The sequence below is a fragment of the Petaurus breviceps genome, unplaced genomic scaffold, assembly GCF_028583685.1.
Source record: "Petaurus breviceps papuanus isolate PSGF00001 unplaced genomic scaffold, PetGlider_PUasm1.0 37, whole genome shotgun sequence".
Lineage (NCBI taxonomy): Eukaryota > Metazoa > Chordata > Mammalia > Diprotodontia > Petauridae > Petaurus > Petaurus breviceps.
Window position 1 is genome coordinate 19,046,766 of NW_027186296.1, and position 115,190 is coordinate 19,161,955.

At 37.2% G+C, this 115,190-nt stretch overlaps 2 protein-coding genes and 1 pseudogene across 8 annotated transcripts in view; 1 reads left to right on the plus strand and 2 right to left on the minus strand.

Moving 5' to 3' along the window:
- HDC (histidine decarboxylase) overlaps positions 1 to 338 on the minus strand; it is a 31,519-nt gene extending 31,181 nt beyond the window's left edge. The window contains exon 1 of the mRNA XM_069097501.1: positions 197 to 338. Coding sequence (XP_068953602.1) covers positions 197 to 224 — 28 coding nt within the window. The 5' untranslated portion in view covers positions 225 to 338. The remainder of the gene's footprint in view (positions 1 to 196) is intronic.
- Positions 339 to 24,767: 24,429 nt separating this feature from the next.
- On the minus strand, positions 24,768 to 102,912 carry GABPB1 (GA binding protein transcription factor subunit beta 1). Of its 7 annotated transcripts, none has more exons than XM_069098036.1 (9): positions 102,774 to 102,912; positions 60,920 to 61,027; positions 58,327 to 58,494; positions 56,352 to 56,546; positions 54,668 to 54,815; positions 54,234 to 54,347; positions 32,288 to 32,473; positions 30,798 to 30,913; positions 24,768 to 26,448 (listed from the first exon to the last, which is right to left on the minus strand). In XM_069098036.1, exons 2-9 carry the CDS (start codon positions 61,025 to 61,027, stop codon positions 26,296 to 26,298), a joined length of 1,188 nt encoding a protein of 395 aa, XP_068954137.1. In that variant the 5' UTR covers positions 102,774 to 102,912; the 3' UTR covers positions 24,768 to 26,295. The 7 variants fall into 7 exon arrangements, with proteins under 7 accessions (XP_068954137.1, XP_068954140.1, XP_068954139.1 ...); XM_069098039.1 differs by having other exon boundaries at positions 32,288 to 32,470; positions 54,704 to 54,815; positions 102,713 to 102,800; XM_069098038.1 differs by having other exon boundaries at positions 54,704 to 54,815; positions 102,713 to 102,800.
- LOC138168493 (electron transfer flavoprotein beta subunit lysine methyltransferase pseudogene) lies at positions 85,154 to 86,294 on the plus strand (annotated as a pseudogene).
- Positions 102,913 to 115,190: the final 12,278 nt, after the last annotated feature.

Consider the following 115,190-nt stretch of genomic DNA (forward strand, 5'->3'; position numbering starts at 1 on the left):
AGAGAGAGAGAGAGAGAGAGAGAGAGAGAGAGAGAGAGAGAGAGAGTCCAATCCCACATTAATTACATAGTAAAAAATATTACTGTACACTATAATTACACTCTCAAACTTCACTGCTGACCACCAGGAATCTGAGCTGCCCAGCAGATGACTCCAGGAGGCAGAGGCATACACAGCAATATACATAATCATTTACCTCTCTCTCTGTATTCCCTCAGGTCCATGATGTGTTCCTGAGTCTCCTGCTCCTTTTACCACCAAGTTTGGTTTTGTCCTGATGTGCAGGGCCACTTGCAAGAGGCTTTGAACAGGTACAGTAGCACAGCTTCCTCAAGGGACTCTTCAGGTTCCTCATTCTCCATGCAGCTTTTATTCCTCCTTTATCTAAAGGACTCACGTCATAGGGAGGCAACATCTCTCCTCTGTATCAACCCCACCCCTTTGTCCCCTTCAGGATCTATTTGCGTGTCCTTCTAGACCTTTGATGCTTGTGGGTATATTTTTTTTTCCTTTTCAGTAATCTTTTCCTCTGATATTAAATAAACTCTTGCCCCACTCCACCCCCATCCCCACTTCCACTCTCTTTTTGTGAGTAATGACCAGGACCCTGGCTTGTCAACATAAAAAGAAGTTTCTAAATTAAACAATATAATTAAAGACCAAATAAGGAAACAGTTTCACAGTCAATATGAGTGGACAGTTTCCCATATCATTCTTTTTTTTTTTTAAAGCAATCAGGGTTAAGTAACTTGCTCAAGGTTACAGGGCCAGTTATTTCTGGGTGTGGTGCTGAGTATCTGAACCCAGATTTGATCCAGGTCATCCCAACACTGGAGCCGGTGCTCTTACTCGCTGAGCCACCTGGCCACCCATTCCCATATCATTCTTACATGTGATTCTTATGGTCAGTGGAATCTCAGTTGATAAAACATCATATAACCTTATTAACAGCCACCTGATCATTAGTTTTATCACACACTGTACCAGAAGAACACGCCGATTTCATTCATTCCATTATCCTCCTATTCTCAGCATGGAAACAGGGTTTGGCATAACATTTCTGCTAACAAAGTTGTGACGGTAAAAGAACAACCATTTCTCAACTGTGATCAAAGCTCAAACGGGTCTTTGAAGTATGGCATCTAGGAGTACTTTAGAAACCATTATATATACACATATACATATATATTATATTTGTTGTATTGTGAGAGTGCTTTCGAAATTATAATAGTTTGAACATAAGTAAAAAAAAAAGTTTAGGAAAAATAAACAAGTCAGAACTCTTGGGTCCTCATCTCTATTTGATATTGGGGTAGTAGCTAAAGTCTTTCCTCCAAAACTGACAACTTGTCTCAACTTTCCTATTGTCAATTCAACAAATATTTGTTATATGCCAAGAATGGAACAAGGAACTGTTAGGCCCTATAGAAGATAGCAAGATATAATCCCTACCTTCCATTTTACAACAGTTCCACCATCATCCTAGTTACTCAGTTGCCTTACAACCTTCCATTTCTTTTTTTCATTCTCTCAGCCTTTTATCCCTTATATGCAATTACCCAAATCCTTCTGATTCTTCCTTTCCCATGTCTCATTTGTCCCTTTCTCTCCAACCTTATCCCCGAATGTCTTCAATAGTTGCCTATCCTCCCATTTTTTATCTATCCACACTATTAATGGAATAAATTTTTCAGGTTTTTACTATTATTTTCCTTCTTCCAACAACATGCAGAGCTGTTTGGTCATGTCAAATCAACATACACACCCCATTCTGATGTTTAAGGACCTCTCTCAACTGGTCAACCCACTACTACCATCATCACCACATCCCTATAAGCTATCTCTAGTATATCTTTATCACATCCTCTAACCCAACTAAAATAGTCTGCTTGCTATCCCCACATCTGGTTTCCCACCCTCATGATCTTATTTGAACAGAATAGAGTAGGATTTGTTTCCATATATTTTTTTCCCTATGTTTTTCCCCTCTTAATGAAGTATCACACTAGGGGTTCACACTATGAGGACTATACTGCTTCTTGCTGTTAAGTGGTTTCAGTTGTGTCTGTACTGCTTTCCTATGATCAGTTTTTGGCAATTAGGAGACAGTAATGCCTTCCCCAAATCTCCCAAAGCTCTTTTATTTCTTTTGTACTTATATCTAACCAGTCTTTTCTCATTCTTTTTGTCTTACTGCATTTTGATCCTTGAATCAAATACCTCACATTATCCCCCTGTGAATACCACTGTTTTCTAGTTTGTTGTTGTTTTTCAATTTATCAAGGTCATCGTCTACTTTGTACATATTTCCAAAGTATTTGCAATTCACCTGATTTAGTATCACCTCCATATTTCATAAGAATATTTTAAACTCCATTATTCATATCCTCAGTAAAGATATTGCACAGAACAGGCCCCAGAATCAATCATCAAAGATGACTCCATTCAATTCAATGAATATTTTTTAAGCAATTGCTGCATTCAGAAAACTGTGCTAGGTAGTGACAAAGAACAAAAATTTAGACAAGATAATGTCCTTAAGCTCATATAGTTTCTAATCAAGTAGAGATGTTTGATAATTTGATACTTTAATATAGGGTACTATCTTTAATAATACAAATAATGCAAACCATTCATGCTCTCTCCCTATCCTCGCACAGATAACTAGCAGAATGTGAGCTCCTTCTAGTTTCTGTCTTTTTATCCCCAGTGCCTAACACAGTGGGCACAGTATACACTTAAAATTTTTTTAATTGAATTGCTAAGTGAATAAGGGAACTGTGAACAAAGTACTATATTAAAGCCTAGGTAGAAATAAAAAAAAAAAAGGAGGTTTCCTAAGGACATGGACATCTGAGTTGGAGTCTAAAAGATCTATGGAAATTAACAAGGTTGGGGTTGAGGAAAATAAACCATAGGGAGATGATGAGTAGACCATTGGACTGTAAAATAAAATGTATTGGGTTGTAATAAAAAAGATGAAATAAGACTGAAATGCCAGAGTGACATCAGATTATGGAGAGCCTAGCACACCAGACAAAGAAATCTGAATTTTATTTGGTTAGCATGTAAAAAGCACCATCAAAGGATTCTGAGCAAAGAAGTAACATGTCCAAGGTGTAAAAGCTAGATTGGAGCAGAGAGAGAGCAAAGGCAGGAAGAATCATTATGGAGCTATTCTAATAATCCAAGTAAGTGAAAATAAAGACCTGTACTGGGTATTTCTCCAGGCTAATAAAGAATCATCTTCAACTACTCTTTGGATTTTCACTTCAACTCAATTCATTCACATTATGTCAAATAATCACAGAACTCCTAACCTATTACCGTGTTTCCCCGATAATAAGACCTATCCCGAAAATAAGCCCTCCCCTTACTGTGTAAGATTCCTCTAAAATAAGCCCTCCCCCGAAAATAAGCCCTATTGAGATTGCTACTGTAGCAAAGGTGATCCCCTGCACTACATGCTACATTACGGTACTGTCCCCTCCACCCCCGGAAACGCACGCCGTGCTCCGAGCTGCATCCAATCAGAGCTGCAGCAGTGAGTGCGTCATCCTGTTCTTCCCCAGTGATTTGCTTATTGAATAAAGGTACATTTTTTTGTTCACATTTACCTGTTTATTAAAATTGCTGTCAATGTTCATTAAAATAAGCCCTCCCCTAAAAATAAGCCCTCTGGTGTTTTTCTGTCCAAAAAAATAATAAGACAGTGTCTTATTATCGGGGAAACACGGTAGGATTGTAGGATTTATAAGCAAGAAGGTACTTTAAAGATTATATAGTTGTAAAGCCAAGCACAAGCAGGTTTCCAGAGGACTGCTGCTGTAAACAACTTTTCAAGGTTCTGATTACACAGTACAGTAAATATTCTATTTATTAAGTAACAAACTAAGACAAAACATTCACAATAAACAAAGCACAGCATTCAGAATGTTATAACTTCACAACTTATCCCTAAAATGGCCACATAGTTTTCACCAAAGTGGTCACACAGTTTTTTTTGTTATTGTTTGTTTGTTTGTTTTTTTAAGTAATTGGGGTTAAGTAACTTGCCCAAGGTTGTAAGGCCAATTTTTTTTATGTGTGTGGGTATTGAGTATCTGAGGCCTGATCAGATCCTGGGTGCTCTGGGCCAGCGCTCTTACTTACTGCACCACCTAGCCACCCCTTTTACTTAAGATAACATTCATTTAGTAAGTCCTTCATTTAGTAAATCCCTAATTCAATCACCCTTAAGGAGGCTAACCTCCTTAATTGACACAAAGCACAAAGGTCAAAGTCCTCCACCCATGGGATGGGAGATTAAGTTACAATATCATCACTACTAAGTACCCTCTTAAAGGGTAGTAGAAAGTACAAAGGCCATCCACCCCTAGGTTACAAAAAAGTTACAATATCATCAGTCACTACTAAGTACCTTCTTTAATGAGTAATGGAAAGTACAAAGGCCATCCACCCCTAGGTCACAAATAAGTTACAATCTCATCAATCAGCATTAAATACCCAAGTCTTTTCATCTTGACTCCAGCTCTCAGCTTCCATGAGAAGGTAGGCAGCTCCTACCTGAATCCACCAAACTGTGACCTGGGTTCAAAGGCAAGCAGCTCTCAGTTCCTTGTCCAGCTCTCCTTGCAGTTCCTGTTCCATGTTGAAGCTCACAAAGTCCACCTCAAGTCCTTCACAGTTTCTGTTCTTGAGAAGACAAAGCTTAACCAAGCCACAATAACATTCATACACATTGCTGGCATCCTCATCAAATTCACTTTCTTCCTGTGAAATCAACACAGACCCAAAACAGACAGAGAAAGTACCAACACCACAGTCATGCTTCCTCTGGCAGCTCCAACTGTCCCTCAGAAGTCTTCATCAGCTGTAGCTGGTTCTCGGCAGCTCTCAGCAGAAGTTTTGGATGGCTCTCAGAAGAAGCTCTGCTACCATAATAAGCTCCATTCTCAAAATCAAAATCACTTTCTCCAGCTTGGACCTCTCCTCCTCAGCCTCCACGCGGGGCTTGCTCCAAGAAGTTCTGACTCTCCAGCTTGTGCTTTTCCTTATATAAGGTATTAGCTCCTCCCTTCTCCACCTCTTCCTGTTACTTGAGCAACAGGGGTTCATACCTTCTGTTTCTTAACAGAGGCTTGATATAATTAACTTTAAACTAAGTGCTAAGTACCTGTTTACTTGCCAATACAAGGGGATCTTCAAATTCTATTACTATTACAATAGTCCAATTCTCACATTTTATAGCTGTGGAAAACTCTAAAAGTCAAAATCAAAGATTCCTATTTTATCAAGGAGATTAACGAATTACATCACACCTCTGCTCAGAAATCTTCATAGCTACTTACAATGCTTCTATGGTAACATACAAAAGCCTTAGCCTGGCATTTAAAGCCTCCTACAATCTAACTTCTAGTTACTATTCCAGACTTACTTCATATCATTTCTTTTCATGTACTCCATGTTTCAGACAAGCTGGTCTTTTAGTTCTTCCCCCAAATAATCAGTCAACAAACTATTTATTAAGCACTATGTGCCAAGCATTGTGTTAAGCATTGGGGAAACAAAGAAAAATACAAATATTATCCCTACCCTCAAAGAACTAACAATCTAATGGGGGAAAGAAGAGTAAACAACTATATATAGGAAGACATATACAGAGTAGATGGAAAGTAATCCCAGAGGGCAAGTCACTAGGAGCTAAAGGAACTAAGAAAGACCTCCTACAGAGGAGAGAGTCTGAGTTGAATCTTGGAGGAAGCCAGTAAAGCTAAGAGGCAGAAGTGAGAAGACACAGCATTCTAGGTATTGGAAGCAAGCAGTACAAAGGCATAAAGGATAGAGGGTGGAGTTTCATATGCTAGGAATAGGCAGCAAGCCAGTATAGCTGGATCACAGTCTGTGGAGGGGAGCAAAATCTAAGCCTGGAAGGATATAGAGGGCTCAGGTTATAAAGGGCTTTAACTCCCAGAGGACTTAATATTTGATCCTGGTCAGAGAAACACTGGAACTCATTGAGCAGTGGGGTGCGATGGTCAGAGCCACATTTTAGAAAAATCACCTTGGCGGTCAACTGAAAGATGGATTGAAGATTGGATGAAGGCAATGAGAGAAGTTAGATAACTGCTGCAAAAATCTAAGGGAATAGTGATAATGGTCTGTACTAAGGCAGTAGATGCATGCATGGAGGGAATGGGACATGTGAGAAATGTTGTAATTTGACAACAGATTAATTAGATTGTGGGGTGAGTTCAAGTAAGAAGTCAAAGCTACCCTTTGACCCAGCAATACCACTTCTAGGGTTGTATCCCATAGAGATCATAGAAGTGGGAGGAAGACCCATATGTACAAAAATATTCATAGCAGCTCTTTTTGTGGTGGCAAAGAATTGGAAATTAAGGGGACGCACATCAATTGGGGAATGGCTGAACAAGTTGTGGTATATGCATGTAATGGAATACTATTGTGCTATAAGAAATGAGGAGCAGATGGACTTCGTATTTACCTGGAGAGGCTTATACGAACTGATGCTGAGTGAGAAGAGTAGAGCCAGGAGAAATTTGTACACAATCACAGACACAACATATGTGTGATGACCAGCTTTGATAGACTAGACTCTTCTCAGCAATTCAGGATTATAAGTCAACCCTGAAAGTCTCATGATGGAGAGAGATGTCTATATACAAAGAAAGAACTGAGCTTGAATCCAGATTGAAGCAAACTACCTGCTCTTTTTTTTTTCTTGTTTGGTTTTGTTTCCTCTTTCCCATTGTTCATTCCATCTGATACAATTCTTCTTTATAACTTGACTAATGTATAATGTGAAAGTATTTGCAGATACTATACTTTATTGTATGCCGCCACAGGGAGGGGGGGTGATGGGGGGGGAGGGGAGAGGGAGAGAAAATTTGAAACTCAAGGAATTGTGGAAATGAATCTTGTAAACTAAAAGTAAACAAATTAATAAAGACCAAAAAAAATTAAAAAAAAAAAAGTCAAAGCTGAGAGTAAGGTCGTGCACCTGGTTCACTGGGAGGATGGTAGTACCCTTGACAGTAACAGGAAAACTGGGAAGAAGAAAGGGTTTGGGGGAGGGAGGGGAAATGAGTTCCATATTAGACATAATAAGTTTGAGATGCCCATGGAACAACCAGTTCAAGATGCCCAAGAGGCAGTTGATGAAATGTGAGCTCAGAAGATAGACTAGGGCTAGATATAAATATCTGAGACTCCCTTCTTGCCTCTTTCTCTCATTTCCCCTTAAAGTCTCAGGTCAATCTAAGAATCCATCCCAGATAGCTAGGAGACTGAATTATTTATCCCCTTCTTCCTTTACTACTCCCCACTCCCCTGACTTCCACAGGGATTAGATGAAGTTTAAGCCAACAGCTCTATACCTTCCAATGTGATGGAGAACCAGTCAGCCTGATCATGTCTTGCCACTTCCTCTTAAAGTCCTACAAGCTTTACTATATGCCCTGCAGTCCCTCAGCACTGTCACATCATCAACTGATGTTACCTAAGGGCCTCTGAACTTTGTCATTCAAGTCACTGCTACAGTCTTAGACCCCTGGGTTTTGCCATCTTGCCTTTTCTATTTGTATCTTCAGTACAAGCACGGTATTCGGCACATAGTAAATACTCAAGTGCTTTTTCATTCATTCATCTGAACAAAATAACAGCTGAACCCAGGTAGCCAATGAGTTGTCAAGTAAGAGAGTATAAAGGAAGAAAAGCAGAGGGCCCAAGACAGTTCCTTGGGGGGCACCCATGCCAGTTCTAGACGAAGTCACATCACAGGATGCTGCAGAGGTGCAATTAGACAGGTAGGAAGAGAATCAGTAGAGAATAGAGTCACAAAAATCTAAACAGAAGCATGAATGAAGAGGGTTCAAAAAGTATTAAAAATGAGAAATCTTTGATGAAGAGCTCATTGATGAGGGAGGAGACAAGATAATGGAGTATCAGGAAGAAGTACAGATGAACTCTCTCCTCTAAGTTCTTTGCAAAGATCTGGAGGAAAAAAAACTCACCAGACTGAGTCCTGATTGGGAAATCAAGAAAAAAGCACAATTAAGTCATTTTTTCCAGAACTAGAAAACAAAGGTTGATGAAGAGAGGTCTTTAGACACTGGGGGATGGGATCTATCTGGAAAGAGTTGCATGGATCATTCCAGTACAGGTATAGAAAAGGGTCAAGACTGTGTACTCAGACCCACAGGAAAAGGCTTGACCTTTTGTAGGATACAGGAAAAAGTGCTAATTGACTATTGCTTACTACTTAGTTCTGGGTCACAGATCCAGAGCTGACTTTGAAGAGAAGAACTGAACCAAGAGATAGCATTCCAGGGTGAGGAGCACACAGGCTACATATGGAACAAGAAGTAAGCTCAGAAATAAGCAGGAGCTGTGTAGCTCTGATCTCAAAAGCTGAAAAAGGGTCTTAGGTGCAGCCTCCAGCCCAGTCTGAAGCCTGCCAAAAAATAAATAGGGCAGGAAATCCAGACCAAAAGAGGGCTTACAGTTCTGTCAGGCTGAACCAACACAGCTTTCCAGTGTGATGACAGTGGCTGAGTCCAATAACAGTGTACTGAATCTCCAACGAGGGGTAAGCCCACAGGTATGTTTTCTCAAATCCAAACCCAAGTCAGTAACTTCTGGAACTTATACAGCAGTTGGACTTGGCCCTGGATTAGACCATTTTTGGAGCACTGAAAGCTTGCAGGTCACCTCCCTGAGCTATCCTGAGATCCTGGAATAACACAAACTCAATATCCTCAAGAAAGCAGCAGCAGGACTAAAGTAGACATACCAGACATTCATTCCACAACTGCATAGCTCAGCCCTAGCAGACTAGAATCCCATATAAAGAGCTATTATGGTGATAGAGATACTCAAAACACAAATGAAGAAGAGAATGACTCCAAACATTTATAGTAAAAGCCTCAAATAAAAACATAGCTCAGGCACCAGTTATACGAAAATTCCTGAAAGATAAAGGAATAGTTGTATTTTTTAATAACTTTTTTAAAAATTGTTTTTATAAATAAAAATGAGAGCTCTTAAGGAGAGAATCAGAAAAGAAATGAGAACTATCAAAGAAAGAATGGGAAACAGAATTAACAGCTTGGATGAGGGGTACAAAATATTACTCAAACAATAAACTTCCTGAAAATTGGAATGGACTGAATCAAATTCAGTCTCCATGAGACAAAAAGAAATATATTTAAGGCAAAAGACAGAAAATATAGAAGAAAAATTAAAGTACTTCATAGCAAAAACAACTAAAATGGAAAAAATTAAGGAGAGAAGATTTAAGAATCAATGGACTAGGGGCGGCTAGGTGGCACAGGGAATAGAGTACCAGCCCTGGAGTCAGGAGGACCTGAGTTCAAATCCAGCCTCAAACACTTAACACAAAAACTAGCCATGTGACCTTGGGCAAGTCACTTAACCCCAATTGCCCTCCAAAAAAAAAAAAGACTCAATGGACTACCTGAAAAACCATGACCAAAGAAAAAGCCTAGACATAAAAAACCCAAAAAAACCCAAGAAAAAAACAAAACAAAAAAAAAACCATCCAGATCACTTAGAACCAGAAGGCAAAGGAAAATGAGAAAAAAAATCCACTGATTGCTTCCTGAGACCCCAAAATTAAAATTTCTGCATATATTTCTGCATTATAGCCAAAATCCAGAATGTCCAGATCAAAGGAAAAATACTACAACCAGCCAGAAAGAAATAATTCAAGTATTAAGGAACCGGTCAGGATCACACAAGATTTAGAAGCAATAAAAGAGTGAATAGCTTGGAATATAATATTCTGGAAGAAAGAATATATAAGCTTACCATCAAGAATAACTTACCCAGAAAAAGTGAGTATAATCCAACTGAGGAAAAAAATTAATTTTTAATTAAATAAAAGACTTCCAAGAATTTCTGATTAAAAATCCAGAACTGAATAGACATTTTGAAATACAAACATAAGTCAAGAGGAATATAAAAAGATAAACAGGAGTAATTATAAGGTACTAAACAAAGATAAACTGTTTACCATCTAATATGGGAAAATGATACATGTATCCCCTCAGGACACTATCATCATCACTCACAGAGGGAGTCATTATATAGAAGGCTTAAAAAGAAGCCAAATTACAAAATTTAGTCCAAACTGGATATGCCATCTCCAAGCTCCATGTCTTCATATAGGCCGCCCAAATGCTTAGAATACCCCCTTCATTTCCATGTATTAGAATCCCTAGTTTCCTTCAAGGTTCATCTCACAAACCACCTCCTATGTGAAGTTTTTCCTGTTCACTTAGTTGTCAGAACCCTTTTTTTTTCAGAAATTATATGTATTTACTTGTGTATACTTTGTATATACTTCCCAGAAAACTTCCTGATAACCCAAACTGATCCATTTTTAAGTGTGTAACACCTAGCAATGTGGCTACTTAATATATGTAGAATTCAATCCAAAAATGGGATACAAAAAAACCTGAAATCATGATAGACAAAGGATAAAGGACAGATGCAATCTGTCTCACTAAGGATCTGTGACTGAGTAAAGATAACTGATAGGTTCTGAGGATAAGAAATCTCTTTTCTAAGAGCTCTCTCAGAACAATATAGTATTATATAAATGGTAGCTTCCTGTTAACAATAAAATTGAAGAGAAATAGGTGGTGGTGAAAGGGTAGAAATGAAGTTATCTTAATTAATAGAAATGAAGATCTGACCTCTTGCCTAGAATTCAAACATCACTGAGAAGGTTCTTGTCTAGATAACAGTGAGCAACCTTTCCCAAAAAGCACAGAGATGACATAAAATAATCAACAATGTGCATATGTTAGGTGCCTACTGTGTATCAGTCAATTCATTCCAGGAAACGAATGACCTATGATTGCTTCCAAGAAAAAGGCAGAGAGACTTGTATGGTGAAGATAGGGAATTCCAAGATCATAGAAATGAGGAACTTATCATGGGGTGGTGGGGGGGTGGGGGGGATTTAGAGAGCTTCTAATTCAATCTTTATTGAAATAATGAATCCTATCTAGAACATTCACCCACTGTTCCCTATAGTAACTACATCTAGAGTATTCTACAGCTCTACTCTGGTAACTGGCTTTTGTTTGTTTGTTTGTTTTGTTTTTAAAGAATATGATATTAGGAACAAGCATTTATTAAGTACCTGTTTTTTTTTCCAGGTACTATGCTTGGCACTGTGCTACAAAGACAAAAATGAAGCAATCCCCATCTTTAAGAGGGTTACATTCTATAAGGTGAGACAACATGTGTGGATATGTGATGTGTACACAAGTGCAAGGTAATTTAGAGGATGAGGTATCAGCAGCTGGGGGGGAGGGGGTTGACAGGAAGAAGAAAGTCTTCATTAGGAGGTGGTGCTTAAACTAAGCTTTGAAATAAACTAGCAATTCTAAGATATAAAGGTAAGGTGGAAATGCATTCCAGGCATGGAGGACAGCTTATGAAAAGGCCTGGAGATAGGAGATAGAATTCCATGTATAAGAAACAGCAAGAAGGGCAGTTGGACTGAAATGAGAAGTGTGTAAAAGGGGCTAATGTATAGTAAGGCTCAAAAGGAGATTAGAGTTAAGTGTTGAAGAGCTCTAAATCCAAAGAAGGGTTTGGTCAAGGAGTGTGTATTTTATTCTAGAGGCAGGATGGAAGTATTGGAATTGATTGAGCAGAGGAGAGACACAGTCAGACCTGTGCTTTAGGAATATAGCTGGTTTGAACAGAGAGCACATTGGAAAGGAAAGGGACTTGAGGCCAGGAGACTGATTAGAAAGATATTGCAATAATACCAGTAAGTGCTAATGAGGGTCTGAACTAATGTGGTGATGGCATGAGTTGAGAGGTGACAGACACAAGACATGTTGTGAGGTAAAATAAAAATCTTTGATAACTGAAAGGATGTGGGAGGTAAAGGAGAGTCAAGAATTGAGGATGACTGAGGTTGGGAACCTGAGTGACTAAGAATAGTGGGGCTTTTCTACAGAAATAGAGAAATGGGAAAACTGAGTTGTATTTGCAGATTCGATCTAACCATCCAAATAGAAAAGTCCAACAGACAACTGGTGATTTGGAACTAGTGCCTAGGAGTGACACAAGAATATAAGTTTATGTGTAGGTATGTGCACATATATATGCACATACATACACACATATATATTTTTATATATAAATAAAATTGTTGTCATTTCAGTGGTGTCACTCTTTATAACCCCATTTGAGGTTTGCTATTTGCTTCTCCAGCTCATTTTACAGATAACGAAACTGAGGCAAATAGGTTTAAGTGACTTGCCCAGGGTTATACAACTAGTAAGTGTCTGAGATGAGATTTGAACTTAGGATGATGAGTCTTCCTGACTCCAGGTATGACCTGGCACTGTACTATACCACCTAGCTGCCTTAGGAATATATACAAATACATATACACGTTGCATATATTAGGTATATGTATATATAAGTTGTATATATGAGTACATGTGTATATATATGTATACACATATGTGTGTGTGTGTGTGTGTGTGTGGTCATCTGAATAGAGATAATTAAACTCATGGTAGCTGATAAGGTCAAATGAGAATGCAAAGAGAAAAAACAAAAGAGGGCAAGGTAATAGATTCCCTAAAAATCAGAATGGATCAAATAGTCAGTCAGTCTATAATTCAATTCAATAAGCATTTATTAAGTGCCTACTATGTGCTAGGAATACAAAGTAAAACAAGAGTGCCTCTGCCCTCAAGGAGCTCACAATCTAATGGGGAAGACAAGAAGCAAACATATATATATACAAACAAAACTATATAAAAAATAAATCAGAAAGAAGTCACTAGAATTAAGGATTGGAAGAGGTTTCCAGAAGGTGGTTAGCTGAGATTTGACAGAAGCCAGGAAGTGGACATGAGTAGGGAGAACATTCCAAGCATGGGGGAGAGCCAGAGAAAATCCATGGAGCTGAGAGACAGGAGTGTCTTAAGGAAGAGCAAAAAGTATGTAGTATAGAATAAGATGTAAGAAGACTGGTTATAAAGGTCTTTAAATGCCAAACAGAGGATTTTATATTTGATCCTAGAGGTGGTAAAGAGCCACTGCAGTTTATTGGGTAGGGGAAAGGAAGGGAAAATGACATGGTTAAAACCATTGCTTCAGCATAATCACTTTGGTGACTGAATGGAGGATGGAATGGGGAGAAATAATAACTCCATGAAACAATAGGGAAATATTAAAACAAAGTGAAAATATCAAAGAAAAAGAAGAGAGGCGGCTAGGTGGCACAGTGAATAGAGCACCAGCCCTGGAGTCAGGAGAACCTGAGTTCAAATCTGGCCTCAGACACTTAACACAAAAACTAGCCATGTAACCTTGGGCAAGTCACTTAACCCCAACTGCCTTCTAAAAAAAGAAAAAAAAAGAAGAAAATGTAAAGTATCTTAGAGTAAAAACAACTGACCTAGAAAAGAGATCAAGGGGATATAATATATGACCATTGTACTACCTGAAAACCAGGACTAAAAAAAAAAAAAAGACCCTAGACATATTTCAACAAAGCATGAAAGAAAAATGCCCAGATCTCTAAGAATCAGGGAAAATAGAAAGAATATAGCAATCACCCTCTCAAAGAAATCCTAAAATGAAAACTTCCAGGAATGTCAGTCAAAATGCAAGAAAGTGAGAAAAGTAAGCTTAAATACTAAGGACCAACAAGATTTAGCAGCTACCATTACAAAAGGCAAGAAAACTTGGGAATATGATGTTCCAAAACACAAAAGATATAGGTTTAAAATCAAGAATAAATTACTCAGCAAAACTAAGTATAATCCTTTAAGGGAGGAAATATATCTTCCATTAAATAAAGGATCATTAAGTATTCCTGATTAGAAGACTGAGTAGAAACACTAAGAAATACTGAAATGCAAACATGACTAAAGAGAAACATATAAATGTAAATACAAGTGAGTAATCAGAAAAGACTATATAAGGATGAAGTGTTTGCCTTCTAATGTGAGTGTAGGGTGTAATGAATACAAGCATACCTGAGAAACATAATCTCAGCAGGGATCAAAGAATGAGTCAAATAAGATGGAGGGCCTGGGATTGATTTTTTTACATTATGATCTTAAAAAGAAGAAGGAAAGAGAGGAGAAAAAGGATAAACTAGGGAAGAAAAGGAAAGGAATGGAATGAGTGGGGGAAACATCTTTCACATGATCAGGGGTGCAAATAGAAGTCCATGCAAATGAAGGAGTAGGAGGAGTAGGCATCACTTTAACCCTACAGTTTGAAATGATACAGAGTGAGATGTGCAGATTGAGAGAACAACTTATTTTGCAAAAATGAACAATTTTGAAAGGAGAGAAACTAAGGGGATAAGCATTCATTAAGTTAGGAGATGGCAGATGACAAATTCTCTCTCCTCTACTGTGCTATGTGTTTCACAGATATTGTTTCATTTGATTCTCATGACAACCCCAGAAAATAGACATATTATTGACGTGCATTTTATTGTTGAGGAAACTGAGGCAGATAGAGGTTAAGCAATCTATTTGCTCAAGGTAACACAGCTAGTGTCTCAGGTCAAATTTGAATTCAAATCTTCCTGATTCCAGGTCCAGTGGTCTATCGACTATGCCACCTAGAACTTGAAAGACTTAAGAATTCTGATCAATGTGATGATCAACTGTAATTCCAGAAAACTGATGATTTAGAATGCTATCCACCTTCTGAAAGAGAGGTAATGGATTAGGTATTCAAAGTGAGACCCACTTTGCCACATATTTTTGTTTAAATATGCATATCTATTGCTGGGGTTTTGTTTTTATTCCACCCAATCCCACTTCTGTGTGGGAGGGAAAGAAGGAAGATGTTTGTTAATTGAAAAAAAAATTTTTTTAAGATAAATAATAACAAAACACAACTGCAAATTCTTTCAGGACCATAGGTTTTATAGAGAATAGCTAGGCAGTATTGTCTGACTTATATTAGGTTTATGTTCCTAATTAACCATTTTTGTTCTGTCCTCAGCTTGAAGATCATTCTCCTACACAGAGGAGCAGCAAACTAAGAGTTAAGTAGTTTCATCTTATCTGCATCATCCATTGTCATCTTTTTTGTCCACCTTAAACAAGACTCCTATTCTTTATCTGACATTCTTCCTTTCCCCCAATATGGGGTCAAAGGGGAGAGGAGGGGAAGAACCCAGAGGGGAGGGAAAGGTGCTTTTTCTATAGCCTTCAGTCTATAACCTTGGGTCCAGATCACTGTACCTAGAGTCAGTTACACATGGGTTTCAAATCCTATTTCAGACGCTTAAAATATCTTTTTAAACCAAGGCTCTCTGAGCCTCGATTTCCTCATCTGTAAAACTGGCATAATATTATCTGTAACATCTACTTTCGTTTGTGCTGAGGCCTCAATAAGATATCGAGTACTTTGCAGACTAAAAGCTACAGAAAATTCGTAGTAGTAACATTGTAGTAGGCACTCAAATATTGCTTGATTGGTTTTTGAGTTAGTGGAGCAACAAACACAAAATACAGAAAAGCTTTGGTAGTTTAGTTGAGTTCAAAGTCATTTATCCTTCAGTCCTTGATTCTGACATCTAAATGACAGTGCATAAAACTTCTTTCTTTTATCAGGAGGAAATAGTCAGTTCTTACAGAGTAGCTCTCTCTGCAAGGCTAAAAAAAACCTAAATTTTAGTTGTGTGGCTTTCATAAGATAATTGCTATTTCGTGATAGCAATTTTGATATGTGAAAGCAGTTTCAAATTTGGAACAGTAATTCTTAGATATAGAGATGATGATATGACATGGGCATAATTCTAGACATGAGATGAGAGAAAACGGATATATACAATAATTTCCTTGACTTAAAATTGGCATACAAATACAAAACTTATTAAATAAATTATTTTTCTTTAAAAGGTCAAGAGCCAAGTAAATTGAAATGGTAATTCAAACATATTTCATTGGACTCTACTCTAAATTAAATTTTCTGATTTTATTATGTAGCACTTTTCATGGGTACCTACCACACACATTAGATCAAAACTATTCAAACAAAAAATTGAGCTCAGTGAGGCAGATTTCTAGTAACTAGGCCAAACCTTTTCCTAGAATTCATACAAGAGAGTCTTCTAATAAAAAAATAAACATTTATACAAGCAAAAGAAAGTGAAGAAATCAACAAATATCCAGGACATTAGATTAATGTAGATAGTCAAGCTGTTATTTTTTCACCTTTTCTTTTAATGTTTTTTGGGACTTAAATTATTGAAAAATGCCCTTAAGTGCTCTCTTCATTTCAATTCATATAGTAATATTACAAAGAATAATTCAAAGTGGTTAAAATTTGAACCCAAAACACATTCAATGAAATTGTCATACATTATATTAAATAATTTTAAAAGGAGTCCTATATATCACATGCTAAGCCTCTTTTGGGGGGGGGGGGGGGGAAGGAATAAAAGGAGAAAGGATCCAAACCTGTGATTTGATTGCAGTAACCCTAGGAATTTCCTTCACCAACACATATCAGCAATTAATTTCTAATGTAAAACTGAACAGAGTTGGCTTGGGTGTGTTGCCCATGCTGGCACAGCTATTAGGTATCAAAAACAGGATGTCAACTCAGCCAGGTCTTCCTAACTCCAAAATGTCTTGACTCTATCCATTGTACTATAACTCTCAAGACTATTAACACTATTGACTTTACACAACCTTTTCGTGATGTATTATGGTCTCAGCATGACCTGGCAAAAATAAACAAGTCTTCACATTGGCGTTAGAATTCTGATTTTGTGCTACAAGCAAATGTCAAGGTCTTTTCTAACCTACATTATAGAGAATTATCAATATAATTAACTTATATACCTGATATCAAATTGAATCCATGGGTAGCAAGGTGTTCTCTCATTTAGTGTGGGAAGAGTAAATATGACTCTCCTTCAGAGGTACAACAGGTATTAACTATCTATAATGAAATCCATGAAGAGCAAATATTACTTACCAAAACAACAAATCTATCAGTTAGGTCATTCCTCAATTCATCTGGCTTGATGGAAAGAATATTTACTCACCGGAAATTGTGTGAATAGAAAATCTTTTATTGTTGTTGTTTGCTATATGAGTCTAACGCCCACTGCCTTGGGAACCTGCCCATGTGGAAATAAAAGGTTTCCAGAGCTGGTTTATGGTTATAATGGAAAAAGTCTTCCTTTGGGTGTAGCTTCATGTAGGGTCAGGGATGGTTAAGTGTTCAAGGTACTTAAGGGTACAAAGAAACTCCACACTATTTTTCAGAAAGAAGCTTTAGGACATTCATCCAGGAAACTGTAGCTGTAACAATAAAGAATATTTCTATCAATGCCTCCCCTTGCCACTGGGACATTTTTGATTTTCAATAGCTAGCAGCTCAGATGCTCATTTTGAGAGAGAAATATAATAATGATGATAATAATAGCTAACATTTGTATAGTATTGACTATGTGCCAGGCACTATGCTAACTGCTTTAAAATTATAACTTCATTCGATCTTCACAACAACACTGGTGGGTGCCATTAACTTCATTTTACAGATGAGGAAACCAAGACAAACAAGGTTAAGTAACTTGCCCAGGATCACACAGCTAATATGTGACTACAGTCAGTTTTTGACTCAGGTGCCCCAACTACAGGCCTGGTAGTTTATCAACTATGCCACCTAGCACCCATTCTACCTAGAGTCCACTGCCAAAGACTTTCACTAAAAATTCATCATAACTAAATATTCACATGTCTGGCATAAAAAGTGACAAAATTCTCATTATGTGGGATTTCTAGTTTGTTTTCCTATGTTAATAATAATAACCAACATTTATATAGCACATTAAGTTTTAGAAAGTGCTTTATATCTGTCAAATCATTTAATCCTCACAACTTTGTATATTAAATGTTATTATATCCTTATTTTACAGATGAGAAATCTGAGGTTGAAAGAGTTTGTCACTGGAGCAGTCACACAAGTAAAAGTACCCGATACCTGATTAAAACCCAAGTCTCCCATGCTCCAAGGTCACTTCTCTATCCATTATGCCACCTATCTCAGCCAGGAAGGCACTTAAGAGACCATCTAGTCCAACCCATCCTAAAAAGAAATCCTTTCTAGAGCACACCCAATAAGTGTGGCAGACTTAAGGCAGAGTCAACATAGGGAAAACTCTCCTAACAAATTACCAAAAACTCTCTGGAAGTGTAATGGGTTGTTTGGGAGGTAGTGGGTTCCCTATCCCTCTGCTTGAAGACCTCTAGCAATAGGGAACCTATGATCTCCCAAACAACCCATTATACTTTCAGATGGTTTTGGTAATTATTGGGAGGCTTTTCCATATGTTGCTTCTACCTTGAATTTGCCCCAGTATTACGATGACTATCCATTGCTTCTAGTTTGCTCTCTGGGGTGAAGGGGAATGAGTCATGTACAATACAGGTATAGGAACAATTGCAGTAAAAGACAAGGCAAAGAGACCCTCAAGAATGTAATCTGTATCCTAGTTGCTCCTTTCACTTGCTATGTGACCTTGGGAAACTCAACATACATGTCCCACTGGTCTCTCTATCTACCCACAAAAAAAGACGTGACTTTTCCTTCTCAAGTGTGTTGCAAGGACTATTGGAAAAGAACAGGTGTACAAGTTCTTTGGATTTAAAAAGCTGTGGCAATGCAAGGAATTATCATGACTACAGTTACTAATCTTTGTGTATAGGTATTAGTTAATTAATTTTCTTGTTATTTGCTATATCTTTTTGATCAATTGAAAGAATTAGGGATGTTTAGTTTGAAAAAGAGCAGTGGGGGGAAGATATCTTTCTTGGAGTATTTAAAAGGCTGTAGAGTAGAAGACTGTTTAGACTTGTTCTTAGCTCCCACGGGATGGAAAAGCAGTACTAAGAAAATGGATAAAAGTTGCAGAAAGAAAAAGCTAGATTTCAGCTCAGTATAAGGAAAAACAATTCTTTTTTTTTCATTTTTCAGATGCTTTATTAACTTCTGATTTACATCATTCATTTCCGCCAGATTTTGAGTTACAAATTTTCTCCCCTACCCACCGCCCCCAAATAGCAGTCCCACAGGATATCCCCTCCTCCAATCTGCTCTACCATATTTTCTCCCATACCCCTTTTGACTTTTCCAGTAGGGCATGGTAGATCTCTATGCCCCAGTGCCTGTATATCTTATTTCCCAATTACATGTAAAATAGTATTAATAATAGTATACATATATATACACACACACACACACACACACACACACACACATTTGATTTTAAAACTTTGAATTCCAGATTCATTACCTTCCTCCCTTGTCACCCACCCTTACTGGGAAGATAAGCAGTTCAGTATAGGTTGTACATGTGTGGCTAATGCAAAACAATAACATAGTAGATACATTGTAAAAGACTGACTATATTTCCCTCCTTCCTAATCCCACCTCCCACTTGTTCTGTTCTCTACTTTGATTCTGTCTCTTTTCAAAAGTGAGTGCTTCCAATTTCCCTCCCCCGCTGCCTGCCTTCCCTTCCATCATCTCCCCTCTCATCCCCTTCCCCTCTACTCTCCTATAGTGTGAGATACCCTATTTAGTGTGTATTTCATTCCCTCCCCAAGCCAATTTCAATGAGAATAAGGTTGACCCATTCCCTTTTGCCTTCCTATTCTTCCCTTCCATTGTAACCATTTTCCCTTGCCTCTTCTATGTGAGATAGTTTACCCCATTCTGTCTCTCCCTATCTCCTCTCATTATATTCCTCTCTCACCTCTTAATTTCACCTTTTAAGTATCATCCCTTCCTACTAAATTGGTCCTGTGCCCTCTATCTATGTATACCTGTAAACATATATACACACATTCACATATGTATTCATATGCCCACATACCCTCATATAGACATGTATATATAATTCTATTCCCTTCAACTATTTTCATACTGAGAAAAGTTTCATCAGTTACAATTATTGTCTTTCCATGTAGGAATGTTAATAGTTCAACTTTGATAAGTTCCTTGTGATTTCTTTTCCCTGTTTACCTTCTCATGCTTTTCTTCCTTCTTGTATCTGAATGTCAAATTTTCTGTTCAACTCTGGTTTTTTTCAGCAAGAATGCTTGAAAGTCCTCTATTCCACTGAATGACCTGTATTTTCCCCTGAAACATGATACTTAGCTTTGCATGGGTAGGTGATTCTTGGTTTTAATACCAGCTCCTTGAACCTCCAGAATATTATATTCTAAGCCCTTCGATTCCTCAGTGTAGAAGCTGCCAGATCCTGGGTTATCCTGATTGTGTTTCCACAATATGCAAATTGTTTCTTCCTGGCTGCTTGTAATATTCTCTCCTTAATCTGGGAATTCCGGAACTGGCTATAATATTCCTAGGAGTTTTCTTTTGGGGATCTTTTTCAGGAGGTGATCAGTGGATTCTTTCAACATCTATTTTGCCCTCTGGTTCTAAAACATCAGGGCAGTTTTCCTTGAGAACTCCCTGGAGGATGATTTCTAGGTTCTTACTTTGATCATGGCTTTCAGGTAGTCCAATAATTTTAAAATTATCTCTCCTGGATCTATTTTCCAGGTCGGTGGTTTTTCCCATGAGATATTTCACATTGCCTTCTATTCTTTCATTTGTTTGGATCTGTTTAACAGCATCTTGATTTCTCATCAAGTCATTAGCTTCCATTTGCTCCAATCTAATTCTGAAGCAATGACTCTCCTCATTGAGCTTTTGAGATTCTTTTTCCATCTGGCAAATTTCAGCTTTTTAAGGAATTCTCTTCATTGCCCTTTTGAGCCTCTTTTGCCATTTGAGTTAGTCTATTTTTTAAGGTAGTATTTTCCTCAGTCAGGCTGTTGACTCTCATTTCTAATTTTCTTGCATCGTTCTCATTTCTCTTCCCAATTTTTCCTCCACTTCTCTTATCTGTTTCTTAAGGTCCTCTATGGCCTGTAAACAGCTTGTATTTTCCTTTGAAGCTTTTGGTGTAGGAGTTCTGACTTCACTGTCTTCCTCCTGTTCCATGCTTTGCTCCTTTTTGTCCCCAAAATAGGATTCTAATGTTGGAATCTTCTGTTTGCTTTGCTTCCTTTGTCTGGTCACGGTGCCCCTCAGTCACTTGACTTGGCTTTTTGCCACAGTAGGACTCTGCCACCAGACAAGGGAGCTTTCGTCCCAAACGCTGGGGTTTTCTCAGCTGCCAGAGGTATTAGATGGGTGCCCCCTCTGAGGCCTCCACACACTCTGGCAAGCTGGACACACACCCCAGGACTTCCACCCTAGACTGCAATCCAGATCCAAGCAGGTAAAAGCAAGAGCGATTACCCCTCAAACTGATCACTTGGTCCCCCTACACTCTGCAGGCCAGGAGCTGAAGCTGCCACCATGACGCTGGCTGTGTCTCAATGGCTTCTCGCCCCGGGGGCAAAAGCCAAAGCAATCCACTTACTGTGTCCCAAAGTCCAGACTGCACTGACCTCTCACTTTGTCCTTCACATCTATGTGTTGATAATTCTGGAAATAGCCACAGCTGCTGCTGATCTGGAGTCCCTCTGGCCCGCAGCTGGTCAGGCCCGCCCTGGGGCTAAAACCTCTGGCTTACGAAGGCCTGGGTTCAGCTCCCAGAGCCCTGCACTGCCCAATTCCTGTCGGCCTGCCAGGCTGTCCTCAGCAGGAGATTAGCTTCTCTGTGTCATTTTGTGGGTTCTGCAGCTCCAAAGTTTGTTCAGAGTCCCCTTTTTACATTGATTAGGGAAGGTGGAGGCTGGAGCTGCTCAGAGGTCCTGCTTCTTCTCCGCCATCTTGACCCCACCCCCCCAGACCTAATTTGAAAAACAATTCTTAATAACAAGAATTATCCAGAAACAGAGTAGCTCTCTTAGGAGGTGATGAGTTCATCATCAGTGGAGGTCTTCAAACAAAAGTTGGATGACCAATTGTCAGGGTCATTGTAGAAAGGATTCATTTTCAAATAGATGGCCTTTGAGATCTCTTCCAATGCAGAAATTCTATAACCTTTCTTTGATCTAGCTCCCTTTCTGCTGAGCACAGGAAGAGAGTAATAAAAAAACGAACAGCTTGTTAACACTGGGAGGTTCTAGAAGGAAACACGGAACACTATTCTTCTATCATTCAAGTCAAGAGCATTATGAATGAACTCCCATGACAAACATGAGTATCATTTATTAAGGAAGCATATTTGCCCACCTGTGTATATTGTGACCTCTCTTTTTCCAGTACACATAACTGTTTCCCAAACAATGTACTCAGAAATCATCCTACTATCATATATAAGAAGAATGAACATCTGAAATCTTGGTCAGCTAGAAAAAACTAATAATGCTACAATCCCAATGCCTGCTCAGTATAGGGAAATGTTAAGAATTTGAACCCTATTCTTAAGATATAAGATGAGAAACTTTAAATAAATAAAATCTGAATCCAAAAAGTGCTTTCTTACCTGGAGATGAATAACACTGACTGTTGACCTCTTAACTGCAAGATGGCTCAATCTATAGGCCACAACCCTGATCAAGAGCCAGAGGGAAAAAACTGGAAGTATGGAACTTAATACACCATTAGCATTTGTCCTCCTGTGTGGACAGTTCTGATTATCAGAGGATTCACACAAAAGACAGAGACATAGTTTTGCTGAGCCCTGGTTATGAGATTAGGTTTTTATAGGCCAGCCTAAGCACAGTGTGAAAGAATCCAATCAGAACTATCTGGCATCAAGTTTCAAGTGTTAAAAACCCTTCCCAGGGACGGCTAGGTGGCACAGTGAATAGAGCACTGGGCCTGGAGTCAGGAGGACCTGAGTTCAATTTGGCCTCAGACACTTAATACTTACTAGCTGTGTGACCTTGGCAAGTCACTTAACCCCAATTGCCCTGCATCCCCCCTCCAAAAAAGGTAAAAAAAATTTAAAAATAAAAAAACAGCCCTTCCCAGATGCCTACCCAAACATGACTTTATTACAACTATTACATTTCTTTTTGTTTTGGGGTTTTGCTTTTTGGAGGGCAGTTGGGGTTAAGTGACTTTGCCCAAGGTCACATGGCTAGTAAGTGTTTAGTGTCTGAGGCCAAATTTGAACTCCAGGCCCAGTGTTTTATTCACTGCACCACCTAGCCACCCCAAGCCTATTACATTTATGTCTATGAAGAAAAAAAACACCATGCTACTCATGGAATTCCCACACAATAAATGAAAACATAGAACTTCTTCAAAGGTGATTAGGGAAACCTGACTACACCATTGTTGACTGCCGTTCTCTTCCCAAAGACCACTATGGCAAAGGTCTTCCCCAAAACCACTATGGCATAGGAAAAAGTAGAAGACTTAAAAAAGAAAAAGAAATTTGTAAGCCTCCACACCACTGAATTTAGCTCCCCCTTTTCCTGCTCTGCCCCCAATTTTTTCAGAAATAATAAAACTAACTAAATAAATAAATGAACAGGAATAGCTAGCCTGGTATACTTGGAATGACTTGGGTAGACTCTGCTACCTACCAACCAAATGACTATGAACAAGTAAATCACTTGAGCCCCAGTTTCCTCACATCTAAAAAAATACTGGCATTAGCTACGTCTCACAGAGTTGTGAAGAAGGTGCTTAGTAAACTGTCATTCTTCAGTTGTGTAGTCATGTCCAACTCTTCATGACCCCATTTGGCATTTTCTTAGCAAGGATACCAGGGTTGTTTGCCATTTCCTTCTCCAGCTCATTTTACAGATGAGGAACTGAGACAAACAGGGTTAAGTGACTTACCCAGGGTCACACAGCTACTAAGTGTCTGAGGCCAGATTTGAACTCAGGAACATGAGTCTTCCTGACTTCAGGCCTAGCATTTTATCCACTGCACCACTTAGTTGCCCCTAGTAAACTGTAAGGTACTATGTTAAAGATGAATGGTTATTATTATTATTATAAGAGAAAATTCCATACCATGGCTTCAGTCTTTGATATGGGTGCTCCCATAGAGTATGTCTTAAAAGTATGTATTCCAAAGCACCCAACTGCTATACCACGACTTTACTTAAATAACAAATAACTGATTGTACATACAAGTACTTGCAAAACAAAAATTACATTGCTCACAATTGACTTTTCACTATCCTGGCAGACTTGACACTACAGAGAAATTGTTTGGTCATTTCAGTCGTATTCAACTCTTTAGGACCCCATTTGGAGTCTTCTTGGCAAAGATATTAGAATGCTTTGCTATTTCCTTCTCCAGTTCATTTTACAGATGAGGAAACTGAGGCAAACAGGGTTAAGTGACTTACCCAAAGAAACACAGCTTGCAAATGTCTGAGGTTGGATTTGAACTCAGGTCTTCCTGACTCCAGGCCCAGCACTCTATTCACTGTGCCACCTCGCTGCCCAGTATTGAAAATATGGACTGGTATATATGGAAATATTGCAGACAATTTTAGAAACATATAATACCAAATATGAGAAGAATGGAAGCTGTAAGGTCTCATTCATGAGATCTCAATGCCTCTGAAATTCACTCCAATCTAAGATCTTTTTAAAAGTGCTTCTATAGAGCTACTAAACTTTTTAATTCATATTTCATAAATATTTTTATTATATTAATAAATATAATGTAATTCCAGGAAAGGAACCACAACCTCCTGAGGAATGGTCAGATCCAAAAAGTTACATACCTGGCATTTTTATGTGGGAGATTCTTTTAAGACACAATGTGAAAATTATACAGTATTTTAATAGAATAGATTATGATTCAGATATATAATAACATACAGTTTTTAATGTATGAATGAAGTAAGACCAAAAGAGAATTAAGTCTACACTGAACATATGTGGAAAAAGATATTTAATTGTAAAATAGAAAAGTAGACCAGAGTACAGTTTTAAGGGTAATTTCTTTCTTATACAGTATAGGTTATCTAGAGGATTTTTAGGTTTAGATAAACATTTTCATAAAGCAGTGAAACAGAAAAGCAAAGCAAGAAAAAAAAGGCCTGAACTTAAGTTTTACCAGAAAAAAAAAACCAAAAGTGAACAATAAAGTCAAAATTCAATCATTTGCCTATCACAGAATTTAGCAGTTTTATGATAGAGCAAGTCACAGCACAGACAATCTGTTTTTATAGTGAAAAGCAATAATGCTAGACAACAGTGGCATCAATGAAGTATGAAAAGTTCTTGTCCTACATCCAAAAGCAAATGTTTTTCATAAGAATAGCCAAGATAATATTTGGCTCTTCTAGTTTCCTGGGGGAAAATGAGGCCTTGAGAGTATTTCAGAAACCCACCTGTGTTGAGCTTTCCAAAAACATTATCCTACAATCCAGTGCCTGGAAATGTTTTCACGTGGAAGTCATGATAGAAGGCACTGAGTACAAAGTTTCAAGTCCCCTATGTGAAATTTTAAAAGAATACAGGGTTTGCAAATTTAAGTTACATTGCAAACTGCTACTTCCAAGAACACTGTCATTCCAGTAGAACCAGCTGCTAGCTTACTTAATTTCAATGACCTATGGACTAAAAAGTTTTTTCTTTCTAATAACTTTCATCATCTTTGCAAAAAAATACCTATGCAAGTGATGCACTTTGAAATTATAAAAACATGCAGAATATGTACAAACTGAAAATTTTAAAAATATTTGCTTCATATACAGGTAAATCTACTCAGATATAGCTGAAGTTAAACAAATATAAAAGTTTCACTTTCTAAAAAATGTTTTCAGATAATCTGAGACAACTACTTAAAGCTATACAAAGATTTCCTTAGAGAAATCTACTCTTTAGGTAGAGGCCTAGTTAATACCTATAGAAATAATTTCGGAATCAGTCCATCACATAATTATTATGTAAATATTTGGTCTAATCAACAAAGATCACCCTTAAAACTGTTCTGTTTCTGAGAAATTAAGATTCATACTAAAATCAAAAGGAATTCACAAAAACAGTGGCTTATTATGTTTCTGGATCTCTTCAACCATCGTTTATCAACTCATTTTGGAACTGTAAAAAAAAAAAAACCAACTATTTACAGAATTCAGTTTTAAATACTTTTCACACAACTTCTAAATTCATAGTTTATGTTACAAGAAAATTCAGAGCTCATGGCTTAAGTCCAATTATCAACCTATAAGTCTCTTTTCTCTATGCTGGATCCCCATGACCGCACTTATGTGGGGTATACAGTTCAAGATTGTACTCTTTTTCTTGACTCAAGGTAAAATCAATCTATGTCGTCCGTATCGATTACACTGCTTCTTTGTTAGTCTGAAGACGGGTCATGGCCTCTAATTTCTGCCTGTAGGCCTCCGCTTCCTGTTCTTTCTTTAGAAGTTGCTGCCGGTATTTTTGTGCTTCTCGATTTGCTTCATCCAGCTGTTTCTGAAGTGCTTCTCTCTCCTAAAAAAAAAAAAAAAAGCTTTCAATCTTTGTGCAAATGTTTAACACGTAACATGTAACCGCAAAAGATCCAAAGCACCAGAAATAAATCTAAACTAGGTTACGTAATCATCAGTGAGTACAGTGCCAAGTGCACCTTCACACAGAAAGGACGAATAAGGGCCGGGGGTGACTGGACTAAACTGATCTGACCCATAAGCAAAGGCAAATACGGGAATACTGCTCTTTTCTATCTCAACCAACAAATGTTTACTGACCCCTTACTGTGAGTCCAGTGCTGTTCTAGGCCTGGCAGAAGATGCAGAAATAACATCAGACACTGTCCCTGTGCACAAAATGCTTACAATTTAGTTAGGGAGACAAAACTAACATAGACAAAACAATAGGACAGGGCAGTGTATAAAATGCTAACTAGTGTGGTATAGACTCTTGGTGCTTCAGAAGTTCAGCAGTTAGGGAAGGCTTCATGGAGGAGGAGGATTTGTGCTAGGCCTACCTTATGTAGAATGGGTGGGATCTGCATAGGTATTGGAGACAGAGAGGGGTATTCATGGTAGTAAAAAAAATATTAACAATTGTCATTTATATCACTCTCTAAGGTTTGCAAAGCACTTTAGAAATTTATTATCTCAGTTGCTCCATTCAATGACCCTGTGATTTTTAAAAATGTTATTCCTGGGGCGGCCAGGTGGCTCAGCAAGTAAGAGCACCGGCTCCAGTGTCGGGATGACCTGGATCAAATCCGGGCTCAGATACTCAGCACCACACCCAGAAATAATAACTGGCTGTGTAACCTTGAGCAAGTTACTTAACCCCAACTGCTTTAAAAAAAAATGTTATTCCTTTGTGATTCAGGCATGCATAAAAACACACAGCTCCACCAATTCCTTCAAAGCATAATTTTTCAGTACAATTTTCGGAGTAGTGCAATGGTGAAAAAAGCACTGGATTTGGAATCAAAGGATAGGTATTACTTTGATTACTTGTTGTATAGCACTTATCACAATGTTTGGCATATAATGAATGCTTAATAAATGTTTTTTCAGTCAATCATAAATAACTGATGGGAAGTTAATACCCAAAGATAAGTAGATGGTAATACAGCACCTACCTGTCCTTGATAAATTTAAGTCTCCTGGTCAAGATGAACTACATCCTTCGGTAATGAACGGAATGACATGTGTGATTGCTAAGGCAGTGGAAGTATTATTTGGAAGATCATGGAAAATGGGAGAGGTAGCACTAATACTTAAGAACATGCCAATTTCCAAAAAAGAGAAGAGAACAGTCTTCAAACCTTAAGTCAGTGAATATGCTTTTTATTTAGAGGGAAAATCTAGTATGGATCATTAAGGAAATGGCTAGTGAATATACAAATGGGAATCAATAGTTACAAAGAGCCAACACAAGTTCAAGATCAATTCATTTTCTTTTCTGACAAGGTCACTAAACTTTACAGATAAGGGAGATGCTATAAATATAGTTTACACATTAGTAAAACATCTGAAAATGTACTCATACTATTCTTGTGGAAAAGATGGAGAGATGTAGAATACAGCATAATAAATTAGATGGATTCAGAGCTGACTGAATGACTGAATTCAAAGAGTAGTGGTTAATGGTTCAAAGTCAATTTGGCAGGAAGTCTCCAGTGGAGTGTCCTAGGGATCTGTTTTTGCTCCTGTGCTATCTGACATACCAATGCCTTGGAGGCAGACACAGATGGCATGTTCATCAAGGTTTAAGAAGGCACAAAGCTAGGAAAGATAAGCTAACACATATGATGATAGGATCAGAATCCAAAAAGATCCTGACACACTAGGACATTGGGCTGAATCAAATATGAAATTTAATATGGATAAAAGTCTAAAGCTTGCATTCAAAATAATTTACTTCAAAAGTACAAGATAGGGGAGGCATGCTCAGAAGGCAATTTGGAAGATCTGGGGATTTCAGTAGGCTGAAAATTTGATGTGAGCCAACAGTGTGACGTAGCAACCAAAAAAAAAAAATAATGACACCTTGGGCTTCATTAAGAATCATGGCTTCCGGGGCGGCCAGGTAGCACAGTGAGTAAGAGCACCGGCTCCAGTGTTGAGATAAACCTGGAGATCGAATCCCGGTCTCAGACACTTAGTAACCACCCAGAAACACCTGGCCGTGTAACCTTGAGCAAATTACTTAACCCCAATTGCTTAGGGGCGGCCAGGTGGCTCAGCGAGTAAGAGCACCGGCTCCAGTGTTGGGACGACCTGGAGATCGAATCCCGGGCTCAGACACTCAGCAACCACACCCAGAAATAACTGGCCGGGTAACCTTGAGCAAGTTACTTAACCCTGATTGCTCAATTAAAAAAAAAAAAAGAATCCTGGCTTCTGTGCCTGCTGAACTTGGGCCTACTCGGACCACATTTGCAGAATTGTGCTCAGTTCTGAGGGCCACAATTTTACTGATAAACTGAAGAGCATTCAGAAGAGGGTAACCGGGATGATGAAGAGTCTTGAGTCCATGTTGTAGGAGTATCGGTTGAAGGAGCTAGGGTTATTTAGGCTGGAGAAATCTCATTAAAGTGTGTTCAAGTATTAAGGTCTGTGATACAGAATAGGAAGTATGTTTGTTCTATTTGGCCCCAGAAGGCAGAACCAGGAGCTATGAATGGAAACTGGAAGAGACAAATTTAGATTTTAATATCAGGAAAAGCATCTTAACAATTAGAACTTGCCAAAATTGAAAAGAATTGCCTAGAGAAGCGATGGGTTACTCCTCATTAGAGGTCTTCAAACAGAGAATGGATAAACCATTTGACTGGTCTGCTATAGTGAAGGATTTCTTTTGGGTATAGGTTCAACTAAATGGTCAGTAAGGACCCTTCCAATTCTAAAATTCTATGATTAATTGTGTATGGGTGCCTTTGTCGGGTGTGTATGAGTGTGTGTGTGTACAAAGAATTGATACTAAATAAATGGGAAAATACCAGACTAAAGTCTCAAAACTTATTCCATGGTACTCATAACACCTTGATTTAATATCATTGTCATTATAATTTTCTTTAATAACAAATCAATTAAAAAATGAGCTTGTTTACGTGTATCTAAAAGGTCTCAATGGACATTCACTCATAAACCCTGTGTAACTTCATATCATCTCTAAATAATATTTAGACTAAAGATATTAACCTCAAAATGGAGGAATCTCTAGTCAAGAATTTTGTAAAGTCATTAAGTTAGTGACAAAGAAAACCCTTCATTACCGATGTCTTAATCAGTGTTTTATATACACTGAGCTTATAATGTCTCCTCACTGCATTCAAAGGAAATTTAAGATTATATTGATAATATTCATTTAAGAGAGAAAATTTGTAAAATATTATACTGCATCCGAAAATACCTACAGAAAAGGCAGCATGCTGAAGCGAATGGAATTGTGTTAAATAAGAAATTCAATCAGTTAAAAAAAAGTTTTTTATTAGAGAAAAAGATAAAGGTAGATCATATAAAACTAGAAATCTGTTATAACCACATACCTATAAAAATTGCTCATTTGGCATCATTTTATACAATTTATATGTACTAGTTACAAAAGTAAAAGCACTCTGATACATACTACATAATAAAAGGGAAGAAAATAATTATTTTAATAATCAAGACCCTTACATACCTACACCTTACCTAACAATTTCTATTTTGAAGAAATAAAATAATACCCTATTTGTGGCAGCTCATTTACCATTTCTAGGCCTCAGTTTCCTCATTTGCAAAATGAGATGGTTGGAACAGATGACCTCAATGGTCTCTTCCTGCTCTAAATCCAGTATTTTATGAGATTAATTCTATTGAATAAACTTCTATTTTGAAAGTTAACTGATTCAGTTCAGTTAAACAATTAGGTTAATTAGATGACTAGCAAATAACCAGTTGTTTAAATAATCAATTTGACAAAACTCAAACTACTTTGGCTGTTCTCTCCAGAATTTCTCCAAAACAATGTGATGACCCAGCATGGGATCGCTAAAAGAAGCCAGGAAAATATCCTCTTTGTGATAGGGAGAGACATCATCTCTTGTTCACACCTGTAATGATGAATATATTTGAGATTATTAGGGAATTAATGCAGGGATGAAATGCAGAAACCAAAGACCACACCAAAGATCCTATGCTAACCAACTATTGTAAACAAATTCTGTTGTAAAAAGCAAAGGCTAAAGTATAGTAAAGACAGAATGACAATCCTATCAAACTTCACTCCACAGCAACAGAAAACTTCCAGTGACAAATACAAAAAGTAAGAAAAAAAGACTGAGTTTTCTTATGACCGCCCTCGTAAAACACACTGAGTAAAAGACTTCTTACTTCTATTTCCGCTGATTCCACACGATTTTCTATGATTTCAATGCATTGTCTCTTGACTGGTGGTTCTTCACTTATAACAGTTTCTTCAGCTATGTCTGTTGCTGGTACTGTTAACACTGAAATGAAAGTAGTACATGTTTATTATTTCAGGGCATGTTTATCACAATATTAGTAAAAATAAAATTATCCTTAAAATTACTGACACATGTATGTAACTTCAAAATATTTATTCACATATTCTAGACTACAGAGAAACATGCCTCAAAATGCTGGATTCCTGACTTTAGCCTTTTACTTCCTAAACTGTTTTAACTTACTGCAATGTACTTATTAAAAAATATAAGCTTTTTTTTGTTGAAAGAAGGAAAAGACTTGGCCCTGGAGTCAGGAAGATGTGGGTCTAAGTTCCATCTCTGTCAGTCAGTCAATAAATATTTATTAAGCATTTACTATGTGCCAGACACTACAAAGTACTGGGGACACAAAGAAAAAGATGGTCCCTGCTCTCATCAGACTAGGTTTGTGACCCAGGGCACATCACTTAACCTCAGTGCCTCCAACAACTCTCAAAAACTCTTAAGTTGAGGCAGCCAGGTGGTGCAGTAAATAGAGCACCGGCCCTGGAGTCAGGAGGACCCGAGTTCAAATCCGGTCTCAGACACTTGACACACTTACTAGCTGTGTGACTTTGGGCAAGTCGCTTAATCCCAATTGCCCTACAAAAAGCAAAAAATAAAATAAAATAAAATTTTAAAAAGAGATAATATTTATTAAAAAAAAACTCTAAGTTATAGAAGAGAAGCCAATTTGTACTGGCAGAGTAAGATCCTCACCAAGTACTTCCTATACCAATGAAACCACAGGTCTGGCCTAAATAAATAAATCTTCTACATCTAGAATCAGACCATTCTCCTGGAGACTACTTCTTAAAATAGTCTAGAAAATTCATACCAGTTAAAGCCAACTCTCAGTTAACTGGTTTATGGCAAGTATTAAACCACAAAAATGGACTTCTCTGCCACATGGCACACTTTTGGGTTCATTTCTCCCCACTGTCAACACATTCATTGAAAGCAAAGAAATTTTAACATTACCATACAGAAGATGTGATTAGGAAGTTAAAGCAGCAGACAGAGTGTTGGACTTAGATTCAGGAAGACTTATTTCAAATATGGCCTCAGATACTTTTTACTAGCTGGGTGGTATTGGGCAAGTGCCTTAACCTTTGTCTGCCTTGGTTTCCTCTTCTATAAAATGAGGATAATAATAGGGCCTATTTCATAGGGCTGTTGTGAGGATTAAATGAGATGATATTTGTAAAGCGCTTTGAAAACTTTAAGGAGCTATGTATAAATGGTAGCAATTATTATTACTAAATCCACTGTCAAAAAAAAAAGAATACAATGCAAGACAAAGCTCAAACACATGACTTTTGGAGGTTCTCCAAAATTTCCCTCTTAATTAATGATGATAATAGAGAACTAACTTACCTTGTTGTCCATCTGGCATAGTCACAATGATGGGCTGACCTATTCCACTTGTTGGAATGGAGTGCAAATTACCAAGCTGAATTCCATCTGTAACTATTGTAATGACTTGCTGACCCCCAGAGCTAACAACTTGCTGAATTGCACCATCTACTGATTCTGCCGTCACCACCTCCTCAGTAGCCACTACTGGAGAAAGAATTCAAAAGTATGTCAATAAGCATCTAAACATCAAAAACTTAGATAAAAAAAATAAGCTTTTTTCAAATTCAGTGTTCTTCTTGCTATAACTTCTCCTTGTGTTTGGATTTACATGATATAGTTCATGGACAGAAACTTGTTCCCAAAGGCAAAATATACAAATTAACCTTATTTTTAAGTCTTTATAGCTGAGATCAGATTATGCAAAAACACCATCACTTCAATTAAAAGAATAAAAAAATAGTTTAAAACTTCCCCAAACCTCTCTGACAAAGGTTTAATACTTCTCACCATGGGGCTTTCCTTATCACTATTACTAAACTATTTTCTCACTCACTCACAATATAACTCCATCAGATGAAGGCTGTACCTCCCACCTCTGTGTCTGTGAGAGAACCTAACACACAGATTCAAATAAAGTGTACCAAAGACCAGTGACAGACTGAATGGTAGTCATTTGAGAAATAGGCTAGCTAAGTAAAAAGGCTTATTACCACCAGGCTGTTGTAAAGTCATGAAGGGGTTATGAATTTCATCAGTGGAAGAATATCTAAACCAATGGAATAATGGATCCTTAAAGGATTGAAGCCACTCAGTCACAGGCACAGAGAAAGGGACTGAATCTGTGATTTCAAGGAAAAGTCCTCTACCAATTCAGGAAGACACCTTCTCTGTAACTTTCAGTCTACAAGAGTTGCCTGGAGCACTGAGAGGTTGTATCTTGTCCAGGATCAAACAGTCAGGATGTGTCTGATAAAAGACTTAAATCCAGGTCTTCTTGGCTTTGAAGTCAATTCTCTAACCACCACACCACACTACTCTCTTATATATGGAGTACACACTCTTTAGGACAGTGGGTAATCCTATGGATGATATCATTTCAAGAATAAACTATAGTGCCATAAATAGGAATTTTAATTCTAGTTATATGAAAAACAGTAGAAATATAGCAACTGTATTATCAATAGGCACAATTACCAAAAACAAAAACTTAAAACACCAAAATCAATTTGGTGATTTACTTCCAAAAGAAAACTGTATCTTTAAAAAGAAATAACAACAAAAAAAATGTTACCAGCTTCACTTAAAAGAATCTGCACATAAAACTGTTTCCAAATGGATTTTCTTTTTAAATGTCATGGGGCAAGATTTTATAAGAGACAAAATCTTGTGATAAACTATAATACACAGTTGGTCTGCAAAATAAACTCCAAGTTACTATTGTTCACAGCAGAGAACATCTTGGGCAATAATGGCTAAAGAATTTACTTCAGAAGAGGGTACCTCATATGCACTTCAAGAAAATGAATAAACAAGGTACATTTCAACCTTGCTGTTCAAAGGCGTATCTGTAGCAACAAGCTTAGCCTCAAGTCTGCTACTATAGTATTTGACAATTGTTAAGATTTAATTCACAAAAGATAAAACTGAAAATACTGAGTGCCTTTATATTTTGAATTCTCTAATTATTTTTGTTTGCCCTTTAAACTATAATTAAGCTGTATCACGAAGCACTTTAAGAAAATTTCAAGAAGAAATTCTTTTAAAAATAAGAGTAATGAAATATAGGGCAGGAGTAACCAAGTGTAAAGCTACTGATGTTTTCAAACGCATTTATTCAGGCTTTGATTTCTTTTACATGCATATAAAAAAGGAATTTCCACTTTAGCTGGTTACAGGAAGGAAATATTTTAGAACATAATCTTATATTAGAAATTTCTGAGATCAGAAAACACACATGGAACAATTCATAAGCTTTCATCTTTGCAATTAGTTTTACCACTATTTTCAATGACTGCCATTAAAATGGATACAATTCTTGACTTTCATCTAAAGATCTTTGTTCCTTTGCAAATTTGACTTAAAAGGGATTAGAGAAAAAGTTACAAAATGTTTGTGGAAAAGTATTTTTAAAAGTTGAAAAATAACTTTGTATAAACAAATCAGAATTGAAAATTGGGAGGATGCTCATCAATAGGGAAACAGTTGAACAAGTTGTGGTACATAACTGTGATGGAATACTATTGTGCTGTAAGAAATTATGAGCAGACTGGGAAATAAGATATATAGGCACTGGGGTATAGAGACACATCTTGCCCTACTGGAAAGTCTGAGAGGGGGTGGAGGAGGATATCAGAGAGAGCAGATTAGGGGAGGGGGTATACAGCAAGATCACTGTTTTGGGATGATGTATAGGGGAAAGACGAGAAGAAAATTTGTAACTCAAAATCTTGTGGAAATGAATGATGTAAAATAAAAATAAACATAAAATTTATCTTTGCAAAAAAAAAAAAAAGGAATGATGAGCAGGCTGATTTCAGAAAAATTCAGAAAGACTTAAATAAATTGATGCAAAGTAAAGTGAACAGAACTAGAAGAACTCTGTACATAGTAACAGCACTATTGTATGATAATCAACTGTGAATGACTTAGATATTCTGAGGAATGATCCAAGACAATTCCAAAGGACTTATGATGAAAAATGCTATCCATCTCGAGGAAAAAGAAGTGGTGGAGTCTGAATACAGACTGAAGCACACTTTTTTACTTCCTTTTCTTTTTCTTGGGGTTTTTGGGGGTCTGGTTTTTTGGTTGGTTTTTTTTTTTTGCAATGTGGCTAATATGGAAACATGTTAGGCATGACTGTAGTATATAACTGATATCAAATTGTTTGCCTTCTTAAGGAGTGGGATGGTGCAGGAGAAGGGGAGGGAACTTGAAACTCGAAATTTTTAAAAACAAATGTTAAAATATTTTTACATGTAATTAATAAATAAGAGAAAAATAAATATATTCGCCCATTTGTGGCTTTTTTTGAAGGGAGGAAGTTTCAAACTAAAGTTACACCATGAAAAAAAATCTAAGAACATAAATATTCACTGGTCTGATTCAGTAATAAAAAGTATGATTATATAAAGCCAAAGATAGCCCAGAAATAAGCCACAGAAACTAGATAGATAAATTGATCCAGATATATATCTCTGAAGCCTGGTATCCCTCATTAGAATATAAGTTCCATGAGTGTATCATTCTTTGTACTGTATCTCCAGCATGAGTAGGTGACTAATAAATGTTTGTTGATTAACTGATTATCTACATGACTGATATAGGATCTGAACCAAAGGTCACAAAACTAAAAAAATGATTACCAAGACAGAAGGAAAATTATGTCTTAAAATACTGCCAAGGATTAATTTTCTAATGAGAGTTTTAAGTTAATTCTCTAAACTTAAAAGGCAGGGGAGAGGAAGAACTATTTTGTAAAGTGCAGTCATTTTACAATAACTGATAAAAGGCAACTCTTAATAATAAAGGAATTGAAACAAGATGGTTTGGCGATTCAAAAATGATATATACTCTCTCTGGAATTCATGTGGCCATTTAAATTTTAGTATAGATTAACTAATAAATGGGAATTCATAACACTTCAAATTAGATAAAACCACACTTGTCCAAGTCTGGAGCTGAAAGATGGCTTTCTAGCTTTCTCTAAATTGCTCCCATCCACATTCAAAACTTTCCTACTACTAATTCCAATTAGAAATAGAGTTTATTTCTCCAACTATAACAAAACATTAGGCCAAAGCAAACATATTAAGTGTCATGAGGCTTCTACGATGTGATGATAATGAAAGTATTCATCATTTTAAAAGGTCTTTCCAAATTATGGCAAAGATGCTAGCTCTATCAAACAGCTAAAATAAATACAGTAGATGACAGTAACAATAATTAGTGAAAGCAAGGTTTCTTAGAGATAAACTTATAATTAAGATGATCTACATGAGAATTTATTTCATAGTATCAGAAGCTTTGCTAAATTTAAAAATTACTTGTCTTTTGCTTTTTATTCATTTCAAGTCCAAGAGAAAGAGAACTGCTACTTTCCACTTACCTTCCTGAGCCCTCAAATCAAATTTAGTCATTGTCCCCAGAATTTACTTTGCACTCATATATTTTCAGAGGAAGTGAGTAAAAATATTTTTCCCTCATAAACTACACACACACACACACACACAATTTCCCTGGTTTGTACAAGTAACTGCTGTCACTAATAAGGTTATTCTCTCAGTATGGCACATCTCATCCCTGACAGAGATGCCAACTGCTTGCCACTGACTATGTAAGAGGCAACAACTCCTCACTAAGTAGTTCTTACTTTTCTCTCCTTTACTCTGTTCCCCTCTGACATCCTCCAACCACAGATTAAGATATATGGCTTTACAGTTCCCAATGTACACTTAATCCTGTTGTATAATGTTGGGAGAAGGATTTGAACTTGTAATTAGAAAGAAAATCTTATATATAAACTTCACCTTTTAGTCATTTGAAAATCACCTTCCTCTTTCACAAAAACCTAATCTTAAGTAAGACATGTTAGGTTTCTATTACAGTTAACTTTGTCAGTAATCACTATGACAACTGAAAAGATTAATTAAGGTTTCTGATATGCCACTAGACAAAGGCAAATATTCTAACAACTTCATAACCTATCTTTTTATTTTTTAGAAAAACTTATGAAGGAAAATATGCAAATAATAATGTTATCAATGATCATCTTTCACCACCAAGCTACATATAGAGCCTTAATTTACTAAAAATTCATTCCCAATTTGTGAATATTAGAGAAATAAAGAAATATATTACAGCACAATAGAAGAGAATTTTATTTTACACCATAAATTAACCATTACACTTTATGTTTTTAACTTTCAAACTAATACAGTCAACTCTAGTATCTCTTTGGAAGTACATCACCAATTGTCTATTCGATATTTATAACTAGATGTCCACTAATCCAAAATAGAACTCAATATCTTTCCCTCAAAACTGATCCCTCTTCCAAACTTCCCTATTTTTGCCAAGGGTATCCCCATGCTTCCAGTCACCTTTGTTCACAACCTTGGGGTCATTCTCACCCCAAATATTTAATCAACTGACAAACTCCAAAACATCTCTCACATCCATCCTTTTCTACATTTACCGTTAATATCCTAGCTCAGGATAGTAATACCTCTGGGCTATCTAGCCTCCTAACTGCCTTCTCACATCAAATCTCTCTCCTTACTCTAATCTACAACCCAGCTACCAGAGATTTTCTAATAGTGTAGGTCTGACCATGTCACTATTCAAAAACTGATTCTATTGATTTTCTGCTACTTCAAGGATCAAAAATAAAATCCCACTTGGCTTTTAAAGACCTTTACAACCTGGCTCCTTTCTACCTTGCCACTCTTTTACATCTGACTCCCTTACACATACTCTTTGATCTAGTGACTGACTGTTTTCCCCCACATTTTACATTCCATCTCCTGTCTCTGTGACTTTGCATTAGCTATCCCCCATACCTAGAAGGTACTCTTCCTTATTTCTACCTCTTAGGATTCCTACTTTCCTTCACAGCTAAGCTCAAGAATCATCTTCTCCATGAAATCTTTCTTGATCCCTTAATCTGCTACTAAGTTTTCCTCAAAAAGTACCTTGTGTCTATTTTGCATATACCTATATATTTACATGTTGTCTCCTTGGGCTAGATTGTAAGTTCCTTGAGGACAAGAACAGTTTCTCTTTGGTCTTTGTTATCTCCATTGCCTCTCAATATGCCTGACCCATAGAAGACATTTAAGAAATGCTTGTTGACATTTAAGAAATGCTTGTTGACTAATTATCTAGAAAATTACACAGCCCTTAAAATCAATGCCAGCTAACAAGCACATCACCACAATATTCAGCAGAACTTCATATTGACTCAACTAGTAAACATCTCTTTTCTTATTCAATCTTACCCGGCTACCTAATAGCTACTACCAATGTGAGTTCTGATATCCTATCACTTCCCAATATTGCACTATAAGCCTATGTAATATGAACCAGACAAAGTAGACAAGAAGTACTGTTATTCAAAAGAAATACTTTACAGGGGCGGCTAGGTGGCGCAGTGAGTAAAGCGCCGACCCTAGAGTCAGGAGGACCTGAGTTCGGTTCCAGCCTCAGACGCTTACGACCCTCACAAAAACACTACCTGTGTAACCTTGGGCAAGTTACTTAACCCCAATTGCCCTCCAAAAGGCAAAAAAAGAAAAAAAAACTTTACACCTGACCTCATCCTTGAAGATGCAAGTACCTGATGTGACTGTTAAAAAGGTCTCTGTAGGCACTGCAAGTTTGCCATGAGACAACCAACCTGATCTTATGAGTCACTCTATAATGAATCTTTTTGGCTTGCAGTGTATCCATATCTGAAAGGCTATTCTCTAATATCTCCAATTTCATTCTTAGAATTATTCATCAGTATAAAGCAACAAAAATTCAAATGACTCAAATGGATCCATGAGCTCATGATGATCCCTTCAATAATGGACACTGTCACTCCTCTATTATCTTTCTTGGATAACTCTTGTCCATGTCCTCCTACAAGTATACCACAGGGGGACTATTGAATATATTGGTGTCCTTCCTAACCTCTTCGAGACATAAAGAGGATAAAAAGAGCCATACTCGGGTTGTGCACTGGTTACACCTGGCCCTTATCACATAACCAGCCCAAACTCTTTTTCAATCATACCTTACCTTTTACATACATTTCCTTTACTACAGCACTTCTTTATAAAGCTCCCGATTTACCATATGTTGTAGCTTACTCACACTCACCACTTGCTTCTCCACTGATTTCTCTCTATGTGAAACTCATTTTCACTTCATCAGAGACTACCATGCTCCATGTTTCCTAATATGTTCCACATTTTCCATATAATACCAGTAGACAGCCTACTGGTAATAAAAAGATGGGCTTTTGTTCCTGGGAGAAAGTTTGAAGTCCTTAAAAGAGCTCTAGTATTTCCTGAAGGCAATTCATCCTGCTCTTCCCCTATTTAATTTTGTGCCACATTCTTTGTCCATTTGTCCTATTTATCCCAAATATACATATATACTCCAGTCTACCCAACTGTATGTCATCAACTATCTGAAGATAGTTTTTTATCCATTTGATTTTCCTATGTAGATGGATCAATCCAAACTTTTGAGTGGTTACAACTCTCTCCTATGAGGGTCTTCAGTGTTCCCAGGCTTGATGCAACCAGTACATCATCTGCAAACATGATGGTGGTGTAGCAGATCAGGAATCCCTGGGTTCAAATACTACCTCAGATATTTACTAGTTGTATGACCTTTAGCAAATAACTTAAATCTCTCTAAACTTCAATTTCCTTTTCTATAAAGTAATGGGATTGAACTCAACGACCTTTTTGGGTATCTTCTAGCTCTAAATCTATGATCTGGTGACCATCAAGAGGGAATATCTCTTCAACTTGAACTCTGCTCTCAATCTTCTCCATCACATAGGTAAACACTTGTGATGAGTATACATTTAATGCCTAGTATGATGCTTATGATGAGAAAGTCACTGAACAAGTTTATTTCTGCTGCTATATGTTTTTCGCTAAGAACAGCGAATGATTTTGATAGATAGGAGAAACTCTGTTGGAAAAAATCTTTAAGTTGGTGCTCTGCTCTACTGAATACAAAGTTGTTTTTTCTTAAATAATCAACAAACGACAAGCATAGCAGGATTCTGTATCTTGAACATCTTTCAGTCAACTGTGTGATAACAAAGGTGTGATCCACTAAAGAATGAATACTGCTTGCAAAAGCTAGCCGGTTTATTATTAATATCCTCATTGAGAATGTTGTGCTCTAAAAACATGTATAGATAAGGCTAATAAAAACTCTCTACATATTGGAAAGTACACAAATAGGTCAGTAGTTGTCAGTGTCCCGTCAGGGACTTTTTTCAGTATTGTTAATAACGTCTGGGGCGGCCAGGTGGGGCAGTGAGTAAGAGCACCGGCCCCGGCATCAGGAGACCTGGGATCGGTTTGGCACCCACACAAAATAACTGGCCGTGTAACCTTGAACAAGTTACTTAACCCCAATTGCTTTAAAAAAAAATAATAATGTCCAATTTTTTTCTTCTCCTTTGGTATCTTCCCTTCCTTCAGACACAATATAAGTTAAACTTTCAATGCCCTTAAAATTGTGTTACCTTCAACACAGATCTCTACTCTATACTGTTGATGTAATCTAGTTGCTTTCCCCAAATTTGTTCTCCTAGTCCAATTTTTACCTCTTCTACAGGCACATTTGTGACTATGATATTACAGTCCAGGTGGAGCAGCTCTATTACTTTGATGGTGAAAACAATTTGTCATAAAAATCTTTTCCATTTTTCTTCTGTTCATTATCCTTCATTTTCATTCTTAAATGTCCTTGGGAATACTTTGTTTAAATGGTTTTCCGAACAAGTTTTTCTAAATTTGGTTTTACTTTCCATTGCTTCTCTGCTTTATATGAAAAAACTACTCATAATCTTCCATTATCCTTCTTCACAAGATTTTAGAAATTAGTTTATATGTAAAAAAGAATTGCCTCTGGATATCATCTCTCTCCATTTGGCAAGTCAAGTATCTTTTGACTGAAGTGCTTTTTAGGCTCTTTTGGTCTCCTTCATATGGCAATTGACTTATATCTGTTAAACCTTCCATGAGAAATTATTGTAATTAGCGTCAACATCCTTGCTACTGTCCATTACTCATTTTTCATTTTCAATAACTTGTTTGAATAGGTCAGGACTAAGCTGTTTCAAATGCATGAAACCAATAAGAAAGGAGTCTAAAATAGTATAACCCAAATGACAAACATGAATGAGGAACAGTATCAAAGGAAGTTTCAAATGTCAATGGGGAGAAAGGAGTGATGCTGAGAGAAGATCAAAAAGTAGAGGGAGCATAGACTGGATGCTGAGCAAGAGCACCAAACTAAGAGAGAGAGTGACAAACAGGCACTGGAAAGTATGTTAAGTGCTACTAGATGATACCAGACTTTGTGTCAAATGGCTTCTAGGTGGTCCACAGAACAGAACTGTAATTTAAGTTTTAGTTTTGAAATTTCAACACCTTTCTAGAGTTGAAAAGCATATGTTCCCAGAGCCTAAAAGAAATGAGATGGAATAAAAGGAAAATCAAGCCATGATGGTTGTGACAAATGCAGTCCAATTTTGCTCACATTTCACAGTAATCTGAGTGTGTGAGAAATCTTGGAACATAATTACTTCAATCCTAACCCCCACCTTTTGCTTCCACAATGATGGTGAACAGTGGTGGGGAAGGGACATAGGGCAAAGATCATTCAATTTTCTCAACTGCCTGAAAACGTTGATTTAACCAATTTCACAGTACAATATGCAATATTTGCCCACCAATCACGTATGCCGCTGGAGGAAATTATGTCCATAATGGCCTTCTCACTGCAAATGAAGCCAGAAAACAAAGAGTTTATAGCTAAAGGAAAGAATAGCATACAGGCTCTCTTTCAAGAAGCAGATAATAGAGCTAATCACATCATACGTTCAAAGAAAACAGATATTTGGCTATCTCACCTTGCAGTGCTCACAATGTACATAGATAAAAAGGACTACCATGAAGGTAATCATCGCTTACATGCCAAAATCTACAGCATAAGATGAAAAAGTTGAGAAATTCTATTCAGAACTTAAGATCCTCCAAATAAAGTTGATGTTAATCTTTACCCTGGAAGATTAAAATGCAAAGGTGGTGACAGAGGACGTAGGTATTTACAAGAAATAAAAGAGGTTTATTCAGAATCTTCATGTCTGTTTATCATGAATACTTTCTTCAAAAAATGAACCAGAAGACACTGGGTATAGTAAACATTCAACATCATAAAAAAAAAAACAACCCAACTCCAAAAACTAAGTCTTGATAGGAAATAACTTGTTATCAATATAGGAATCATTTAAGAATAAGCTTTCTGAAATGAATTGCTTTACTCAGTTAAACATTTATTAAGAACCTAAAATGTACAAGGTATTTAAGAGTAGAATGTCACAAGGAGATTACTGCTGAGGAGTTACAATAAGTACACAAATAAGTACAGTACGAGGAAAATTAAGGCAACTGGGGGAACAAAAAGCTTCATGGAAGAGGTAGCTTCACCTAAGAAAGACAAGGATTCCAAAAGGTAAAGATGGAGATGGAGGGCATTTCAGGCATGGACAATGGCTTATAAGAATGCACAAAGATAGGTGATGAAGTGTCAAGTTCAGTAACATTTAATAGCTCAGTTTGGTTGTAATGGAGGGATCATGCAAGGAGAGTGTATGAAATAACAAAGGTCAAAAATAAAGAAAAGATAAAAGTGAAGACACATTATACAACTATACTACAGGAGCCCCAATACGACCTATTTTCAATAAGTAGTTGACTTCTAAAAAAAAGGGAAATGGAAAAAAAGTGAAGACAATGACTGCAACATCATTTCTTTGAGAAGCTTAACTGATGCAAAACAGTTGCCACAATAAGGAGGTCAAAAGAGCCCAGAAACCGCCTTACCCAGGAAACACTTGATCTCCTTGCCAAGAGCAGAGACATGGCAGCCAAGGGCAATACCAGGTTAGAGTACAAGCTCATTTGCAAAATGACGGAAGATGACGACCAGTGTTGCCTCACAAAACAGCGAAAGACAGTTGAGGAGGAAACGTGCCTGTAGGGAGCTTGGCATGAGACCCAGCTAAGCCAGATCATCCGGAGAACATGTGTAGATGACACTGGAAGAAGGACAACAAATAGAAATGAAATGGAACAGATCTGCTGGCATTTCTATGGTGATCTAGTCTCATCAACAATGAAAATGGAACCACTGCATTTGTACTCCACCATCAAGTACCAACAGCATTTGAGAAGATGATGTCAGTCTGTCTGCTACTTGACTATGGGCAAGTTATTTCACCCCTCTGGGACTCAGTTTTCTCATCTGCAAAATGAAGGGGTTAGGCCAGATTATCTCTTAGGTACCTACACAGTTCTAAATCTATGATCCTTTGATTCATGAAAAACAGCTAGATGAGACCAAATATATGCATAAGAAATTAATGATGGAGATAATAAAATTTTAAAGGTATTCAGACATCACTCTACAAGAATTTTAAGAGAAGGAAAAGTTTTAAGGAAATAAAAAGTCATGGATGGTATTTAATAGTAGCTAGCATTTTTTATCCTCCCCCCACAAAAAATAAATAATTGAAAAGACATCAGTAACCACTGACCCATATATTACTTTCTCATCTTTATAAAAGAAGAACATATCAGGAACAAGCAAGTTACAATACATAACAATGATCTGTATGTGAGAAGTAGTGTAAAAAAAAAATCAGTAAGGACAAGCATGGGTAGAAAAAGAAGTAGACTAGTCATGGAGTGAGAGAAGGGACAAGAGAAGAACGAACCAAATTTCATTAGCTGATATCTGTGACATTATTAAAAGAACCAGAGGAACATCTCTAGAATATGAGGTAGATTCTCCATGGAAAATTTACAGGAAGACATTGACAAGAATCTCACAGGATAGGAGAAATGAATGGTTTGCAATCTGCACTTAAGAAAGGAAAACCCTTATCAATGAGGACATGGAGCAACCAAACAAAAAACATTCATTAAACATCTATTCTGTGCCAGGCACTCTAATATTCTACAAAGATAGAATTGAAACAGTCTGTGGTCTCCTGGAGCTTCCATTTATTAGAATAGATAGCAGTGTACATGTATAAATATATAAAAACATAAACAAAAGATAATTTTAGGGGGAGAAGGAGGCACTAGCAACTAGAGGAAATCAGGAAAACCTTCATGTAGGAAGTGGTATTTGAACTGAGCTTTGACAGAAACTAGGAATTCTAAGAATTTAAGCTGAGAAGGGAGTTAATCTCAGGCATAAAGATCAGGTTATACAAAGGCATGGAGGGAGGTGGAATGTTCTGTGTGAGGAGCAGCAAGAAAGCTCCATTGAAACACTGAAGCTATACATTTGTGTATAACTCATACTACTGAAACTGGGAAAGCAATTCAAGGTGGTATGGGATAGCTAGGAAAAAGAGAAGGTAGCACTGAAAAATATTAGCAGGACCTTCTTAATGTTGCAGGTCAAATGGAATGATTATGTCTACTTGGTATTAGCTAAAAACTATAGGAAAAATGGATTTTATAAATACAATTTGATAAAGTCTTAGGAAAATCAAAATAAAGCAAACAAAGTGAATTCCAAGGAAACAATAAAGCATTTGTCAAGAAGTATAATCAATTGAAGGAAAAAACAAACTAAAAATATAAGATATGAAACTGAAAAATTATGACACAGAAGTAGAAAAATCTAGTGATAAATAATGATGACAGTAAAAAAAATTTTCAATAGTCTTCTTAAATGATTAATAATACATTGTCAACATGGTAATGGGTCAATTAAGTCAATGGTATATTGTCTCCTTCCACATAGGGGTAGTTAAAAGCAAGAGTTTAGATTTTCAAGTTCCAGAATTTAGTGATATATTAAGCAATCTTGACTAATTATTCAAATACTCTTAAATGTAACTATGATCTCATTAACTCAGAAGTTCCCTCCAACAATAAGGATAGCCACCCACCTATTTCTGTCCATCTAGTGTAGCTCTTGTCCCTATCCTCCAAAATAATTAACCAAGGGGTAGAGAAGAGAAAGTCTACCCTATATACTGCAGGTTTCTTTGATTTCTCCAGTTACCAACAAGGTAATAGTACAGCACTCTAGCTTTCCATCTGTATAACCCCTCACTATCACATTCTGACCAATACATCTTCTCTTCTTCTTAGATAATTTCTTGATGACATCCTTCATGCCTGTTCTTTTTTGTAGAACCTCATTGGTTTTGTGTTACAGTCTTCTCACATTCACCACATGCCTCTCTTTGATGCTCACTTCTAATTCTTTGGAAGCCATGGTGTTCCCTGTCTCACTGCTATATGGTAATACCAGTAAAATATCAGTACTGAAAAGAATTTACGTTTTTGCCTTTACGTTGGCCTTTATGTTCATGGGAAACCTGAGACCTGTATGAATGAATGAATGAATCTATACACACAAATGTGTGCTGAAACCTGAGCAATATACATCCTTTATTAAGTTATCACCTGTGTGAACACATAAGCCAAAGTCCTTTAAGTGACTACTGTTTTTTTTTTTCCAGGAGGCTCTGCAGTGATCTGGCATTTAATTGCCATCAGCAACATGCCATCCACGAATAAGACCATCTGGTGAAAGTCACCATTAATAATCCCTCTTTAACCTGGATTCTGTTCTAGATCTCCTTCATCACACTAGGAAATAACTTTGGTAAGTATACCTCCACCTGTTTTATGCCTCACCTGACATTAATTATCAGAGAATCATGAAATAGGGTTCAATATTATATTTTCCAGAGAATCTTGAATAATACTGATGTATGGGTAGGAGAAACCATTATGTAAAGGTTGCAATTTTTTTCTTTACATTTTGTTCTCTACATCTAAAATTTAACTATGAAATGGTAAAGATGTGATCCACTTTTGAATACTGCTTAGAAAAGCTTACTGTTCCTTAATGACACCTTCATCAAGGATGCCCTACATTTAGATACAGCTGAATTTCACGAAGTTCTACTCTGATACTTCATTTTGTGGTAGCAGTGATCCGGGATTCCCACAGGATATGCCCACACCTCTGCCAAGTTCTATCATGATGAAAAGATTTCGAGAATGGCTCCGGAATAAGTGTGCTTTCTCAAAACCAATGTGCCTAAATACAGAGAGACATATCATCAGTAAGCTGACTAGCTGGTAACAAATATTTTTGATCATAGAAATGCTGAAAACAAACCAAAAAAAAGTGGCCCTCAGTCCTGTGCAGTTCCCTTTCCTACAGTGGAAGAATAGTACAATGGCAGAATAGTAGGAAACAGAGCATAGAGGGCTAAGAATCACACAGTTTTTAGACCATCAAACTTAAATTTAACTTTGTTGTTCAATTTGTTTCAGCCTTATCTGAGTCTTTATGATCCCATTTGGGGTTTTCTTAGCAAAGATACTGGAATTATTTTTGGTTTGCCACATCCTTCTCTAGCTCATGTATGTATGTATGTATGTATGTATCTATCTATCTATCTGCAGATGAGGAAACTGAGACAAACAGCATTAAGTCCAGAGTCAAATAGCTAATAAGTGTCTAAGGCTGGATATGAACTCACAAAGGTGGGTCTTTGTGATTCCAGGCCCAAAACTCTATCCATTGTGCCACCTATTTGACAACTGATATTCTAAATGTGAGATCCAATAACTACTGAGAAGACTCACTGCTGGAGACCATACAATCTTGATATTCTTGCTATTAAGTAAATCAAAAGAAAGAAGCTGCAGCTAAGTAGAAGAGTTCATAGTTATAGAGAAGCAAAGAAACGAATTGGTACACTGAGTTTTGCTGTACACCAACAGGAAAGGAGAAATTTTTTTTTTGTGGGCTATCTTGTCATTACATATTACAGTACTTAATGGAAAGTATTTTCAAAAAAGACAACCATGAAAATAATTGCATTTTATGTACCATCAAAGGTCGACTAGGATGAAATGGGAGAGAAATTCTACAAAACCCTTAAGACCCTTCAAATTAAATAAACATACATTCTGGTACTTGATTTCGATGAAAATGTGAGAAAAGATAAAGACAGGGGGAATTATATGGGAAAACACAGTTCAAGAAGAATGAGAAACAAAATACCTATAGAATATATAGTTACCTCACACCACTATGAGCATTTTCTTTAAAAGACATTGTGAGGGGGGCAGAGTCAAAATGGCGGAGTAGAAGCAGGACCTCCGCTGGGCTCTGGCTTCCACCTTCCCCAATCCATGTAAAAGGGGACTCTAAACAAACTTTGGAGCTGCAGAACCCACAAAATGACACAGAGAAGCTAACCTCCCGCTGAGCACAGCCCAGCAGGCCAATTCCACAGGCCGGCAGGAATCAGCCAGCCCAGTGCTCTGAGAGCCCAGGCCAGCCCCACCTGAGGCTTTAGCCCCAGGGCGGGCCTCACCAGCCTCCGGGCTGAGGGACCCCAGATCAGCAGCAGCTGTGGCCTTTTCCAGATTTGTCAACACATAGATGCTAAGGACAAAGTGAGAGGTCAGTGCAGTCTCTACTTTGGGACCCAGTAAGTGGGAGTGCATGGCTTTTGCCCCCGGGGCGAGAAAGGCTGAGACACCAGCACAGCCAGCCAGCGCCACGTGGCAGCTTCAGCTCCTGGCCTGCAGAGTGTAGGGGGACCAAGTACCAGTCTGAGGGGTAATCGCTTTTGCTTTAACCTGCTTGGATCTGGATTGCAGTCCAGGGTTGAGGTCCTGGGGTGTGTGTCCAGCCTGCCAGAGCATGTGGAGACCTCAGAGAGGTCACCCAACTAATACCTCCGGCAGCTGAGAAAACCCCAGCGTTTGGGACGAAAGCTCCCTTGTCTGGTGGCAGAGTCCTACTGTGGCAAAAAGCCCAGGGGTCAAGTGACTGAGGGGCACCATGACCAGACAAAGGAAACAAAGCAAACAGAAGATTCCAACATTAGAATCCTATTTTGGGGACAAAAAGGAGCAAAGCATGGAACAGGAGGAAGACAGTGAAGTCAGAACTCCTACACCAAAAGCTTCAAAGAAAAATATGAGCTGTTTACAGGCCATAGAGGACCTTAAGAAGCAGATAAGAGAAGTGGAGGAAAAATTAGGAAGAGAAATGAGAACGATGCAAGAAAATTAGAAATGAGAGTCAACATCCTGACTGAGGAAAATACTACCTTAAAAAATAGACTAACTCAAATGGCAAAAGAGGCTCAAAAAGGCAATGAGAAGAAGAATGCCTTAAAAAGCCGAAATTTGCCAGATGGAAAAAGAATCTCAAAAGCTCAATGAGGAGAATCATTGCTTCAGAATTTGATTGGAGCAAATGGAAGCTAATGACTTCATGAGAAATCAAGATGCTATTAAACAGATCCAAACAAATGAAAGAATAGAAGGCAATGTGAAATATCTCATGGGAAAAACCACTGACCTGGAAAATAGATCCAGAAGAGAGAATTTAAAAATTATTGGACTACCTGAGAGCCATGATCAAAGTAAGAACCTAGAAATCATCCTCCAGGAAGTTCTCAAAGAAAACTGCCCTGATGTTTTAGAACCAGAGGGCAAAATAGAGGTTGAAAGAATCCACTGATCACCTCCTGAAAAAGATCCCAAAAAGAAAACTCCTAGGAACATTATAGCCAGTTCCGGAATTCCCAGATTAAGGAGAGAATATTACAAGCAGCCAAGAAGAAACAATTTGAATATTGTGGAAACACAATCAGGATAACCCAGGATCTGGCAGCTTCTACACTGAGGGATCGAAGGGCTTGGAATATGATATTCCGGAGGTCCAAGGAGCTGGGATTAAAACCAAGAGTCACCTACCCAGCAAAACTGAGTATCACGTTTCAGGGGAAAATACGGGTCATTTAGTGGAATAAAGGACTTTCAAGCATTCTTGCTGAAAAAACCAGAGCTGACTAGAAAATTTGACATTCAGATACAAGAAGGAAGAAAAGCATGAGAAGGTAAACAGGGAAAAGAAATCATAAGGAACTTATCAAAGTTGAACTATTAACATTCCTACATGGGGGGCGGCCAGGTAGCACAGCGAGTAAGAGCACCAGCTCCAGTGTCAGGATGACCTGGATCAAATCCAGGCTCAGATACTCAGCAGCACACCCAGAAATAACTGGCTGTGTAACCTTGAGCAAGTTACTTAACCCCGACTGCTTTAAAAAAAAAAACATTCCTACATGGAAAAACAATAATTGTAACTGATGAAACTTTTCTCGGTAGCTGAAGGAAATAGAAATATGTATATGTCTATATATGAGGGTATATGGGCATATGAATACATATGTGAATGTATGTATATATGTTTACAGGTATATATAGAGGGCACAGGACCAATTTAACAGGAAGGGATGATACTTAAAAGGTGAAATTAAGAGGTGAGAGAGGAATATAATGAGAGGAGATGGGGAGAGACAGAATGGGGTAAGCTATCTCATATAGAAGAGGCAAGGGAAAATGGTCACAATGGAGCAGAAGAATAGGAAGGTAAAAGGGAATGGGTCAACCTTATTCCCACTGAATTTGGCTTGAGGAGGAAATGAGATACATACTAAATAGGATATCTCACCCTCCAGGAGAGTAGGGGAGAAAGATGATGAGAGTGGGGGATGATGGAAGGGAGGGCAGGCTGGGGGAGAGGGAAGTTGGGAGCATCCACTTTTGAAAAGAGATGGGACCAAAGTAGAGAATAGAACAAGTGGGAGGTGGGATAGGAGGGAGGGAAATAGAGTCAGTCTTTTACAATATATCTACTATGTTATTGTTTTGCATTAGCCACACATGTACAACCTATACTGAACTGCTTATCTTCCCAGTAAGGGTGGGAGACAAGGGAGTAAGGGAATGAATCTGGAATTCAAAGTTTTAAAATATATATATATATATATACACCATTATTATATTATATATATATATACTATTATTAATACTATTTTACATGTAATTGGGAAATAAGATATACAGGCACTGGGGCATAGAGATCTACTGGAAAAGTCTAAAGGGGTATGGGAGAAAATATGGGAGAGAGCAGATTGGAGGAGGAGATGTGGGACTGCTATTTTGGGCGGTGGGTAGGGGAAAAACGGGGAAAAAATTTGTAACTCAAAATCTAGTGGAAATGAATGATGTAAATCAGAAGTTAATAAAGCATTTGAAAAAATAAAATAAAATAAAAGACATGGTGAGAATCCTGAAACTAACTAATAGGAAAAGATTTGTCACTGATGTGGGAGTCATTCCTGAATTCAGCTGTTTATGTACATTCAGACCATCAACTCAACAGAGCGAAGATCAGAAATAGTAAAAAATGAGAATAATGATAAAAAGACAATACCATACAAGTAAAATTACTTAAACCTGGATTATTTAAACATGTAATTAAAAAAAATAAAAAAGGAGAAATGAAATTGACTACAGTAATTTCATTTAGAAATTTAACTAATGTAAATTGATTGGCACTACAAGGAAACCCAAAGAGGCTAAAAATAGTCTTACTCAGGAGACATCTGATTTACTTGCCAATTGTAGAGAGATGGTTTCCCAAAGCAACAATGGGTTAGAATATAAACTTGTTTATAAAATCTTTTGAAGAAAGATGACAGAAGAATATAAATAGTATCTTTTCATAAAGCAGAGGGAAGAAGTAGGAGGTAAAACAAATTTAAAGAAAACTTGGCAAGGTATCCAACTATGCAAAGTCTTCTCAAGAGTACTCAAGGATGAAAACAGGACTACAAACAAGGATAAAGGAAAAGATTTGCAAAAACCATTTTTAACAAACTGTTTTATAGCAAGGATGGTGGAACCACCACACCTGGACCTAACATCAAATGCTGAGATATAGTCACAGAAGCAACAGAAATGTCACTAAAGAGAACAAAGATGAGAAAAGCATACTTGTACTTTGTCTAATATGGTTGGGCTGAGTATGATCCAACTGGGAGAACTTCTTTGATAAATATAAGGCATTAAAAAAGTCAGGTATTTACATATACAAGGTATTTAATGAATAAGATATTTGAAGGAAGGGAAGATACTAAAGGACAGGGGGAAAATCTAGGCCTTATTCATACTTAAAAATGTGCCTAGGAGAACATCAATAACTACTCACCTATCAGCCCACTCTTCCATCAATATTTAAGTAATTAAAGTCACAAATATGGGAGAAAAATATGTTATGTATGTTCTGATGAGTAATAAAAATGCAGGTCAGATTTTCACATAGATAATTTTAAACTTCAACAAATTATACTCCACAGGAAGAAATGTAAAAATAAAAACAGAAGTGGACAAAGAAAGCTCATATTAAACTTGATATGGAAGGTTATATAATATCAAACTGAACACAGAATGAGGAACACTTTTTACCTAAAATGATACAATTTACACATATACAAAGTAGAGTTAATGAAGGAGAAAAAGTAACAAAAAGAAACTGCTCAAAGTAACTAAATGGATAGAGCTCTGTTCAGGTTCAGGGAATATGCTCAGCCTTTCCAAACTGATCTAGGCTTTTTTGTTCCTAGAATAAATTTATCTTGTCATTGAGAAATTCTTTAATACACCAAAATATTTATAGGAGCACTTTTTGCTATAGCCATAAATTGGAAACAAAGTAGATGCCCATCAACTGAGGAATGGCTAAATAAATTTGGTAGAAGAATGTAATGAAATATTAACATGCTGTAAGAAATGATGCACATGGTGAATAAATAGAAGCATGGAAAGATCAACGTGAACTTGCAGAGTAAAGTAAGCAGAGCCAAGAAAACAATATACACGGTAACTACAACAATGAAAATGGAAAGAATGACATACCAAAAATTCAAAAGTGAATGTAGCAAAATTATAAAGACCAAGAAGGACTCCATGATGAGACATGAGAGGACAACCTCAGCCTTTCCCTTAGTGGAGGTAGGAGGTCCACAAGTGTTACACGTTGATACACTGAAAGTTGTGCTAATCTTTGTGCTCTTCAAAAAATACTATTCTTTATACAGGATGGCTCTCTATAAGAGGGAGTGAGAGGGATACTTGAGATAACTATGATAACATAAGAAACAGAATACATGAATAAAATTCTATTTTTAAAAGCCACTTTAGGATATAAAATTTTAAATATTTCTTTTCTGCAGTACTCTTTTATTATAACTTCAGTGTTTAAATTTTATACTGTTGAACTGAGTTTTCCTTGATCTATTTGGGGCAAGTTTTTTAAACTTGTTTGGCTTATATGATGCCTAGATGAATGAATTCTTGCATCTTACGAGTCTTACAGTTGACAGGTACTTTTTGATTTCTTATTCAAAATTCAACCACAAATTATGAATTTTCTGTTTTGTCCTTTCAATGGAATATTGCCACCTACACAGATTCTTTTCACATACACAAAAATTGTTAATAAACTCTTCCTCTTTACTCACTCAGCACTTTATTCTCTGTACTAAATTAAGTTTTAAAAATATGTTGTACTACAACTGTGGAAAAATATTTCTTGTTCTTTTGTCAATCACACTATATCTCCATTCATCGAGGTCCAGACCTTCCCTGACAAGAGGCATGTTGGCTGCAGCCTTTACTCTGGATTTTGTCTTCACTCTTGGATTAGAAGGCATATTCCAATGCCTTAAACATTTACAGTATTTATTTATGGATTCTCTCTAAATTTTCCATTGATTTTGGCCTCTTCACTCAGTAACCATCAGAACCTAGGTTAGAGAATCAACTCCATTTGATAAGTCAACAAAAGAATTGTCATAAAGTTTGTATGCTGTACAGTCCAAAAGTCTTTTTAAATAATTCATCTAAAATAATTAAAGAAAATATCTGGAGGCTACAAATTCACTTATTTTCTATAGTTTCTCAGAACAATAAACTATGGTTTCTTTTTTGTGGATTATTTAAGGAGTGACTGATTTATTATTCAGTGTTATATTAATTTTCCATCCTGTAAAAAGAAGTGATTTCATGGTATTAGCTGGAAACCCACATTCAAATACATAGCCAACCAGTAAGTATTTAATAACTGATACTGAGTGAAACAAAGAGAGTCAAGTGAAAATATGTATAATGACTATAACACTGTAAGTTAAAAGATCACTAAAAGGAAACTGAACTCAAGGACAAATGAAAAACCAAGGATGGTCCTTGAAAACACATAATGAAGCATGACTCCCTCTGCACAGCAGAAAGAGAAGCATTTACTAAAACAGAATTGCTGTATACTTTATCAGATGTAATCCCTGTGTTGAGTTCTTTTGCTAAATCATTTTCCTTTTAGCAAGAGGAATTCATATTGGAAGTTAGAATAAGAGTTGTCTTTCTCCCTTTTTTTGTAATGGAAGGACAAAAGACAAACAAAATATTTTTTTAAAAGAGGAATGAGCTTAAAAGTATTTAGTAGGGGAAACAAAAAAGAAGTGGCTATAACTATACTTCAAAGGTCAAGGGCGCTTTACTTCATTGGCTTATGTATTTACCATAGCACCTAAATAAGGTACTCTAGCAACCTAGCAATGTGGATAGCAACTTGCCTTATACCTTAGTAAATAGTTTTTATGTGTTATTGAAGCCAAAAACAATTCAACAGCTGTTGGTCAACCTTCTGATAATGAGCCTACCAAATTTAGCCAGTGCTAGTCCTCAGCAGAAAGACACATAGAATATATGTTGTTTATGTTCCCCTGATAAAGCCTTTAAGAAGTAATGATAACCACATCATGACGAGGCATTAGAGCAGAACTTCAGTGGAGTATCCTGACTCTATCAGTTATTACAAATAGTAGAATAAGTTACTATTTTCTATCTTCAAGAACAGGAAAGAAAGTAATCTGATGTAAGAGATAAAGAACTGGCCTCGAGGTCAAGGAGACATGAGTTCAAATCCCTCCTCTGACATAAACTAAATATATGATCCTGGACAAGACAATTAACCTCTCAAGTGTTCAGGGAACTCTGAGTTGGAGAACAGGTACTGATCTGCATTGAGAGCACCTGTTTCTTCACTGGGAGTTCTTACACTGATATCATAGGTCTAAACTGTACACTCCTCACTCACAAAAACAACATCGGCAACTACTGGACAATCACTCTTTTATGTTTCATGATTTTGGTGAAATCTTTTCTAGTATCCTCAAGTGTTATAGTTCTGTATAGTTACAATTGCCAAGAATTATGTCTGTTTTATTTAAAACCATAAAACTTGTTTTTCTAACCTGGGGTTTCTGAAGAATTGGACAATGGAGCAGAAGCTTCGGCTAAAGCAGCTAATGTAGCTAATACTGATGTAGATGAGTTTCCAAACTGAACAGCAGATACTCCCGTTTCATCTATTAAAAGGGAAAAAGAACAGGGTACATTAGTTCTTTAAAAATTCTAATCAAATTTATAGCTTTGAGCTATTCCCTCCTTTTGGATCAAATCGGGATAACGGTTTTTTTTTTAACTAAACTATTAGTGTTTTGTCCAGTATCATCTTTCTTTAGATTATTTTATCTGCTCAAATATTTGTCATATATACTAAACATACCAAAAAAGGAAAATGCAGCTACCGTGATCTTACCCTTATTCTCCAACAGTCCTTCCTTAAAATGGTGAATACCTACTAAAGCACAAAATCCCAACAGCTACCCTACATGCATCTCAATACCTGTTGCCTTGGATGAATTTTCTGAGGATACCAGACCTGTTAGGTTCACCACCCCTCCAGGTCCAATGATAAACTGTGGTGTTGCCGCATGGATCGTCACAGTGTCAGGGCTCTCTGGGTTTGTATTTATTTGGTTCTGCATTGCAATCTAGAAAATAAACCACAATAGATTTTTAGATAACTGTCAGAATAGCACAGGCTTTCAATGGAACCCAAAAACTTTCCTTAAAGGAAATGTCTTTAACAAATTTGCCTAAGTGGTCTACTGAGAATGATATGTTTGAATTTCAATCTCAGTCTGTTTGTTAGGTAAAGCAGCAAAATAATGAGAAAGGAGAGAGTGGTTAAGAATAGTGTCTGACACGGTCACCAATATAGAATAGAGATTTGGGAGCCAGTAAGAAATTCATGGCTACCCTGTGCAAGTCTTGTTGCTACAGAATTTTGATTAATACTTTATTTCTGGCTCTGCATTTAAGCACCCCATGATGGTCATAGTTTAAAATGCTCCCCTCACATTAACTGGTCCCCATCTTCTCAATTCTCATAACTAGAAGTAAAAGTTGAACACCAGAATATTCTAGTTTCCCTAATTTTTTATTTTTTTGCTTTTTGGAGGGAAAAAGCAGGGCAGTCGGGGTTAAGTGATTTGCCCCAGGTCACATGGCTAGTAAGTGATAAATGTCTTGAGGCCATATTTGAACTCGGGTCCTCCTGACTTCAGGGCCGGTGCTCTATTCACTGTGCCACCTAGCCACCTCATAGCTTCCCTAAATAAAGAAGCTTCTAAGTAATTAGTAGAAAAACAATAGAGTCACTAGCCAGCATTAAAAAAAAAAGTCAAACTGAGTAAGGGGAATTAGAAAGCAGAGAGGTCAAGATAATGACCACAGAAAATCATTTGTATCAATCTGAAGGAATTACTTCTTAATGACGAAAAGCAATCTGGCACTAGAAGAAGGGGTCAGTAGCTCACTAGAAAGTGGCTCACTACTGGCCAGTTCTCACTAGAAAGACAAAGGACCCCAAAAAGTCTTCTGAAGATGACAAATCAGGAAGGGATATAAAGGTAAAATAAGGACCAAAAGTCAAAAGAATGATAAATAGATATTTCATTGAATAAATATTACTGTGACTGTTAAAGTTACTTTTTTTTTTGGAGGGGGAAGGGCAGGGCAATTGGGGTTAAGTGACTTGTCCAAGGTCACATGGCCAGTAAGTGTTAAGTGTCTGAGGCTGGATTTGAACTCAGGTTCTCCTGACTCCAGGGCTGGTGCTCTATTCACTGCACCACCTAGCTGCCCCCAAAGTTACTTATTTTTATTTAAAATAAACATAACTTACTCTTATAAAAATCTCCAATTAGTATACAAATACAGTATTCAAATTATAAAACGAATTAAAAGAAACAGCCAAAGGAATGAAACACCTAAAAGAGTTCATCACCAATTTCATATCACATAAATTAATGATTTATTCGTCCTTATTTAGATATTAAAAGATTAGAGCCTCCCGAAGATATGAAGAAATGAATAGGATGAATTCACTGGGGAAAAAATAAGGAAATGAGAGAAAGGAAAAAGCCTCATTCAAAACAGCTCAAGAGTAACAAGGTAACAATTTACATCATGATAAAAGCAGGCATTCTTCCATTAAGTTTTATAATTAAAGGTAAAAAAATTACCTGTAATATTTCTGCCAAATCTTCATTTCCATTGTCTATTGAAATATCCAAAGCAGTTTTACAAAATTTACTTTGTGTGTGGACGTCAGCACCATATTTGATTAGAAGTTCTACCACCTCTTGATGGTTGTGCTCTGTAGCCCAGTGTAGCGCTGTCATCTTCAGCATGTCTTTTGCATTGACATCAGCGCCATGCTACAAAATATTCCAAATCCATAGATTAATACTTAAAGTGTAAAATACAGTGCATATATAAGATGGAATCATAACTGCTATACATGTCTGTGAGAAAGAATTTACAACAGAGAAATATAATCACACTTTATTTATCAATGTTCAGATCATCCAAATGTCCTACCAGTCAGTTATTTTTGTGCTAGACTGACTTTTCTGACTGCTTTCTTTCTGATACCTAAAAAAGTCTGAATTATTCTGTTATATTTTGCTGTTTTTGTTTTCCTGTTATCCATCAGTATGGACATGAAAGTTTAGGAAAGGGAAAACTGTAGGAGGGGGTAAAATACTGCAAGTATTCCTACAAATCTCTTTTAATATTCCTAATAGGACTAGGATCCATGTTTTCATTTTTAAATTGACACACTAGTAATAGGTGAGTCATTTAGAAGAGAGGATCAAAGACAGAGTCATTTTTTAATCCACCACTCCCAATTTCACACTTTCTCAGAGTTCGGAGAACTCTGTTTAGAAAGTTCTCTTTCTCAGTTCTCTGAATCTCTCTGAGAAGCTCTTAGACACACAAAAAATTTCCTTTGCAAATTATTTCATTCTTTAAATTAAAAAAACTCACTCATGTTTAATGCTATTTTTCAATTATCAGACTTAAAAGAATGTTAAATATTTGCATATATTCCACATTTAAGACCAGAACTCATTCTCCAAAAGATATGAACAGTTTTCAAAAGAAGTATTGCAAACTATTAAAAACACATGAAAAAATACTCCAAATCACTAATAATAAAAGTACTGCAAATCAAAACAACCTTGAGGTTTTACCACACACCCTGCAAATTGGTCATGATGACAAAAGATGGGAATTGTCAATACTGGAAGAGTTGTGTGAAGAAAAGCACACTGATGTACCACTAGTAGAACTGAGAATCAGTAATCATTTTGGAAAGTAATTTGTAATTATGTAAATAAAGTGACCAAACTCTCCATACCTTTTGACCTGGAAATTTCATTACCCCAGGGAGGCTACTCAAAAGAAGAAAGCCCCCCATATATTCCAAAATATTTATAGTGGCACTTTTTGTGATAGCAAAGAACTGAAATCAAAGTAGATGCCCATAAATTGGAAAATGGCTCAAAAAATTATAGTGCATGAGTGTAATGGAGTACTACTATGGTAAGAGAAACGGGGAATGTGATAAATACAGAGAAGCACAGAAAAAATGAACTGATGCACAGTAAAGTAAGCAGAGCCAAAAAAAACCCAACATATACAGTGTCTATAACAATGTAAACAGAAACAACAAGCAAACACACAAAAAATCAAAAGTGAATATTGCAAAACTATAAAGAACAATCATGGTTCAAAAGATATGACACTTCTACAACACACCCTTCTGTAAAGGTGGGAGGTCCACAAGTGTTGCAGACATGTTCAGACTTTCTTGAAATAGATTAGTTATGTTGTTTTCCTCTTTTTTTTCTGTTCTTGTCTTTAAAAAATATTATCTCTTATGTAGGATGGCTCTTTGGGAGGAAGAAAAAGAAGAGCTGGGGTAAACTAAAGTGATTTTAAAAAATAAGTTTTTATTGATTTTTTGAAATAAGAAAATATAGAAAACACTACTTTTCAGAGCTTTCATTAGGAGGAAACTCAAGAACCTAAGAACCCAGTAGAGGTAATTCTTTCAGAAAAGGTAAACTCTAAAAAGCAGTTTTTCTTTTCACAAGCTGTTACTATTATAGGTTTAGGTTTACTTTCAAAGTCTGGAAATAAAAGACAAACCTTAAGTAAAACTTCTACTATGCTTGCGTGGCCTTCAGATGCTGCCATGTGTAATGGAGTTCGGTCTACTTTAGTTCTGGCATCTCGGCTTACACCAGCTCGGAGTAATACTTCTGTGGTTGAATAGTGCCCATATTGTGCTGCTAGATGAAGTGGAGATGTACCCAACTAAAATTCAAAATAAATGTAATATTTAAACTCTGATTTTCTAGCATACATTATATATCTACTTTGTACTATTATAACTTTCGTAATAGGATCTCAAAACATTTTTGTACATATTTTATTTATCCTTAAAATATCCCTATCCTGTAAAAAAAATTCAATAAGCAATATCCTCATTTTTCCCAAATACATGTAAAGACAGTTTTCAACATTCATTTTGTAAGATTTTAAATTTCAAAATTTTCTCTTTCCTTCCCTTCCTGCCCCCCAACCCTAAGAAAGCAATCTGATAGTCATACATGTACAATCATGTCAAACACATTTCCACATTAGTCATGTTGTGAAAGAAGAATCAGAACCAAAAAGAAAAACCATGATAAAGAAAAAAAAAAAGTGAAAAAATATGCTTCCATTTGCATTTAGACTCCATAGTTCTTTCTCTGGATGTATATAGGATTTTCCATCACAAATCTTTTGGAATTGTCTTGGATCATTGTATTTATGACAAGAGTTAAGTGTATGATAGTTGATCATCGCACAATGTTGCTATTACTATGTACAATGTTCTACTGGTTCTGCTCACTTCACTCAGCATCATTCATGTATGTCTTTCCAGGTTTTTCTGAAATCTGCCTGCTCATCATTTCTTACAGAAGAATAAGTATTCCATTACATTCATAGATCACAACTTGTTTAGCCATTCTCCAATAGATGGGCATTCCCTCAATTTCCAATTTGTCACCACAAAAACAGCTGCTGTAAATATTTTTATAAATCTAGGTCCTTTCCCCCTTTTTATGATCTCTTTGGAATACAGACCTAGTAGTGGTATTGCTGGATCAAAGGGTATGCACAGTTTGATATCCTTTGGACATTGTTTCAAATTGTTCTCCAGAATGGTTGGATCAGTTCACAATTCCACTAACAATGCATCAGTGTTCCAATTTTTCCATATCTTCTCCAACATATCATTTTCCCTTTCTGTCCTGTTAGCGAATCTGATAGGTATGAGGTGGTACCTCAGAATTGTCTTAATTTGCATTTCTCTAATCAATAGTAATTTAGAGCATTTTTTTATATGATTACAGATAGTTTTAATTTCTTCATCTGAAAACTTTGTGTTCATTTCCTTTGACCATTTGTCAATTGGAGAATGACTTGTATTCTTATAAATTTCACATAGTTCTCTATATATTTGAGAAATGAGGCCTTAATCAGAAACAATGGCTATAAAAATTGTTTCCCAGCTTTCTGCTTTCCTTCTAATCTTGGTTGCATTGGTTTTGTTTGTGTAAAAGCTTTTTAATTTAATGCTATAAAAATTACCCATTTCTTAATGTTCTCTATCTCTTGTTTGATCATAAATTCTTCCCTTCTCCATAGATCTGACAGGTACCCTATATCTTGTTCTCCTAATTTTGCTTATGGTATCATTACCCTTTATGTCTAAACCATGTACCCATTTCATCCTTATCTTGGCGTAGGATGCCAATATCCTCATTTTACAAAGAAAAAAACTAAGGCTGAGAAAGATTACCTATCTAACCTGTGATTTCATAGTCCATGAGAGAGCCAGAAATAATCCTGACTTCTATTCCATATGATCTACCCACTAAACCCCTACTTATTTAATAAGATTCAGTATGAAGTTTTAACATAGCAAAAATTTATTAGCACAGGCAAAATTTAAAGGGTGTGAACTGGAGGTGATACTTTAGGTGAATTTGTAAGAGAAATATGGTAACCAAAGTCAATACCAATTTAGAGTTCATACAAGCTGATATACAAAACAGCACAGAGAAGGATGACAGAAGATGACAAGTGGTACTTATTCAAAAAACAGCAAAAAAAAATTGAGAGGCTTAGAAATTTAAAAGAAAATTCTTTAGACAAATAGGCTATTCCAGTAACATAATCTAACTGCTCATGACTCCCATATGCTCAAATTCTAACAGATAGTCATAATGCTAAAATTATGCAAGTTAACTTGTAAAATTGCTCCAAACAAAAAAATGATTAACTTTTAACTCTATGAATATTCAAATGGATCTGTGATCTCAAGTGGAAGTTCTTTCCAAAAAAGAAATCACAATCCATTCTGTTACCCTACAAGTCTAAGGGTGATGGAGTCAGGAGGGAGAATGGATTGGGCTCTCCTTTCCTCAATAACTTTTAAATCTGTCAGTGGAATTAATGCTTAGATTAATACTAATTAATTAATGTCAGAGTAATACTAATGTTATCTCTTGCTTTTGCCTCATGTTCATAACCAGCCCAATCTTTTTCTATGATACATTTTTTGTTGGTATAATTTAAGGATTTATGAATAAATTCACAATTTGATTAAATCAAATAATCAAACTGATATTGAAAAATAAATGAAAGTAAAATTCACAAGAGATTTTTTTTAATTTAAACTTTTATTTACCCAATCTGTAGTAAAAGGAGCTCCATTTGCCATCAAAATCCGAACTTCATCATCTTGACCTGCTCGTGCTGCTTCTAAAAGCTTCTTTCCCAAATCTACCAGGGACATCTAGACAAAAATCAAAGGGAAAAATTGGTTCAATGCTAAATTTTAACTTTAAATTAAAAATTCACGAACATCAGTTTTTGCTTCCTGATTCTACAATTAATTCAATTCTCAATTATCTATTCTATAAGAAAGAAAAAGTATATGCCTAATTTACCACTAAAGACAAAACAATATCAATTAATATTTTGTTTTAAAATATATTTGGACAAAGACATATTCATCTTCCTGTTTATGCTTTGCTTAGGATAATATGAAAATCAGTTTGTAATTCATCCACATACATGTACTACAAGGTAGGGAAAAGTAGGCTAATTGCAAGAGAAAAATGGACCCAAATTAAAAACAGACAGATAACAAGGCTGACTATATTATATTCATCTGGAGACACTAAATATCAGAAATGCTACTTATGTGTCACAAGAATAATATGGTATTAGAAATTTTCCTCTGATATTGATACAAATAAAACGAAGGCTGTTATACATTTACAATTAGAGTGAGAGTTATTCTGAGTCTTAAAAGCGATTGTGATGTCTTCTATCCCTCTGCATATGTGTGATCTACTTATAAAAATTCTTCCAGGAAAGGACTAGATAGATATCAGCTATACCAGACATTTAAGTAACAGAAGAGTCAAGAAGCATTCTTTTAAAAATTTTATTGATGTGTTTTATTTTCTTACAATGTAATTATTCCTCCCCTGTAACAAAGAAAAAAGTAAGTGAAACCAGACCAAACACTTCCAAAGGTATATCCAACATTTTACACCTGAAGTCCTCGATCTTTCCACTGAAAAAATAAAAATATATTTCACTTTCTGTTATCTGGGACCAAGACTGACCATTGTAATTAACCTGAGCTGAGTACCACTTTTAGCATTGCTTTTGTTTATATTATTGCTGCTTTTCTGTACATTGTCTTGGTTCTATTTTCTATTTCTATTTTCTTCACTTTGAATGGTTTGTGTAAGTCCTCCCATATTTCTCTGAATTCTTCATATTTGTTTCTTAATGCAATATAAATCAATGGATTATTGGTAGTAATCCATTAGTCAAACTGTCAGTAAATATTAAAATGCGTGGAGATGAGAAACAGTATCTGGTTTGCTTCACTTCACTCACATATAAAATGTAGATAATAATAGCACCTATCTCCCAGTGTTGTAACAATCAAATGAGATATCTATAATGAGCTTATTAGCATATCGCCTAGCACATAGCAGACATGTTATTATTTTTTTTAAAGCAATCAGGGTTAAGTAACTTGTTCAAGGTTACACAGCCAGTTATTTCTGGGTGTGGTGCTAAGCCCAGATTTGATCCCTAGGTCATCCCAACACTGGAGCTGGTGCTCTTACTCGCTGTGCTACCTAGCCACCCCTAGACATAATATTATTATTATTATTATATCTAAGAGACAACAGGGAGCCACTGGAGTTTATTGAGAGGGTGGGGTGGAGAGTATAACATTTTTAGACCTGAGTCTTTGGAAAATCACTTTGCTGGCTGAGTGGAAGATGTACTAGAGAGGGGAGACCCTTGTAGCAGCAAACAGATCCACTAACTAGCAGGCTACTACAATAATTCAGATGTGAGGTGACAAGGGCCTGATACCAGAGTGGTGGCAGTGTCAGAGGAGAGAAGAGGAAATATTTGAGAGATATTGCAATGGTGAAATCAATAGGCCTTAGCAATAGATTGGGCATGAGACACAGTAAAGGGCTTGGGATGACATCATCTATCAGGGTGGGAAACCTGTGACCTCAAGGCCACATGTAGCCTTCTAGCTCCAAGGGTGCAGTCTTTTGACTGAGTTCAAGTTTTACAGAACAAATCCTTTTATTAAAGGTATTTATTCTATGAAGTTTGGATTCAACCTAGATTCTAGACTAAAAGCCTTAGTGACTAGAAAGATAAAGACAGTGAAAGGAGGTGGAGAGGGGTTGGGGTGAAAGATAATGAGTATGGCTTTGGAAATGTTGAGTTAAGATGCCCACTGGATATCCAGTTCAAGATTTCTGAAAGGCAACTGGAGATATGAGACTAGAGGTCAGCAAAAAGGTTTGACTGGTTAGGTAGATCTAAGAACCATTAGCATAGAGGCAATAATTACATTCCTTTTTATATATCACAATTTGTTCAGTCTTTGACCCATTAATGCATATGCACTTCATTTCCAGTTTTTTGCTACCACAAAAAATGTTATTATGAAAATTTTGTTATATATGGGTTCTTTCTTTTTGTCTTTGATATCTTTTGTAGGGCAGAAAATAAGTTTTTCTTAGGCAAAGGAAGGGGATGGGAAGAAATCTTCACACAGATATCCTCTTTCTTATCTCTGTCACCCTGGTTTCCTAGAAAGGTAGTGGGCATACTCTTCCTTTAAGTATACATTATCAAAATTTTCTACACAATTCAAATTATAATAGGAGCAGAAAATCAACCCCCAGGTCATTCTCTTTTCTGTCTCAAGGACTTTAGCACCTGGTTCACCATATACCTCTTCTTCAATTGCTGTCCTTATACTAGGGGACCTGAATATCCAGACACTTCTTAAAGTTCCCTAACTTCTCAATTCTTCAGTCTCCTTAAATGCCATGACCTATTCCTTCATTCCACCTCAGTCACAGGTAGAGCAGATGACACAATAGATTTCACTATTATCCATAATCGGTCTCCTCTCTAATTAAAACTCAGACACTCCCCTAGCTGACCACAACCTCTCATCATTCCACCTCTATGTCTCACTCCTCTTAAACCCTATTTTTCATCCTCACCAAGACTTCCTTCTAACCCTCAGTACTTTCTGAGGCCATTATCCCTGCTCTGACATCTTTATCCTCCTTCTCCTATCGCAACCCAATAATTTGCTGTTTTACTTCTACCTTCTGTTTTAACCTCTCCTTTTAAACCTCTTTCTCCTTATTTCTACTGAACCTCAGCCCTAGATCTACCTCCTTGATTACTGGACAAATCTGGAAGAAGTCCCACAACCATGTTGACTGGGCCTTCACTTTAGCAAGAGAGGCCTTTTATTTCTCCACAACTGATCCCCAATTTCATGCCCCACAGAAACTATTTTCTAAACCCTTTGTTCCTTCCTCAAGCCTCACCCGTACCTTCTCTCTCTCTCTCCCTCTCTCTCTCCTCCCCTCCCCCCACCTCTTTACCGTCCCATCCAGAACCTTGACTCTTACTTTACCAAGAAAACCAAAGTCATCTAAAATTAACTCTTCTCCCACTCTCTTTATACCAAAACACCCTGCTATCATTTTCCACTCTCTTCTCCTTTCCCCTAGGATGTTCCTTCTTACCAAGGCCAACTCTACCCTCATGTCTCCTTGATCCCACCCCTTCCATCCCCAGCAGACTACAGCCTTAATCATTCTCTTCCTCCCTCTCCCTGATGCCCAACCTTTCCCTATCTCCTTCAAACTATTATCTTGTATCTTCCTTCCCCTTCTCAGACAAACTCCTTGAAAAAAGTGTCTATCCTTGCTGACTCTACCTCCCTTCCTCTCCCTTACTTCTTTGTAATGTGGCTTGCAATCACATAAACTGAATCAGTTCTCTCCAAAGTTATTAACAATCTATTAATCACCAAATATGATGGCCTTTTCTCAGTCCTAAATCCTTCTCAATTTATCAGCTGCATTTGACACTGCTGGCCACTCTCTCCTGGATATTCTCTCCTCTTTGGATTTCTGGGATACGAATATTTCCCGATTCTGTTCCTACCTGTCAAATTACTCCTTCTTAAGCCTCCTTTGCTAGTTCAGTATCCATATCATACTTCATAATTATGGGTGTTCCCTAAAGTTCTGTCCCAGTCCCTCTTTTTTCCTTCTACACACTCTTTTGGTAACCTCTTCAGCTTCCATGGGATTTAACTATTACTATATCTATGTAGATTCTCATATCTATAATTCCAGCCCCAGCATCTCCCCTGAATTCCAGTCCTATATCACCAATGACCTACTGGATATTTCAAATGACACAGTGGATAGAGTACTGGACCTGAAGCCAGAAAGACCTGAGTTCAAATCTAGCTTCAGACACTGATTAGCTGTGTGACCCTGGGCATGTCACAAGTAACTTCTGCCCAATTGTTTCCTCATCTATAACAGGAGGATACTAATAGCTTCTATCTCTCAGGATTGTTATGAGGATCAAATGAGATATTATTTGCAAAGTGTTTAATAAGCCTTAAAGTGCCATATAAATGCTTGTTATTATCAAAGTGAATATGTCAATAAATAAACATTTATCAAGTGCTTACTATGTGCTAGGCACTGTGCTCAGCACTAGAACATATCAGAAACTGAATTCATTATCTTTCCACCCCAACCCTCCTCCCTCTTTCAAACTTCTCTATTTCTGTGAAAGGTATCACCAACTTTCAGTCTGTGTTTGTAACCTAGGCAATGATCCTGGACTGCTCATTCTTCCTCACCCCACATATCCAATCAATTGCCAAATCTTGACATCTCTCACATTTGACCCTTTGTCTCCACTCATATAATAACTACCTTTATTCAGCCCCTCATCACATCTCACCTAAATTACTGTAAAGTCTCTCAAGTCTATCCCCATTCCAGTTGATCCTAAACACAGCAAAGTAATTTTAATTAAGCATAGATCTGATCATGTGACTCCGCTACTCAAATTCTAGTAGCTTTCTAAGTGCTTCTAGGGTAAAATATAGAGTTCTCTGTTTACTTTTTAAAGCCCTGCAAAATCTAGCCTGACCTATCTTTCCTGAATCTTCAGACATTATTCCCCCTCCCATACTCTTATCATCCAGTCAAAATGGCCTACTCTCTGCTCATCCCACTTGATAATTCATCTCCCATGCCCATGCTTTCGGACTAGTCCTCCCCTGTGCCTGTAAAGCATTTATTCCTTAACTTCACTTACACCCTCAAAATCTCTCTTTCTTTCCTTTAAGATGCAGCTCAAATATCATCTTTGGCACGAAGCCTTTCTTCATCTTCCCAACTGCTAGTGGGTTTTTTTTTGCTTTTTGGAGGGCAATTGGGGTTAAGTGACTTGCCCAAGGTCACACAGCTAGTTGTTATGTTAAGTGTCTGAAGTTGGACTTGAACCCAGGTCTTCCTGACTCCAGAGCCAGTGCTCTATTCACTGTGCCACCTAACCGCCCCAACTGCTAGTGTTATATAACTATTTAGTATTTAACTACTTTCTAAATGTTTGTATTTATTAACTTCATATTTATGTTATATATGTTTTTATATGTACTTACTGCCTCCATTAGAATGTAAGCTCCTTATGAGCTAGAATTGTTTCAGTCTTTATACTTGTATCTCTAATACCCTCATGCTAAATAAATACTAATTGACTAATTGTATTGATGTGAGGAAAAAATATACTCTCTATGGTATACACATGAAACATGGAATAGGAAAAGAAAGCATTTATTCTAAAAGAATATATAAAAATTAAAACTCAAAAGAAAATTTAAAAATTTAAATCAACCACATTACATTGCTATAAAAACTAACAAACTACAAACTCACAAACTGAAATTTATTGCAAATTGCAACACGGGTATAACACAATATATTTAAAACTAAGTGCTCACTAAGTGAACTGCTTATTGTCTTTCAATAGGTTAAATTTCTATAATTTTTACATGGGATCTTGCTTATTTGAAAAATAAATGTATTATTATTAGCAATAATAATAGCAGCTAACATTTATATAGTGTTTACTATTTGCCAGACCCTGTGCCAAGAGCTTTACAATTATTATTTTATCTGATCCTCACAATAACCCTAGGAGGTAAGTGCTATTTACCTCCCTTTTACAGATGAGAAAACTAAGGCTAACAGCAGTTAAGTGACATGTCATAGGTCACACAGCTGAGATGTGTTTGAGGTCATATTTGAACTCAGGTCTTCCTGACTCCAGGCCTAGCTCTATCCCATTGTGCCCATGTAATGGCAAGCAATGAAGTACTTAGCCACTTGTTTCAGCTACTTAAGTATTTAGCACCTTGTTTGAGTTCAAGTGTCTTTGAGCCTTGCCCTGATTATATCAAGTCTTTGTTAAGAAACAGAACCTGTGAATTCCACACTGGGAGGTACTTGCCAAAGACAGGAACAGGAAGGAGGTGGGCAGAACAGGGAGGAATTAACGATCATATAAAAGCAGAAGCACAAGCTGGGATAGAGCAGAACTGAGAAAGGAACACTCCTGGTGGCCGGCACTCTAATTTGTTTGTTCTGTCTGTGTTGATTTGTATTTGTAATACTTTGTACAGAAGCCCTGGGACCTTACTAGAAGCCATGAAAGAGGATTTTCTTGTCTGTTTACAGAAGTCCTGGAGGAGGGCTTCAGAGGTCCTGGGACTATACTGATAATTTATGTCGAGTTCTCAGACCTTGTTTATGAGTCTGTGTTGAGTTCTCAGACCTTGTTTGTGGGTCTGTGTTGATTTCACAGACAGATAGTGAATTGATGATGGTGTCAGCAATGTGTGTGAATGTTGTTTTGGTTCTGTTAAAACTTTGTCTTCCCAGAAACAGAAAATTCGAAGGATTGAACACTGTGAGCTTCAATATGGAAGGAGAGCTGGACGGGGAACTGGACAACGAGCTGCATGAAGAGCTGAGAGCAGCCTGCCTGTGAATCCAGATGACAGTTGGGTAGATTCAGGCAAGAGATGGACCCATGGAAGAGGAACCATGGAATTTGGGAGCCAGCCTCACACTAAGATGAAAAGACCTCTCCTTGGGTACTTAGTGCTGACTGAAAAGATCATGATTTACTGTGGCCTAGGGGGTGGGAGAACTTTGTACTTTGTACCTTTTACAAACCCTTAAGGATGATTGAGTTAAGAATGATTGGAAACTAATCTCCAATCAAGAAGAAAGAGACTTTTTTTTTTCTTTTTGGAGGGCAATTGGGGTTAAGTGATTTGCCTAAGGTCACACGGCTAGTTTTTGTGTGAAGTGTCTGAGGCCAAATTTGAATTCAGGTCCTCCTGACTCCAGAGTCGGTGTTCTGTATTCACTGTGCCACGTAGCCACCCCAAAAGAAGACTTTTTGACTGAGAGATTAAGACAATGTGACCTAGGGGTGGGAAAACTTTGACCTTTGTACTTTGTGTCCCTTTAAAGAGGACTGCTCCTTAAGGATGACTGAATTAAGGACTTATTGAATGATATCTTTTATTTAAAACTATGTGGCCACCTTAGTGATAATTTGTTATGTTATGTCATTGTGAATGCTGTACTTTGGTTTCTGAGAATGTTTTGCTTTAGTTTACTGCTGAATAAATAGAGAGTTCACTATACCATGTGATCAGAACCTTAGAGCTATTCACAGCAGCAGTCCTCTGGAAAGCTGCTGCTGCTTGGCTTTTATAGGCCCGTAGCTGACTAGAAAGAAAATATAAAAGTTGGCTTTTATTTTTTTGGTAAAATATATATGTACATCATTTAGTCTTCTGTAATTAAAGCATAATTTAAAAGTTAATACATATTTTATTAAAATAAAATTGTACACTAAGATATAACTTTATTCAAAAAAAGCTATTCTTTTCAAACAACACATTTTAAAAAGTTGTGGCTTTACTTTCATGCTATCAAACTGCAGAAGTAAATGTTTATATAATCAGAAATACTCAGAAATGCCTAGTTCCTGGAATAACCTTGCAAATTATTATTTAGAACTGTTCATGCATTCATCATGAAATACATATGGATTTTAAGAATTGGATTAAAATTTAATTATGTCCAATATTAATTATGTAATTAGTAGTTCTGTACCAAATCAGAGTCTCATTGACTAACTGACAAAACTCTTAATATCTTTTTTTTTTTTTGAAATTCACTAATTTCATAATGGATTTTTTTTTTAATCAACAGATAATGAAAGACAAGACAAAAACTTGTAATATACACATACCCTGACCCCTCTTCCAGACCACTTGGCCCAAGGAAATTTTACCAGCTTCTAGTGGGATGGTATGGTTAAAGGGGTATGATCCTTTAAGGGACTTTTTTTATATTATTCAAAATTGTTTTCCAAGTCACAGCTCCACCAACAAGACAGTAATAAGACCATTTCTCTTTACAGCTCCTACAACATTGACTTTTCTGTCTCTATTTTGTTAATTTAATAGGTAAAAAAAAATAAAACCTTGGGGTGGCTAGGTGGTGCAATGAGTAGAACGTCAGCCCCGGAGTCAGGAGGACCCGAGAGTTTGGTTCCGGCCTCAGACACTTAACACCCACACAAAAATACTAGCCGTGTAACCCTGGGCAAGTTTCTTAACCCCAATTGCCCTCCAAAAAGCAAAAAATGAAATAAAATAAAACCTCAAAATTATTTATTTTCCACTTTTCTTTACTGAGTTAAGGTTCATTTTGCTTGGTAGCTCCTTCATGCTGAGAGGGCCATCTGGTGGAAACTGAAGTAACCGTCAACTAAATTTTAAGTGTAAAATGTAGACTCTCATATACAATAAAATCAGAACAAATAATCTGAATTTACAAGCATATCCACATGAAAAGAGGCTATTTTTTACAATGTCATTCAATCAATTATTTACTGAACTCCTATTTTGTACAAAGTATTGTTAGGGACTGAGAAGGGATCCAAGCAGTCAAGTCATCAACAAACATTTATTAAACATCTATTTTGTGTCAGGCACTATGCTAAGTAAAGGGAGCACAAAGTCAGTCAGTCAATCAATAATCATTTATTAAGTGCCTACTATATGCCAGGCACTGTGCTAAGTGCTGGGGACACAAAATGAGGCAAAAGACAGTCCCTGTCTTCAAGGTGATCACAAACTACTGGGGGAAATGACAAGTAAACAAATATGTGCAAACAAGCTATATGCAGGATACATAGAAAATAATTAAAAGATGGAAGTCAGTAGAAGTAAGAATGTTGGAAAAGGCTTCTTGTAGAAATGGGATTTTTTTTTAGATTTTTCTTTTAGCTTTTTGGAGGGGGCAAAGTTGGGCAATTGGGGTTGATAGAAATGGGATTTTAATAGAGACTTGATACCAACATACTACAAAGAATGCCAAAGAAACAGGGGAAGACTGGTATAAAGTGATACATACAGGGAAGAAAGCAGAGCCAAAAAGTGAAAATAAAACCAAAACGAAGAGGACAAAATTCTAGTAAAAAACCAAAAAGTTAATGTTAGTGCCATACTTGTCAACACTAAAGAGTTCATCATACCTTTCTGTAAACAAACCATAAGCTGTTTTTTCAGGAAATGTACCTTTTAAGAGGTTTTATTTGATTATTGTGAAGTATCTAGCACCTCAAAACAAGATGTATCTGAGGGGGTGGTAGTAGTGGTTGTTCACTCATTCAGTTCTGTCTGACTCCGAGATCTCATGGACTTTGTCCACGGGGTTTTCTTGGCAAAGATACCAAAGTGGTTGGTGATTTTCTTCTCCAGTGTGCCCTCCATTTTACAGATGAGGCTGAGGCAAATGGGCTATGTGACTTGCCCAGGGTCACACAGCTAATAAACATTTGAGGCTGGATTTGAACTAAGATCTTCCTGACTCCTGATGCATGACCCAGCTGTCCTGCATCTGAGGTAGCTTCCCTCATACTGGAATTCATAATACAGTTTGTTTTTCTTTTGTAAAATTCTTTTAAATTTAGCTATTTTAAAAGTACTTTTTAAAAGGAACTGTATTACGAATTCCAGTTCAAGATGCCAGAAATACTTCTGCCACACATATACCAAGAAAATGGAAACCCTTGGGTTCTACAGCAACAGCTCTATAGAGCATTCAAAAGTAGGATGCAGATATTCCTAGGCACCAGTAACTTGTCAATAACTCTATATGTTCTCATAAGAGAAGATCTCATAATACAAAGGAATAAGTTTCTTTCTCTCTAGATCAGTCACTCTCCTGCCATTCTGAATAAAAGAACAAAGAGCAGGAGGCAATTAATAACTGGAAAGGTTCTGGAGGTAAATTTGTGTATAGCTTCTCCAGGTAACTTTGTAAGGAGGCAACAGTCATATGAATATATAAGCTCAGGTATTAAGTTTCAAGTAAAATTATACCCTGCTAGTGGAGGGCCAATTCTAAGTCTTAAGCTAGGACCAGGGTCCATGAGTTGGAGCAGATGACCTAGCAGAGCAACAGATGGTATCAAATAATGTAATAGAACAAGCAGTATGGAGTTAGAGGTGAGGGAAAATACTAACATTTATTATCTTCCTTAAATGCCACTTTCATCATGTCTTTTCTACCCTCAAAAAACTTCCAGTTCCCTAAATTACAATCTCATTAACTTCAGACCTTTAAATTCCAACTCAAATGCTACCTCATCTTACTACCTCTACTCTGAACAATTTTCCACTATCTCAATTATCACTAACTACATTAGCTCTCAAACCTTATACAACACTTCATTTTATAATTCTGTAATGCATTTGTCCAGTAATACTGCGTATTATAGTTATCTGTGTTATTTTCTTATCCCCTCTACTAGTAACATGAGTGCCCTGGGAGCAGGTATGGTGTCAACTCAACTTTTTACTTTCCTCTGTAACTCCTTTATGGTTCTGCCCTTGGTATGATCTCAACAGAGGATAATTGCTACTCCTATGTTTCCCTTCCTTTTTCTAGTCATGAAGTTCATGACTAGTTTTTTAAAACTATTTTGACAGCTACATTTCATCAGTATCACTGGCTTCCTTTGTATTTTATTTTGTGCCTTTAAAAACAGTAGTGTGAAAAGGGTTCCAGGCTTCACCAAACTGACACAAAATTGTGAAGAATCCCTGCTCTAGTCTACCCTTTTTCCAATACAACCTAAACATAACCCTAATTAGAAGAGTCTCCCATTAATGTACTATTAGCATGTTGTCTCTACTCAAAAATCTTGAGGGCCACTCATTCCTTAGTCCTGACTGACATTCAAGGTCATCCATAATTGGGCATATTATTCTCCTACATACAGTGCATGTTCAGTCAAATTAAATTTTTTTGAACCTGGGTCCACTAGAAATTTATGCTATGTAACCTCAGCTAGGACTTCACTATTACATGGTCATCTATTTATTCATCTCTTCTAGACTGTCATAATCACCATAGTAAATCTATCCCTTCTCCATTTTCCTCAAGCCATCTACTTTTGGGGGACAGACCCAGGTCAGCAATGTACTTCTGATTCCCCAGACTTTGTCTCTATAACCAAGCAGAAAGGTACATTCTCTCATTCCCCATCCCTACAACCTTTTCAGTTCCCTTTTCAAGTGCTGTCTTCTACCGCTAGAAAGTAAGCTCCTTGAGGGCAGGGATAGTCTTTCTCTTAACTTGAATTAGTATCCCCAGAGCTTAGTATAGTGTCTGGCATGTTTGTTGCCTACAACTTCAATTCAACTCCATCCCCATCTCCAACCTGTCTCATGCACCAGATGACCCTGCTTCCTAGTTTCTTTAAAAGATTAAGACCAATTATCCCAGACAAGTGCATGTCAAAGGACATGAACAGTCTCAAAAGAAGAAATGCAAATATCAAAAACTACATGAAATATTGCTCTGTCAGGGGCGGCCAGGTGGCTCAGCGAGTAAGAGCACCGGCTCCAGTGTCGGGATGACCTGGATCAAATCCAGGCTCAGATACTCAGCACCACACCCAGAAATAACTGGCCGTGTAACCTTGAGCAAGTTACTTAACCCCAATTGCTTTAAAAAAAAAAAAAAAGATTGCTCTGTCATTAATAATAAGAGAATGACAATTTAAATAATTCTGAGATTCTCCTTATACCCATCACACTGGTACAGATAATAAAAGATGGAAAGAGTCAATGCTGTAGAAGCTACAGGGAAACAGGCACACCAACAAATTACTGGGGTAGTTATGAGTTGAAAAACAATTTAGAATTTTGCAAAGTTACTGAAGACTGGTTATAAAGTGATCTTTGTACCATTTAACTCGGTCATAAAACTTCAGGTCATATACCTGAAAGGAAGTCTATAACAAGAAGAAAGCCATTCAAACAAAAAATACTCATAGCAGCACCATTAGTAGGACCAAAAACAAAACTAAAAACCAAAAACCACCTAAAAACAAAATGGGGCCCCATCAATTAGGGAAGGGCTAAGTAAATTGGGACATAAAAAATGTAATGGTATATGACTGAACTATAAGAAATTATAAATATAAGGAATCTACAGAAACATGGGGAAAATTATATGTATACCACAGAGCAAGGAGAATAGAAATAACATATGAAATTTTACTATAACAACAAAAATAATACTAAAATGCTGCAGAACTCATACTAATCGTGGTAACTAATCTTGGTCCCAGAAAACTAATGATGAAACATATTTCCCTCCCTTCAGCAGGAAGGTAGATAGACTACTGCATGTAATTTAAGGTATAGTTTTGCTCAAATTTTTAAGAATTCAATCGGGGGTATATATTGGAAAACAATTCAGAGGTTTAAAAAAAGGCATAAAAATGTTAAATGGGGAAAAAAGAACAAGGCCAATGCACATGAATTAAGTTTAATTTCCCTTCCTCCACATTTCAAAACTCATCTTCGTTTACCTTCTTTTCCTTCTCTCTGGTCTCAAAGGATTACCATGCCAAGGTGAACCCTTTTACTCTGTCCTGGATCCTATTCCTTCTGGGACCTTGCTCTAGCAATTTTCCCCCCTCCACTAGCTGGCTCCTTGCCCTCAACAAGTTTCCTCAGGTTGTACTAATAGTTTAGGTGAAAAAAATTCTTTCACTTTCTCCTGTTACACAACCCTCCTGACACTTCTCTCCCCTTCCTTTCACTGTCAAGACTTCTAGAAAAAGTAGTTTACATTTGTTGCCTCTACTTCTTTATAATACACTTTATTCCTTAACCAACTGCAATTTGGCTTTTACTAGATTATTCAAAACTCATCACTCCAAAATTACTAATCATCTCTTCCTGATCAAATACAAAGGCTTTTTATTCCTTAATCTTCTTCATGCCCAGAATGACATATCATAGCCTTTTATCACTCTAGTGTTCACACACTCACATGCACTTCTTTCTCTCTCTCTCTGTCTCTCTCTCCCCACTCACTTGGCTTCAATGATCACTTCTAACCAAATACAGAATGGCTGTATTTCCAAACCCCAATCTCTCCTCCATTTCCAATTACCTGCTGGGGACTCACTTAGATTACTACTTAAAATGACATGCTACTACCTCAAATTTATGTTGACAACTGAACTCAAACTTCTTTAAACAGCTAGGTGGCACAGAGGATAGAGTACTGGGCCTGGTAGTCAAGAAGATTCCTTTTCCTGAATTCTACAAACAGGAAATCACAACTTCACAAACTTATATGAAAACTAGGTTTATTACATACTGTGGAACTCAAAGCCAGAGCAAAGAGTTTCACAGTTCTTACCAAAGTTTGCATATTTATGACAGCAGGACAAAGGAAGTAGGAAATAACAGAATCTCCACCTAAAGGGGCATGGCATGGGAGGAAAAAGGTGCAGTAAAGGTGGAAAAAGACAAAACTCCCTCCTGAAGGGGAGGCAAAAGTCACATTCTTTTCCCTTGGGAACTGCTAGACCATGAAGATATGATGGTCTCCTTATCTACAAGTGTATCTGGCACATATTTTGACTCCCAAGGACACACAGGGAGGAAAGTCTGAGATGCAAACAAACGGACATGAGAGCCACCTTGTTAGAAGTGAGTCCTAGGGCTGGCTAGGTGGCGCAGTGAATAGAGCACCGGCCCTGGAGTCAGGAGGACATGAGATGAAATTTGGCCTCAGATATTTAACACAAAAACTAGCTGTGTGACCTTGGGCAAGTCACTTAACCCCAACTGCCCTCCAAAAAGCAAAAAAAAAACCCCAACTACTTTTGGGGGTGGAGTCAAGAAGGTGGAGTAGAAGCAAGAAGTAAGTCCTAAAGGCATGACTTTGTTCTACCAAGTCAAATCTTGTTTTAAAATACCATGCAAGGAAGGATTTTATGATCTCTACTATCTTAGTCAACTATGAACTACAAATATGAAGATGTGGTTAGCTATAGAAATTAATAAGTAAAATTCTTTTTCTCTCGTGTTTTCATCAAGTATAACTCAGATGAGAACATTAACACTATATGGATGAAAATTAGATATATGGCTCAATAGTTGCTGGTCTTCTCAATTACCTTTTTTTGATAATAATTGTGATCTTTTCTACTCTTTTATAATCTTCCTCTCTTAGAGATATCTTGGAAATCTGAACCCCAACTTCCTCTAAAACTCTATTATTCTCAGCATAAATTTCTTTTTAGATATTCTCTTCCCAAATTTATCTTCTCAAATGTCGTTTTCATTTCTTCACAGTGTACAATGTGTACTAAAGTGATGGATGTATTTATGTCACTCTCCTAACACTGATGAAGAAAATAGACTTTTGAGTTGACAGTAAATTCCTGGTCAAGCTGTTAATGCTTTAAGATATTAACAATCGGGGGCGGCTAGGTGGTGCAGTGAATATAGGAGGACCCAAGTTCAGATCTGGCCTCGGACACTTGACACACTTACTAGCTATGTGACTTTGGGCAAGTCACTTAACCCCAACTGCCCTGCCCTCCTCCCCCCTCCAAAAAGAAAAAAAAAGAGGGAGTCAGGCTAAATACTTCTAAGGTTCTTTCTAGTTCTAAATCTCATGATAAATGATTTCCAGTTGATATTAGGTCAGAAATCCCTGAGGTTATCTATTCTCATCATCAATTTCAATGGACCAAGAAAATTCCTGGTCAGTTTTGGAGCTTCCTCTGACAAAGTGAAAAGCTATGAACATGGCAGAATTATGTAGGACTAGGAAGTCCAGTATGGTCTAAAATTATAAAGTGCTTGTGAACCTACCATCTCCTCCCCATCCCAGTGATTCTGAACTCCTGGCTGTCATAGCTCAAATCCTGTTCTCCTTCCCCCACTGAAGGCTCTCTTATTTCTGTTTGCCTCAAATCAATCCCACCAACATCCCATTCTAAAGCTAACCACTTCCCACTGTGCTCTTAGATGTCTGTTCCATAGGTAACAATTTGTTTTCATTTTAAACCTTTTCCCTTTTTCACCCTTCCCATCTTTTATACTGGAAGAGACCTGATTTCTTTCTGGTGACATAGTCTTGGCTACCATTCCTACAGCACGTGGTTGCATTTTCATTTATACCTAAACTCACAGGTTGAGTTGGGGAGTTTGAATACTCCTTGCTCCCCACTACTACTTCCAAGCTCTCCCTCTACTATCATCATGTGGTGGTGTCTCCTCCTTTGAGGTTTATTCCACATTTATGACCTAATCGAGAAAGTGGTTGCTATAACTGACTGAACTTCAGGTCACTCTCCTTTCTTCAACAAGTTCAGTGCCTGGTTCCTAGTCATTATCTCCTCCCCAACTCCTACTGTCATATTAGGGCATTCCTAATGCCCAACATACACATTAATTAACTCCTCAAATAACTTAACTTCACATTTCCTCAACTTAATTCATTCCCTAACACCCAATCCTACATCCAACATCAGCTACACACAGAAATGGTCACACATTTTATCTTGTCATCACCTATAAGTGTTCTACTTCTAAGTTCATGAATTCTGAAATTCCATTATTTATTAACAATCAGTGGTCATCCCAATTCTCCTCTGCCTTGCTATCTCTAATTCTATTTTTTGTCCTGAGCACAACATTCAGTGACTCTCCTCCTTAGCTCTTTCTCAGTCTGTCACTCCTTCATTGACTATATTCTCTTCCCTTTCCCATCCTGAATCCTCAATGAACCAGTTCAATTCTATACTGTCTTCTTCTCTTGAATCACTTCTTCCTTTAATCTATCAATGATCTTGACCTGCCAACCTTCAGCCTTGCATTGTTCCCACTATTCACTGCCTTCACTCCTACTGATGTCCTGCTCGTTCAGTGAAGCTGGAGAAAATCACAAAACCATCCTGACTGGGTTCACTACAAATGTGCTACACAATCTCAACTGGAGCCTCACTGTAGCAAGACAATCCTACACTTCCCTAACTCACTATACCATTTACAGCAACTCTTTCCAACCTTTGCATTCCTCTTCAATCCTACCACAACTTCCCCACCCCTGCCCTCTCAGCTGACAACCTTGCTTCATATTTCACAGAAAAAAAAAAACAAATATAGCTTTCTTTCCTCCTCCTATTTTTATCCCATTCATGTCTTCCCTCACTAACTGTGCTCTCACCTCTGAAGAGGCAGACCTTCTTGACAAAGCAAACCCCTCTACATGTACCCTTGATCACATCTGGTCACACCTTCTCTAACAGACTTCTTTTTTTATCATTCCTACTCTCTCTCATCCTCAAATTCTCCCTATCTACTGGCTCCTACTGCCTACACACCTTTGTCTCAAATTTTCTCAAAAAAAAAAAAAAAACTTACTTGATCTAACCATCTCTGGGAGCTACCTCTCCTTCCATTTGTAGCTAAACTTGAGAAGACCATCTTCATTAAGGGCCTCCACTTCATGTCCTCTCACTCTCTTCTAAACTGCAATCTAGTTCATTATTCAACTGAAACAACTCTCCCTAAAGTTACCAGTGATCTCTTCACTGCCACTGGCCATTTCTAATTCTCATCCTCCTTGACCTCTTTGTAGCCTTTGCCACTGTCAATCATCCTCTTCTCCTTGAAACTCTTTTCTCTTTAGGTTTTCTTAACTTACTCTCTCCGGGTTCTCCTACCAGTCTGATTGCTCCTTCTCAGACTCCTCTGCTGGATATTCAAGCAAGTCACACCCACTATCCATGGATGTCCCCCAGGGCTCTTTGCTGGACTCTCTTTTCATCTGCCTTTATATTATTTCAAATGTTGCTTTCATCAGCTCCCATGGATTCAATTATGACATTTTTGAAGATGATTTTCTGATCTTACAAGCCTTACTTTTGGTCTTGGCCTCTAGTCTCACTTCTCCAACTATCTATTAAACATCTCAAACTGGATATCTCATAGACATCCTGAAATCAACATATCCAAAGCCAACTTCAACCTATCTGAAGAAGTTTAGCCTATTTTAACTTTGGCCCCTACTTACTGACAAGTTGTACAGGTCTGTTCATTTGTGAGTACAACACCCTGTCAACGATCAGTATATGTATAAAATACATATACTGATTATCCATCCAACCATAAATCGTTTATTTGGACAAAGAGAATTTTTCATATCCTTGTTTTTTTTCCCCAAAGATAGTGTTTGGTTAAATTCATTTAAGCAACTGTAGATGTTATGTAGGGAAGTCTACAATGTCAAGATTTCACCAAAGTTAAGAATTCCTCTTTGCTACCTCTCCTCCATGACAGTAGCAAATACCCTTAGTGAGCATACATCTCCCTATTTTATGCCTTGTTTGATATTAAAAATCAAAGTTTGTCAAATAAGACTATTTCTATTATATCTTCAAGAAATCTTGAAACATTTCTTAAAGAAAAGCTTTGGAGGGAGGAAGGGAAAGCTTTTGCTCTACCAAATAAAATGTTTTTGGAGTCAACAAACAGTAAGTAAATTGGGATCTTGTATTCTCTACATCTTTCAGTCAAATATGCTTTGGTAAAGATGTGGAATAGGGAAAAGCTGGAGAGGGCTGGGGGGGTGGAGGGGGAGAAGAAAAGCACTTTAAAGTGCCTACTATGTGACAGGCACTGTGCTAAGTGCTTTACAAATATCTCATTTGATTCTCACAACAACCCTAAGAGGTAGGTGCTGTTATTAACCTCATTTTATAGATGAAGAAACTGAAGTGAATTTGCCTAGGGTCACACAGCTAGTAAGAATCTGAGGCTGAAGTTGAATTTGGATCTTTCTGACTCCAGGCCCAACATTCTGTCCACTATCTAACTGCCTAGAAAACATGGCAGTAATAAGCCATATGGGAAAAAATAGAGGGCAGCAAATGTCAAATGGGAATGATTAAGAAGAGGAGCTCCAAAAAGCAGAAGAAGAAGAAGCAGCAGCCGAGGGGGGGGGGGGGGAGGGGGAGGGTGGGGGGGGGGGGGGGGAGGAGGAGGAGGAGCTTTGTACTTCAGTGAGTGGCATGGAAATTATATCATGAGGGAAAGGGATAGCATGTGAACTAATCTAGATTTTAATTTTATGCCACCTCCAAAGCTAGCAGTTTGAGTGAGAAGTCAATATAGAGGCACAACTATTCATTTATTTTAGTTAAATGAGTAACATGCATACATTTAAAGGTTGCTAACCACTATACAGGATGAATTCTCAAAACTATTCCAATCCACAAATTCTAAGATTATCTATAAAATATAAGATTACTTAGCACAATGTAATTACAATTACTTGGCACATAGTAAACATTTTTTTTAAATGCTTGATTACCGATTTCCTTTAGCTATAATCTAGCATGGTTAAGTGAAGACACTGATATAATGTCTCTGCAAAATTTCAGCATTAGAAGTCAATATGGTCTCTGGGAAACCCATTCACACTCCCTCAATTCCATCTTGAACATGGTTTCCAAAATAATTTCTAAAATAAAGCTTTTTTCATATTACTATCCTGCTTAGGACTGCACTAATGTTCCTTTCTTCATATAAACTAAGTCCAAACTCAACCTGGCAACTAAGGTCTTCTATTAATAGATGCTTCTTTGCCTTTTGAACCTCATCTCTCTCGCTTCTTTCCAAAAGGGAAAATCTCCTCTAATTAAGTCCTTACACCACCCCCCACCACCATGAATCCAAATCCTATTCTTAGTTCAAAGTCCATTTCAAGATTCCTGTTTTTTTACGAAAGCCTTCCCTAAATCACCTCTACCCCCACAATAATCTTTCCCTTTAAATTGCTATTCCTTAAATTGTGATCAATGACAAACCACAATTTCAAAGGACTCATCATGAAACATAAGATCTTCAGAATATATAGTGAAGCATTTTCTTTCTTTCTTTCCTCCTCCTTCTTAATGCAGGAATTGGTTTTTGCTTGAGTATTCATATCTTTAATGAAGTTTGTTTTCTTGTCTTCTCAATGGATGGGGAAAGGAAAGATAGAGGGCAGAAAATTTAGAACTAATATTAAAATAAAATTGAATTTAAAAAAATTTCCATTCCTTAAACATGCAACCTGTATATACCCTTGGTATTTGCTTTAATGAAGTTGGTTATAAACTGTATGTGAACAAAAGCACAGGTCATATTCTTCATTCATACATTCAAAACGCCTTGTTTGAATCAAGGCAAACTGTTGGATATGTACTATAAATGTTTATTGAAGTTGTTTTACAATTTTTTTTATACTATGATCACATATTTCACAACATAGGTACATGATGGATTTATGACCAACACTGACTAAAGCAAAGTCTAACCAATAGTTTTTCTCAAGGCACAAAAATAAATCCTCATTTCTCACCCAGCTGCACTACTTTGGGACGTCTCTGACTTTTCCACTATATCCCAAAGTTGAGTACCTTCTCTATCCTCCTCTCTGTCTTCTCCTCTTTCTGGCTTCATGAACTGTAAACTCCCTGAAGGCAAAGCCAGCCCTTTTTTTTTTTCATACTTTGCATCCCCAACACTTAGCATAGTCCTTGGCCCATAGCAAGTGTTTAATAAACGTCTCTTGACTGACTAAGCCAAGCAAAAGACAATAAATGAGATGGCAAATGAATACTTCAAATTTACCTTTTTCAAAAAAATAAACATACCCAAGGAGAAAACACATTTAAAGCTAAAAGGGGTTTCAGAAGTCATGCAAAACATCCATTCTCACTTTATGGTAGAAGAAACTGAGACCTAATTAGGATCTGTTCAAGGTCAACCAGAGCTGTCAGTTAGAAAATGAACCCAGTCCTCTAACTCCATATTTGGTGCCTTCATACTCAAACTTCTATTTATATAACCTCAGAAAAGGAGTGGTTAAACTCATTTACAAATTCTTACACATAAGTATAAGTCAGTCTTTCTAGGTATATTTATTTCTTTGAGTCTTCTTACAAAATAGAAACTATGAAAACAATGTGGCTAAATTAACTAGGGGCTAAAAATTTCAACTTTACAAAAAACTTCAACAAAAAATAAAAACTCAAAACTGTGAACATCGTAGAATTAGTTTACATTTGAGTTGAGAAAACATCAACTCATTATGTTATAGGTATCTCTCAATATGCACCAAAAAGAACCTAACATGTCATGGCTTTCTCCTAAATCAGGTCACCCTTGATATTTATTAATCTGAAACTGCTAGAAAGATTTAGATTTACATACTACTGTATATTCAGAAATAATGTCAAACATTCCTAGGTCATACTGTCTAAAGAAAGACAATAATTTTGTGAAGCCAAGATGGCAGAGTAAAAGCAGAATTTTGATTATAACGTCAATGCTCTGTCTCTATACTGAAGTCATTTTCTTCTCCATCCTTAACTTTGGTTTCTTGAAAATCTGATTACCAAATGTGAACTAAACTAAAACTGTACTAATGAATTTGGCTAAAAGTTCTTATTCCACAAGTGACCTGTGAAAACATTAAAATATTTCACCTTAATTATATACATTTAGTATTATTTGTTACATATGCACTTTACACATTCTATTTATAGTCTACTTAGCAATTTAAGATTATAATCTTATCCAATCAAAATTATGCAAATTCTTTAATACCTAGTATACCTTTAGTGCCTATGCACCCTATGGACATAAAATTTTTATTAGTCATGATTGTTTAAATAATATTCTTATAAGCATATCCAGCTCAGCTATTTGTTTAGTATCAAAAGCATACTGACTGGTAATAAAAACCTCCCTTAATTAAGTGCTTAAGAGGGCTTTCTAGTCAAGATAATGAAGTCAGAGGTTCAAAATGAGCCATTTCTTCAAAAACTCCTCCAAAAAACAACAAAGATTAACATCAAAGGGAAGAAAATGGTTAAAAACAAAAGGTAAAGAAGAAAACAAAATAGAAAATAAGCATGGTAAAATACATTAATACTAATTTTAAAAAAATTAAGCCATCGAAATAGTCAAAATAACACAAACAGGGCAGACGGGAAAAAGCAACACAATTACTTCCTAAGAGATTTCTTCAAATGGATAAAATGAGAAAGAATTAAAATGGGTAAGAAAAAGCACAAGTAGAAATGAAAAAGATCTTGTAGAGAATTTTTTAAAAAGCAATGAAAACCTAAATTAGAATAAAAAGATAGCAAAAAATGGTTGAAAAAGGGAAAATGAATAACCACAATGGAAAATATAAAAGTCAAAAAAATTAATATTAAAAAAACCAACTAGACTTGCTAAAGGAGAAAACAAAACTGACAAAAATGCAGGACTGGAAAAAAAGTTCAGAAAATAAATGAATTGCTAAAAAGATTTTGGAAACATACAAATTTAAATGAAAAATCATGAGAATAGGTAGAAATGCAATAACTGAATATATGACATACAAAAAAATTAAACAAAAAATCTGAACACTGTATTTCGGAAATTGTTCCAGGAAACTTAGTAGAATTAACAAAGTAATGATGAGCAAATCAAAAGAATACACAGCATTCTGACCAGGGAGAATTCAAGATTAAACTCTTATAAACATATTACAGTCAAACTCTAGCATTATAATAACAAGGAAAAGCCCTAGCAAGAGGGCAATTGAAAGAGGAAAAGGACCTATCTGACTTGATGACAGGAATGCAGAGCAAAGATCACTCTCTAGTTAGGGGTATGAAAAATGAAAAGCAGTGCCTCTGTTTATCTTCAACCTCAAAAAGATTCAGTGGAATCTAGAGCTAACAATCTTTACTCTAGAATGGGGAAGAGATGAAAGAATTTTACTTATTCTGAATCAGAGCACTAGGGGCCTCTTAGCATCAGGGATTAGATAGAAAAGGCCTTAAAAAAAAACCCATGTAAGTCATCCTTTTGTGTGTCAGCTGAATGTTATGTAGGTTTCTCTAACAAAAATTACAAAAGATGTCTGCTTAATCACCAGGAGGGATTAAGGGGAGCGGTGGTGTTACAACAAAGCAATAACACAAGGTTAAGGTAAAAGCTGCAGCAGCAGAGGACAGTGCCAGACTGAAGGAGAAGCAGTATACAATAGTATAAGATAGAAAAAGCAATGATAGAAGGTAGAGCCACAATGTATAATGGCCAACGAGGCAGGATGGAGTTAGAACAGCAAGGAAGCTCTCATATCAAGGCAGCTGCAAAAGGAAGAGGAAAATTGTCAGGTGATAGAAACATAAGCAATGTTCTAGCCATGACACAGCTCTCCTGTGTGGAGTGATGCTAGATGTGTCCCCCTCCTTACTGGTATGGGAGTGTGTGGGAGATTCTACCCCTAAATGTATTACAGAAGGAGGTGGTGGAAGACTGAAAATGATCCTATAATCTGACATCCCGTTACTTACTTTGCTGTTCTACCCCAATTATGTGTTTTGCAATTGATCTGTGCTTCTTACCTGTTCTATTGGAAGAGAATGCACTGGATGGGGACTTAAGCTTTAGTTAGTTCTGATATAAGACTTTTTTCAAAAACACAAATTTGTTCCAATGTGATTAATATATTGCAAAAAGAATATTTTGAGCATAACATGAATTTTAAGTTTGCTTCTAGGAGATTTCTTCCTGGAGAAACTACAAGAATACAGAAAACTGAACCACATCGCAATAACTCACAAGCTGCAATCCTTCCAACACCAAATTCCATCAGCAATCTCCAGGTTTTTATCAAGTTAAAGTGCCACATGAATTATATAATCTTCTGGTACAGTAGGAACTGTGAGTAGAAAAGGCCTGGTCCACCACTCAAAGACACACATTTTCTGCCAAGAGTTGTGGCCTGCTTCAGCTTAAGAAAGACACTGCCAGCCTAGCCCTATAGGAACTGGGGCACACAGAAGCAACAGTCCAAGGTCCACTGTTTATTATAATATTTATGCATTTCTTAACCATATAATATCTATAAAACTGTGTTACTAAACTTATTAGGTTACTATGCTTTTTGAAATGTGCCACTGCCAAAAGTTTTTGTGCTCCTAACCCCATTTTCCCCATTAGCTCTGGGGTTTTTATTCCACCATTTTGCCTTGTGTTGTGCTTCTTGTGAACACATATGTCAAGTTATAGCAGGACTGTGCATAATTATGATTACTCAAAACATCCCACAATAAATCAAGGATAGCTACAAGTTCCAGAGTTAAACACAAAATATTACATTTGTCCCACCCACACCCCTGAGGAAAAAGATCCCTGCAGATTTCTCAAGGTATACAGTTTACTGGACACAACAGAGTGGTTGTGAGAATAAAATGAGGTAATATTTTTAATTAGAAATTGTTTTCAATCAACAAAAATCCTTCTCTCTCCTTCCTATTACAACCCTCCCAAAACGAACACACACACACACACACACACACACACACAAGACAGAAAAAACAAAATCCCCACAGCAAACATGTACAGTCAAGCAAAACAAATTTGCACACTGGCAATGTCCAAAAACGAAAAATGTCTTACCTTGGGCTCTAAATCCTTCACCTATATCAGGAAGTAGGTAGTTTGTTTCAAGATTAGTCGTCTAGAATTGTAATTTGGTCACTACACAAATCAGAGTTCCTAATTCTTTCAGTGTTGCTTGTCTTTACCATGTTGTTGTCCTAATATAATATATATTGTTCTCCTGGTTTTGTCGACTCATTAAGTCTTCCCAGGTATGTCTGAAACCATCCCTTTCATGTCTTGTAGAACAATAATGTTCCATTATATTTATATACTATAACTTGTTCAACTATTCCCTAACTCCCCCTCAGATTCTTATTCTTTCTCACTTCAAAGAGTCTTCCTGGGGCAGCTAGGTGGCACAGTGAATAGAGCACCGGCCCTAGAGTCAGAAGGACCTGAGTTCAAATCCAGCCTCAGACACACTTACTAGCCTTGGGCAAGTCACTTAACCCCAACTGCCCTGCATTCCCCCCTCCCAAAAAGCAAAAAAAAAAAAAAATCTTCCTGTAGTGTGAAATGTATTTTGGTATCCAATTGTGTGTGTGTGTGCACATGCATGTATTCTTCTATCCTATATAACCAGTCAGAATGAGTGAGGTTTGTGTCAGGACCACTCCCTTCTACCTACCCACTGTGCTCCTTTTTTATACAGATGTCTACTTGTACAGACTGATTATGTATGTGCAATAACCTTCCCTAATATTCCTTTCCCTTCCCCATCCCCAATATATTCCTCCTCTCTTCTCTTTCATTTCTTCTCTTAAGATCATTAAAACATAACAAAACCGGGAGTTGCCTGGGATGGGGGAAGGAAGAACCCAGCTTCTAGTCGGGATTTGTGAGCAAGGAAGAAAGAGCTGATGGCATTGTGCAGAGGATGAATGTTGTTTCCACTGCCTGTCAGGAGCTTTGTTGGTATTTTTCTGAAGAGTTTGAGAAGTAGCAGTTATGCCTCTTTTCCTTGGAGATACTTTCTCTACAGAGCTTCCAGAAATATTTTTTACTCAGAAGTCCAAGCCTTCCTGGAGTTGAACACTGAAGTGACCAACAGTAGAAACCTTACCCCAGAAATCCAGCTGTGGCTTTTGACACCACAATGCAGGTTCTGGTGGGAAAGAGCTGACTTATCCTACAGTGATCCCTACTGGACAATCTATTGGCCAGGAGGCCAAGCTCCAACCAGAACTTGGGGTCTATGAATTTGGAACATTGCAATAATAGGTTTTTTTTCGATGTTTGCAGGTATGGCTACTGTGTTGAACTGCAAATTAAATAAACTGAACCCCCTTCCCATTTTAACTAAAAACATCTTGGACTCAGAACCAGTTAAGTGGGAACTCATTGTCCTAGGAGATGTTTTATGATGAAGACCTTTCAGATAGAGTTCTTCAATGGTTGAGGAAATCCATTTGGACTCATGGAACAAAAGTGCTGATTGGTGATCCAGGGAGACCAGAATTCTGTGGACACATTATTCAGAATCACTTACAGAAAGTAGTAACATATTCACTTCCAGAGCTCTTTGAAGGAAACAATAGTCTGATAACAAGCACTGTCTGGAATTTACAATTCTGAGTTCTGTTTACTTTCCAAAGGGATACACACACATACACATTGATTGTTACCTTCATGTACACTACTTCTCTGTCAGTGCATAATTTATGCATCATGTTTTGAAGAAGTAACTTTAAAAATCTGTGAGAATTGCTCTTTTTTGATATACTTGCATTTCCATTGATGGCAGTTATATAATCCTTCTGTTTCCTGATTGTTAATATCATTTTGAAATTAAAAATTAAAAAATTATTGGAGTTTTCAGTTATAAAAAAAAAAACATAACAGAACCAATCCAGGTCTTCAGTCTAATTAGATTACCTCTACAGATGACCCCTAATGCTGATAGAATTCAATAGGATATATGTATCATCTTCCCACATTAGAATGTAAGTAATTTGTCTTTATTTTCCTATGATTGTTTACTCAGGTTTACCTTTTTATGTTTTTCTTAACTCATGTTTGACCTTCAAGGTTTCTTCCCAGCTCTGATCTTTTCATCAGAAATGCTTGTATGGGGGTGGCTAGGTGGCACAGTGAATAGAGCACTGGCCTTAGAGTCAGGAGGACCTGAGTTCAAATCCAGCCTCAGACACTTAACACTTACTAGCCATGTGACCTTGGGCAAGTCACTTAACTCCGGATTTCCCCCCCTCCAAAAAGGGAAATAAATAAATAATGCTTGTATGTCTTCTATTTCATTAAATATCCATTTTTCCAATGGGAAAAGGACCGGCATGTACAAAAATATTTATAGCAACTTTTTTTGGTGGCCAAGAACTGGAAATTAAGGGGATGCCCATCAATTGGTGAATGGCTGAACAAGTTGTGGTACATGAATGTAATGGAGTACTATTGGGCAATAAGAAATTATGAGAAGGCAGACTTCAGAAAAACCTAGAAAGACTTATATGAACCTACAAACTGATGCCGAGTGAAGTGAGCAGAACCAGGAGAACATTGTACACAGTAACAGTTACACTGTGCAATGACTGACTTTGATAGACTTAGCTCTTCTCAGCAATGCAAGGACCTAAAAGAACTCAAAAATACTCATGATGGAAAATTCCATCCATATCCAGAGAAAGAAATAGAAAGAAACATAGAGTCTGAATCCATAACAAAGTATACTATTGGCTCTCTTTTTTTGTTTTGTCTTTTCTTTCTCGTGGTTCCTCTCATTCATTCTAATTCTTCTATATAACATGACTAATGTGAAAATGTTAAACAAGAATGTATATGTAGAACCCATATCAGATTTCACAACATCCTGGGGAGATGGTGGAGAGAATTTAAAACTTATGGAAGTGAATGTTGAAAACTAAAAACAAATATTTTTTTTAAAAAACATCCATTCCCCCCCCCCCACGATTATACTCAGTTTTGCTGGGTAAGTTATTCTTGGCTGTAAGCCTATATCTTTTGCCTTCTAGAACATCATATTCCAAGCTCTATACTCCTTGATGGTAGTGGCTGCTAAATCATGTACCATCCAACTTTAGCTCCTCAGTACTTGAATTTTCTTTGCTCCTTGATGTACTTTTTTTCCTTTGACCTGAGAGGTCTAGATTTCAGCTATAATGTTCTTGGAAGGTTTCAGCCTGGGATTTCTTTCAAGTAATGACTGACAGATACTTTCTATTTCTACTTTTTCCTCTAGTTCTAAGAGATCAGGGTAGTTCTTCTACAATTTATTAAAATATTTCTAGGCTCTTTTTTGGCCATGGAATGACATTCAGGTAGTCTAATGAATATTGATTTTTTTCTCCTTGATCTGTTTTCCAAGTCTCTTGTTTTTGGTATGATTTCAGAGCATACTCATATCTTACATTTTTTTCTATTTTTTTTCAGTCCTTTGACTTCATTTTAATATTTGTTTTATGGAGTCACTGGGCTTCTATTTATTCTATTCTTACTTTTAGGGAGTTTGTTGTTTGAGCAAGGTTTTGTACCTTGCGCCAAGTTGTTAATTCTACTTCCATTTCTTTCTGCCATAACTCTTATTTCTTTTGCATTTTCCTCTAGTACTCTTTCATTTGCTCCAATCTAATTCTGAAGGAATGATTCTCTTCAGTTAACTTTTGAGATTCTTTTTCCATCTAGAAAATTCAGCTTTTTAAAGCATTCTTCTCCTCATTGCCTTTTTGACCTCTTTTGCCATTTGAGTTAGTCTATTTTTTTAAGGTGTTATTTTCTGCAGTCAGGTTGTTGACTCTCATTTCATAATTTACTTGCATTGTTCTAATTTCTCTTTCCAATTTTTCCTCCACTTCTCTTATTTGGTTTTCAAAATCCTTCTTAAGGTCCTCTGTGGCCTGTAGCCAGCTCGATTTTTCTTGGAAGCTTTTGGTGCAGGAGTTCTGACTTCAATGTCTTCCTCCTGTTCCATGCTTTGATCATTTTCGGCCCCAAAATAGGAGTGTAAAGTTGGATTGCTCTGCGAGCTTTGCTTCCTTTGCCTGCTCATATTGCCATTCAATTACTTGACTTTGGGGCTTTTTGTCACAGTAGGACTCTGCTACCAGACAAAGGAGCTTTGTCCCAATCACTGGGGTTTTCTCAGCTGCTGAAGGTATTAGTTGGGTGCCCTCTCTGAGCCTCCATATGCTCTGGCAAACTTCTCACACACCTGAGGACCTCCACCCTAGACCTAAATCCAGATCCAAGCAGGTTAAAGCAAGAGAGATTACCTCTCATATTGATCACTTGGTCCCCCTACAATCTGCAGGCCAGGAGCAGAAGCTGCCACATGGTGGTGGCTGAACTGCCATGGTGCCTCAGCAACTTCTCCCTCCAGGGGATAAAGGCCGGACCACACTCCCAAACTACCGGATCCCAAAGTCCACACTGCACTGACCTCTCACTTTGTCTTAGCATCTATGGGTTGATAATTCTGGAAACCACCACAGCTGCTGGTGATCTGAAGTCCCTCCAACTGGTGGCTGACTGTGGCTGCCCTGAGGCTAAAACCTCTGGCTCAAGCAGAGCTGGGCAGCTCCCAGAGTGCTGCACTGGCCGCTTCTTGCTGGCCTGCCAGGCTGTCCTCAGCAGGAAGTTAGCTCTCTGTGTCATTTTGTGGGTTCTGTAGTTCCAAAGTTTGTTCAGAGTCATCTTTTACATGAAATGGAGGAGGTGGAAGTCGGAGACCCAAGGAAAGTCCTGTTTCTGCTCCGCCATCTTGACTCTGCCCCTCAGTACTCTTTCATTTGTAAAAACATTTTAAATTCTTAAAAAAATTCTTGCTTCTACTTCTTCCAGGAATTCCAGTTGAATTAGTGCCCAAGCTGTATTTTTCTTTGATTTAGTTCATTCAAGGAAAACAAGAATGGTAGTGTTACTGAATTGGGAATGTGTGGAAGGGAGTAATGCATAAGAAAACTAAAGGTAAGAAGGCACTAGATTTTGAATGGCTTTAAAAGACAAAGGATTGAATATCTGCTCCTAAAAGTAATATGGAAGCAATAGAGTTTATTGGGAAAGAGATGCTATGGTCAGACATGCACTTAGGAAGATCACTTGGGCATATAATTGCGTAGGGTAGATTAGAGTCTACCATGTCTTTTTTACATTTCCCTTTGAAACATCTACAACCGAGACTTTGGAGTTTGTGGCATTCCAAGATTTTTAATCTAATTTGTATGTATTTTCAAGATGAACCAATTTGGCCATGTTTTCTTCCCCTCCTAGGTATTCTGATTCTCTGAATTTCAGCACCATAACTCAGTTGCCTAATCACTCTGGAACATTCTTTTGCCAAGCCAGTCTCCTTTTTCCAATTATTAAGTTCCTTCAGAGGGCTTCCATTTTGGAGATGTGTCACAGGTTTCTTTCCCCTCCCAGAAGCATTTAATTTTGCCACCATGCCCCCTGTAAATACCTTCTTTACTCATCCCTTCCCCACTTTTCAGCTCCCTTTTATGTGTTGTCGTCCCCCTTTAGAATAAAAGCTCCTTGAGGGTAGGAACTGTCATTCTTTTTTCTTGTATATATATATATATATATATATATATATATCCCCAGTGCCTGACTCATAGTAAATGCTTCCTTAATAAATGCTTCTTACCTCATTTTGCCTTATGTACCTAAATGTGGCCTATTAGGAAATTCAACTGCAAGTCATTACAGACTTTTCATCTAGTTTTTTCTTTATTGATTATTAGGCCAATCTCTTTTGAATAATTATGGATCCCACTGGAAAGGAGTCATATTTTCTGGAACTTGTAATCAGTTATAATATCACCCACAAAAAGAGATTATGTGGAAGTACAGTATCATCCACAAAAAGAGATTATGTGGAAAACCTATCCTGAATCTCTTTTCCAATTGGATCCTGGTTATGTCACTCTTTGGGACAATGGTAAACATCTAAATAAAAAAGTAGAAATAGTACTTGGGAAGAAAAGGGAACAGTGGTTGGACAAGACTCCTGATGAAAATCTATGAAGAAACGCCTAGTTGCTTTATGCCTCACTTGAAAATAATCAATCACTAAATGTTAATTATCTCTGTAGTTATATTCTTCAAACAATCTTGTGTAATCTTAATACATCATCAAAGATTCCTTGATGAAAGAGACTTAAAAGATTATATTTTGATCTACTGAGTACTAAGTATTTTTTCAAAAAAATCTGCAAACAACAAACAGCAGGATCTGGTGTGCTCGGGATCTTACAGCAAACTTTAACAGCAAAGGTGAAGTTTTCTTAAGAATAACGTTTGCAAAAGCCTGCTATACCCTTCTCATGTTTCCATTGAGGATACCCTGGATACATATTCAAATTTCTCTTGTAAAGACTTTTACTAATGAAAAAATTGGCATATAAGCTGGTAGATAGGTATTCACTTGATCCTTCTGGGAGAATATTGATTATTTTATACATAATTTTTTCCCAATATTCTGTCATCTTACCCTCTGAGATGTTTGTAAAGCAACACCTCAGAGCTTTCAAGACTGTCTCCTGCAGCACAGATTTCCTCTATATTCCTAGTCTTATCCAACCAGCTCTCCTTAATCTGTCTTCTCAAGAATCATTTCTGCTTCTTCCTTTGACACTCTGGTGCATGAGGTATTAAAATTTAAATGTGGCAGTCCTATAAAGTGACAAATTTGCTCCACTTTATGTCTATTTGTTGTTCCCCTGGTGTGGGAGGTATGGTGAGACAGTTCAGTTTATCTGAAAAAAGATCTTAATGGGCTACAAGAGCAATGAGTCAATCAGGGTGAGATGACAGACAAAAATGGGAATACTAACATCAAGACACACTGAAAGGAACTGCTTACAGTAATAAGGAGGTGACAGTACTGTTATACTCCACCCTATCTGGAATATAATGTTCAGATCTAGAGACCACAATAGGAAGGATACTAATAAGTTGGAAAATATCCAAAGAAGGATAAACAAGATGGTAAAAAGGGATTTGAGTCTATACTATATGAGGAACAAGTAAAAAAATGGGGATTTTCTTTTTTTTTTGGGGGGGGAGACAAAAAGAAAACCAGGGTATGGGGGAAAGCATAGGGAAGATGCTGTCTCAAGTACATATGAAGGCAAAGTAGAACCAAGAGAACTTGGAAAGTGTGAGTGTGTGTGTGTATACTGCACAATGACTACAACATAAATAAAAGGAAAAATAAAATGAAATGGAAATGCTGTGCAATCCTAACAACCAATCGTGAATGCAGAAAAGTTTAAAAAATGTACCTCCCGCGCCTAGCCCTACCAGATCTAAACTATATTATAAAGCAGCAATTATCAAAACTATATGGTACTGGCTAAGAAGTACAGCAGTGGATCACTGGAATAGATTGGGTACACAAGACACAGCAGTAAATGCCTACAGTAATTCATTGTTTGATAAACCCAAATACTTCTGGGATAAGAACTCATTATTTGACAAAAACTGCTGGGAAAATTGCAAAATAGTATGGCAGTAACTAGGCATAGACCAACATCTCACACCACATACCAAAATAAGGTTCAAATGGGTATATCATTTAGACATAAAGGGTGATATCACAAGCAAATCAGGAGAGCAAGGAATCAGATTGATGGAGATGGGAAGAATTTACAAGCAAACAAGAGACAGAGAATATTATAAAAATGGATAATTTTGGTTGCATTAAATTTAAAAAGTTTTGCACAAAGTCAATGCAACCAACATTAGAACAGAAGCAGAAAGATGGGATAAACTGTTTACAGCAAGTGTTTCTGATAAAGACTCATTTCTAAAATATATAGAAAACTGGGTCAATTTTATAAGACTGATTTATCAACTGATAAATGTTCAAAGGATATTAACAGGCAGTTTTCAGATGAAGAAATTAAAGTTATCTATAGTTACATTAAAAATCCTCTAAATCACTTGATTAGAGATATGCAAATTAAAACAACTCTGAGGCACCACCTCACACCGATCAGATCAGCTAACATGATAGAAAAGGAAAATTACAAATGTTGGAGATTTGGGAAAATTGGGACACTGATGCACTGCTGGTGGGCTTGTGAAACTGATATAACCATTCTGGAAAGCAATTTGGAACTATGCCCAAAAGTCTATACCAACTACTAGGTCTGTATCCCAAAGAGATCATTAAAAAAAGCAAAAGGACCTGCATGTACAAAAATATTTATAGCAGTTCCTCTTGTGGTGACAAAAAATTGGAAACTGAGGGAATGCCTTTTAATTGAGGAATGGCTGAACAAGTTGCAGTATATGAATCTAACAGAACACTATTGTGTGTAAGAAATGATGAGGAGGCAGTTTTCAGAAAAACCTGGACTTAACATGAATTGATACTAAGTGAAGTGAGTAGAACCAGGAGAACCTTGTATACAATAACAGTAACACTGTGAGATAATCAGCTATGATTTGACTTAGTTGTCTAAGCAATAAAATGATCCAAGACAATTGCAAAAGACTCACAACAGAAAATTTTATCCATATCCAAAGAAAGAAGTATGGAATCTGAATGCAGATTGAAACATATTAACTTTTGGGGGGTTTTTGTGGCTTTTCCCTTTTGTTCTGTTTCTTCTTTCACAACATGACTAATGTAGAGATATGTTTCCATGATTGCAAATATATAACCTATATCATATTACTTGCCATCTTGAGGGAGAGGAGGGAAGGTAGGGAGAGAGAAAAATTCAGAACTCAAAATCTTACAAAGATGAAATGTTGAAAACTGTCTTTACATGTAATTGGAAAAAATAAAATACTATTTACAAAAAAAGAGAAAGAAATGTACATCCCTATGGCTGTGGAATGTTGCATATGATGTCAGAGGTCAGGCTTGATGTCAGTTATTTTTGTTCAACTGACTTGTTTTTTCTTTGTTACAGGGGAAGGTTCTTGGCAGGAAGGGATAGTTAGAGGGAAAGAGGGTTATATCTGAAAGTGACTGTAATGACAAAATATTCATACCCTAAAAAAAGTTGATAAAGAGAATGTCAAATAATAAAATTTAAATTAAAAGTACATGAAGGGATACCATGTAGAAGGATTAAACTTTTGGTTTGGCTCTAGAGGGAAGAACAAGGGGCAATGTGCAGAAGTTGGAAAGAGCCCAACTTGGGTTTAATGTCAGAGTTACAGCAATCAGAGCAATCCAGAAATTCAATGGGCTGCCCTAGGAGGTGATAGATTCTTCCTCACTGGACGACTTTTAAGTAAACCCTAGATTGGAGACTCAACCAAGGAGTTCATTAATTTGGTGGGTTTTTTTCTTAGATACAGGATAAACATACTTCAATATAATTGGTTTTCTTTGTAATCTTAAGTATCTTATTTCATGCATTTAAAAACATCATTCTGAGAAGGTATCAATTGGATTCATTAGACTGTAAAAGTGATCCATTACACAAAGAAAGTTAAGAACCCTTGCCCTAGGTGGTCATTTATCTGTTCTGTTGTAGAGAAGGGATTCTTTTGGGGCTAAGGTTTGATCTATGTCCCTAGAAGTTCTTTTATAATTCTAAAATGTTATGATTCACCTTTAAATGCTCTTAGGATGACAAAGTTTGAGTCTCATTCCAAGTTTTCTTTAGATTTGTTTTCACTTTCATTGCTTTTCACTGTTTTATAAGGCAATGTTAATTGTGATAACTGAACGTCTTCCTCCACAGTTTTACAAATGAGTCTGAATTCTAAACCAATGTTATCTTTGGCTGTCTACCATCTCTCTACTTGGAAAGATCAAGTATTGACTGCAACAGGGAATTCTGGATTCTTTAGTCTCCTCCTAATGGTGATGGTTTTAAATGTTAAATTTTTTTAGAAATCATGATTATTAAGGACAATGGCTTTTTCCTTTTCCATTTCCTACTCTGAGGAATCAACAACTAATTTGATATTAAAGTTATTGCAACTGTCCATAGTGTCTTCTCAGCATATTTTCACCAATTCTTAAAGGGTCAGCTCAAGTCCCACCCCCTATTTTATGTGTTTCTGGTAAGTAAGAAAATGCATTAAATGATTCACAACCCAGTACTACTCATGTCCCCCACAAAGGTCAAAGACGGAAAGAAGAATCTCAGATATTATCAAAATAGATATAACACTTCATGGAAAAAAATTAGCAAAGAAAGTAGGTTCATATTAACCGAAAAATGTTTGAACAAATTGTGATATATGATTATTATTGTACTGTAAGGAAAGACAAATATGAAGAATTCAGAGAACAGGAAAACTTACATGAATTTATGTACTGTGATGAAAGTAGAATAAAAAAACCAATATATACAATGCCTACAATAATATAAATAAAAATAACACTAAAGGGCAGAATGAGTTCATGATAGAGTAAGTTAATACAAGTCTTCAGATTCTATGATACTGCCTTATAAGAACATCCACCTTATGAAAATGTTATGGTAGATAAATGGTCTAGAATAGAAAACAACACTGACCTAAACGAAACCAAATTCTACCTTATGAACTAAAGGCAATGATGTGCTAGGATAATGTGGACAGTCTCTAGGAATACGCTGTACTATATAATGGAATCTAACCTGTATATTTATTTTTATCCCGTCTTTCTTTCAAATCTTCCCATAGTATCTAATGTACTAAGTGAATTCTAAGGGGAAAACAGTATTTATCATAGTCTTTATTTTTTAATTGATTTTTTAATTACAACAAAAACTAAAAATTTCATTTGGGGTTATAAAACATTATAGTCAACAAGAAGTTATTAAATACCCAAGATGCATAGTATTATGTAAAAGATTTGCCTTCTGTAAACTATGAATCTGAGCTAAAATATGGGAGAGTATTTTATGCTAGTCCCTACCTAGCATTTGCTGAACTGAAATGTTTTAGAAATAATAAAATTCCTGTTTTAAGGAACTTACAACCTAATACAGGAAACAAGGTAGAATTAATAAAAAAATATGTATGATTATGGTAAATTCAAGCATATTGAGTGGGTTAGGATCTTTGTAAAAAGGATGTTAAAGGCTTTTCAATTTTCTGTGACTTATAAGTCACATTTCTGTCTTGTTAAATTACTGCATAAAATATGATGAAAACAAAGTTCTTGATTTTCCATCTTTTCTGGAAGGAAATTATAGAAAGGTAGAAGAGTAGATTAGGAAAAATCTTTGCTAACTCCAACTTTTCTTTTAATCTACAAAATAGGCAGAATATACAAGTATCATCTCAAAATAGAACTGATCATAAAATGCTCTAAAACAGGCATAGAATCATGTATCTAAAAGATGGACAAGACCATATAATCCAATCCTCTCATTTTATAAATGAGGAAACTGAGGCCCTGAGATCATAATGCAGGAAGGGGGTACAGAGGAAGGGAAAACAAGATCTGAATCCACTTCTGCCAACTACAAATGTTCCTCTTTCCACACTGCTGTGGGTTTTTTTCTAACTAATTTATAGATCCATGAAATTTAAAATAACTGGAAAACTATGACTTTAATTATGAACAAAATATCAAAGCATACTCAAACCTCAATTAACTATCATCTTGGCTAGAATCCAGTTTTTAAAGAAATGTATCAATTCAACAGAAAACAAGTTCATATAAGTACCTCAAGCCAAAACAAAACAAAACAAAAAAAAAACAATAACAAAAAACCAAACTCAACTTCTAAGACATTACAGATTCAAACCCAAGCTCCTACTTTTGATTATTTTACAATAATCATTATATTCAGAAAGATTTCTCTGATATATTACAAAATCCAGAATCAAAGATTCAATTATTTAGGAAAACAGACTAATTAATATATTTTTAAAAGATTTCCAATACATGATCAAGCAAAAAGGGTTTTCTGTTTAGTTCTCAAATTAAAATAAAAACTCAGTCTCTTTTCTAAGAAATTACAGGTTAATTAAGGTTTTGCTATAATGACCATGCTGGGTCTCAATACCTATCTCAAAGGAATGTGCTGAGGAAAAATTATACTACTTATGTATTAGCTGGTTTCAAAAGAAAAGGAATATATATCCAAATTACATCAATTAAACATATTATCCTCATGTATAAAAAGTATTAAGCCCAAGATATTCTAATAAATATCAAACCCAGTATGTAGAAAACCATTTGTAGTAACAGATCAAGAAATAAAGGTATTAGCCTTCTTATATTTGTGCTTTCAAGAATTAAAACTAGAGGTATGTAAGAGTTTAGATTTTTCTTATTTCTAAAATTACCTATGATTACCCATTAAGTTGGGAATCAGAAGATCTAAATTCTAGTCCTCTAGCATATGTTAGTTAATATGCTATATGAAATAAGGCAGACAGCAGAATGAAGGTTGAGGGCAGACTTACTTTTGTCTGGTGTCCCTAGTGCCTTATAACAGTACCTTACACACAGTGACTGCTTAATAAATGCTTGTTGAACTGAATCCACCTCTCCGGGCTGCAATTTCTTCATTTAAGTGGATGAATTAGATTTCTCCAAGGTTATTTCTAGTGCCAAGATCCCAAAATTCTTTAATTCTAGGAAGAGAAGAAATTTTCTCAAAGCTAACTGCCAATGAGCTTAAATAAATGCACACTCTGGCTCACCAATCACTGAATTAGTAAGTGAATGGTCTAAGTTTTATCAACAATATTTATTAAATACCCACTGTTTCAGGTGTTCAGCACTATAGGTAAATAAATAGTAAATAGATAGTAAATAGTAAATAAATAAGTAAATAGTTTTACTTTAGGGAGCTTAAAATCTAAAGAGTATGATAATAAGAAATTAATAAGAACTTTAAAAATTTTAATAAGTACAAAGTTAACTACAATACTCAAGGCTCTAATCACATTGGAAGAAATTTCCCCATTTGAATAAGCATAGTTCTTACCTACAAGTTGTAATCCTATTTCTGGCTTCCTTACTCCCTTTCCCTCTTCTCCCTTTCCAGAGCCCCCTAAGTACATGATTTCTGCCTAGGGCCTCAGAAAGCTGTAAGGACTTAAGGGTGATAAACCTAAACTCCACAAGTGTCTTTTTTTTTTTTTAATGTGTTGGAGTTAATGAGAACTGTGCTATAATGGTGAAACTTGACTAAAGGGGATTCAGCTAAGAAATCATGGTTTTTTAATGGATCTGTCATCTCATTTGTATCTCTTCCATAAGTGAACAAAGTAATCCATCCATTCATACCTTCTCAACACAGTGCAATTCTTACCCATCTTCTCCCATAGTTTTTTTTTTTATATTTTATGGGTATTAAGCATAATACTCAGACTGCTCATCTCTTATCCCTACACTATTGTTTCATGACCACACCACATCTTTTTCATAGTCCTCATGGCACTTCATGTTCTAAATCATAGCTAGAAAAAACTTCCTATATGTGGAATTATTTTTAGATTTTTAAAATTACCTTTGAAAAATAAACACTGTTCATCTTTAGTCTAGACTAAGATTAAATCACTTTTTATTCATGGGCAAAACCACTCTTTCTTGTAGAAGTGAGATCCAATGTACACTTCAAGGTAATTCAAATAGATATTAACTAGATTCCACACACAACCAGACATCAGCTTTAAAATAAGTTCAGGCCAACAAAAATGAAAGTTTAAAATCTAAATTTGTACTTCAAATATATTAAAAATTTGCGTCACATTACGAAACTATGCATACCCTTTGACCCAACAAAACCATTAATAGGTCTGTATCCAAAGAGATCAAAGAAAAAGGAAAAGGACCTATATGTACAAAAATATTTATAGCACTTCTTTTCGTGGTGGCAAAGAATTGTAAATTGAAGGGATGCCCATCAATTGGGGAATGCCTAAACAAGTTGTGGCATATGAATGTAAAAGAATACAACTATGCTATAAGAAATGATGAGCAAGTAGATTTCAGAAAAACTCGGGAAGATTTATATGAACTGGTGAAAAAAAAAAACAAGATAACACTATATTGGATACCGGCAATATTGTAAGAAGACCAGCTGAATAACTTAGCTATTCTCAGCAATACAATGATCCAAGGCAATTCCAAAGGACTTATGATGAAAAATGTTATCCACCTGCAGAGAAAGAACTGGGCATCTGAATGCAGACTGAAGCACACTTTTTTATCTTTAGCTTTCTTCGGGTTTTTTTTAGTCTGTTTTCTTTCACAACATGACTAACAGGGAAATGTTTTGCATGACTACACATGTATGACCTGTATCAAAATTGCTTGTCTTCTCAAGGAGGGGAGAGCAGAGGGAAAAAGGGAATTTGGAACTTGAAAATTCAGAAAAATTAATGTTAAAAAATGTTTTTATATGTAATTGAGAAAAATAAAACATTTAAAAAAGAATGTGCTTGGCACTATTTCATGTAATTACTAAAAAGAGTTAAGGCCAAACGTTCCCTATTGATATGAAAGTATAAGACTCAAGAATGGTACCTTTTTTGATTTTGTATCCTAAGGCACTATCTCCATCAACTTATTCCCAAGATTGCTTAGTAAATGCTTGCTAGGTTGAACAGAATAGTACAGAACTTCAGAGTCTCAGACCAGAACTCAAAGAACAGAAAACTAATTTTGTTACCACCTCAAGGATGATCAAAATTCTGAAACTCTAGTATCACAAATATTATGTAATAGTTCATTGTGTTGTTTATTGTACTTAACTCTAAAGAAAACTAGAGGTTTCTGCAATTGATAAATGGTCAAAGGATATGAAGGGACAGTTTTTGGAGGAAGAAATTGAAGATATCTATAAGTATATGAAAAAATACTCTAAATCACTATTGATTAGAGAAATGCAAATCAAAATAACTGAGGTACCACATTTCACCAGATTGGCTAAGATGACAAAACAGGAAAATGATAAATGGAGAGGATGTGGAAAAAACAGAACACTAATGAATTGTTGGCGAAGTTGTGAATTGATCCAGCCATTCTGGAGAGCAACCTGAACTATGCCCAAAGGGCTATAAAAAAGTGCATATACCCTTTCACACAGCAATACCACTTCTAGGGCTGTATCCCAAAGAGATCATATGAGCAGGAGGAGGTCCCATATGTACAAAAATATTTATAGCAGCTCTTTTTATGGTGGCAAAGATTAGAAATCAAGGAAATGCCCATCATCTGGGGAATGGCTAAACAAGTTTGGGTATATGAATGGAACGGGATACTATTGTGCTATAAAAAATGAGTAGACAGACTTTATAATAACCTGGAGAGACTTACATAAACTAATGCTGAGTGAGGAGAGCAGAACCAGGAGAACTTTGTACACAATTACAGATACATCATATGTGTGACGACTATGATAGACTGGGTTCCTCTTAGCAATGCAAGGTTATAAGACAGCTCCAAAAGACTCATGGTGCAAAGGGCTATCCATCTCCAAAGAAAGAATTACTGGAGTCTGAATGCAGACTGAAGCAAACTACTTGCTCTCTTCTGTTCTGTTTGTTTTGTTTCATTTCATTCCTTCTTTCTCATTGTTCTTCATGATTCTTCTTTACAACTTGACTAATGTTTAATGTGAAGGTATTTGTAGAACCTATATCGGATTGCTTGCTACCATGGAGAGCAGCGGAAGAGAGGGAGGGGGAGAAAATCTGGAACTCAAGGAATTGTGGAAATGAATGTTGTAAACTAAAAGTAAATAAATAATTTAAAAAAAAACTAGAGGTTACTAAGAGCCTAATTTCAAAGGGTAAAGACACTTCAATACATATAGTGGGGCACTTAATGATTCTATTTTTCCTTCTGCTGCTTCCAATTGAGATCATTCTACTACTTTCCATATTCTGTTTACTGCATTAAGACTAAAGTTTTCACTATACATAACACAGCATTTGGAAGTTTCCTTGGGTACCCTTTGGGGTCCTCAGTCAACTCTCATGATAGTCTCTCTTACTCAAAGAGAAATTAAAATACAAACTATGGGTTTTGCCATGCACTAGTCACCAACCTAACAGGAGTAACATGGATTAGTCTACCATGTCCCTAACTATGCACATCATTGTGTTCTTTATCAACATTAGATAAACAAATATTAAAATATTTAAAGTACCCCTTTTATATAACTGTCTATGCAATCCAGACACACAAGTATAAGAAAGGTTTAGAGAAACTGTTGCAGTTTTAACAGATTAAGAGAATTTAGGGAAACAAATATAATCTTTTGACCATATTCTCACAAATCATTTCAGTATCATGATCAAACAATTTGCGATTGAATAGCCAATTGATCTAACATAAAATGCTTTCTATGTTCTTGAAAATTAGACAACCCACAATTCAGACAAATCATACAGAACTGGGAACAGAATTTAATGAAATACAAAATACAAGCAGCGTTGGAATAGCCATACTTTTAAAGTCAAACTCACAAAGTAGAAACTAAAGTGTAATCATTTGCATTTACAAAGATTTTCTGCTTCAAAAAATTTTTAACTTCTGTAGTATACAAATAAGCATTTCATTTACAAAAATTCCGTTTATGCACATTTTCATCACACATCTACAATGGAAACCTTGCACGAATTATTTAAAAGTAATCTTCCAGTTAATTATTGCCAATTCATTTAAAAACCCCACCTTGGGTCTCTTGGCACATGGACAAATTGTTAAACATAAAGTTTAAGTAGTTATGCACTTAACCTATAGCTTTAATAAAACAATTCTTGTCGTTCAATAACAACAGTATTTGAATCTGTTTTCTTATTCATCTTTTTGAAATGAGTCTTAAACGAGATAGGAAACAAGGTATATTGTGAAGGTCAACTGACATTTGCACAGCCAGATCAGAGGACAGGAAACACAAGCTGAAGAAGATAGCACAGAGGAATAATCTTTCCTTTAAATGAAAGGACTGAAAATGAAGCGCCTAATTTGTTCATCATAGACAAACAGGTATTCACAGAAGGGCAATGACTAAAAAAACTTTAAAAACTTAAGTCGCCTTCAAATGTCTATTAAGGCGAAGATAAACTTTAGATTCAACTGCAGTGCTCAAAACTCCCTTAAAATATGTGAAGAAAAGTCACAGTACAGCATCTTTCATTCTTTGATCCCAAACCCCTCTACAAAAATTATTGACAGTTACTGCGCCATTTTCCAGGAGAGGAGGAAAAAAATTAAGTCACATAGAGTTAGAGACTTGCCAGAGAGGAGACAGCAAATCAGAGTCCAAGTCTAAAACTTAGAGATTAGCAGGCGTCCCACTCCCTCCGCCCCCAGCATCGGGGCCGCCCGCCCCTCCTCCCTTCAGATATGCTCCAACACAGTCCAATCAGGTTTTAAGCCTGGGTGAGTGGAGTGAAAGCAAGTTTTCAGGGGGAATAAAGGGGTGAGCCAGTCCTCCCGCAGGCTCCAGCTTCTTCACTTTTCCGAATTCTCTCCCCAGTCTGGCCCTCTTCTCACCCTCATTTTTAATCACAAAAACGCTTCGGTAATAACAGGTTAAACCGACACGGATTATCCCTCTGCTCTGACCACGGGAGTCTAGCAAACCCCCCCCCCCCCCCCTTTTTTCTCCCCCCCCCCCCCCCCCCCCTCGGCGGCTGCCCGATGGCCGGGCTACGTCCCCCAGCAGCCCAAGCCCTTCGAGGTGGCCGCTCGGGGCTCGCGGTGCCGCCGACCCCGTCCCAGCTTGGCTCCGAGTTCCCCTCCCCCGTCCCCCGGAGGGATCGGTGCTCCGGGGGTCACGGAGAGGACCTCCTAAGTCCGGGGCCCCAGCGGGGGAGATGTCAGTCGGGCCTCCCTGCATGGAAGGGGGGAGGGGAAAAGAGATGGGGGGGGACACAAACAAAGAGGCCCCGCGGCGCCCGGGAGAACGGGGCCGAGGCCGCGCCCGCGCCCGCCGAACCCCCGCCGCCCTCATTCCCACAGCGGGGGCGCCAGGCTCGGAACCGGCCAACCGGACGGGGCGGGAAGGGAGGCCGGAGGAGAGAGAGGAATGGGTCCCGCAGGAGCCGGGGAGGGGGCGGCGGCCGCCACCATGTCTGCTCGCCCCTCCCCAGAAGCAGGGTGCCGGGCGGACAAAGCACGGCGGCGCGGGCGGGCAGCCCCGACCGCCCCCCGCCCCCCACCGACCCCCGCGGAATAAGCGGGGCCAGGAGCCCCGGAAACCCGGCGCCTTAATGCAATAAACAGGAAATCGCGGGGATGATCTGGGTTCCGGGGGAAGTGGAATTATTTTTTACCAGCGAAGAGATCAACTTCCACATCCGGTGGTAACAGGGCCCTGCACAGACCCGCACTGACCTGGAAAAGCTTCGGGAGCGGCGGCGGGGGAGCAGCGGGAGATGTTGCGGGGACCCGAGGCACCTCGTACCCGGCCGGGCTGACACGGCCCCGCTATCAACAAAGCGCTTCAGAACCACCAGGCGCTATTTTCCGAAAATGCCGCGTCTGGTCGGCGCCCAAAATCCCCACCGAAAAGTCCCCCGTGCTTCTCGCGGAGGGACACATGGTGTGCGAGTGAGTCGAGCTCCCAGCATCCCTCCCTTCTCCCTGCCCTCGCCGAGCTCAACCTAACCTTCCCCCCCCCCCCCCTTTTTTTTTTGCTGCCCTCCAGGCTCGAGCTGCTTTTCCCGTATCCTAACCCCTGACCCCATGGGAGAGAGAAGGGATGGTGGTTCTGATATTTAACCGAGAAGAGGAAATTATGCCATTTCAAGGTTCTCTGCTACACAAAGAAACCGGCGGAATGATCTGCTCGTGATAAATGCGAGTCCCGGCTGGTAGTGCGCCTGCGTGCCGTGAGGGGGAGGTGGCTATTTGTCCATGTGGACGCTTGTCCCGAGCGCAGGCAGTTCCTGGTGCCTTCCCGCCTGTTTTTATTTTTCTATTAATTGGAAAAAGCAAACGACCAACGGAGCTTCTCTGACCTTTATTTGCCTTTGATGGAACCCGGGATCCGTCTATGCCCCCATGTCCTGTGTGGTTGGAAGGGAAATGGGGGGGGGGGGGGAGGGTGGAAACGTGCACATCAGCTTAATAAGCTGGCCAACTGTGCCTTGTAGAATTCTGGGAGGCTTGGGGGGCAGGGAGAAGGGGTGTCGTGTTACTCTGAACAACCTAGGGGTTTGACTTAAAGTGACCATAGTTCTAACTAGCGAGTGTGGGTCGGAGCCAGGGGGGCAAAATATAAAAGACATTTGCCTTATTACTGTATTTTACAAGGCTGAGCATCCAGGATTGGTTCTTAACATTCTAAGATACTAAGAAATGTGAATTGAGTGGGGTCAGCTCGGCCTCACGGACGTAAAAGCAGCAGCCTGACCTTAGCCCACTGATGCTACAAACTTAGCTTTCAAGCGTTTATGCTGATTTTTCCAAGACCACCTAAGTGGTCAGTGGTGCTGATCTCTACTTCACTTAATGATTAGAAAATTAATCTTAAGGTCAAGATGACCTAGTTCAAGCGCTGAGTGAAGAGCTATGTGACCCTGGACAAGTCATTTAATCTCTTGTGTTCAGCAGCTCTATACTAACTTGTAACTTACTAGCTGTATGTGTGATCTTGGGCTATTCACTTACAACTATGTGCCTCCAGGATACTTATAAATTGATGAGCAATTTCCAATCTGAATTGATTGAATTTTCTCATCAAGCTTAAATATTTTGATTAAGTGTTTTAATTGTAAAACAATTCAGTTAATTTGTATTTACAGCCTGCTGTTCTATTTGAAAAATCGAAAAGTTGGCTGCTCCATTGGTTTTGTTTTCTAGCTGTAGAGCCCCCTAGGCAGGTTTTGAACATTGATGCAGGAGTACATTTGAAAGGTGATTCCCTTTGTCCTTTGGACCAGAAGCTTTGACCTTTTCGGGGTAATACAACATACCTGATTTAAATACTTGTCATAAAAACCTGAATTGTCTGGCATTAGACAGTCCTGTCAGATTCTTTGTAACCCCATTTGGGATTTTCTTAGCAAAGATACTGGAGTGGTTTGCTGTTTCTCCAAGTAATTTTACTGATGGGGAACTGAGGCAAGCAGGGTTAAGTGACTTGCCCAGGGTCACACAGCTAGTAAGTGTCTGAGGCTGGATTTGAACTCTGAAAGTGAGTCTTCTCGACTATCCACTATGCCACATAGCTGCCTGGCATTGAAATATGCACATTTATAAAAATGGTGTTCCTCTCCATCCACCCTCCCAATATTTTACATCCCAGGCAGCTTTGTCAGTAATTGAGCATTTATTAAGTACTTATTCTGTTACAGGTTTTGTGCTAAGCTTTGGGACTACATAGGAAGACAAAAAGTCTCTGACCTCAGAGTGTACCTTTTAAAGGAAGAGACTACATGTAAATAATTAGATACATATAAGACATATCCAGAGTACATGGAAGGTAATCTGGGAAAGTGAAAGCCCAATAGACTGAAGGACCAAGAAAAGCTATCTTCAAAAGTTGGGATTTGTACTGAGTCTTGGCATGGGTAGAACTTGCAAATGCACTGAGGGAGGATGTCCTCTTTGAGGAACTGCTTATAGGCCAATGTAACTGGATCATCATGTTCTTGGAGAACAGTAAAGTCTAAGAAGACTGGAAAGGTAAGAAGGGTCCAGGTTATAAAGAGCTTTACATGCTAACCCTAATCAGTCAAGCATGTACATCAGTGCTGCTGGTACCAAAATAACAAACCCAGTCACACTGCCCTTAAGTAGTTTATTTCTCCTTTTACAAAATGTATGTAATAATAAACTTAAGTTCTTGTTTACCTTTTTTGAATTGACATACCCAGAAAGAAGCAAATTGTAATTTTAATTGAGTATTGGTTTTTTCCCCCCCTCCATTTTCGGTTTTATAGCTAATAAGAGACTTGGCAGGTTTGCTCATTAACATTCACTTTTTTGTAACATGGTTTTTGAGAAAGTGCTAACAGACATTTTTTTCATTTAAAAATATGGAGGGGCAAGAAGACATAAAGGTTAGTAATAGAACTGAAAATAATATTTATGTAAGGGAAATTCAGTACTCATGGGAAAAGTGAAAAGGATTAAATTAACAATTGAATGAAAAAGTTTTAAAGAAAATGGAACAGTGAGTAACAAACCACAATTTTGCAACCTGGGTGTGGCTGCCTTCCTGGAAACATTTTTAAAGTCCATGAATGACTTTTCTGAATTGTACTAAACATCAACTGCTAAAATTTTGAGAATTGACCAAATGAAATGACAAGAGTACATTTTATATGTTTATGGTTTCAAACTTTGATGAGCATATAATATGCAAGTGAAATATGCTAACAGTAATAGGTTGGGTGCTAATCAGGAATTAAATGGGATAGTATTGGGGAAAGGGTGAAGTTCTATGAAAGAAACAGGTGGCAGAAGACATCAGGTAATGTGAACAAAAAAAAAACCATTTTTACCACTGGCTTTTGCCTTTATTGAAGAGAAAATAAGCATTTATTAGGCACTTATTGTGTGCCAAACAATTTGTATCCTCAGGGATCATAGATCTAGAACTGGAAGGGACCTCAGAGACCATGTACTCCAATTCTCAAGTTTGGAGAAATTGAATGATTTGCTGAGGATCATACATCTAATGTCTGAGGAGGTAGTGAAACCCAGGTCTTCTGATTCCAAGTCTAATCCTTTCTCAAGGCCCAAGTTCACAAAGTTATTGAGTGACAGGCAGGATTTGAACTCATCTCCAATGCAAGGGTCTTCCCAGTATACCTCCATGCTTTTATATGCCTTTTATAGGTTTATCTCTCCATTCTATTGGGGGAGACTTGTACATATATGTAAAACTTGGATAAGGTGATTTGGGAGGAAAGGGTCCAAACGTGGGATTCAGGAAAAGCCCTGTGTAGAAGACTAGGGACTTAGAGCCAGAAGTGAGGAGAGAGTGAAGTCTCGGAATGGAAATGGCCAATTTGAGGCCACAGAGTTGAGAAATGGATTGCTGTTATTAATAACTGTCTGCTATATGTGACAGTACTCTCTCTCATCAGCATTCTTTTGTACTGGACATCCTCCATGCCAGGAATGCATACCCACCTCACTTCGACATTATAGGATCCCTCCTTAAAGATGTTCATATTTATAGCCTTTCCCAATTCCTTGCCCTGCCCCCCACCAACTGCTAGTGCCCTCCTTTCCAGCAGACTTGTAGTTAACTGTTTTGTATTTATTATGTACATAGATGAGGAAATTGAAGCTTGAGTACTTATTTACATGTGTACTTCTTGTCTCCCCTATTCCAATGTAAGCTTTCTAGTAGGGAGTTTCATTCTTTGTAGCCCTTGGAATAGAGTAGATACTTAATAAATATTTGTTCCAATCCTGCAACTCACACCTCATCAGTACTACTCCTGATTAAGGGGAGAAAGCTCCCAAAACTTGCACTGAAGTATTGTCCTCAGGCCCGTCATTCCTTCATTTCTCACTCAGCCGAAGACTATGCTCCTTTGGCCTTCTCCTTCATGCTCCCTTGACAGGTACATCTCCTCCCCCACTCCCCTTTCTGGAGGGCAAGGACTGCCCTTTCTCATATTTGTATCTCCAGTGTTTATTTAGCACAGTACCCAACATGTAGTAGGCACTTAATGTTTATTGATGACTGAAATACACTCTCCACAGCATTTCTCAGTAAACCTCTTATAGACCCCAAATCTAAAAAAGTTAGACCAACAGATAAAAACACAGTTGAATTTGGTGCCAGAGGAACAAAGCCCTACATTTCATATTCCAGTAGTATGAAGTTGAAGGTCTTGAAACATTGTAATCTCTCTCTATATCTTGTATGTTTCTCTCCTTTTGGGTTTCTTTTTTAATTTATGGAATTAACCATTTTCATAATATAGTACAGTAAGAAAATGTGATTGTACATGAAATTGCAAATCTATTCACAACTTGCTATTCCTTCCAAATACACAACAAAATTATCATGTAGATTTTTTTCTTTTTTTCCTGTCCCTTTGGGTTCCTGTTTAATTACTTGTACCTGTCTTCCTCCTAGAAGCTCTGTCTTAATTTTATTTATTTGCCTGACCACTTCAAAATCCACATTTTTGCCATATATAACCAAAGCCTCTTGATCTTGATGGTACTGTGAAAAGTACCCTGGCTCTGAAATAAGAGGAATCAAGTCCTACTTCTGACTTATTTTCTAGGTGACTTTGGGCAAGTTACTTAGCCTCCCTGTGTATCAGTTTCTTCATCAAGCCTAAATTTTCCTTTTTGTATCTTCTACCCATTGTTTCTGATTGTGCCCTATGGGGATAAAAACAGAACAGGTTGAATCTCTTTTCCACATTACAGCCCATTAAATACTTCAACATAACTATATTGTTTTCCTTGACTCTTCCTGCTAAACTCCCTTAGGTCTTTTGACTCCTGGTTGCTCTCTGCTGGATACTCTTCAATACAGCAGCATCTTTCTTAAATTGTGAACACACAATAAATAGAAATAGACACAATAGTCAATCAGTAAGCATTTAATTAAGTACTACATTCTAAGGACCATGCTAGGTGCCAGAGATGCAGAAAGAAATATTTATATATGTTGTAATGGGAATGCAAATTTGGAAGATCTTCCCTGCCCCTAGGTTAAAGTGCACCTGAAGCCTGGGGTGGGAGGCTTGTTTTTCAGTGGATACTTTTTGATTGGCCAGTGGGTCAATAAGGTTGTTACATTCTCTGAGCCAGGAGAAGGCTATATAAGCCCTGATGTGAGGCTTTGTTTTGGGAGCTCGCTTTGAGAAGTGTTCTGTGATTTGATCTGTATTCTGGGAAGCCGTTGTCCAGGGCCCCCCCCCTCCTTTGAAAAACCCAGATGTTGATTTGGTATGGATGTAATGGCTGGACAGTTTGGAAAGCTGTCTACTTGATCTGTTTCTGTCTTGATAATTCTGCCTGTATACTTTGAAGTTCGGGGTGCTGACCTTTTCCCCTGAACAAGGTAAACGTCTGATTGATTAAAGTAAGCTTGTTAACCCATTTTGAGTTGCTTTCCTTTAACAAAGCAGATCCAAGAACCTGTATGGGCAGCAAACCCTGAGGACGCCGAAGTGCTTGCTGCTACATATGTACATGTGTTTGTGTACATATATGGATGGATATGTGTCTGTGTGTAAGATTAAGAAGAAAGATTACCTTCAGCCAAGAGAATCATGCCCAGAACACTCCTCTCCTCCCTTTTAACTACTGACATTCTTGGCTTCCTTTAAGTCCCAACTAAAATCCCACCTTCTACCTGAAGCTTTCCCTCACCCTTTTTAATTCCAGTGCTTTCCCTCTTAAATGATTTCCTAATTATCTTGTACATAGCTTGTTTTGTATATTTTCACATTGTTGCCCCCTTTAGATTGTGAGTTTCTGGAGGGTACGGACTGTCTTTTGATGATTGTATCCCCAGGCATTTAGTAGGCACCTGATAAATGTGGATTGACTTTGAAAGCCAGAGTTTAGTCTACCCAACTCAGTAGGCTTTGGAGTGTAATTGATTGACTACCCAGTGATCTCTTTGACTTTTACAGATTGAATCCTCTACTGGTGACTAATTTTTTTTTTTTTTGTGGGGGTAGGTAGAGGGCTGGGGTAGGCAGTAGACGTTAAATAACTTGTCTAGACTCACACACTTAACACATGTCTGAGGCCAGATTTGAATTGAACCAGTACTTTAGCCATTACACCACCTAGCTGCCCCTAACCCAAAACAACCTGTTAAGTCTACATATCTCTCAATCAACACAGCCTACTTCTAGTGCTCCAGAAAGTAGACTGGGCCCTGGAAATGCACAGTTAAAAAGTGTAACTCCCAAAGAGCTTATCTTCTGTTATGCATGTAGCTAGGTTCTAAACTTACTCTCCAGGTCCTCATACTAGCAGGTTGTGTCCTTCTAGGACACAAAAAAGACATTTCTCCCTCAGGGTTCTAGGAAGCAGCACTGAGGACTTTCTTTCCCTAATACTGATACTAGCCATTGAAGCTTCCATTCTCCCCTAACATCAATCTCTAATGATTAGTGCCCCAATATCATTTAACCAGTTCGCATCAATTAGTATTTACAGAGGGATATTTACTGAGAAAATGTTGGCAAGATATAAAATTGGCAAAAAAAAAAAACAAAAAACTCTGCAGTACAATATGAAAACCGTACTGACAGAAATACAAGCATTTCCCTCCTAATGGTGGGGGTGAGAACTTCTCATATTTCTTCCTAGCAAGAATGGGTTCAAAGGAGTTTCTACAAAGCATCCAGTTGTAGACTAGCCATGGCCAGTGGATGAGTCCTAGTCTCCCTGGGCGGGGTTAAAAGAAGCTTATGTTCAGAACCTTAGCAACCCTCTACCAGCATTGGACTTCTGGCTCTCCCTCTCCAGTATTGGTTGCACTTGAGTCAATATCCCTGAACTGATTGTGCTGGGGCAGTTGGAAGACTGCCCCCTATTGCCATTTACAGGGTCCCTCTACCACCATCCCTCAATAGCTTCTCCAGTGAGATTCAATTAATCCATATTTATTATCCAATCAATATTATGACTATTGTTACCTACTGACTCCCAATACGTTCTTCTTTTCTCAGTGAATTCATAACCTAGTTCATTCTTTCCATCCCAACTCCTATCCTCATACTAGATTATTTAAATGTATGTACAGCCTTAAACAACCTCAGCTATTTTCAGAGATGGTCATACCCTTGATCTTGCCATCACCTACAAGTGTTCTACTTCCATGATCATGAACTCTGAAATTCATTTACATTACCATAATCTCTATCATTCTTTCCTTATACCACACAACCTCTAACACTATTCTTTGTCCTCACTGTGACCTTTAATCCCTCCACCCCTCAGTTCTTTCCCATTCTCTAACTCCTGTACAGCCAATTCTTCTCTAACCTATCTCTGCCTCCATCAATACTTAAGTCCATTGTGCCCTAACCCTATCATAAAGATCTAAATCAACAAATATTCGTTAAGCACCTACTATGTGCCAGGTACTACATTGAGTTCAGCGGATACAAAAATAAGTAAAAGACAATTCCTGCCCTCAAGGAATTTACAATCTAATGGTAATTATCTAAAGATCATACCTTGCCAAACCCCAATCTTGAATTTATTCCCTATGTCCACAGGTGTAAGGTGCAAACAAGAGTGAATAAATGCAGTATGTTCCAATAGTCTTAGTGCAGTTTTAAGCTACTAAAGACTTGGGATACCCTGAATAAACTATTTAGAAAATTTTAAAACCATTAGCTTAAAGCTACACCAAGACTTTAGGGAGCCTGGATAAACATATTTGAAAACTTCAAAATACTATGTAAGTGTAAGTTATTATTTGTTTATATACAACTTATGTAGCACTTTAAGGTAAATAATAAAAGTATTATCACATCAACTTTAAAGAAAAGTGACAAAACTGAGAGCTAATTGTCTTGTTCTGATCACAACTGCCAAGAGCCTAAGCCAGGATTTAAACCAGTCTTCTGCCTCTAAATCTAGGACACTTTCAACTGAAGTCTAACTGCAGCCTATCTTTCCAGCTTTATTCACATTGTTCCATTACATAGAATCAATTCTCCAGCCAAATTGGATCACTAACTATTGCCTCTTTGTACCCCATCATTCACCCAAAATCTCTTCTATTCCCTCCCCAGCTCTCTGAAATTCTTTGCTTTCATTGACAGCCTTGTCTGCGATTTCCTTAAAGATCATAGGCTTAAAGCAGAAAAGACTCAGGTCACCTAGTTCAAGGAGATGGAAGCTGTGAAGGATTGAGTGACTTATGTAAATTCATGTAGTAGTGATTGACAGCCAGAATTCAAATCCAGGTCCTCTAAGTCAAACTATAACACTATTGCCTTCCTTCATACTTTCACTGAAAGAAATCTTTCCTTCTTCTCTTCTAGCATTTTGTCTTAACTTCTTTGTCTTTATTGCAGGTTGCCTTTTGTTATGCTTATGTATATAGACATTACATATATAATATCTATATATATAATATATATATTGCTTTTTGGAGGGACGGCAGAGCAGTTGGGGCTAAGTGACTTGCCCAAGGTCACACGGCTAGTGTTAAGTGTCTGAGGCCGAATTTGAACTCGGGTCCTCCTGACTCCAGGGCCAGTGCTCTATTCCCTGTACCACCTACATACACACACACACACATCATATATATATATATATATATGTATATATATATATATATATATTTTTGGAGGCAGTCAGGGTTTAGTGATTTCCCCAAGGTCACACAGCTAGTAAGTGAGTGAGGCTAAATTTGAACTCAGGTCCTCTCGATTCCAGGGCTGGTGCTCTATCCATTGCATCACCTAGCTATCCCTATGCTTATTTGTAAGCATCTTATTACTTTGTAAGCTCTTTGGGGCAAGAACTGTGTTGTTTTTCATCTCTGTATTCCCAGGGCTCAATATTGTGCCTCATATAGGAATTTAAAATATGTTTAGTTGAAATCCAGCTTTGATCCATATTACCTTAATACTCATCCTTTTTCAGGGTGGCTAGGTAGAAAAGTGAATGAGCACCAGCCCTGGAGTCAAGAGGACCTGAGTTCAAATGTGACCTCAGACAATTAACACTTAATAGCCGAGTGACTTTGGACAAGTCATTTAACCCCAGTGGCCCTGCAAAAAAAAAAAAAAAAACCTAAACTATTCATCCCTTTTCATACTTGGAAAACCTCAATAACCACATAAAGTGACTTGTTTAAGCTGATTTCTCTCAGTAGGATCTATAAGAGTCACAAATGCCTAACTAAAAGAATTTACTATAGAAATTAGCTATAGAATCTCCAGAGAATGACCTAAATACTCCTAATGAGTTTATGTTTGAGGAAGCTGGGTGGTACAGTGGATAGAGAACTAGACTTATAATCAGGAAGAGCTAGGTTCAAACCTACCTCAGACTCTTACTACCCATGTGACCCTGGACAAATCATTTAATCTCTGACTCAATTTCCTCATCTGCAAAATGTGAATAAATAATATCACCATCCTGGATTCAGGAGAACCTGAGTCCTCAGACACTTGATGTTTACTACCTGTGTGATCCTAGACAAATCACTTAATCCTGATTGCGTTGAAAATGAATAAATAAATAATAGCACCTACCTCCCAGTGTTAATTGTGAAGACTAAATGAAATAATATTTGTAAAGTGCTCTGCAAATCTTAAAATGAGTAATTTCCCAATAAATAGTTAAAAGAAATGAATAGGGAGGCTAAGTGGCCCTGGAGTCAGGAGGACCTGAGTTCAAATCCGACCGCAGACACATAACACGCACTAGCTGTGTGACCTTGGGCAATTCACTTAACCCCAATTCTGCTTTGCCCTCCCTTCTCAAAAAAGAAAAAAAAAGAACGGAAATGAATAAACAGTTCTCAAAAGAACTGCAATGTATTTGCAACACTATGGGGGAAAATGCTTCAAATTACTAGTGATGAGATAAATGCAAATCAAAACAATCCTTCAAGGTTTTACCTCACACGCTGTCATTTGGCAGCAGTCAATATTGGAGAAGTTATGGGAGGATAGGCATACTAATACATTGTTGGTGGAGCTGTGAAACGGTACAACTATTTTGACAAGCAGTTTGAAATTATGCAAAGAAAATTACTAAGATGTCCATCCCTTAGAACCAAAGCCTCCTTGGACTTATATCCCAAGAAGAACTTTTTGTGATGGCAAAGGCCTGGAAACATTAGCTGTCCATCTCTTAAGAATGGCTAAACTAATTGTGGTACACAAATGCAATGGAATATTACTGTGGTGTAAGAAATAATATCTGAGAAATACAGAGAAGCACAGAAAGATCTATAGGAACTGATATAGAATGAAATAAGTGGGCCCGAAAACAATTTACACATTAGCTACAACAATGCAAATGGAAAGAATGACACTAAGAAGTCACGAGTAAATGTAACAAAATTATTGAGATCAAACAACTCAAATGAACATATGTAAGACATCACTTCCAACTTCCCCCTTCATGGGGGTATTGTACATTGTACATGTTTTCAGACTTTTTCAATGTATTGAACAGTTATGCAGATTTTTTTCCTCTCCCAAAAAAAATGCTTTTTGTCATATGAGATAGTTCTCTAGAAAGGGAAAGGGAAGAGATACTTTGGGATAACTAATGATGGAAGAAACAGAAAAGTATCAATAAAACATTTTTAAAGTGCTGTAAAAATGTTATTATTATTACCTGTTAAAAGCCTTACACATATATGTATTTACATTCTTCTCTCTGCTGTAGGATTTAAGAGCAATGAACTCTGAACTTAAATTAAACTCAGGTGAGTTTAAATTTAAATTTTGGAAGAAGTAAACTCAGAAATTTCTCCCAAGGGCTTCTTCACTCTGAAAAATACCTTCTTTTCCTTTTAAAGATCAAAGGGGAAACTCAAGCAATATGTATACCTATGGATAGATTAGTTCCCGTTAATGTTATTGAGAGAGTCAAAAACAAGCTAGCATCTGTAACAATTTTATTGGATTGAGCTATGAAACAAAAGATACGCTTGAGCAGCTGTAGTTTTCTAGTTAGCAATAGTTAACACCTTATGCAGAAAGCTTAGTGTCGATGAGATGGTATTAGTATTGGGCAAATAGTTTTCCCAGAATCTAATATAAATTTACATGACAGGTCTTGGGCAAAGGTCGTCTCTCAAAACAAACAAAAACCCCAAAACCTTTAGCTGAGCCTCATAGGACTAATGAATTAAGTTGTCCCCTGGAATGGTCATATTTTTGAGCAACTGCCTAGTTTTTGTTTTTGCTATATGTGAAGTGACAAGTACGGAACCAATAATTCCTCCCAAATAAGGAAGGCAATGCAGGTCAGATCTCTGAAATTTATAGTCTTAAGAGAGTTGCTTATAGCACTAAGAGGGTAACTGTCTTGTCCATGATCACAGCTAGTTTGTGTCAGAAGCAGGATTTAACCTCAAGTCTTCTGACTTCCAGCCTAGCCCTCTTATTTGCTATGCCACAGTACCTCTTTAAGCTAAGAGAAAACCAAATAATGTGGCCAGGAATCAATGCTTCCACTTCAGGCAGGTCACTGAGAGGTTCATCTCATTTATAAAGCAGTGATTCCCATTTCTGGATTTCACACATTAATAGGAGCAGTAGTTCCATGGTTGCCTGTCACCTATTGTAATGTTCCTCTACCCCTTTTGTGGATATATCCAGTTGTTTTTGTGGTAGGAAAGAAAAGGTTAGAAGAAGTAGTCTAAAGAGGAACCACCATGTGATGGGGGAATGCTGTTTGCAGCATTGAACCTAAAAGCTAAAATTGGAAGTGAAAATAGGGGAGGGCTTCAGAGCAACTTTATAGAAACTGGTTCTCTTACTTGGATACTCATGCTGCTACAGCCAAACTTCTGCTACTGTCTTTTCTCTTGGCTCCCTCCAACATCCTGGGGATCTCAGATCACCTCCAGAAGATAAATTGAACCTTGTTCCTTGAGTTATCAGTGCTGTGCTACCTACAAACCTGCCGTTGATTCCAACTCCCAGGATCCCATGGCATTTTCTCTCTGTCTCTGTCTCTCTCTCTCTCTGTCTCTGTCTCTCTCTCTGTGTGTCTCTCTGTCTCTCTGTCTCTGTCTCTCTCTCTGTCTCTCTCTCTGTCTCTCTCTGTCTCTCTGTCTCTCTCTCTGTCTCTCTCTGTCTCTCTCTCTCTGTCTCTCTCTCT

What these genes read in the sequence shown, in the direction of transcription:
- GABPB1 (XM_069098034.1), bottom strand. Translation starts at nt 102,736, where the DNA reads ATGTGGAAGTTGATCTCTTCGCTG. An exon ending in GGAAGTTGATCTCTTCGCTG is followed by an intron (nt 61,028 to 102,712) that starts GTAAAAAATAAT and finishes ATTTTTGTCTAG; the next exon opens with ATGTCCCTGGTAGATTTGGG. An exon ending in TAGTAGAAGTTTTACTTAAG is followed by an intron (nt 56,547 to 58,326) that starts GTTTGTCTTTTA and finishes AATATTTTGTAG; the next exon opens with CATGGCGCTGATGTCAATGC.